At 43.8% G+C, this 144,179-nt stretch overlaps 1 pseudogene; it reads right to left on the reverse strand.

The window, feature by feature from the left end:
* Positions 1–22,195: 22,195 nt before the first annotated feature.
* On the reverse strand, positions 22,196–70,315 carry LOC144505374 (beta-1,3-galactosyl-O-glycosyl-glycoprotein beta-1,6-N-acetylglucosaminyltransferase 3-like; annotated as a pseudogene).
* Positions 70,316–144,179: the final 73,864 nt, after the last annotated feature.

Raw genomic sequence — 144,179 nt, forward strand, 5'->3', positions numbered from 1 at the left:
TTGTAAAACTTCAATAAGACTTCCCAAATTCTGTATTCAATGTTCTGACCAATGAAACTAGGCGTGCTGAATGCCTTTTTCACCACTCTCTCCATCTGTGACTCCACTTTCAAGGAGCTATGAACCTGTACCCCTGGATCTCTTTGCTCTGCAACTCCCCCCAACACGCTACCGTTAACTGAGTAAGACCTGCAATGGTTCAATCTACCAAAATGCATCACCTCGCATTTATCTAAATTAAACTCCATCTGCCATTCGTCAGCCCACTGGCCCAATTGATCAAGATCCTGTTGCAATCCGAGATAATTTTCTTCATTGTCCAATTCACTTTGAATACAGTTAGCAATCATGTCTAGAATTGTTAAAAGATGTGTAGTCACTTCTAAAGCAGTCAGATAGGGATTCTGTGTTTCAGAATTGCATGCCTGCCATTGTCTTCCATGAAACACCAGCCAGAACTGATAAAATCTCTAAACTGAAACTAAACAAACATAAAATCCTTGTTACATTCCTAACTCCTCCAACTTCCACACCATCAGAAGACGCTGCATACATTTACGCACACTCCATTCATTTAATCAAAATCCCTGATAAAACCTTAATCTGCAAACAGAAATCCGTTAGCTATGTCCTCCGTTAAAACACTACATGGCTAAAATGAGTAATTGTCCTGCTCTCCCAGAATCTGAGTTGCATTCCACCAGACATACTGAAAGCGATTATTTTAGTTTTCTCTTAGTTTAGACAGAGTACAGACATTGAGAAAACTAAAAGTAGGTAGAAGAATGATGACTTACCGACATATTAATGCAGTATGACATTTAGAGCATGTAACTATGATTTTAAGACGTTTAAGCTGGCATTTCAAATGCATGTCAATTATTTTATTGTGACTGAACATTTTAAATCAATTCACGGTACCGAAAAACGTAATGGGAGAGTTGAAAAGTTTTTGAACCATTATGCTGGGAGCCAGAGCTCGGACAGCTGTATTTTGGAGATCACTTTAAGGGAGCATATTCAAATCGTTAATGAATAATTGGTTTGAAACCTAGACACAGATTAAGCATAACCTTGCACGAAAGGGCAGATGTCTGGTCAAACTTGTTGGTGAGCCAGTGAGAAACTTTCATGTCGGTCATTATAGTAATGACTGCCATATGCACGCAACGGGGAGGTAATGAAACTTGAGTGGGAGTAGCATCCGGTAACTAATGGACAAATAACAAACCATTATGCTAGAAACCACTAAGCAATTGGTTGAATTGTCGAACTGAGATTGATTTTGATGTATTGACATTAAGTGAAATTACTTTTTATCCCAATGTCAGGCGTAAAATTAGATTAAGAAAATGCATAACTGACTTGATTTTACTGATAACGTCAGGACTTATTCGAAGGGTACAGGTACTCTATCCGAGACCAGTGTTAATAACTTCTCCCATTGTACACTGGTTTTTAATAAAGTTTTAGCGTAATACTTTGTCATTGGTTTCCTGAGTATACTTGCAACCACATGGGAATACCCATCTCATATTTTTTTTTGGCGACAGAAGGATGGGATGAAGTAACCGGGACTAAAACCTCATGTGTCCCCTTGATCGGGTGAGTAGTGTTACATTGACCACCCACACATAGAAAGGAGTAATGCGTTTGTTTACCGGATACAAGCATTGACTGATCTGAACATCAAAGGGGTTGCAAAAACAGGGTCACAGTAGGAATGCTCCGTGGTTAATGCAGTGATGCGATGATTTAATTTTGAATTCCGGCTGTTGGATGAACCAGCTGTTTAGGTGTCTCGTGAATTCGTAGATAACATAAGATAAGAAATTAGGAGGTATTGGCTCGCTAATGCAGTAAAACAGGGAGGAATCTTGGGGTTGAATAATTCACCCGAGTGAATAGCAGCCGTTCGTCAAGGATATAAGAATTGGAAACCGGAGGGGTGGGAGTATTCCAATGTAGGCGTCCCTGGTAGAGTTTTAAGTCGTACTTTTTTAAAGAGACTGAAGCAGCATGTAGAAACATTAGTGAGGAAATTAATGGGTTAATCTTGTTAGTATTTCGTGGGCAGTTATTTTCAGCAGGGGCCGGGAATTTTGACTTAAGAAATTTTGGGGAAGAAACCTTAAAATCCGTTGGAATTGGGTTGATTGTCATAATTGGGTGGTACTTGGTTAAATTGGGACCAGGACATTCCATTGTAAAACAAGCAAGCAGGAAGGGGAGGCATGTAATAGTTACAGTCAGCTCATAGGAGGCACCCTTATCAGCGACTGAAAAACAAATATTATGAGATAAACTTGCCTCTGTTCATGGGAAAAGCTTAGATTGCAGAAAACATAGGATAAGTATTGTTTAGGATTAATTTGGATTAATTTCACTTTAATTTCGAAGATATGTATTTCCTGAAACAATTGGTGAAAAAAGATACACTGAGTTTGTAATTAGTTTCTGAGAAGTTAGTCAGTGCGAAGATATTTTGGAGAAGAGACGAAGACAGTAATGACGTCACGATGTCCATTTACTCTGACCCTTTTTTGATACCCATTCTGTCCCAGATAGGATGAATGCTTGTGTTTTAAGAAGTTGCAGTAGCTTTAAGCCAGTGTCGGAGAAATTAACTGAAACAAAATCGAGCAGAAGTGGGGAGAGAACGTATGCAAAATAGAATGCGTGTGGGCAGCAAGAAGTTTAAATTAATCCCTATTGGATAACTTGTCATCATAGCACCAGTTAACTTAGGGCTATTACATTTGAAAGCCCACAACCCTGTTTTCTGAATTTGTGATAAGTCCAATATAAGAAAATATGCTGCAAACAAGCTACCTTAACTAAATGATGCTACTTTAGAATTTTAAAAAACAAGCAATCAAAACAATTTACTGCCGAGAATCAAATTGGAAGGGTTAATTTTGGTTTCCAAGATGTCATTATGTGATCGATTTCAGTAACAACGAAATTCCCGCGGACAGGAAAAGCATTATGTACAGTGCCTTCTTATGTATTGAAGGATTTTTAATTGTTGCAGGAATTTTGTAGAGGATTATGCTGTTATTCTTAAACCATTATAAAATTTTACTAAGTTGGAAGAGCCAGTAGTGACAAAATAGAACGGGGAATCGAAGAAGAACAAACTTACTCTGATTTAAAAGAAGCCATGGTGAAGGACCCGGCATTGAAATGCGTCTACCCCTCAAGTAAATCGATCAATAATCCACATTTTCTGTCAACAAAATGATGGAATGCAAGCTGAAACAGTGACGAAATAGCATGGGGACATGTTAAGGTAAGTGGGATATTACTCAGCACAGTTAGACTCTGTAGCAAGGTTTATGCATCGATGTGTCAGAGCCTGACCATGTCCATCATGATGTGGAGATGCAGGCGTTGGACTGGGATCAACACAGTATGAAGCCTCACAACACCAGGTTTATTTGGTAGCAACAGCCACTAGCTTTTCATGGGCAGTAAATAGAACATAGAACATAGAACAGTACAGCACAGAACAGGCCCTTCGGCCCACGATGTTGTGCAGACCTTCATCTGAAACCAAGATCAAGGTATCCCACTCCTTACCATCCTGGTATGCTCCATGTGCCTATCCAATAACCGCTTAAATGTTCCTAAAGTGTCTGACTCCACTATCACTGCAGGCAGTCCATTCCACACCCCAACCACTCTCTGCGTGAAGAACCTACCTCTGATATCCTTCCTATATCTCCCACCATGAACCCTATAGTTATGCCCCCTCGTAATAGCTCCATCCACCCGAGGAAATAGTCTTTGAACGTTCACTCGATCTATCCCCTTCATCATTTTATAAACCTCTATTAAGTCTCCCCTCAATCTCCTCCGCTCCAGAGAGAACAGCCCCAGCTCCCTCAACCTTTCCTCATAAGACCGACACTCCAAACCAGGCAGCATCCTGGTAAATCTCCTCTGCACTCTTTCCAGCGCTTCCACATCCTTCTTATAGTGAGGTGACCAGAACTGCACGCAATATTCCAAATGCGGTCTCACCAAGGTCCTGTACAGTTGCAGCATAACCCCACGGCTCTGAAACTCCAACCCCCTGTTAATAAAAGCTAACACACTATATGCCTTCTTCACAGCTCTATCCACTTGAGTGGCAACCTTTAGAGATCTGTGGATATGGACCCCAAGATCTCTCTGTTCCTCCACAGTCTTCAGAACCCTACCTTTGACCCTGTAATCCACATTTAAATTAGTCCTACCAAAATGAATCACCTCACATTTATCAGGGTTAAACTCCATTTGCCATTTTTCAGCCCAGCTTTGCATCCTGTCTATGTCTCTTTGCAGCCTACAACACCCCTCCACCTCATCCACTACTCCACCGATCTTGGTGTCATCAGCAAATTTACTGATCCACCCTTCAGCCCCCTCCTCTAAGTCATTAATAAAAATCACAAAGAGCAGAGGACCAAGCACCGATCCCTGCGGCACTCCGCTAGCAACCTGCCTCCAGTCCGAAAATTTTCCATCCACCACCACCCTCTGTCTTCGATCAGACAGCCAGTTACCTATCCAATCGGCCAACTTTCCCTCTATCCCACACCTCCTTACTTTCATCATAAGCCGACCATGGGGGACCTTATCAAACGCCTTACTAAAATCCATGTATATGACATCAACCGCCCTACCTTCATCAACACACCTAGTTACCTCCTCAAAAAATTCTATCAAATTTGTGAGGCACGATTTGCCCTTCACAAATCCGTGCTGACTATCCCGGATTAATCCGCATCTTTCTAAATGGTCGTAAATCCCATCCCTAAGGACCTTTTCCATCAATTTACCAACCACCGAAGTCAGACTAACCGGTCTATAATTACCAGGGTCATTTCTATTCCCTTTCTTAAACAGAGGAACAACATTTGCCACTCTCCAGTCCTCTGGCACCATCCCCGTGGACAGCGAGGACCCAAAGATCAAAGCCAAAGGCTCTGCAATCTCATCCCTCGCCTCCCAAAGAATCCTAGGATACATTTCATCAGGCCCAGGGGACTTATCGACCTTCAGTTTATTCAAAACTGCCAATACATCCTCCCTCCGAACATCTATTTCCTCCAGCCTATTAGCCTGTAACACCTTCTCTTCCTGAAAAACATGGCCCCTCTCCTTGGTGAACACTGAAGAAAAGTATTCATTCATCACCTCGCCTATCTCTACTGATTCCATACACAAGTTCCCACCACTGTCCTTGACCGGCCCTAACCTCACCCTGGTCATTCTTTTATTCCTCACATAAGAGTAAAAAGCCTTGGGGTTTTCCTTGATCCGACCCGCCAAGGACTTCTCATGTCCCCTCCTAGCTCTCCTCAGCCCCTTTTTCAGCTCATTCCTTGCTAACTTGTAACCCTCAGTCGAGCCATCTGAACCTTGTTTCCTCATCCCTACATAAGCTTCCCTCTTCCTTTTCACAAGACATTCCACCTCTTTTGTGAACCACGGTTCCCTCACTCGGCCATTTCCTCCCTGCCTGACAGGGACATACCTATCAAGGACACCCAGTATTTGTTCCTTGAAAAAGTTCCACTTTTCATCAGTGCCTTTCCCTGACAGTTTCTGTTCCCATCTTATGCCCCCTAATTCTTGCCTAATCGCATCTTAATTACCTCTCCCCCAATTGTAAGCCTTGCCCTGCCGTCCGGCCCTATCCCTCTCCATTGCAATAACAAAAGACACCGAATTGTGGTCACTATCTCCAAAGTTCTCTCCCACAACCAAATCTAACACTTGGCCTGGTTCATTTCCCAGTACCAAATCCAATGTGGCCTCACCCCTTGTCGGCCTATCCACATATTGTGTCAGGAAACCCTCCTGCACACACTGCACAAAAAGTGCCCCATCCAAACTATTTGACCTACAAAGGTTCCAATCAATATTTGGAATGTTAAAGTCCCCCATGACAACTACCCTGTGACCCCCACACGTATCCATAATCTGCTTAGCAATTTCTTCCTCCACATCTCTATTACTATTTGGGGGCCTATAGTAAATTCCTAGCAACGTGACCGCTCCTTTCCTGTTTCTAACTGCAGCCCATATTACCTCAGTGTGCATATCCCCCTCAAAGTGCTTTTCCGCAGCCGTTAAACTAGCCTTGATTAACAATGCTACTCCTCCACCTCTTTTACCAGCTTCCCGACACTTAGTGAAACATCTATACCCCGGAACGTCCAACAACCATTCCTGTCCTTGTTCTACCCACGTCTCCGTAATGGCCACAACATCGTAGTCCCAAGTAGCAATCCACGCCCCAAGTTCATCCACCTTGTTCCGGATGCTCCTTGCATTGAAGTAGACACACTTCAACCCATCTTCCTGTCTACCGGTACCCACCCTTGACCTTGATACCTTCCCCAATACCTCACCACCCTCAACACTGACTTCTGGACTACAACTCCTTTTCCCACTCCCCTGACAAATTAGTTTAAATCCGTAGCAAATTTCCCTCCCAGGATATTGGTGCCCCTCTGGTTCAGGTGCACCCCGTCCTGTTTGTAGAGGTCCCACCTTCCCCAGAACGTGTTCCAATTATCCACGTATCTGAAACCCTCCCTCCTGCACCATCCCTGCAACCACATGTTTAAGTGCACTCTCTCCCTGTTCCTCAACTCGCTATCACGTGGCACCGGTAGCGTACCAGAGATGACCACATGTTTTGTCTTTGCTCTCAGCTTCCAGCCGAGCTCCCGAAATTCCTGTTTTAAATCCCCGTCCCTTCTCTTACCTATGTCGTTGGTACCAATGTGTACCACGACTTGTGACTGTTTCCCCTCCCCCTTAAGAATCCGGAAAACACGGTCCGAGACGTCACGGACCCTGGCATCCGGTAGGCAACAAACCATCCTCGAGTCTCTTTTGCTGCCACAGAACCTCCTATCTATCCCTCTAACTAACGAGTCCCCAATAACTATTGCCCTCCCGCTCTCCTCCTTACCCTCCTGAGCCACAGGGACGGACTCAGTGCCGGAGATCCTCTCACTGCGGCTCACCACTGGTATGTCGTCCCCCTCAACCGTATCCAAAGCGGAATACTTATTGCTAAGGGGAACGACCACAGGGGATCGCTGCACCGACTGCTTCTTCCCAGCCCCTCTCACCGTCACCCATCTATTTTCATTCCGCGGAGTAACTGTATCCCTGAAGCTTCTGTCTATGGCCATCTCTGCATCCCTAATGATCCTACGTTCCTCCAACTCCAGGTCCAGTTCCCTTGCACGGTTTTGGAGGAGCTGCAGATGGATGCACTTCTCACAGGTATAATCAGCAGGGACACTGACGTCGTCCCTCACCTCGAACATAGTGCAAGAGGAACATTGCACTGCCTTCACACCCATCCCCTCTAGATACCTTGCCAGTACCAGGTAGAAACAGCAAAAAATGAATTAACTCACCCCTGCTCGCCCAAGCCCTGTGAGCCAAAGCCCGACAGCTTTCACTCTGCCTCCTGCTCACTCAAGCCCTGTGAGCCAAAGCCCTACAGCTTTCACTCTGCCTCCTGCTCACTCAAGCCCTGTGAGCCAAAGCCCTACAGCTTTCACTCTGCCTCCTGCTCACTCAAGCCCTGTGAGCCAAAGCCTTACAGCTTTCACTCTGCCTCCTGCTCACTCAAGCCCTGTGAGCCAAAGCCCTACAGCTTTCACTCTGCCTCCTGCTCACTCTGCTGCCCGCTAACGATGCTGCCCGCTCAAAAGTGCGGCCTACTTTTAAACCCTCCAAAAACCTTCCCAGACTCCTGCTGGGCCCACTTCCTGTTTTAAAAAAAAAACTCCGATTTTTTACACAAATTTAACTTAAAATAAATAAATAAATGTATCAGAATCACTCACTCTGCTGGGAATGATAATTCTCCATGGCCCTCACACAAGGGGTCTCAGATGGTTGATGTTCAAAATGGGAGGCAAAACATTAGCCAGGAGATAAATGTGTAGAATCGAGCAGGACGTCTGAGAAATTCCAGCACGAGGATTTATAGCACATGGAACAGAATATGAATGTGTCGCAGAAAAGGCTGAGAAAGAAAATGAAGGCCTGGCAAAAGAACCACTCACATGAGAAGGAGTAATTCATCGGAATGTGAATGGGATAGAAAATACATCAATGGCGAACCCCGTACCGAATGGGCAGTGGTAAATAATGGATGAATAATGGTTGGAGGAAAACGAATCCCAGGAAGCAATTCAGCATGGGTAGCAGAGTCGTTAGCTTTGACCAATGCATTAGAATGGGGCAAGTGGAAATAGGTAAATGATTACACCAAAAACTGTTATGCCTTTGCACTGGTCCATGATTACATGAAAGCTTGGGACAGGCGTGGTGTTATCACCTCCAGTGGTGTCCATGCCCAACAAGAGAACTTAACCTGGGATCCAATCCAAGCAGCTCACAGTACCTTCAAAGTAGTTGTTTGAAAAGTACAGGCACTCAACAGGGTTAAGAATCGATCTCAAAATGGCAAAGCCCACGCTGACAGGCCAGCCAAAAAATTGTTAGGTTAAGAATTAGACACAACACAAATAGCAGAAGTAGCAGCATTACAGGCTAATGGGTTTACAGACGTTAATGTCAAGCAAGAACAAGAAGAAGCCTCAGCCAAGCAGACTTGGAGGAGGAAAGGCGGGCAAACAAGACAAGCTGAAGTTTAGAGAAGGAAATGTAAAATAATAGCTTCAGTGGCAGTGCAGCAGACCTTATAATAGGCATCTCATGAAGAAGCCCACACAGGAAGGATCATAATGCTCATCTCAATTGCGAATTGTTGGTGTTGGAAGGGAAAAGGGGAATGATACAGCTAAATTCTGTAATTGTTGCATTCTGTGCGCACAACTAGAACCAGGTCAACATTATAAGATCAAGATAGGAAGCAGTCAGAACCCAAGGGAATGCGGTAAAACGTACAAATGGAATTCACAGGATCATTACCTGGAGTAAAAGGGAACATTTACAGTTTAACGATTATTGATCGATTTACTTGATGGGTAGACGCATTTCAATGTCTGGATGCCACAACCAAAATTGTAGCTATGATATTGGTGAAAAAAAGCTAATACCAGGATGGGGAAATACCCGTTCAGTTAGACTCATGTCAGGGAAATTACTTCATAGCAAGTGTTTTGAAGGAAGCCAGTAGGATGCTAGGGCTAAGACAGGGGTTTCACGCACCATACGACAACCAGAGGCATGGTAGAACGGATAGCTAGAACACTGAAAAGCAGCGTAGTGAATGCCATTCTGGATGATGGAAGCAATTGGGTTTTGGCTTTGCCTGCCATAAAGCTACGGCAGAGAGCCGCACCTTGCAGGGGAACAGGGTTAACACCTTTTGAAATAAGGATTGGTCAGGCAATGTAACTTTCTGAAGATGTGATAACAGGAGGAGGAAAGTTAGTGGGAGACTGAGAATCAATGTTCAAGTGCATGAGGGACTTAGTGAGTCGCCCACATTCCCTCAAACAGCTAGTAACCAATCGACAGCAGTACAGAGATTGGATAAGATTGGCAGAGGAGAATCCTTCTAAGTTACCTGCACAAGGGGACAAGGTTATGGTAAATCTCATGACTGACAAGAAAGGGTTAGGAATTATTTGGGAAGACCCTGTTACCGCTCTAGTCATGATGTGGAGATGCCGGAGTTGGACTCGGGTGAACACAGTAAGAGTTTTAACAACACCAGGTTAAAGTCCAACAGGTTTATTTGGTAGCAAATACCATTAGCTTTCAGAGCGCTGCTCCTTCGTCAGATGGAGTGGAAATGTGCTCTCAAACAGGGCTCAGAGACACAAAATCAAGTTACAAAATACTGATTAGAATGTGAATCCCTACAACCAACCAGATCTTAAAGATACAGACAATGTGGGTGGAGGGAGCATTAAGCACAGGTTAAAGAGATGTGTATTGTCTCCAGACAGGACAGCCCACAAATCCAGGAGGCAAGCTTTTGGGGTTACCGATAATGTGACATAAATCCAACACCCCGGTTTAGTCCGTCCTCATGTGTGCAGAACTTCCGCACACATGAGGATGGCCTAAACCAGGATTTATCTCACATTATCAGTAACCCCCACAGCTTGCCTGCTGGACTTGGAGGAAAAGTGAATCGTGTGGAGGACGGAGAAGATCTGCAGAGAGATTTGGACAGGCTGAGTGAGTGGGCGAGGATATGGCAAATGGAGTATAACGTTGATAAATGCGAGGTTATACACTTTGGAGGAAATAATAACACATGGGATTACTATCTTAATGGAAACAAATTAAAACATGTTACCGTGCAAAGGGAACTGGGGGTCCTTGTGCATGAGACGCAAAAGTCCAGTCTGCAGATACAACAGGTGATCAAGAAGGCAAATGGGATGTTGGCCTATATCGCGAGGGGTATAGAATATAAAAGCAGGGATGTCTTGATGCACCTGTGCAGGGCATTGGTGAGGCCGCAGCTGGAATACTGTGTGCAGTATTGGTCCCCTTATATGAGGAAGGATATATTGGCATTGGAGGGAGTGCAGAGAAGGTTCACCAGGTTGATACCAGAGATGAGGGGTTTGGATTATGAGGAGAGGCTGAGGAGATTGGGTTTGTACTCGTTGGAGTTTAGAAGGATGAGGGGGGATCTTATGGAGACTTATAAGATAATGCGGGGGCTGAATAGGGTGGAGGCGGAAAGATTCTTTCCACTTAGTAAGGAAGTTAAAACTAGAGGACACAACCTCAAAATAAAGGGGGGTCGGTTTAAGACACAGTTGAGGAGGAACTTCTTCTCCCAGAGGGTGGTGAATCTCTGGAATTCTCTGCCCACGGAGGTGGTGGAGGCTACCTCGCTGAACATGTTTAAAGCGCGGATGGATGGATTCCTGATCGGTAAGGGAATTAAGGGTTATGGGGATCAGGCGGGTAAGTGGTACTGATCCACGTCAGATCAGCCATGATCTTATTGAATGGCGGGGCAGGCTCGAGGGGCTAGATGGCCTACTCCTGCTCCTATTTCTTATGTTCTTGTGTAATTCAGATTTGTAAAAAGATATCAGGTTAGATAAGATTATGTTATTGGAATTAATGGGAAAGAAATGTAAATGTAAATGTAATTTACTGTGTTGATTTTATAAGATACTACCCTTGAGGCCGAAAGACACCCTGTACTTGCTCACAGATTATCACTCTCGAAGAATAGAAGCTCCTGATCGGGTGGAGGCAGAAAGACAACCTACAATCAAATCCCAAAACCAGATTGTCAACCCTCAAGGCTTCAGATCAAGAATTGGTGTGAAAATTCTGCATGATGTCTTACCCATTTGATATTGACCAGAGAGAGATGATACAATAGGAGATATATAAATTATTAATGAAGGAAACTCAAAATGTGTGGAAATTATTCAGCCCTTTTGTGGTTGAGTTCACTATGTTTAACACAAACAGTGCATCGGGAACTGCGGACAAGTACTTATCTGTATGTGGCGCACACTTATACTAAAGCTGCTGATTTACCTAAACGTTGGGTATGTTCACACATTCCTATACATGCTGAGGGAAGAAATAGCTTTATCTCCAATAATTTTAGGGTGGACAGTTTTGATTATATGGGATCAGCATACTCAGCCTTGTAGCGATCTTCGTGGAAGAACAACTGGGTTTCACAGGGAGTGCAATAGAGCAGACTTTTATAGAAATTGAACTGGTATAGTTGGGCCAGCTTGCATGAATAGATGCACACCCATCTTTAAAACATCCAGTTCGGCACCCAATCTTATTCTGCATGAAGTGGAGTTGGTGCCACAAGGATGACTGTGTGTCGAGAATCAAGGGACCCTGGAGAGAATTTGGGTGCAATATGTGTCAACACACAGTACATGTAACCAGCAAGATTTATCTGAATCCACCCAGTAATGCTCGATCATGCAACACTCCATCTTGCATTAGGAGGATACACACTTACTTGTTGGATTTGTTGGAACACGACACACGAATGGTTGCCTACAGGATGGAAAGGGTCACTTTGGACACGTAGTTCCTTATATTTACCACATATTTATCATAACAACCAGCTTCCAAGGGAGAGTGTTACGACGACAAGAAAGCGTTGTGTCATTGGACAACTAGCTCTGTATAATGATGCCTCTATCTTCCTATATATCTGTCAATCGAGATTGAAGCCTTGACCTCGATTTCAGAACTAGTTGTTAATGATGCTGCTGCAACCCTTACAGAGATCAACGACGAGATGGTAGCAATGGAAACTGTTGTATTACAGAATCGGATGGATTTAGACTTCACCTTGGCAGCTAAAGGTGGAACATGTGCTTTCATTGAATCAAAGTGCTGCACAAACACACCAGACACTTCAGAAAACACAACTAATTCGGTAACACACATTCGGAAGGACGTTGAGAGGATGAAACAACCAAAGTATTTTTCAGTATGGGGTTGGATGACTCGACGGATGTGTTCACTGGGGAAGAATATATTACAAGGGATAGCGATTTTTGTGTTAGTCAATTTGAGTCTCTTTTTGATTGTGCAGACAATCAAGTGTTCCTTAGCAACCAAATCCATGGGAGATGTGGCAGCAGTTGCATCACTTCAAGGAGGAGAGGCGTTAGCAACAATCTCCAGTGCCCCTCGAGCATATGAAATTTTGCATTGGCAATCATCAATTTAAGAAACAGCACAGGATGATATTAGATTTCCCCAATTATTTTGTTTTAGGTTAGAAGGGATTCTTGATTCTACGCAGTTGTGTGCAATCAGTCAAGTACATAACTAATACACGATTGCAAGTGACAATCACAGTGGGGTTAAATCAGCTACAAAGTTAAGAAAAGTCCTTTATGTGCATTTATAGCTGGCCTTGTATTTGTCCAGCAAATTCGACCAGAAGGGTGCATATCTGAACATGATTATTTTAGATTTCTCTTAGTTGAGACAGAATACAGACACCGACAAAGCTCAAGTTGGTAGAGGAATGATGGCTTACCCACATAGTAATGAAGTAAGAGATCTAAAGCAAGTAGTCATCATTTTAAGAAACATAATTTGGTATTTTAAATGCATTTCAAGCATTTTACTGTGAGTGAACATGATCAGTCAATGCAAGGTACCGAAAAATGTAATGGAAGCATTGAAAAGTGTCAGAACCTTTATCCTGGGAACCTTAGCTAGTATAGCTATATCTGGGAAATCATTGTAAGGGAGCACATTTTGACTCTTTAACGAATAGTTAGTCCGCAGCCAAGACACAAGTGAGGCATAATGTTAGACGTGGGGACAGATCTATAGTCAATCTCGGAAATGAGGCAGTGAGAAACCTCCAAGTTGGCCATTGCACTAATGGCTGCATTTTCCAGGCAAGCTGGAAATAATTAAACTGGAGGGGGAATAACATCCAATTAGTAACGGGAAAAAATGAAACTATTGTTCTGGAAAGTACTAAGAAATTGGTTGAATTGTCTGACTGAGATTAATACTAATGTATTGACATGAAATGAAATTAATATTGTACGAATGTAAGGCAGGAAATTAGATTAAGAAAATGTATAACTATCTTGATTTTTACTAAAAGTATCACAACTTATTCGAGGGGTCCGGGTACTCTGGATCTTAGACCATGGCTAAGAATTTCTTCCTTTGATCACTGGCATTTAATAAAGATTTACCTTTATACAGTGACATTAGATCCTGCGTATACTTGCCACCTGATCGGAAAAGCTGTAAATACATACCAACTGTCTGTAGAAAAATAAAGTTGAATTTTAAAGGATTCCCCTCAGACATAAAATATATCAATGGCATACATTAAAAAGTAATGTGCAGTGAAATGCAAACAGAAAAAAAAATCTGAAAATGCATCTCGAGAGGGAGAAATAGTTAACCTTTCGAGACCGAGTGAATATGTTTCATGGTTTTATCTGCAGATACCTATCTTCTGCAGAGGAAACATTAGGACTGGCAAATCTGCCTTCAATTTTGTGTTTTCCTGAATGAAAAGCGATTTTTTTTCTCATCGGGGAATGGGACCACCAACAATCTGAGGCGGGAATTCAGATACTGTTAGTTGACTTGAAGGAAACTATGCTCTCATCCTTCGAGTCTCACTCCGAGATAACGGGAGCAATTGTCCGCAGGCCCTTAAGTCCCAAGGGGAGCGGTTCATTCCAGAAATGTTTAGGTTATCCCCTTTGTCTGATACCGTTAATTTTGAAGTAAACCGTGGAGTTCTCGAATCTTCCCACCTATTGTGTCATTCCTCGATCGTGTACAAGTTCATGTCCTCACCTTGACCCCAAGGGAATTGAATTTTTATTGAGTAGAAATGCATCACAAAAAATGTCGTTGGTATTTTAAATTATTTGAAGTGTGGGGGAGATTAAATGCAGATAAAGATTGTTTACAGTGGCAGACCGATTCACTAACAAGAGATTTCACTCGGAGATACCGGGATATGGGAGTCCGTTATCGGAATGACCTTTCACCCTTTCAACCAGACGACTTCTCAGTGTGTGTTTGAACACTGAAATGAGCTCTTTCACTTAAACTGGACTGAATGGAATATCTTCAAAATCGATACCTCGAACCCAAGACAGTTTGATGAAAGAAGATACTTCCGAATCGAGGGGAATCGCCTATAATCAATTAGGAATTAAAAACATGCCTAATGGTTCATAAGGACTCAGAATGTGACTCCCTGTCCAGAGATTTTGCCAGACCTGCTGACTTTTTCTCAACATTTCCTGTTTTATTTGAAACTTCCCTGCTGCAATCAAGTGTTTTTTTTTATTCAGTGAATAGGGAATTCAACATTCTTATTCGCTTACCTTTGTGTAAAAGCTGGACCGTTGGAACACTCAGATATACAAATCAGCTCTTCAGGTTACGAGAGATCTGTAAACATTTGGTCTTCCCCAGAGCTGTCTAACTGTTGCCAACATCATGAAGCTGTTCAGCAAAAGCTAAACTCTCTTTCAAATGAAAGTTTGCTGCTCTCAAGATTATGCATCCACTGATGATGTGCATAATGATGTTTAGTTGGTTATAGCGCCGGCCTCGTAAACAGGAGATCCTGAGTTCAAAGCTCACTTGTGCCTCGGTCCGTTTGGTCAAAGCAGCGGCTTAAAGCACTTGCACATCAGAATAGCGTTTGGAAGATTTTAGTTTTAGGTTGAAATGCCCATCTTTGGAGCTTTATGACAAATCGGCATTTTTTGATAATTGCCCTCAATTACGTCGAGCAAAAATTAACTGTTTTCTGTTACTATTTTTTTGGAAGACATAATTGATGGGGGCAATAAGGAATTTTTCCATGAAAATGGACCCACAAAATTTGTGATTGGAAAATTACGAAGTTGGTCTAATGTCAGACACTCAAGCTCTGCCTCAAGAAACGCCGTTAGCAATTGTTGAGCCACTCGTTAAATCTATCTCTCTGTCTTTGTTGCTTCCCATTCCAATTTATTGTCTTCGCGTCATAGAGCTTTACAGCATGGAAACAGCCCTTCGACCCAACATGTCCATGCCGCTCTACTTATTACAATTAATCTGATCGCAAATGCCTGCATTTGGCCCACATCCCTCTCTACAAATCTTATGAATGTAACTGTCGAAATGTTTTTCAAAAGACACAATTGTACCCGCCTCTACTACTACCTCTGGCAGCTCGTTCCAGACACTGACCACCCTCTGAATGAAACAAAATGCCCCTCTGGACCATTTTGTATCTTTCCATTCACACCTTAAATCCATGCCCTCTAGTTTTGGACTTCCCGAACTTTGGGAAAAGACGTTGACTATTTACATTAGAAATGCCCCTCATTATTTTATAGACTCAACAATATCACCCCTAAACCTCCTGACTTCGAGGGAATAATGCCCCAGTCTCTCCAGCCGCTCTTGCGAACTCAAGCCATCAAGTCCCAGTCGCATCCTAGTCACTCATTTCTATACTCTCTAGTTTAATTATATCCTTTCTATGATATGGTGACCAGTCCTGTAGACAGTTTTCCAAGTGTGGCGTTACAAATGTCTTGTAAAATTTCAACAGGACATCCCTGTATTCAATATTGTACCAAATGAAACCAAGCATATCGAATGCCCTCCTCATCATACTGTCGGCCTGAAGCTACGCTTTCAAGTAGCTATGAACCTGTACCCCGAGATCGCATTGTTCTATAACTCTCCCCTAATCCGCTACCCTTAACTGAGTAAGGTCTTCCCTGGTTTGATCAACCAAAACGCATCATCTCGCACTTATCTCAATTCAACTCCGTCATCCATTCATCAGCCAAGTGGCCCAATTGATGATGAACCTACTGTAATTTTAGATAACTGTCTTCAATGTCCACTATGCCACCAGTTTTTTATGCCATCTGCAGACTTACTAACCATGCTTTACCAGCAGAGGACCAAATCCCCGTGGCACACTGCTGGTCACAGTCTTCCAGATTGAAAAAAAAAAAACAACCCTCTACTACCACCCACTGTCTTCTGTCATCAAGCCAATATTGCATCCAATTAGTTACCTCACCCTGGATCCGTGAGATTTACCATAAGGGAAGATGCTACGATGCAGTACCCTGTCAAACGCCGCGCTACGTTCATGTACACAACGTCGACTTCAGCTCTCACCTACCTTCTTGGTTATCCCTTCAAAATATTCACTCAAATTCGGGAGACATGATTTTCAGAAAGTCTTGATGACTGTCCCACTCAATCCTTGCCTTTGTAAATGCCTGCAAATTATGTCTCTCAGAATGCCTTCCAACAGTCAACCACTACAGACGTTAGCCTCACCAGTCTGTAGTTTCTAGGTTTTTCCCTGCAGCCTTCTCAAACAAAGGCACAACATTTGCCACCCTCCAGTTTTCAGGCACCTCACCTGTGGCTGTCGCTGATGGAAATATTTCTTGGAGCAGAGCCTCCCATAACGTCCTGGGATGCATTTCCTCAGGTCCCGGGATTTATCTACCTTGATGCACTTTAAGAATTCCATTTACTCTTTCTCGCAAGATATACACTCCTTAAGATATCGCTATTTACTTCCCCAAGTTCTCTAACATTCATGCCTTTTGCAACAGTACATACTGATGATAAATATTAATTTAGAATCGCACCCACCTCTTGTGTCCCCGCACAGCGATGGCCTTGATGATCCTTATGAGGCCTGATTTTCTGCCTGGTTACTCTTTTGCTCTTTATGTATATGCAGAAACTCTTTGGATTCTCCTTTGTCTTATCTGCCAAAGCAAACTCGTGTCCCACTTTTTCCTCCCGTTTTCTCTCTTACCTTTACTCCGACACCCTCTGTACTCTTCAAGACATCCAATTGATGCCAGCTGCCTATGAATGTCATATGCCTCCTTCCCCTTCTTGGCCAGGGCTTCAATATTGCGAGTTGTCCTGCGGTCCCTATTTCTACTAGCCTTGCCCTTCATCTAAAAGTAAAGTGCTTACCTTGAGCCCTAATTAGCACACTTTTGAAAGCCTCCCATTTAGCAGCCACTCTTTCGCCTGCCAACAAACTCCCCAGATCAACTCTCGAAAGTTCCAGTCTAATCCAATCAAAATTGACATTGCCCCAATGTAGTAAATCTAACTTTTTGGCCTGACCTATCATTCTTCATTGCTGTCTTAAAACTGATGGAATTATGGTCACTGCTCCCAAAGTGAGCCCTCACTTCACATCTGACACCGGCCCTTCCTTATTTCCCAAGAGCAGGTCAAATTCTGTTTTCTCTCTCGACGGGCCATCCACATACTGAATGTAGAATTCCTGAATGAGAAATTTCTTCAACTTAATATCAAGATATCCATCAAATAAGTGCACATTTCAAAGCTTTGAAGGTCTGGTGCAGATACCTGGATGACAGCCGTTGTCACATCACACCCCACTGGTAAGGAGTCAGTATTTGGTTCAAATTAGAAGGCTTGTGAAATGAAATCAAGGGCCGGGAAGGGCGGGGAGGGGGCGGGGGGGAGGTGGGTGTGTGTGTGTGGGGGGGGGGGGGGGAGGGGGCGGAGGGGGGTAGCTGCTCTCTGTGTGAGGGAAATGCACTGCAGAAGGTGAATTACCAAAGGAGGGACCAGCCTTTCATCAGACAGCAAAGGCAGCCACGAGAAAGCTTTTCGCCCGGGCCTTGGCAGGAGAACATAATATTTTTAAAGCTGCGGGGTCAAGGATTGAAATCCCTGTCTGAGCGTTGCTGTTGTTTGGAGGTGTTCAAGCGACAAGGAAAACGGATAACGAATACTACAGAAAAAATGAGAATCGTAACAATGGGACGATTCTCGCAAAAGTGCTGAATTGACGGGAAAACTGTTCTAAATCCCGACTGCTTTTTCAGTTCAACTTCTCACCCGAATCTTCGCACACTGTGTACTGCAGAAGTCCCAGTCCTGAATTTCCTTAAACGCGAGGGGCGTGGGCGCCCATTCGCGCCAATGAGCCTGAAATCGGCGGGAGGAGTGGGAACCGGCGCATGCGCATATCGCTGGGAGATCACTGAGAAGAGCTCCCACGGTCCAGGTGACTGTCCTCAAATCCCCACGCATATCTCTGGTCTCAGCACTGGTCTCCACAACCCGCACCACCCCCCCTCCCCCTGCCCCAAACACACACACACACACACACATCGTTGGCCTCAGCACTGGCCCCACAACCACAGCGCCCCCTCTCCCCACAGAGACATCGATGGCCTCATTGCTGGCCCCCACGAACACCACACAGCGACATTGCTGGCTTCATTGCTGGCCTCACAACTCCCCCCCCCCGCCCCCGCCCCCGCCGCCACACACACACACAGCGCTGGCTTCATCTCTGGCCACCACACACATCAATGGCCCATTGCTGCCCCCGAACCCCGCAGAGAGACACCGTTGGCCTCATTGCTGCCCTCCCCCCGCCCCGATTCCCCCAGACACAGACATGGCTGACCTCTCACCTCATGCCCCCATGGATCCGCATCATTCGGGTACACAATCACTCCATCCCTGAAACATACAGTGCTCACTGCTGCCGTGCAGAGAACTGGAATTGTGCTGACATGCAAAACCCCAGCTTGTGATCATTCCCTCTCTTGAATGGGAGCCTGGAGTATTGCACTGCCCTGGACACAGCAGCTGATCGATTAGGAGCCCTGAGTATTGCACCCCCCACCCACACCCACCCCCTCCTGGACACAGCAGCCTATTGAATGGCAGCCAATCAGCATCCCGAGGGATGAATGACACTCAACTGAATGCAGTCTTCAAAATCTCTCATAAGTATTTGTTACAAACGGGCCCTTGACTGGCCACACTCACTGCATTGCACTCCCTTAATAAGCCAGAGCTGTATATACGCTGCAGGAATGGACACACAGCGAGTCACGCCGCACAAATGACTGCATGGAAACTGGTCCCCAGATTTTCAGAGACTGACCAGGAGCACCTGCGAGATGCCGTGGAGGAGAGGCATGATCTTTTCCCTGGCCAAGGCACGAACCAAGGGGTGCATCAGCAATGGCATTGTGGGAGGTGGTGGCAGAAATGGTGAATTCCAGGAGCCTGACACCGTCCTCTGGCAGGCAGTGTCACAAAATAAAGTACGTACGTCTGTGAGCAGCAAGCGTGAGTGAGCATCCCACTTGGAACCCCGCACCTGCTTTGCATGGATGTCCAAACCAGCTGAGACACCAGAAGGGCATGCAGCAAGTGACCATTCCCCCAGGAACAGGATCTAACCCCTTTCCTGACACCTCAACGTGGACCCTTCAGTGGTGACTAATTTCCACAACCTGTTCGCACAACGCCCGAGACACAGGCATGCATTGCTCAGCATGCAATGCAACATGTTAATGCCTGCGATCTACATTATGTTCCCACAGGAAACGAAAATCCACAACAAACGGGAGTTGACATAGACTGGTGGTGGTGTGCGTGACCTGCAGCAGCTAAGTAGCATGGAGGAGCGTGTCATGGAGCTGGCAGGGGTTAATGGGCCATACCAAAAGGTCACCGTCAGCCAGGTCAGCATACAGCATGCAAGTGAGCAGAAGCACATCCTCAACCTGAGTCCTCCTCTAAATAATTGCGATGCTGCATGGAATGTTTTGCCCCCTCTCCCTAATGTGTGTTCTTTTTTCCAGCTCTGGACCCAGGGGAGCCCGACCCTTTGGGTTTTGCAGCCGGCCCGCTGCTCTGGAGCAAACTGCCCTCGCCTCCCTGGATGACACCTTGGAGGAAGGCAGCGTCTGAGTGCAGCACCACTGAAGGGTCACCAGCATGTACTACACAACCAACCAACACAGACACGATCACCACGGTAGGTACCTTTAGAGTTGAGGCTTCTGGGTCAAGACCTGGTGAGCACGTCACAGCTGCTGATGCACATTGGATGGAAGCAGGCACACCCGAGGTCTCGGGTACATGGAGTTCTGCTGGAAGTCAGGATTCCATTGTCCTCACGCCAGCTGCTGGGCCTCTGGGTTTGTTCCTCCCAAGGTTGTTGGACATGCATCAGGAAAGCCGGGGAGTTGTGGAAGTGCTGTCAGCAAACATGCTGCGACTGCAAGGCTGTTTAAGAGAATCAAACAGACTGCTTTTGCAGTTGGTGGTGCCGACACAGTGTTAGACACAGGCCAGACTGCAAGGGTCGCAACCGCAGTGGAAAGTCTGGCTCAAGGGACTGTCCTCATGGGTGACAGGGTCCAGGCCATCCGGGAGACACTACAGGCATCCTGGAGGCACAACATTTGATGGCCATGAGTGTCGGGGGCATGTTGGAGACAGGGCTGGACATGGCAGGGGCACTCGCGGTCATTCTGAAGACACAGCAGGCCGTGTTTATGAGCCTTGACAACTTAACCCAGGCACAGAGGGCTACTACTGAGGGGCTCCAGAACCTGGTCTGAGTACAGAATTCTGCAGCAGAGGGGCTCCAGAGCTCGGCCAAATCTGAGAGGGCCAGGGCTGATGGAACATACATCATGGAGCAGACGGATCTCGGGTTCCAGCACTGGCGAGCCATGTGACGCCGGAGCTTCTGGAGCTCCCAACCACCTTGGTATCTCATGCAGTGCCCCCGTGAACTCTGGGCACACCAAGGGAGGGGGAAGGGCTTGAACCCATGCCGGGGTCTTCCACCGAGGAGCTCCAGGATGTCTGGACACATTCCGATTCCCCCCTCCCTCACACCAGGTCATCTGAGGGCCAGCCAGATGAACAGGGTGGCACTGAAGCAGTGCCATCCACAAGTCAGCTGGGGCCCTCCAGGTCCCGGCCACCCAGGGGACGTCCGCCAGGGGCATCACAGGCAACAGGGCGTGCATTGGAGCTGGCCACCTCCACCTCCGATGTGCATTCTGGCGTCGGACCGAGAAGAGGGAACAGACAGCACATGGTTAGAAAGTTTTAGTTCACTCGAGGGCACCGGTGAAGGTTAGCATTAGTTCGGGTTTGGTAATCATTTATGTTAAGAGCACAATAAACAGTTAATTTCCCATCACGCTGTGACTAATTTGTCTCTGATTCTGCCCTCGCCCCCCTCCCGCCCCCGTCCCCCTCCCCCCGCCAACCCACAGCTCAGTGTTCCCCACTCCCAAACATAGAGGTGCTGTCTATTGAGCTTTGCAGACTCAGCCACATGTTTCAGAGTGATTAATCGGGTTGGATGTTTCTGGGGAAAAGGGTGGTGGGATGGCAGGAGCAGAGGAACTGTGATATGGTGGTTTGAAGGCCCTGGTCAGTTTGGAGGGGGAATAGCGGCTGCACGTGGCTGATGTGTATTGGTTGCACCCCCCTCACCGCACAGCACGAGCTCGGTGAAGCGGGCTGCAATCAAGGCGTTCCTCGCTCCCCTTTCTTACCGGACACCTGCCATTGCTGCCCACCATCTTTCCACATCTCATCAAATTGTGGGACGCCCACCTTGCCCCTCGATGCTCCTCCTCCACCTCCTCTTCCTCCTGTTGCTCCAGCTGGCCTCCCCGCTGTTGGCGATGTTGTGAAGAGTGCAGCATGAAGCATGCGCAGGGTCATAGTGAACCCCCCCCCCCCGCCCGCCACAGCGGTCCAAGCAGCGGAAGCGCATCTTCAGCAGGCGATGCACCACTCAGCAACAGACTGGTGGCTACATGGACCTCGTTGTAGTGGGTCTCCACCTCCGTCTGGAGCCTCCACACAGGCCGCATGAGCCATGACGTTAGCAGGTTAACCTTGTCCCCAGTAGCCATTCAGGGAGCCTGGGCTGGTCTTCAAAGAGCTCATGGATGTTCGACTGCTGGATCCCAAAGCTGTCCTGAACACTCCCTTGGTGACGTGCATCAACCAGCATGATCTTATGCTGACGGTCGCAGCCAATTTGGACCTTCATTGAGTGGAACTCTTTCCGGTTCAAAAATTGCTGCGTCCCTGCATCGGAGGCTCTCAATGCGATGTGCATGCCATCCACTGCACCCTGCACGTTCTGAATCCCAGCGATGGATGTGAAGCCAAGAACCTGTGACTCGTGCTGTGCACAGCCCACATCAAAATTACTGAACTGCCCTACCCGGGCATGCAGGGTATCTGTGACCTGCTGCACACATCTGTGCACCATGCCCTGCGAGATCACACTTTGGTCACCATAGAGAGCGTAGAATAACCTGAAGGCAAAGAAACTGAGGGCTGCCGTCACCTTCACGTCCACAGGGAGCGGGTGGCCGCCCCTCACCTTAGGTCCAGATATGAGAGCACCGCACTAATGTGTCGCACCATGGTCTTGGACGGCTGCAGCCGGCAATGGCATATCTTCTATTAAAGGGCTTCAAAGGAATTCTGGGATTTGTACCTCCTTGCCCTCGGCACCCTCCACCTTCTGTGCACCCACTCGGGAGGCTACCCACCCACCTGCTGGACCTCAGCGGCAGCCCACTACCCTCATTCCTGAAGGTTTGTTGGTGGCTGCTCTGGCAGTGGTCTCTCCATGCCCACCATCACCTGAGATGCCTCCGCCCCCACTGCCACCAACATGGCCTGCTCCAGATCAAGCAAACCGAGATCCATCTGCACTGTGGGGTTTGGAAAGGGCATAGAATGATGGATTATTATCATTGGCTGCATAGAACCAGCACCAAACCAACCCCTTACTTGGGCCAGAATCCCCACTTGTGGGAGCTGGCAACCCCACATAATCCATGGGGCAATGCATGGCCCGAATAGGGTCATGTGAGATTCCCATCATGATAAATGCTGGCACAAATTATGTTAGCCAGTGTGCAGTCATGGGCAATGTGCATCCTTGAGCTACTGCTATGTGTGTAACTGCAGCATCCATTCCAGGCATGTGTTGCTGGTCTATATCACAGGGCAGGGAAACACTGCAAATCAGCACCAGGTGTGTGCCCAGTGACAGTAGTTTCCATGCTGACCATGTCTTCATCTCTGCACTCGGGCTTCGAGAAGCAGCTGTTTCATCTCATTCGGCCTCAATCAGCATATGGTACATTCCTCCCTCACCCCGGAGCACCAGCACTTACTAAAGTCCCTGACCACATCCTGCAGCATGTCAATGCCGCTGCAAAGTTCGATGGAGGGGAAGGATGAGTGGGAGCCCTCGAGGCTGCTTCCCACAATACGCTACAGCGCTGCCCAGGAAGGGGGGTCAGGAGGAAGGGGGGAAGCAGGAGGCCGCCGGACGGCTTCCCGCAGTGGCTTCAGTGTTGCCCAGGAGGCGAGGGGGAGCGGGAGTCCTCGTGGCTGCTTCCCATAGTGCGCAATAGTAACTCCCAGGATGGGGTTGGAAGGGAGCGCTTGATGAACCTCACTCAGAAAGCTCTGAGGAAATAGAGGCACCGCCCCCCCCCCCCCCCCCCCGCACCACACACGACTGCCCCCCACCCCTCCCCCGAACTCCCCTCCAGAGATATCACTGATCCTTAGGTCAACACCTGAGCAAGAGTAAGGCCCCCAGGCACCTCCAGGACCTGCCTGCAAAATCCCCCGCACTCCGTTGGCAACACGTACCTCCTCATGCCAGTTCCAGTCTGCCACGCCAGGTTGCGACTTTTAAATACCTAGTCTGATTCGCGCCAAAGAGACATCAAGCCAAAGGGATGGGAAACGCAGACGTGAGTGGATATTGCCGTGTGGATTTCGATAATGGCATGTAATAGGTATGTAAACTTATGCTAATCAGCGGCCGCCGATTTTCAGCACCGTCATTTTTCTCCGTCGAGGTGATACGCAACGGTCGTAAAAACTGGCTGAGAACTCGCGAAATGGCCGACACGCGTATCTCCCGGCCGAACCGGCCCAAACGCCAGAAAAGTTGTGGGCCGCGATGGGAGAATCGGGGCCAACGTTTCTGCTACATTTGACCAGAATTTTCAAGAATCGATTTGAAATTACTGTGGAACATTTTTCCTGATTTTAGCCTGGAATCTCTGCCTGTGGATCAGCGGCAAAATAATTTCAAGATTGAACCATATTCTTAACATTTTCTCAGTTTTTAGCCATATAATTATTTTTAACAAGATAGAAACCTGGGAAAGGTCCCGCTTCATTATTTTAGGCTGAATTGAAAAAGGGAGAATCATTGTTAAAAAAGAACGGGGACCAGGGAGACGGCGAGGCATTGCCACTGGGTAAATTTCTCGAGAGAGCTACCACAGAGAAGACGGACCGAATGTCTTCCTTTAGTGCCGCAGCCATTCTATGATTATACAATTCTCGGATTGTGGAACTTAAGATATGAAAGTAACCAAAAATGATCTCCAGACTCACACTGATGAAACTCTGCAAGCTCAATATAATCCTGGTCTGCACTCTGAGTAACGTCTGTAAGATCATGAGAAATTGGAGCAGGTGGATCATGGATTTCGCGACTCCTCAAACATCCAAGAATTTGCTGGCTGACCTTCCACCTTCATTGAACCTTACAGATAATTGTCAATTCTCAATGTCACACAGCCCATAACAGATGAAGAATTCCGAAGGATATTTTAGAAATATAATGGGATACAATTCAAAATGATGCACCACAATGTGCGCTGCTTATTTGACGCCGTGTGTGAGCGGGTGAAAGTGTCAGTCTAATAAATAGGTGATCCAGGCTGGAAGCTAAGCAGTACCTTGGCCTGTTACTTCATGACAAGGTGCCAAATTATGTTCCTATTCTATGTTGATATGTTCTGTTCATCAGCTCAAAACTTGATTCAAATGAATATTTCAATCAGAAGGAAGGACTTATTTAAATAATGTAAATGAAGGAGCAGAGCTTTGCATTAATGTATGGAATTGAGGAACTTTGGAGGGAGTTGAAGAGATAAAACGACTTGCAAAGGGGAGAAACTGAAATATTGACAATCGAAGTAATTTACCCCATTGATCACGAGTGTTTAAGAAATATTTTCCTTTATACTGTGACTTTGGATTCCTGAAAATGATTGTCACGTAGTCAGAAAGCCCCGCTAACAAGATAATGCAAAAAGTAAAGAAACAAACAATGTCTTCAGTAGAAGTGTGAATGCCAGAATCCTGAAAAGCTGTCATCAAAAATCTAACCGAGAGATGAATAGGAAAATGAAACCGAAACTAAAAAGTAATCCAAATAGACCAGTAGATCCGACTGATCTGATATCAGAATGATCAATGTGGAGACTTAGAAGGTGTAGCGTGGTTCGTCAAACGCAATGGTGTTCGTCCCCAGGGTGAAGAAAGTTCAATTTTTCAGGAAACACTATTTGAGAACGAGGACAGCGATATGATTGTCAAAACATGGTGGATCATTACAAGATTAGGAAATCGCGTCATACTTGCGGATTGAATGGAGGTGTTCTGCAAAATTTCAATCTAATCTGTGGTTACTGATCCCTGTGAGCTCACGAGAACAGCAGCGAATGCAATATCGTGAATTGCAAGAAGTACAAGTAAATCGCGCTTTAACCCGGATTGAATGTTTAGTATCTTGCAGAGTAGCAAGTAAAGAAAAAGGAAGGCAGGTTTGACAATATCTGCGCTTGCATGGAACGGGCTGGCGGGAAGGGAACCTGGTGTTGTGTGGGACTGAAGTGTGAGCAATAGCTTTCAGATGCAGCAGTCCCTTCGAAGCGCCAATAGGGAAAGGACAAATGGTGGATCTGATTGTGGTCTTCGACTAATAACCCTCGTAGTTCAAAGTCTGTCTAATTCATTTGTTCAATTTTTCAATGTTCAACATTTACTGCTCACGGCCGAAATCCATCTCTCAGCATTTATTTTGCTAAATCCTCTCAAAATCAGAATCTTACAAGTTTCCATTATGCACCTCTCAATATCCCAGACACCAAACTGCCTTGGCACAATTTGTTCAACGTTTCCTCAGAAAACAACACATTCATCCCCTGGATCTAACGAGCAATCCTTGTTTGAACTGCTTCCATTGCAACTAAATCGTTTCCACAGCAACCAGAACAGAACTGAACACATTCTGGTTGTGCCCACCAATTTGTTTCTCGAATTGCCACAGGACGCCGTTATGTTTTTGCTCCAAAACGCTTTCTATAGATGCAAATACATGATGGCATTTTATTATTCATGTCTGACGATCTCATATGCACTGCAGCATTCTTCAGTCTCTCTGGTTGAAGTACTATTTTGTTTCTCCATTCTCCCTATCCAGGTGCAGACTTTCGCATTTTCCGACGTTATTCTCCATCTGTCAACTCCACCTCCCCCCTCCCACGACCCTCATTCCGCCACACAGCTCTCAGTCAATTAACTGCTAATGCCAAACATAGCCTTAAATTGGCTGCACAAGGAATTGCAAGTCCGGTACCAACTGTTGTTTCAGGAATGAACGGTCATCTTTTTACTGGTATTTGTACACAGTCACGGTCATCTTACTTCCATGGATAGTAAGAGTTTGGTGTTTTCTGATTGTTCTTCATAATTTATGGAAGGAAAACTAACAACGTATTTACTTTGAACAGTTTTTGCAAATAGAACATTAAGATTTTATTTTTTTCCTGGTTTGGATCGGCACTCTCGATTTGTTTGAAGAATGAGATTGGAGGTTTACATCTAAACAATTTTTTGAGGACATTGCTCTTCCGGTTCGTTGGCGCGAACATATCTGACAATAATCACAGAACAGCATGCATCGCAGGAGACCAATCTACTCCTTGGCACTTTACATAACTATGCCCGCCCATACCTCACAGATGATACTTCCGCAGCGATCATTTGCCTGCGTTTCCCTTTACAGAAAACCTCGAGTCTGGTCTCTCGTCTTGAATTCTGATTGCAGCTCCTCCTTCAGTTCCTCTCGCTTTTAATTCCTGAAGTGGGCGGTGAACTCTCTTCTGACATCCTGAGCTGCTCAATAGCTTTAGTAAATGTTTACCTTCGTTTTGCACTGCATCATTCACTTTGCAAAACTGTTGAACTGTTCAGCTTTTTAGCTCAATGTGGAACGGTGTTCACACTGTTTGGGGTGGAGAAGACCAATGGATATTGAATTGAAAATCAAGAGCTGTGGAGCCACGCACAATATTACGTGGGCGTAGCGTGGTGTCGTTAAGCGGAAACTATTAGTTGGTGTGCAGAGGGCCTGAGTATGCTTGCATGTGGACCACCAATGAGGATGGATGTTTGTGAGCAGTGAGAAGATGAGTCGTGGTCGAGAAGTAGTCGGGTTATTTATTGGGCTGGGAAGGACCTGAGTCTATAATGTGAGATGTGGCGGAGCTAAGGATGTGAAGCAAAAGGAAGATAACTATCAATTAACGGTGGGCACTGAAGTACTGGCGATGCTTCCGGAGTTGGGGCGCCCTGCGGGTGGTGCTAAGATGTTTAGGGGCTTAGATCATTTTGTAGATGCAGAGCAGCTGCAGATATTTCGTTTTGGGAAAGATTATATAGTCTTCCAGTTCATGATGACGACACACTTGTGGCAAGAGAGGTGGAGGTCACCTCTCTTTTTGGGATCGGGAAAATCTGAAGATATGGGGTCAGGTGAGGAGGAGAGGGCAGGGAGGAGGGAAGGACATCAGATGAGTGTGCAGGCGCTAAAAATATTATATGGGGATGTACGGAAGGCCAGTCAATTCTCTGTGCTTGTGCAATGAGCGTGAAATTTAAGAGGGGTGGGCACAAACTGAAGATATAATGTCCGGCTGTTGAGGAGCTGAGCCACATGTAGTTAAGATGTTCCGCTTTACATTTCAAAAAGCTGGATTAAGCTCTGCTGCAGTCATGAACATGCATTTTGACCTATACTGTGTAATGTTAAAATAATGGATAACAATCAGAGAATAATAGATATGAACGCCACAACAATGCATTAGCATCCGTGAAGAATGGATTAGAATGTCACGACAAAAGTTTATCTCTCCACAATATGGTCGGCGATAATTAGAATGTTGATTCTGCGATGCACTTCAGGTTATTCTAAAATTTGCATATCCGTTCTCGCTATTATTATTGACTCTGGCAAATATTGCTATCCGGCCATCAAATATAAAAACGTTGTTCATTTAAATTCTGGGGAAACTAAGGTCATTGTCTTCAGATATAATTATGAACTCGTTTTCTCGTGCACTGATCACCTTTGTCTCTAATCTCTATCCGAAGTTATCAAGTCTCATGCGATCTCTGTGATCCCGTTGCTCCTGTTTTGCTGTCCAAACCCAAACCCTCTCCATGAACAATCGTGTGTATTGCCATCTCCATAAAATCGAGTTTTCACATTTGAGTCTGCCCATGAATTCCATAAACACTCATCTATGCCCTGAAAAGTGATATTCAAATTCTACCTTCCAACAAACTGTTAGCCATCTTCTCACTGTCCGACGTTGATTCTGATTCTGGCAGCCTCCCTTTTCAAAATTCGAATTAGTGACGTTGAACACTTCTGCGGACTCGCCCCTTCAATTTATAGTATTTGTTTGTTAACCTTCCTTATTTCCTGAAATGCTTGCCATTGAAGCTGTTACCCTCAGTGTCCTTTGTTTAGGGAATTTGTTTCCCTCTCTCCCTCTTTCTTTCTCTCTCTCCCTGACTGTGATTTCGACTCCACTGCACTGTCGTTATGGAAGCCTGGATCTATAGAATGACGATAGGCCACAAGAGCTCCAATTCCTATCTTAGCTGAGGCAGCAGAAGAAGCAGAATGAGATGTTCTCTGATTTTCTGTCGGTAACCGTTTTCCCAATTGTATAAGTGGCTCTGCGCGGCCTCCAATCAGGGGAGATGTAGGAACTAAAACGTCTGTCATAACATTTATGTGCAGCTGGTGTGTGACAATGGGCAGCGGGTTGATTTGCGAAATAACCACTATCCAAGTTCACCCTTCCCTGTATATCATATAATCTGCATTCTCTCCAGCCTCATTCGCCATAGAAAAAAAAAATCACAAATGTAAGGAGAGAAATGTGGCCACCGTGAACACCATGTGGCGGAGAATTGGCGAAAGGAATGCATGGGCCTAGTGTAAGTACGCCTCCTGAACGTACTGGTCCGCGTGCTTAAGTTCGTGTTGTCTTGCTCCACCCTGCATATCACTGCCAGCGGGCATCTGGAGAGTACATCAGGCTGCTGGAGAGTGTTTGCTAAAACTTCGGTTACATCAGGAAAACTTCCGTTTCGCACCATGGATTCACGATCTTCTACAATTACTCCCATTTGAGACACAAATCAGAGTTTCCCCTTGGCCTCCACCATGTAATAAAACCACCAACAACACAATTTTTATTTACGGTTTTACATAACGGAATCAATGATACAAACTAGACGAAAGTAAGTCATTAGTTCATGTATTATGAATTCCCTAATGTTAAGACCCAAGCCAAAAACTCCAAAGTGAAGTTAGCCTGGACCCTAAGTTTTACAGTTGATTTTGGCATTGGTGAGCAAAAGGTGTTTCATTCCATGTATGATTCAAATGACCCACGAGGAAGCTTTTATCAAGCAAAACGTATTTAAGAACAAAGTTAGAATATAACAGAAACATATATTTACAAATTACAAAACGTAAAGCAATAGCCCACCGACATACATCGTTATTCAGCACAGTTAGCTCGAAACAAGTATGCTCATGTGATGACGGTTTTCCAGACTTTGAAGCGAAACCGACCGACAATTGCAGAGAGAATATAACCTCCAAACAGCAAAACCTCAAAGAAGTGAACACAGTCTCTAGCAGCTTCCAAAAACAGCAACCCAGACCACAGGACCTCCAACTTCAAATAGGTAGACAACACTACTGTCTGTTTCATCTTCAAACAGTTTAACTAAAACGAAACCAAAACTGGAATGCTCTGTGAAAAGTAGCTGCTCCCAGCTATATCACCTGACTTGTCAATTATCCCAAATCAAGCTCTACTCTGCCATCCCAGGGGAACACTGAAATAACAGAACACTGCAAGTATACTGCTTCAGTGACAATAAAGTCGACCAGCAACAGAGAACACAATTCTAAAGATGTCCCAGGAACTGCGAACACATCTTCCTGAGAAACGTGATTAAAATACATTTCTTAAAGTTACACAATCATCACAATCTATTTATCCTGTTCTCCTTTGCAGTCTCCCAAATCGCTGGAAATCACTGAATCTTCGATTAAGCGTAACGTGCACGTGCTCAACAAGGACTGGCTCAGGAATGTTAAGAAGTGTGATTCAGCAGAATCTAGGCAGCATTACCGCTAAGAAGTTCTGACAATCAGCAATGTGGCAATAATCCAATGTTTTTTCAGATGTCCATTGAGGGATCATTTTGAGCTGGACAACGCGATACTACTATTTGATCGTCTTCAAAATAGTACATTGGAACATCTAACTCCACCTGTGATGGGGAACAGGACGTCGTTCACCTTTTGTGGAACAAAACATCAACATTCCCGAGACCATGGCTCTCCACTGAACCGTCACATTTTTTTTTCTTTTGATGAACATGCCAAGTGGGACTTCAACTTAAAATCTTCTGATTAATGAAATACAGGCCTTACGAAGTGAGGCATGTCAAACACTGATTCCTAAACCCACGCCTTTCGGTATTATATCTGCTCTGTTGAACATTTGATGATGCTTGTCAACAGAGGCGAAAATTGGGCGCGTGAAGACAAGAAAATCAAAAAAATCACATGAAAACACAGCTCTCGAGCGATTCATTTTGTCTAATTAGACTTTGCAGCCTGTCTCACAGAGGAATCCAGCCATCCGACATTTGGCACTTCGACCATTTCATTCCACTTCCTCTCCTTCAAATATTTATCCAATTTCCTTGTGAATTTGAATATAGATTAAAGTAATCAAACTATCAGACAGTAGATTTCAAAACGGAATCATTCACTGCATATTAAATATATATTTCCTCATGCCGCTGACAGTTTGTAAAAATCACCGAAAGGTGTGACTTTTTCTTCTGTAACCCTCAGCCATTAGAAGCATGCTTCTCTTTATATATTTGATCTAATCCTTCATCTTTTTGGACACCCAGATCAAATATCCCCTTGTTCCTCTGTGCTCGAAAGCGATCAACCCCAGTTTCTGCACTCGAGACATATAACTTCTGCATCAGAGGAAAATGTAACAGTGGTACATTAAATAATTTGGCCCAGTAGTTTATATTGATATTAACAAGTCAATGTTAAAACAAACACGTCTCGTTCCCTCCTCATTTGGTTATCGATCGTGCTGCCCCAATCCACCGAGCTCTCGCAATCCCATCAGAGCTGACTCTTCTCCGAAATGCTTGCTCAGTGACACACATTTTAGTGAGCAGTCCAGGCCTGAGGAAACGAATGTCTCGCAGCAGGGGCTGCGCTCCCGTGCCCAGTGGTGGAGAGTAGAATAAAGTCCAGCATTTTATTATGTTTTTTTTAAAAATCTCGATATTCAGAAAATCTGGTCTGAAGAAGATACCTGACATTTAATCATTGAATGAACGCAGTCGCGATTTGGAGACCAATAAAGCACTGGGAGGTCGACTGAAAGAAGTGACGGTTATGATTGAAGGGAGATTTTTAAAAAAATGATTGTGATCAGATTCATGCAATCGAGTTTAGTCACAATTACAGTTTGATGTTAATTATATTCCATAACTTATTGTTCATTAAGAAAAATGTTGCAATCTCAAATCCCAATAGAAATCCTACAGCATATAAAATAAACACACTGGGAATGCTTTGATTCAGAGTTTAGCAGAGAAACTGTCTTCAGCACGAAGGGACAGATCACTTCAGACACAAAATGCATTATCCGATTGATAATGTTATGAAAATATATTACAATATACTTGCTGTGATTGGTGTTCCTGGTAAGTGGAGAAAAACATTGAGGAAGTTAAATCTGTATGTGTGCTCGTATGTTTTTTTTTCCCTCACGGAATTGCAGGCTGATCTTGTGCTTTCCATTGTACAGCGAGCCAAACAGTTGTCTCGCTGAAGCAAATTTGCTTGATGTCATACATTCATGGTATTTCGCTTACGCTGATTGGGTCAGCATTCATTGTTGATCCTCAATTGCCATTTAAAGGTTGTGGTGAATTGTCCACTTGGAACATTGGTGTCTATCTGTGTAAGTAACCGAGAGTGTTGTTATGGAGGGTGCCAGGATTGTAATCTAGTGACAGTGAAGGCAAGGCAATATATTTGCAAGTAAGGATGCCGAGTGGCTTTTAGGAAATCTTCGGGATGGTGGTTTCCTATGTGTTTGCTGCCATTGCTTTTCTAGATTGTAGTGACCATGGGTTTGGAAGATGCTGCAGAAGGAATGTCTGTGAGTTCCTGCAGTGCATCTTGGAGACGGTAGAAACTGTTGTTACTGTGCATCAATCGGAAAGGGAGTGAATGTGGACGAGATGTAACTACAGCGGGTTGTTTTGTCACGCATTATGTTGAAAACCTTGAGTCTTACAGGAGATGCACTTCGGCAATTGAGTGGAGAGTATTCCTGCCAAACAAATGATTGTAACTTGTAGATTATGTAAAGGACTTTAGCGGTGAGGATGTCAGCTGCTCGCCACTCCATTCCGAACCTCCTACTTGCTCTTGTAAACTCTATTATTCTATAGCTATTCGAATTGAGTTTCTTATCAATTGTATTCTCCAGGTTGTTGATAATGGAGGATTCGGTGATTGAAATTCCATTACTTTTCAATGGACGGCATATAGATTTTCTTCTTGTTGATGATGTTCATTGCTTAGTACTTGTGTGGCACAAATGTTGCTTTGCACTCGTGACCCCAAACCTGGGTATTGCCCAAATTGTTTTTTTGCATTTGGGAATGAACTACTTCAGGGTTTGAGGATTCACGAATTCTCCTGGAATTTAACTGGAGATTTATTCTAGTGCAAGAACTGACAACAAACACCTCTGTTTTACATTTTCAAGCTCTTGCCTACACTGCAACATTTTGCACTGTTGAATCAGAAATCAGTGCAGCCACCTCTTCCGTGGAAGGTATAAGTTCCAGAATCTGTCGGTGTAGATTTATATTGAACGTTGATTAATAATTGTATTGGAATACGTTATCTCTGTGGTAAATATGTCTTGGAGTATCATTACCTTCAGAAGTGTACTGAATTTGAATTGCTATCATGAATAGTAGACATAACTCAGTATGCTTACATTTTTGGAAGCTGCTATCACTGCAGAATTTCGTTGAATGCCGTATATGGAATGTAAAGAAGAAGTTTATAATATTTTGAAAATGTTTAGGTGACTTCATTCCCTGGATATCCTTACACTTTTATAACCATTGTCCATTTCAAAGGGGACCGACAATTCTAACATAATTTTATAATTGGATTGAGCAATGCTCGATTTCATTTGAATTCAGCAGTCAAGAACGTTGTTAACTACTTATAGACAGCGAAACACCAGGAGAGTTTCTTTACTGCGCTCAAGTCACCTGTATACCAGTAACTCCAAGCACTCATGCTGAATTGATTATAGTGCTGATTAGTAGCGTGAACAAACAGATTCTGGCGTACCTATGGTTGAAATGTCATCTTTCATCATATTTTTGCGACACAGGATTAATATAGGACTTTAGTTACTTATGGTTGCATCTCGTTCAGTTTTTATCCACTCATGTATTGCGCCCATTGCTCAATGAGTCCATTCCTTGTTTTCAATCCTCAATTTTCATTGAAAACTGGGTGATGAGTTGCAGCCTTAAATATCTGCAATATACGAGCTGTCGGCACACGTTCACTAACATGGGAAACTGTGTTCCAGTACATTGGCCCAGGCATAGTGAAGAAATGGTTGTTTAGTCCGAGTCAGGACTACATCGTACTTGGAGGAAATAATTCAGGTGATGGAATTCTTTTTAATCTGTTGCATTTTCTCTTCTTCGTTGTATATAACGCTGTTTACAAGGTGTTGTCAAAGAGATCTTATTACATAAGCTGCTGAAGTGCAATCACCACGTTGTGCACAATGCTGTCATTTCTTGCAGGTTGAGGAAGGAGTAAATGCTGAATCAGATTTTATAGAATGAAATACTCACTCATTATCAAAGAGATGTCCAACCGCAATTCAAACTTTCCTTTGCCAAAGTACAGTTGGGAGGTTGGTCTGTCTGCCCCCCGCCCAGATTCTGTTAGGCACAGGCATGGGTGGGCAGGAGATGAATTGGAGTTGCGATTATGATCGTGAAATTGAGTCCCTCTGAGCCTGACACATGTTCTTTGATGCTAATGTTCGGTCCATTCTGTCAGAGTGAATGTTGAAGCTGTAATTACTTTTCAATATTTTTCTCCCTCACAGTTAATTTAGTGGCGATTGTGATCCTTTCAAAGGGAAACTGTGATCTCTCCATATGCACCACTCGTTACCTCGTGGCGATGGCAACGGCAGATCTGCTGTTCATTATCGCTGAGGTCATACTGTGGCGGATCATTTATTACTACTTCCCTGGATCTTTCTTTCTCATCACACCTGTATGCAGTGTTGTCAATGTCTTGCGCCGTGCAACAACGGAGTGTTCTGTCTGGTTCACGGTTACTTTCACAGTTGATAGATTTGTGGCCATTTGTTGTCAAAGGCTAAAAGCAAAATATTGCACTGGGAAAACTGCAGCAGTCATTCTCACAACAACCTGTGCACTTCTCTGTGTAAAGGACATCCCCTATTACTTTGCACAGGAACCTGGAGAGATAATCAACAAAGTACCATGGTACTGTTATATAACGCCAAGCTACTATACTGAGCAAATATGGATCATATATGATTGGTTTGATAATGTTTTAACCCCACTTCTCCCATTCACATTTATTCTGTTGCTTAACACTCTGACAGTAAGACACATCTTAGTGAGTAGTAGAGTCCGTCAGGTATTGAAGGGTCTGAGTAGGGGACAGAATCATAGTGACCCAGAGATGGAAAGCAGAAGGAGGTCAGTAATTTTGCTCTTCACCATATCTGGCACATTCATAGTTCTGTGGTTGGTGCACGTTATAGATTTCTTATATTACAACATCAGAGGAGCTAATACCAGGGATTACACCAACACTGAATTCATCTTTCAAAGAGCTGGGTTTATGCTACGCAATTTAAGTTGCTGCACAAACACATTTATTTATATGGCAACTCAATCCAAGTTCAGAGAGCAACTCAAGAGGGTGTTGAAATATCCAGTTACAGTTATTATTCAATTAATTCATAAGCAAAGTAACTCAGTGCAGTAATAAAGTTGGCCCCAGTGTAACCAGATATTAAATGTGAAACATATCTAAACTCCCATTGGAAACATGGCAACGAGCAGCACAAATCTATGAATAGGTAATCGCTGGACACATTGATGCAAAGGGCGCATGAGGAGAGTCATGCTCACTGCAGAAGTAAAGAAAGGGAAAGCACATTCACCATTTCTCCATCACACCATCCGTTCAATTCCCTGTGCTGCAGATCTGCATGGAAAGAAATAAACTGTTCCTTGTAACAAAAAAACAACATATTCGTGGTCTTCTCGCATTCCCTTGTCCATTGATTATTATTTAATACATTCTTGGCAACGCATTTTTCAGTCATTCTCCTTAACATTCCCACTCGCCGATCATGACTGTGTTTCTCTGAAGGTTAGCTTATGGAAATAGTTGTTCAGCTACACATCTGGGGAAGCATAGCCAAAGGAATCAGGCAGGAATCGGGACCCAGGCGAGGGGTGCGGTAAGTCTCGGCAAAAAATCTCACTGCTCAGTGTCTCATGGCTCTGTCATGTCTCTATTCAGATCAAGGTGACCAAATTTCTTGCTTGCTCATACGTGAGTTGATATTGTTAATTATGTCCACTCCTCAAATTTAGTCTTTCTCTCTGTCTCTCCCTTTAAATCTAACTTCATCATTCTGATCTTCAGAAAATCAACGTTGACACTTGCCGCCCTCCCCTCTTGCTCATGCAAAATTATTCTCCATCTCTGAACTCCGATTCCAGGCCAACAACTTGACATTATGATTGCCTTTCAATTCTGTTCCCACATTTCCTCGAACTCAAATTAAAATAAATTAATCCTACTGTTGTCATTGTAGTAGAACGCACAGTATGAAACTCACAAGGAGCATACTATTATTGCCCACGAAGTTTGGTCAACTGAAACCAGCAGAAAGACACTCAAACTATTGTATCATTGTACATCAAATGTCATTTATTTTAAATGATCAAGTTACCAAAATATTACACGAGGCATCAAACTTCATGATACAAATAACATTTACCTCATGTATTTCCTTTATTGCACGCAAATTAACTTACTTCTGAACTGATTCGTACTTTGCAAAGCATTCAAAAGTATCAGATTTTCTAAAAAAAACAAATTCACGACTTGGTCTGGGAGATACTACCTATGGTGAGACAAACTGATCAGATTCCCACCTGATGGACTTGTTCCGGTGTCTTCAAGACTCAGGTTCGGGGTCTTGCTGCTTCTTCTACAGTAACGACTGCCAGATTCGAGGTACCAATGTCTCTATGTCCCTTCTAGTTATACAAACCCTGCTGGCAAATGATGATGACTACTGCCACGTACTAACTGGACAGAAATTAGTTAATTATTGTCTATTTATTCAAGAATAGTAGAGTCTTGCTAATGTCAGAAGTGCAAATTCTCTCAGGATCACCACACCAGTTGATCTGTGTTCAATCACTGTCTGTTCAAAGCATGCCAACAATGACGATTCAATCAATTCCCGTGATTTAGCCATAGCTGCAAAACCACACACAGTGCTTAGTCTGAAGCAGAGTATGCCCTTTTAAGCATTGGTTTCTGTTGCTGTCTTCACTTTCCTGTTTTCTTATCAATGCCATCTGCTTATGTGGTTATGTGTGATCGTTTGAAGTGTCGTGAGATATATTGTAGTGAACACATGAAATAAATGTCATTTTCTTCTGTTGTCCCTCACTGAGAATTCGTTTCCCGATCCTGAGCCGAAACTGTGAAATCTGATTCAGGAACTGGATTTTAACATAATCCAAATTCGAATGGCCACAATTATCCCAAAAGCACTGAATTAACGGGAAAACGATTATACATTTGGACTGTTTTCTCAGTTCAGCTACTCAAATGAACCAACTCTGTGCACTACAGAGGTCACAATCGTGAATATCATTAAAAACCCGGGGGCGAGGCAGATTCGCGCCAAAGAGCCTGACATCGGGAGGTTGAGCGGGAATCTGCGCATGCGCACATCGCTGGGCTAGCGCTGAAATGACCTCCCAGCATCCAAAGCACTGCCATCCAACCCCTACAGACACAGCTGGCCTCCTCGCTGGCCCACACAACCCACCCCCTCCCCCACAGACATCACTGGCCTCATTGCTGGCCCGCACAAACACGACAGACATTGCTGGCCTCATCGCTGGCGCGCATAACCCCCAACAGACATTGCTAGCCTCATCGCTGGCCCGCACAACCACCCCACACGGATGACTGGCCTCATCGCAGGCCCGCACAACCAATGCACAGACATCGCTGCCGTCATTGCTGGCCCGCACAACATCCTCCGCCACGCCGCCCTCCCAACGACACAGGTCACTGGCGTCATCGCTGACCCACACAACCCCCCAAAACAGACATCGCAAGCCTCATTGCTGCCACACCCCACCGCCCCCCCCCCCCACCACACACACACACACACACATGGCTGCCCCCTCACCCCATCTCCCCATGGATCCAGATAATGCAGATCGCCAATCCCTCCATCCGTTGAACATAATGTCCTCACTCCTGCCCTGCAGAGAACTAGCCTTGTGCTAACATGCACATTGCCAGCTTGTGATCATTCCCTCCCTTCAATGGGAGCCATGAGTATTGCACGTCCCTTGGACACAGCAGCGAATCGATTCGGAGCCCTAAGAATTGCACCCACACTGGACAGTGCAACCTACTGAACGGCAGCCTTCAGCACCCCGGTGGATGCATGACACTCAACTGAATGCAGCCTTCAAAATCTCTCAGAAGCATTTGTTGCCAACTGGCCACACTCACTGCACCTGCACTCCCCATATGATTCAGGGCTGTATATAAGCTGCAGGAATGGACGCTCAGTCAGTCACACCACCACGATGGCTGCGCAGAAAACTGCTCCCAGATTTTCAGACGCCATCCAGGAACACCTGCTCGACGCCATGGAGGAGAGGTGTGGTTGTCTGTTCCCAATCAGGGCCCTAACCAAACAGGTGCATCTGCCACAGCATTGTCAGAGGAGGTGCCAGAAGCGGTGAATGCCAGGAACCAGACACCACACTCTGGCAGGCATTGTTGCAAAAACATGGACGGTCTTCTGCGAGCAGCAATGATGAGCGAGCATCCCACTTGGAACCCTGCACATGCTTGGTGCCGATCTCCAACTCTGCTTACACTCCTGAAGGGCATGCAACAAGTGGCCATTCCCCCAGGAACAGAAACTAACCCCTTCCCCTCACCCCACAACGGGCACCATTCAGTGGTGACCGCTTTCCAGTAAACTAATAACCCAACGCCCGAGACATCGGCACGCGTTGCACGCCATGCACTGCAATATGTTAATGCTTCCTATCGGCCTTATGTCCCACAGGAAAAGAACATCCACAACGACACACTGGTGGTGGTGTGCCTGACCTGCGGCAGCTGACTTGCATGGAGGAGAGTGCCCTGGAAATGACAGCGGGTGATGGGCCATCCAGAATGGTCACCAACAACCAGGTCGGCGTCCAAACTGCAAGTGAGCAGAAGCACATCCTCAACCTTGGTCTTCCTCCAAGTAACTGTGGTGCTGCGTGGAATGTTTCCCCTCCCTCCTCCGAATGACAGATATTTTTTACAGCTCTACACCCAGGGGAACGCTGACCTTCAGGTGTTGTCGCCACCCCACTTCTCTGGAGAAAACAGCCCACGACGCCCTGGATGAAACTTCGGTCGGAGGCACTGAGGAATCCTCCGAGGGCAGCAGCACTAAAGCGTCACTGGCATATACCACACAACACACCAACACAGAGACGGTCACCACGCTGGGGAGCTTTAATGCTGAGGCTTCTGGGTCACGATCTGGTGAGCACATCACAGCCGCTGATGCACATTGGGTGGAGGAGGGCACATCCGAGGGCTCGGGAAGACAGAGGTCTGCCGGAGGCCAGGACTGAGTTGTGCCAAAGCCAGCTGCTGGGCATCTGGGTTTGTTCCTCCCAGGGCATCAGGAATCCCGGGGAGTGTGGAAGGGTGTCAGCAACCATGCTGCGACTGGAAGGCTGTTTAGGGGAGTCAAGAGGCTGTTGCAGGAGGTGGTGCTGACACAGCGTGAGACCGCAGTGGGAAATCTGACTCAGGAGTCCGTCCTCAAGGGTGATAGGGTCCAGGCTATCCTGGAGACACTATGGGCGAGTGCGTTTCTAACATCCAGCAGGCACAGCATTCGATGGCCATGGGTGTCGTGGGCATGTGGGAGACAGCTCTGGCCATGACTGGGACTCTCACTGCCATTCTGGAGACACAGCATGTGAGGCTGTGAGCTTTGACAACTCGGCCCAGGCTCAGAAGGCTACTGCTGAGGGGCTCCAGAGCCTGGCTCGCTCACAGAATGATGGAGCAGAGGGGCTCCAGACCTTACCACTGTCTTCGAGGGTCAGGACTGAGGGATCACACATCATGGGGCAGACGCATCTAGGCCTCGATTACTGGCAGAGCCACGTGACTCCGGAGCTTCTGGCGCTCGGTCCAGCTACACTGGGAACCCATAGCGTGACCCCAGGGCCTCTGGGCACCCCAAGGGACGAGGAAGGGGTTGGGCCCATTCCGAAGTCTTCCAAACAGGAGATCCTGGACGTCCGGAGACTTTCTGATTCCCCCTTTCCTCACCTCGGGGCATCTCGGCGCCAGCAACATGAACAGGGTGGCACCAAAACAGTGCCATCCACAGGTCAGCCGAGGCCCTGAAGGTCCCGACCACCCGGGGGACGTCTGCCAAGTGCATCACAGACTTTCGCGCGTGCAACACAGCTGGACAGCTTCACCTCCGATGTGCATCCTTGGGTAGCAACGAGAAGAAGCAGTCGACAGCACAAAGTTAGAAAGTAGAATTTCACCAGAGGGTACGGCTGAGGTTCAGCATTTGTCAGGATTTGACAATCATTTATGTTAAGAGCACAAAAAACGTTCAATTGGTCATCACGCTGTGACTAATGTGTTTAAGAATCTCTTCGCCGCCGCCCCCCTCTCAACGCCGCCCCCCTCCCCCCAACCGCTCAGTGTTCCTGACTCCGAGACATAGATGTGCTGTCTGTTGAGCCTTGCAGACTCAGCCACATGTTTCAGAGTGCGTGCCCCACATGCGTGGGAGCATGCATTCGGAGTACAGGGAGGAGTCAGACTTGAGTTGCACCAGGGGAAGGATCCCAGTGTGCACAACAGCGAGCCCTCACCATCTTCCAGCCTTCAACCAAGACTCGCAACAATTTCAGGCCCAGGCACATTAATAGGGTTGGATGTTTTGGGGTAATATGTGATGGGATGGCAAAAGCCAGGATAGGTGATGTGGTGATTTGAGGGCGCAGGTTGGTTTGGAGGGGGAATAGCGGCTGCACTCGCTCCTGGACTGTGGTGGATGTGTTTTGGTTGAACCTCCCTTACTGCACAGCACCAGCTGGAAGATACAAGCAGCAATCCAGGTGTTCCTCGCTGCCCTTCCCTGCCGGACACCTGTCATTGCCGTGCAGCCTCTTTCCTCCAGCTCTTCATCTGGCGGGACGTCCAACTCGCCCCCTCGCCACTCCTCCTCCTCCTCATCCCCCTCATCCTCATGCACCAGCTAGTCTCCCCAATGCTGCGTGATGTTGAGAAGAGCGCAGCAAACGATAAGAATGCGTGAAGTATGCAAAAGTTCATCATGAAGGACCCCCCCCCCCCCCTCCAGATCGGTCAAAGCAGTGGAACTGCATCATCAGCAGGCCAATGCCCGCTCAATGACGGTGATGCATGGGCTTCGCTACAGCGGGTCTCCCCCTCAGTTCGGGCCTCCAGACAGGCGTCATCAGCCATGACCTTAGTGGGTAATCCTTGTCAGCCCTTTAGCTCTCCCGGGAGCCTGGGCTAGTTTTCAAAGGGCCCAGGGACATCTGACTATCATAAAGCTGTCATGGGCATTCATGGGTGGCGTGCAAAGACCTGCATCATCTTAAGATAATGGTTACAGACAATTTGCACATCCAGGGAGTGGAACCCTTTCCTGTTCAAAAATTGCTGTGGCCCTTCATGAGGTTCAGGCAAGGCGATGTGTGTGCCATCCACTGCACCCTGCACATTCGGATTCCTGGCGATGGATGTGAAGCTGAGAGTCCAGTCCTCCTGCTGTATACGGGCCACATCGAAATTGATGAACTGCCCTGCCCGGACATACATAGCACCTGTGACCTGTCGCACACATCTGTGCCAGGAGTCCTGGGAGATCCCAACTCGGTCACCACTGGATGCCTTGAATGATACGGAGGTATAGAAATTGAGGTCAGCCATCACCTTCACGTCCACAGGGAGCTGGTGACCGCCCATCCTCTCAGGTGCCAGGTGTGAGAGCACCTCACAAATGTGCCACACCATGCTCTTGGACAAGCGCAGCCAGCGATCTTGCATTTCCTCTGAGAGGGCCTCGATGGAATGGCGGGGCCTGTACCTCCTTGCCCTCGGCACTCTCCACCTTCTGTGCACCCTTTCAGGAGGCTGCCCACCCATCTCCTGGCGCCCAGCGTTAGCTCCTTCCTATGGGTCTGGTGGTGGCTGATCCTGCGGTGGTCTCTCCATGCCCGCCAGCTCCTGAGCCGCCACCTCCTCCTCCTCCGCTGCCCCTGCTGCCACTAACATGGTAAGAAGTCTAACAACACCAGGTTAAAGTCCAACAGGTTTAACCTGATGTTGTGAGACTTCTTACTGTGTTTACCCCAGTCCAAGGCCGGCATCTCCACATCATGGTCATTAACATGGCCAGCTCCTGATCGAGCAAACATTGATCCATTTGCACAGTGGGTTTTGGAAAGAGCATATGACGATGTATTATTCTCATTGTTTGCATAGACGCAGCACCACCACAATTCGTCAGTTGGGAGCAGGCAACCCCACGCAATCCATGGTGCCATGCAGAGCCCAATGAGATTGTGTGAGATTTACATCATGACAAATGCTGCCACAGATTATGCAGGTCGGTGTGCAGTCGTGGGCAATGCGCACCCTTGAGCCATTGTTATGTCTTCAACTGCAGCATCCCTATCAGCCATGTGTTGCTAGTATGTGTCACAGGGCAGGGACAGACTGCAAAATAGCACCAGATGTGTGCCCAGTGACAGCAGATTCGATGCAGTCCATGTCTTAACCTCTGCATCCCTGCCTGCAGCAGCAGCTGCTTCATTTGTTTCGGCCTCAGTCAGCACATAGTACGCTCCTCCCCCACCCCGGAACACGAGCAGTCAGTCGAGTCCCCAACCACAACATGCGGCAAGCCAATGTCACTGCAAAGTGCCATGGAGGGGGACGGTGAACGGGAGCTCCCGAGGCTGCCTCCTATGCTGCGCGACAGCGCTGCCCAGTGCTGGGGGTGGGGGGGGGGGGTGGGGAGGCGGGGGTCGTGGGACGTGTGGGGAAGCGGGAGTTCTCAAGGCTGGCTGCCACACTGTGCAAAAGCACTGCCCGGGGGTCGGGGGGGGGGGGGGGGCTCCGGGGAGAGAATCATGAGCCCTTGAGGCTGCCTACCAATCTTTGCTGCAGCGCAGCCCATGAAGGGGGCGGGTGAAGTTGTCGCCCTTGAGGCTGCCTCCCATACTGCGGAACATCACTGCCCGCCGTGGGGGGGCGGGGTGGTGGGAGGAGTGGAAGCCCTCGAGGTTGCCTCCCACAGTACACAACAGTGCTGCCGGGGGAGTGGGGTCTCTGTGTGTGTGTGGGGGGAGGGGGGGTTGAGATTGAGTCCCTAACAGAACCTCACCCACAGAGCTGTGAGGAAATAGATGCCTCACCGATCCCCACCCCCACCCCAGATATCACTGTTCAATGGGCCAACACCAAGGCAGCAGAAGGCCACCAGTCATCTCCAGCGCGTGCTAGTAACATTCCCCGTGCTCCCTTGGCAGCACTTGCCTCCTCACGCCACTTCAAGACTGCCAAGCCAGGTTGAGACTTTTAAATACCTATTCTGATTCGCGCCAAAGTTACCTCACGCCAAAGAGGTGGGAGACGCAGACGTGGGTGGAGATTGCCGTGCGGATCTCAATAATGACATTAATGGCATGTAAACTCATGCTAATCAACGACCCGCCGGTCTTATGTGGGTTTCCGGCAGCGCCATTTTTCTCCAGCTGGGAGATACGCGCTGGTCCTAAAACGTGGCGGAGAACCCACGAAATAGCCGATACGCGCATATCCCGGCCCGACCGGCCAGGAACGTTGCGGTGTACCATGGGAGAATTCGGGCCAATATTCGAAAAGACGCACCGAATTCCAGATCAAAGCTATAACATGAAGATGAAATCCTAACTGAACTGCAAACATCACCCTAACGACATAGAATCCCGACAGTGCAGATGGAGACCATTTTATTTATCGAGTCTCCACAGATTCTCTGACAGTGCATCTTTTGCAGGCACACACGTCTGCCCAATCCACGTAACCCCACACATTTACCATTGCTAATCCATCTACACTACACATCTTGGGGCACCAAGGGGAAATTTACCATGACCTAATCAGCAGAATTTGTACTGTGGGAGCAAACTGGTGCACACGGAGAACGATTGTGCCACTGAAACGCCCAAAAATTACCACTAATCTTAACGCTAACCACGACACTAACCTTCAACGTAACATGAATTAAAATATTAAATCTAAAATGAACTCCAAATGTAACTCAAAATCTGACTCGAAATACGTTATAACTCCATCTGAAAATGTAATCCAAATCCTAATATATCTAAAACTAACCTTAAGACTGAACATTATCTTAATTGTAATCTTAACGCCAAGGTTCAACTTAGCCCCAAATTTAGTCAGGATCTAATTCTAACAGAAACGGAAGACCCAACTTCACGCTAACATTAACGCTAATGTAATTGAGTACTTAAGAATAACTAACTGTCACACTAAACCTAGCAGTACTGTCATGCTATCTGTTAACTTAACTAACAAAATATAGACCGATCTCCAACCCAATCCTCAAACAAACCTACTGCATGATCTCCATTATAACCTTACCGTTGTCCCTAACATATGTCATCTGCAATTGGATTCTCTCGCTACCTATCCCTAATGGTGCCAGTGTGAATTCCTACTGCAGCAATAAGCGATACTGGTCCACCAGATGCAACCTTAACTCTAACTCTAGTGTTGTGAAGTTGAGTTTGTGAACTGGAAATTTGATGTTGGCAAAAACATTTAAAAAATGTAAAATGCTGGAAGAAAGAAATAATATCTTGTGTGTCCCTTTAATAGCTGGCATTCTGTTTCAGTGGTTGGGGGTTCAAGATGCAAAGTACATTCAAAGTCAGTGCTGAAACATTTGTATCAACAAATCAAGCAGTAGTTTTGACAAGGCAATCTGTTTTTTTCTTAATTTTGCCCAATCAATTTAAAGGAGAAACTTGGCGACCAAGAACCTATAAAATCTGAATTTACAATGTTGACAACAGCAGACCAATCCCATTGCAGAAAGATTCATAACTCATCACAGGTAAAAAAAGTGAGTGCATGATGATGAAAAAAAAACAGATAGTAAGCAACTGCCATCTTTCAAGTCTTCAGAGAAAATGTCAGTTGCTGAGGGCTCAGGGTTCTCAGCTCTGAACCCTACCATCTTTATATATGTCTTAAGAGAATGCACCACCCAGCCAAGGAAAGGTACTAAATCAAACAAAAAAATAAGTTACAGAAAGAGAACCCAACAGAGGAGCTCCAGAAGGTTCCAAAAGAGAAACAATCAGGTTGTATATCTTTTTGAGCGCGAGTTAATAATATGTATGTTTTTGTTGATGAATGGATATTGTTATTATTTGAACAGCATTCCAGTAGGAACTAAATTTGTTCAGTATGTTACTTATTTATTTAACGTTCCCTGTTAGTTCATTAAGCAAATTGTTAAGTGTTAATCTTAAAATGAATGTCAGAATGTGTGTTAACTACTAAACGTTACTGAAGGACAGTTCACCTTTCCACACACTTCTTAGAGATTACAAGTCGAGGTATTCCTCTTTGGGGGATTCGGCGTCACGATTCGAAAATGGGACAACCTGTGCGCCCTAAAAGATTGGAGGCTGCGGTCCAGGATCTGAACAGTCCTAAATCATTAAATAAAGCTCAGTGAGGAAATAGCTCTTAACATTATTAAAGAGGCTCTGAGGGTCGAAGATGCTTCCCAGATTACTCAAGAAACTTGAGAGAGGCAGAAAAAGATGACACTTGCAGAATTAACAAACAGGCTAAAATTTGGTTGAACAAGGCATACTAAGTAAGCTGAGATTGGAACGGAGTTAGCCAACTATTTACATTTTTCAGAGAAACAGCCAAGTGCAATGGAGATTTTAAAAAAATGTGAATTAGCAGTTGGAGTTTGAAAGCGAACTTAAAAGGCTGAAGTTAGAAAGATGAGAAAGAGAAAGGGAAAGGAAAAGAGAGAAAGAAGAAAGAGAAAAGGGGAAAAAAGAGGAAGGCCAGAGCAGATGAAAGGGGAAAAGAAAGGTTGTTTGAGTTGGAAAAGATAAACATGGAATCTGAAGCAAGAATACTTCAAATGACAGAAGGAAGTATGGTAGTACTGACAATTAGTATGTCATCATAATCCGAATCGACTCCTTCATGTGTTTGTTTGAAGAGGAAAAGCAACTGGGTAAACGCCTTTCTCCGTAAACTGGTCGAAAAGTCTGATTTCCAGACAACAACTGCTTGCTCATTTAAAACATAGAGGGTTATTTATTTTCTCTCTCTCTCTGAAAGTGGTGAGTCTCTGGCGTCCTCCTCAGAAAAAAAAACATAGCCTGTTAAAATTTTGAAGGAAAGCTGGCGAGCTGCTTGATTTAAAAGGCAATGAAAGGTTATTGGGGTTAGTTAGGAGTATCAGGTGCAGCTAACAATCCGATCTGCCAAAATTTTACGAATTAGCGGAGTATGGGAGACGGGCCGAATGGCAGAGGCGGACTTATCGCGAAACCCTCCGTGCCTAGGCACAAAGGCAAGATCAATTTGGTGAAGGAGTGGGGAGGGAGTGGGGGATCCAGGGATGCGTGGTTGGGCGGCCTTGAAGGGAGACGGTGTGGCACGGTGTGCCAGCACCATATCTCTTTCACAAAGCCATGCTGATCCATCTTGATTAAATTACCTTTGTTATACATGCTCCGATTACTTCCTTACTAATTAATTCCAACATATTCCCAACAATAGATTTTACGCTGATTGGCCTATAATTACCCGAGTTTTGCCTCTTTCCCGGTTTTTGAATAGGAGTGTCATATTGGTAGTTTTCCAATCGTCCAGTATTTCTTCAGAATCCAAGAATTTTTGGGAAATCACAATTAATTCATCCAATATCTCTGTAGCAACTTATGTAATGATGATATGTTGCAAGCCATCAGGGACAGTGTATTTGCTCCATTTGTCCACAGCTGTTTGACTAATACTACTTATCCTGTGATGGTGCTGGTACTTAATTCCTTCGTTTTTGTTTAACATTCATGGGATGTTCACAATATCTTCCAAAATAAAGACTGGTGCAAAATGTCTGTTTCCCTCGTTTTCTTTTCTTTTATCCTCCATAACTATCTCACCAGCCTCATTTCCGAAGTCGCCTCTGTTGAATTTGACCTGTCTCTTTTTTTAGTATGTAAAAGAGCTCTGATGATCAATGTTTCAATCGCTTGCTAGTTTGCCTCGTAATATTTTTATTATTATATTCTTAGTCCTCATTTGCTGGATTCTGAGCGTGTCACAATCTATTGCCTCCTCTAATGTGTATTCGTAAAAATTATTCTTCTCCGTAACTTTTTCTGAATAGCCATGGTTGGTTCATCCTTCCCTGAGGAGCATTCATCCATAAAGAGAAAAAAAAACAAAGAAAATTACAGCACAGAAACAGGCCATGCAGCCCTCCAAACCTGCACCGACCAAGCTGCCCGACTGAACTAAAAACCCCGACGCTTCCGGGGAACATGTCCCTCTAATCCCATTCCACTCTTGTATTTGTCAAGACGCCCCTGAAAAGTTACTATCGTATCTGCTTCCGCTATCTCCCCTGGCAGCGTGTTCCAAGCACCCACCACCCTCTGTGTAAAAAAAAACTTGCTTTGTCCATCTCCTTTAAACGTTGCCCCTCGCACATTAAACTTCTGCCCCATAGTAATTGATTCTTTCACTCTGGGAAAATGCTTCTGACTGCCCAATCTGCCCTTGCCCCTCATTGTTGACTTCTATCAGGTCGTCCCTCAGCCTCCGTTGATCGAGTGAAAACAAACCAAGTTTCGCCAACCTCCCCTCATAGCTAATGCCCTCCATAGTAGGCAACATCCTGCTAAAGTTTTTTTTCTGCCCCTCTGAAAGCCGCCATATCCTTATGGTCGAGTGGCGACGACAATTGAACACTGTACTCCAAATTCGGCGAAATTAATGTCTATAAAGCTGCAACATGACCTGACATTTTTTTAAACTCAATGCCTCGCTCCATGATGGCAAGCATGCCGGTATGCCTTCTTTAGTACCTTCTCCACCTGCGTTGCCACTTTCAGTGACCTGTGTACCTGTACACCTAGATCCCTCTGCCTATCAATATTCTGAAGTGTTCTGACATTTGCTGTATATTTCCTACATTTCCTATTTTTATTGGACCTTCCAAAATGCATTGCCTCACAGTTGTCCGGATTAGTCTCCATCTGCCGTCTCTCCATCCAAATTTCCAACCGATCTTTAACCTGCTGTATCCTCTGATGGTCCTCATCACTCTCCGCAAATCCACCAAACTTTCTGTCATCCGAAAATGTACTCTGCAAATCAGTTACATTTTCCACTAAATCATTTTTATATGTTACAAACAGCAATGATCCCTGCACTGATCCCTGAGAAATGCCACTTTTCACAGCCCTCCATTTAGAACGCACCCTTCCACTGCGAACGTCTGTTTTACATGACGGAGCCAGTTCTGTATCTCTCTTGCCAGCTCACCTCTGGTCCCGTGCGATGACAGCTTATGTACCAGTCTGCCATGAGGGACCTTGCCAAATACCTTACTGAAGTTCATGTAGACAACATCTACTGCCCTACCCTCATCAACCATCTTCGCCACTTCCTCGAAAAACTCGATCAAGTTAGTAAGGCACGACCTCCCCTTCACAAAATCATGTTGCCTCTCGCTCGTACGTCCACTTATTTCCAACTGGAATAAATACTGTCTCGAAGAATGCTCTCCAATAATTTCCCTACCACTGACGTAAAGCTCACTGGCCGGTAATTAGATGAATTATCCTTGCTACCATTCTTCAGCAAAGGCACAACACTGGCTCTTCATCAATCCTCTGTGACCTTCCCTGTAGCTACTGAGGATACAAAGATTTCTCTCAATGCCCTCGTAATTTCCTCTCTTGCCTCTCTCAGTATTCTAGGGTATTTCCCATCGGGCCCTGGCGACTTGTTGACCTTAATGTTTCTCAAGACCACCCAATACCTCGTCCTTTTTGATCTCAACATGACTAAAACTACTTCCACACCCTCCCCAACTCATCACCCACCAATCCCTTCTATTTGATGAACTCTGACACAAAGTACTCATTTAATATATTGCCCATTTCCTCTGGCTCCACGCATAGATTCCATACCTTGCCCTTGAGTGGGACAACCCACTCCCTGACTACCCGCTTCCTCTTTATATAAGTATAAAAAGCCTTGTGATTTTTCTTAATCCTTCAGCCAATGGCTTTTTGTGACACCTTTAACCCTCCTTCCTCCTTGCTCTAGTTTCTTTCTACTTTCTTTGTGTTCTCAGCCTCTCAGCCTTGATAAATGTTTCCTATTTCTCTTTGACTCGGATCACAATATCTCTCGTTATCCAACGTACCGGAAACTTGCCATACTTATCCTTTATCCTTACATGAATCTGCCTGTCCTGAATTCCTATCATCTTATACTTGAAAGCTTTGCACATGTTACATGTTGATTTGCCTTCAAACATCTTGCTGGAATATATTTTGCTGAGAGCCATGAATTACTGCTTTAAATGCCATTTCATTCTTGCAATCGACCTGCTAATCTATCTGCTCAGTCCACGTTAACTAGCTCTATCATCATCACTTTATTAAATGTAAGAATATTTGTTTCCGACGCAAGGTTCCCACTCTCAAATTGAATATTAAATTATGCATGTAATGATCACGACTTCCCCAGGAATCTCTTAGCCTGAGGTCATTTATTAAAGCTCCCTCATTACCCATTGCCAAGTCGGTGATACTCTGTTCCGTGAATGGGTCCATGGCATTTTATTCTCGGAAACGAGCTCTGAAATACTCTATGCAGTTCTTATCGTTGCTATCCTTTCCAACAGGATTATCCCTCTCAACAGGAAGATTAAATTCAACAGTAATTATTTTTTTTAGAATTATCTAATTACAGTGCAAAATATGCCATTCGGCCCATCGAGTCTGCACCAACCACAGTCCCAACCAGACCCTATCCACATATCCCTACATATTTACCCACTAACCGCTCTAACTTATGCATCCGGGACACTAAGAGGCAATTTAGAATGGCCAATCCACCGAGCCTGCACATCTTTGGACTATGGGTGCAAACCGGAGCACCCGGAGGAAACACACGCAGACACAGGGAGAATGTGCAAACACCACACAGACAGCAACCTGAGCTGGGATTCAAACCCAGGTCCCTGGAGCTGTGAAGCAGCAGTGCGAACCACTGTGCTACCGTGCCGCCCAAATACTGTTCTATTATTTTTACGTGCTGATATTATGTGTTGTGCTGTATCCTTTTTTTACAGTGGCTCTTGTTCCGAGTCTATACATTACTTCTACCAATGAGTAATTTCCCTCGGTGTATTTTTGCCTCCTCCCAAATAGACACTACATCGTTCAGAGCCTGGATGACCTATCACAGCTGATCTCATTTAATCATTTTTTGACAGTGCAACCTCAAAAACGTTTCCTTCATTCCTGTACTTCGCAAAGGTGAGTATTGCTAGATATTTAATTTCCTTTTCTGATCCTCTTTAAACCAACTCCCCGTAATGGCCAGGATATTATATGCATTCACCAGAATTCACACGAATGGTTTGTTTACCTTATTTCTACAACTTTGTGCATTAAGGTACAAAAATACGTCAGCCTATTGCAACTTTGATTATCCTAACATTCGTTTTACTGCAGTCCTATTTGTCTTTCGCCCCTCATTTCCCTGCCTACCTTTTCTGTATTGTCCTGTTCTTTCTTTTAAGGTCGTCGTACTTCTTTGCCTTGTCGGTCAGCTCAAGTTTCTTCCCCCCTAAAATTCTAGTTTGAACACTCCCGAACCTCGAGCTAATACTCACCCTAAGACATCAGTCCCTGCTTTGCCCAGTTGCCATGCGTACGGTTTGTACTGGTCCCAACTCCCCAAGAGCTGCTTCCAGTGTCACAGGAATCTGAAACCCTCCCGCTTGAATAGTCTTGGCAATCACATATTCAGCAAATATATCCTAATATTAATACTCTTACTAGCACGTTACACTGGTGTTCATCCTGAGTTCATTAACTTTGAGATTAGCTTTCGATAAGACCATAAGACCATATCACAAAAGAGCAGAGTTCGGCCAATCGGCCCATCGAGTCTGTTATGCAATTTAATCATGCCTCATATGATTATCATCCCAATTCTTCTGCATTCTCCCCATAAACCTTGACCCCCCTTATTGGTCAAGGACTTATCCAGCTCTGTCTCATGGACACTCAATTATCTGGCCTCCAAGACCTTTGCAGCATTGAGCTCCACAGGTTCGCCACACTCTGAAGGAAGAAATTCCTCCTCATCTCAGTTATAAAGGAGCGTCTCTTCAGTCTGGGTTTGTGACCACATGTTCTCGTCTCTCCCTCCAGTGGAAATATTCTCTACACGTCCACTTTGTCTACGTCGTTCAGTATTTGGAAGGCTCAATTAGATCTCCCCCCCCCCCCACCACCACCACCCTATCCTTAAAATCCCAATCCAGTACAGACAGACTCTTCAACAGTTCCAACCTGCTCCTTCACTTCCAATATTGCACTTTTCGGATATTGTCACTTTTTAACCTATATCAAAGTTATCGTTGAGTCCCAAGATAAATAATTGTTCTTGCTTCCCTTCCTGAATGTGCCTGTGAGACATCGTTGACCCGAGCATCAGGGAAGCAACATGCCATCCTGGAGTCTCGTTTGCAACCACAGCAACGCTTAACTATTCCCCTGACAACTGAATGCCCTATCGCCATTGCATTTACACACTTTCTCCTCCACTTAAATGAGGCAGGGTTAACCGTGATTTCTCAAGTTTATTTGCCACTACATGCTCTTGAGGACATTTTCCCAACAATATTGAAAATGCCGTTTCTGTTCTGTCAGGAAATGACCACAGACGGTTTATGAGCTGCCTGCCTATTCCTCTTTCTCTGACTTCTGATCACGCATTTTCTTTCTGCCGAAGGATACGTGGCCTGCGATGTGACCAACTCTCTGTACGTGCTTTCGTCCACTCTATCAGATTCACTGATTCCATGCAGTGTTCTCAGCCGCCAGTCCAGCTCTGCCCAGCGGGATTCTCGGAGCTGCAGCTGGAGAGAATTCTTGCACACATGCTGGCCCTGCTCGATGATTGGCATTCATTCCGGACTCAACACTTCAGGAAAGATGACAATATGCTGGAGATAGTGCAGAGGAGATATACCGGAATAGTACCAGAGAGGCGGCACGACAGTTACGTGAAAAGAGTGTGAAGCTGGCGTGTTCTCCTTCCAACAGAGGAAGTTAAGAGGAGGTTTGCTGGATCTGTTCAAAACGCTGAAAACATGTTGCAGGAACTGAGGAAATTCTGTTTCCACTGGAAGACGTGGAGAGAACCAGAGGATAGGCACTTGAAAAAAATAGCGGGGGCGGGTGGTGGGTGGGAGGCGTTGTAAGGGAGGGGGCGGTTGATGGTAGTGTGGGAATTGTAAGTGTTTCTTTGACGCAGTGTACTCTTTTGATCTACAATTCATTGCCTGAATGGGTGGAGAAAACAAAGCTTCAACAATTGTATTCACAATCGATTTCGATAAATGTGTGACATCGGGAGCTGCAAGTTTTTGTGGAACGGAGAATGGCTTCACTGCATAATTCTTTGAACGAGGATCAAAGGCAACATGGGCCTAATGACGTCTTGAATTGATCTAAGTTCAATACTTAATCATTGTTGAATTTTTCACACGCGAGACCACCAACCTGTGAAATCACCAGGAACCCATAATCGGAGGTGGGATCATCAGCTCCCAGTTCAGTCATGTTAAAACCCAGGAATTATGTGGAAATGGGGACAACACATATCCTCTGTGATGGAATCCTCACCGAAAGAATTGGAGCAGGAAATTCAGGAACAGAACACTTGTGACACTCTGCTTTGTTCTCTGACCTTTCATTCATCTTGGAGAAAGGATTGCCGTGAATAATTGATATCATTGTGTACAGCAGCAGCCCATATCCATCTGGGAATGATCCCAGCTGGGTCTTAGTCCTTTGGCCCAGACTGGGACATTTTGTTCACCTTTTGATCACAGTGAAATGTGACAAGTCGCAAGCCGACAACATGTTCCAAAGACACAGTTAAAGTAACAAGCTTAATATTAAAGAATTATGATGGACATGGTATCCACTTCACTCCCTGCAAATCTCGCCAACTGTATGATATTAAACAAGTTGAAAGACTGTTATCAGATGAATACATTGTACTTCCATGTTCTAAATATTGTCTAACTCCGACCATGCCACAGCTCACCTGGGGCTGAAACCTTCATCCATGTCCGTGTTCATTCGAGATATTGCGATGCCAGTGTTCCCCTGAATGGCTTCCCATCTTCCACCTTATATATACCTCTGCTCACCCCAAAGTTCTGCTGCCTGCAACTTCACCTGAAAGAAGTCCAGGTCACTAATCAGCCCTCTGTAGGTTGAGTTACATTTTCTCCTCATCCGTTAATGCCTCATTTTGAAAATCCTCATCCTGACTTTCAAATCCCTCACTGAATTCCCCCCAATTATTCTCTGCACCCTCCAGCCCAACGAAACTTCCGGATCGATACATTTATTTATTAGTTATAAATTTTACCACCTCCACCTCCAGTGTTAATTTCGCAAAACACGCAGATTGGAGAAGAACACATCAGCTCCAGCGGAAGTGCAACAGCAATATCACTACTAAGGAGACAACGTCATCTCTCGTAAAAGTCGTACAGGGAAATTACTACTGAAGACACATTGTCACTCTTGGTGTCAGTGAGAATCAATTAATGTCGGGTAAAATGGGAAAATAAAGTGTTTGTGCGATTCCCACTGTATCCAGAGAAATAGGATCAGCACCAAAGCACCAGCGCCCTCTTGAGGGTAAGTATCACGCTTGCTGGTATTGCCGGGGCACAGTCACCAGCAGTGTAAGCACAGGGGTATTAGAAATCATGGCTGATCATTTTTGCAACCGAGTTCTAGTTCTATCTTGTGTGAGCACCATTGGATGGTCGACATCCCGATTATCACAGATGAGGTTGTAGTCGAAAAATGGGGTATTTCCGGCAATCAGAGTGATTTATATGCCAGAGAAGATCGTTTCGCTTCAACCACTCTGGCAGAATACGGGGAGATGTCGAATTGTAACCATTCTTTTGCGGGAACTCTCCATGTGACGGTAAGGTGAATTCTATTGTACGTTTTGAGTTATTTTTTCATTATGATAAAACTTGCCCGACTTGGAACTTATATTGTAATTCTGAAAAAAAATAGAATTGTGCTGCAACTATACAAAACACTCATTACACTCCACATGTCATAGTGTGAGGAGATTTGGGCACCACACATTCGGAAGGATATATTGACTTTGGAGGGAGTGCAGCGGACGTTCAGAAGAATGATCCAGAGAATTCAGGGACTCAATTATGACGAGAGACTGTGCAAATGAGATCTGTTTGCTCTATAATTTAGAAAGTTAAGTGATGAAATGATCGAAGTAAGCTAAGATACGAACAGAAAACGACGTATTCTTTCCGCGTGTTGTAGATTTCGAACTTGGGGCCAAAGACCGTTCAGACTGTTCAGGTGAGATTCTCAGAGTTAGGAAGCAGGTCAACGTACAACGGGTGGTCGAGGCTTGGCACTTTCATCCAGAAATGGCAGCTGAGACAAATTTGGTTGCTATAATTAAATCTGTGATTATTTTCTTTGTTAAGCAGAGGTAGTAAAGGTCAAAGTTTGGAATTATGGCGTTCGGACTCATATCTGCTATGACCTCATTAAATAGCAGGAAAAGTTGATGGGCTGAGTGGCAACCTCCTTTTGCTATTTTCCAATGTTCCTATTATTGACACACGCAAGAATAGACCACACTGTATGGAAAAATTCGAATATTATAGCGTCATCTTACTTTCTGTGTTGCATTGTTTCATAAAGTACTTCTCCAAATAGTATGAATAAAGTATATCTATCCAAAAAAAAACAAATGTGCAAAGTTTAACTTCCTCTCTGAATCTAACAGGACAGCATAAAATCAACTTTTTGTTGCCATTGTTATTTAAAATTTGCAACAAAATTGTTAACTTGTTCTCTTCATCAATCACAACAAGCTAAGCAGGAAGCAAATTGCCTATATCTATTTGTTAAATGATTGTAAGTAATTATAATTATGAATTCACGCTATTGACAGCCTTGGGGTTTGATATGCATATAAATACGGTATGCCAGACAGAACTTTCAACATCTTTTTGACTCATCCATTCTCAGTGGATGGGAAAACCTATTATTCTGTCGATTAAAACGATTTACTACCCAATTATTGCAGCTATTGGTGTCCCTGGTGAGCCATTGTAAATTGTTTGTTTTGAGTAAGTTTTAGCGCTCTCAATTTTCTCGTTACCTTTTGGATGAATTAAGTCTACACATCTGTTAATCAGGTGCTTGAGCACTTTCTAATTTTCTTTCCTTCCTTCAGGGAACTTGTTGACCATTGTGATTCATTGCCAAGGAAAATGTGGTCTTTCCAATCGTATCTCTTTAATCATGTTAACCATGGCGACAGCAGATCTATCAGTTAGGATTATCAATGCAGTGATGTCCCATATATTCAGTTATAGGTTTACCTTTTCAATTTGCACTTCAACCCCGTGTGTAAGTCCGTTCTATACATGCCTGGTGCTGTTTTCGACCTGTCTGAACGAAGAACAGTACAGCACAGGAAAAAGGCCCTTTGGCCCTCCAGTTTGGTTCACTGTCTTCAGATCTGACCGATTTGCAGTTATCTGCTGCCAGGAGTCCAAAGCAAAACATTGCATCGTGAGAACCGTCGTTGTGGTTATAACATTTTTTTCTGTTTTGATCTTTGTAAAGGAAATCCCATTTTTCCTTGCGTTTGATCATCAGCAAATATTTGACAATGTTTGATTTGCGAGCCAAGGGTTACTTTTTGATGACCACCTTTCTGGATAGCATTCTTCTGGTTTCACATATCCTCGCTTGTTTGGCTTCATTTTACTTTTATTGTATTGTTTAATTATTTGATGACCAGGCGTACCATAGGTGCAAGCAGAGTCCGAAGGAAACTTGGGTCTTACACAACTGAGAAAAAGTCTGATCTGGAAATAGAGAACTGGAGGAAATCCATCAGCTTCCTCATCGCTCTGTCAGGCAGATTTTTATTGTTGTGGTTGCTGTCTGTCATTGTGTTATAATTTCTGGGCGGTAAGCATCAATTCTTACCAGGGTCACCGGACACGCAATAAATATATCACCATGGAAATTGGAACAATGTTGAAGTTTCTGAGTTCCTGTCAAAATGTGTGCATTTATGCAATGACACAGAGGAAATTCCGAGGGGAGCAGAAGGAGGTGCTGAAATCTCCCTGCGTCTTGATTCTGAGGTTTGCTAATAATGAAGCAGATACAATTCCCAGCTCCTTGTGAAATTTTAGAATATATTTTAACAAATTTTCCATCTTAGATTGAAATTATCTTTTATTATAACCACACGAAAGTGTTCACGTAAAGAATTATGCATCCATGTTCAAACTCGTTGTGATACACAACGTTGTTATCGAATACCATTTCCGGCAGTTCATTGGCTAAAGCAGCAGACAAATAAAGACAATTCCGCATTACTAGTTAAACGTGCCAAAGATGAAGTAATAACAGAATGGAACATTTGACCACAACTGCTTGGTACGACAACGAATGAACTGCCATTTCATTCGACAATGAAATTGGTCGGACGACATTCATCATACAAACTGATAGAAGTAAAGTTCGAAATTTTATGGCATTTTGGTCACGATTTTCATCTCCACTTTAGGATCACGGGTGGTGACATTTGGCGGAGGAATCACAATTGTCATCTTCTTGTTGAGAGATGGGTGTAAAGATGACATAAGTAGCTATGGACACAGCAGGAAAAGCACGGTTTCCAGACACTTTTCGAAACAACCGCTTTGGACAAAATTGTGAGTTAGCTTTGGAACATAGATTTGTTCAATCTCAATCAGGTTAATTCTACTGCTTGAGAATATATTAAATTAAGTAACGGAGCGATATTTCGAATGAGCTGTGCATGAAATTCCAAAAGGCACTGAGCACGATTCCTCACAACAACTTGTGAGTAAGAAATGAGCTTGTGGGAAAAATTGCCGGTCGCGGTATGGATACCAAATTGGCTTTAGTATCAGGTTACAGAATTCCACAGAATCATAGCATCCCTACTATGATTCGACAATCCAGAAGGATGTCATTCGGCCCACCGTGTCTGCAACAACAACAACCTCGACTCTCGCAATTCCATACATTCACCCTGCTAAGCCCCCGGAAATTAGGGTTAATTTAACATGGCCAATCAACCTGACCCGCACATATTTGGACTGTGGAAGGAAACAGGACCACGTGGAGGAAACGAGCACAGATACGAGGAGAAAATGCAAACTTAGCACAGACCTGAGGCCGGAATTGAAACTGAAACAATGGCACTGTGCAGCAGAAGTGCCCACCACTGTGCCACCAAGCCACCCGGTGGGTTAAAGTGATTTTCAGACTGAACGGAGTTTTATTCTGCGGGTCCACGGGGATAGCATACTACCATACGTGCTACCATACTCTTCCCGATATATATTAACTTCCTAAATCTTGGTGTGTAGGATACATTCCTAATCAGTTATTACCAATTTAAGCAGGTATCCACTGTGCATAACTCTGCAAGTGAACAACGGGACATATAATTTAATTGGGAAAATGAGGAGGTACTTTTGGGATAGTGAACAGCAAAAGGGAATACACAAAGAATGGTGAGAATCTATAACCAGAGGGCCTTTGGGGTGCATCTCCAAAGGCTCCTGAAGGCAGTAGGATAGGCAGCTAATATGGTTAAGAAGACATATGGGATGCTTTCCTTTGTTCGCTTCGGCATAGATTATGTGAGTGGAGAAGTTAGGATGCAGTTCAAGATTATTTTTTGAACGGCTAATGATTAAGAGAGGGGAATGAGCCACGAGCCATTTGTGTGCTCGTAAATCAGTAGCTAAAAGTAAGCATGCATGTGCAACACGCAGTAAGGAAGGCAAATGACATGTTGCACTTCATAGCGAGAGGATTCGAGTACAGTATGTGGGATGCCTTGCTGCAACTGCTCAATCCCTTGTTGAGGTCACACATCAAGTATTGTGCGCAGTTTTGAACTGCTTAATAGAGGAAGGATGTTAATTCTATGGAAGAACGCAGAGAACGTTTACCACACTGTTTCCTGTGATGGAGGAGGATAAATTGAGACGGTTACGATTATATTTGAACGTGTTTAGAAGAATGGGGAGTAATCTGATGGAGATCTATACAATTCTAACACGACTAGAGAGGGTAGGTGCAGGAAGGATGCTCCCGATGTTGGGGACGCTCTCAATCAATGTTCATGGTCTAAGGATACGGAGAAAACATTTAAAGACTGAGGTGACAACAAATTCCTTGACCCAGGAAGTGGTAAGTCTGTGGTTTTCGCTACCACTGTAAGCACTTGAGGCCCAAACATTGCATGTATACAAGAAGCAGTTAGATCTAGTCTTAGGGTGAAGGAGATCATAGGATGTGGGGTGCAAGCAGAATCAGGCGATTGTGTTCGATGATCAGACATGATCAGAACGATTGGTGGAACAGAATGGAAGGGACGAGTGACCAGCTCCTGCTTTCTATGTTTCTATTCATAAAATCCTCATTAGGCCAGAGCTGGTGAAGTGTGTGCCGCTTTTGTCGCCAAAAGGTTACAGGGGAGATTCTCCAGGATGCTGTCTGGACTCCAACATTGCAGCAATGCAGAGAGGCTGGTTGGGTCGGAGTTGTTCATCATAGAGCAGCGAATGCTGAGCGGGAGGGGACGGGACGTGGGGATCCGATTGAGGTGGACATAATTATAGGGGACATAAATTCGGTAGTTGGGTAGAAACGTTTTCCCTTAGTAGAGGTGTCAATACGAAGTGCGACATTAGATTAAGGCAGCGCAGGAGATTTGGAAGGGATTTTAGAAAATACCATTTTACACAGACTGTGGTGGGAATATGGAACTCACTGCCTGAAAGGATCGTAGAGACGGGAACCCACACAACATTTAAGCAGAATTTAGATGAGCAGGCTAAGGATCGCGTGCTGGAAAATTCAATTAGAATAGATAAACGTAGGATTTACAGTTCAGATGCGATGGGCCAAACGACCTCTTTCTGTACTTTAATAGCTCTATAACTAATCGGGTGCCAACTGGTGCAGTCAGACGATGCATGTGCTTGCTGGTCTTCCGTTATAATAGCAACTTCTCACTTTTTAATCACAGCTTTAAGGGGGGAATCCCACCACGTCCCTTCAATCAGCCTTTCTTTTAAGTATCCTCCAGTTTTGACGAGCCTTCGAGGTGCATGCAATCTTCCAACCGTGCCCTCTTTAGTGCCTCTGATTATAAGAACGCCTGATGTGGAGATGCCGGCGTTGGACTGGGCTAACCACAGTAAGAGGTTTAACAACACCAGGTTAAAGTCCAACAGGTTTATTTGGTAGCAAAAGCCACACAAGCTTTCGGAGCTCCAAGCCCCTTCTTCTGGTGAGACTCAACTGAAGAAGGGGCTTGGGGCTCCGAAAGCTTGTGTGGCTTTTGCTACCAAATAAACCTGTTGGACTTTAACCTGGTGTTGTTAAACTTCTTACTGGGTAATAACTCCGCCAGCAGTGGTCCTGCTTTCAGCTGCTTTGACCTTGACCTTTGTAATGTCTTTCTGGAGACTCCAGCGATTTGCTGCCACCTTCAGACTGAAGTGGAGAATGGTGAAATCCATGCCTTCGGGATCTCGGGATTCATGTCAGAAGTTCCTTCGACGTGAGCGTGAAGTGCAGACGTTGTTTCCGCTGACCATGAAATCTGCCACAACATTGAAATATAATCCATGAACGCTTATTAGTCAATCAGCAAGAAACAGATTCACGTTCAACACTATTTAAGCAGGTATAATTTGTTTATGTAGAATTCGGAAATAAATAGAATACTCATATAGACTCGGAACTTTAATTCCGTTTCTCTCAACGGACATGCTGCCAGATCTGCCGAGTTTCTTCCAGCAGTTTTTGTTTTTAATTCAGACTTACAACATCCGCTGTGTTTTGCTTTAAACAGCATTTTCGAAGTATCTTTGGCAGAGAGGAGAGATGAGAAATGATTTAGTCATTTCTCCTCTCTTCTATCATTTTCAATAGGTCTTATTATGTTTCCTGGTACAACTGCATTTGTGATTTCTGATTACCAGAGGATCATACCAACGGAACTTATTTATAATGAAAGGAAATAATTCAAAATCAACGACCGGCCTCTGATGTACAATGCTGTAAACTCCGCACATTATTCTATGCACTGGAAGAAGTCAGCATGTAAAACAGAAAATCACTCCACATTTTAACTATTAAATATTGAGAGAACATATTAGAATATAATAACAGCTGGAGAAATCTGAGTTCATAGATAAGAATCCTGCATCCAGAAATTGGATCTCTGTTTTAGAAATCTCAAATTTTTTGCATAATGGTCAGGCTCCTCAGCATACATCGGTAAGGTGCAATCCGGCTACATTTGTAAAACAATCAGATTTCACAAAATGCCAACAATTCTGCGAGAACAAAAATGGCAGTTTATGAAATTCTATGGCTGCATGGTTCAAAGCCCCACATTTTCCGGATCAATTTATTTATACACATTCAGTCCATTCTGGTCACATACTTCTATTGATGCATATTGCTGTTTTTATAAGAACTGAGATTTCAGGTGACAAGAGCAAGACATTTCAGTATAGGTGTTCACAGAAGCTAGGAAAATACCTGAATCGCACCACATTACTGTTGAATGGTGTTCACAGACGCTAAGAACCACCACTTAATGTCCCTGATCCAGGAAAGCTAGGAGTTTTAATAATCAGCACAAAAATAATTGCAGCCCTGATGTGTGATTGTTCGAATGATGGGCAAAGTCATTGTTTCTAATTCAATAAATTCTCCAATTTGCGGATAAATAACCATCAATAAAATCCGAGTGGAGATGAAACACAGCCGGTTTCTTTAGAAATTGTATTCTCTCATCTTCCTTGTTTGCAAAAAAAGTGAAGGCATTCCGAAGCCACTCCACTCCAACCATTCGTTGTTAATTCTGGAAAGGAATTGGGCCACCTTCTTCAATAAATGTGAAAGTTCTCAAAGGTGTGCTTTCTGTCTGATTCATATGTATTATAGAATTCATCCGACTCTACTGGGTTAGTTTCTGGTTTTATGTGAGAGTGTATATCGTTTTGAATAGGGTTGAATTTAGAAGACAAACCGTTGGTGTGAGAAAGCTTGTAATGTGTGCTTATCAGTGAAAATTCTCGTGGAAATTCTCGGTGTCGAACATTGCTGTAGGATGGGACTTTGTTCAAAGTAAAGGAACTAGAAATCTAACTGAATTGTGAAAGAAAATATGAACGAAATATATACTGTATTTATTGAATGTCCTACCCGGGAAATCTGTGCGAACCATCTTTGTTATTACGACTTTACACACAGTAATTGATAGTTTTATTGACCACGAATAGCCCAGTCCATCATGAAAACCAGCTTCCCATCGAATGACTCAATCTACACATTTCACTGCCTCGGAAAAGCAGCCAGAATTTTAAAAAAAGTATCTACGCAACACGGACACGTTCTCTTTCACCCTCTTCCATCGGGGAATATATATATATATATATATATATAGAGCAATCCGAGATCATGTGGTCAACGACTCAAGAATGCTAAACAACTCAAGAACAAATTTTCCCAACTGCTATGAGACATCTCAATGTCCCTACTTGATATTAAGCTAATACTTTTGTGCACCCTAACTGTGCCAGGAATATTATATTGTGCACTCTCACCTTTACTTCTCCCCGATGTAATCTACGAACTGTATGTTTTGTCTGCATAGCGAAATAAACAATGCGTTTCAGTGCATCCGAACATATGTAACAAAAATAAATTAAATCAAATCAAAGCAATTTAACTGTTAACGTATGTTGAATTTATGTTGATTGTGGTAGGGTTACCAACGTGAAATAAGTGACAGGAAATGTGGCCGAAATGTTATTCTCCCCCCCCCTCTCCCCTCCGCCCCCCCCCCCCCCGCCCCACACACACACACACGCACAAGTATCCCAGACCCGAACTTTGCGCCCAGTGAAGTCACTCATTTGGTAAGTGCATTGTTTACTTTGTGGGAATTCATGGAGATTATAATATATGAAAAAAGGAACAGAGCGTTATATACTCAGGATTGGAGATTACACGAAGTTGCCAGGTGAAATATGTTTTGTAAATGAGAGGAAATTAAAGGCAACATCAACAACGTGGATTCGAGAAATAAATGCAAATAAAGTTGAATGTGGGAAATTGTAATTGTATTCACCTTGGATTGGAGAACAACGAATTGATTATCTTCTTCCTGGTGACTGCTCCGATGCAGAGTCTTTCTCCTTCAAGACGTAAGACTGAATCCCCCAAAGAGGAATACCTTGCAATCTGTTAAATATGTGTGGGAAGGTGCACTGTCCTTCAATAACGATTACCGGGTAACGAACAGAAATACCTCATACTCACTTTTAAATGAACATTTACAATTTAGTTATTGAAATAACAGGGAGCTTTAACTCAACAAGTAATATGCTGTATGAAATAAGATTCTTTTGGAATGCTGCTCAAATAAATACAGGTCTCATTTATTAATCAACAATATAAGAATAGAATTCCGTCACTCTCAAAAAATACAAACACATTCTGGCTTTCCGTATCTTTTGGAGTTCTGCTGCGGATTTCCTTTGTCTGTGACTTCTTTTTGTGTTTGTACCTTTTGCTGGTTAGATGGTGTGTTCTCTTCGGAGATATATACAGCTGGCAAGGTGAATAGCTGCCCTCTCCCTCTGGACTTGAGAGATTGCAACTGCTAACACATGCTTTCCCTCTTTTCATTCTCTTTAACACCTGTGATGACCTGTGATTTTCCTACAACAGGATTGGTCTGATGTCGTTCAAATCACATTCAGATCTTATAAGCTCTTGGTAGCTGATGCCTGCTTTAAATTTTATTGGGCAAAATTCAAATATTCAAATGCCTGAAGCCTGTTACCAAGCCAAACCCACTGCCTTGCTTTTGATACAAATGATTCAGTCTGGTTCTTCGGATGTACTTTGCATTTTATACCTCTAAATACTGAAATAAAACCAGTTTTTATTGGGACCATGCATTTTTTTGCCATTCTAGCAATTTATTTACATTCTCTATGTCTTGATATATTCAACTTCGCAAAAGTGACAGACTAGGAGACTTGGAGCAGTAAGGAAGTGTGTGTCCCATTGACAGAAATCGCGAAAAATAAGACTATTATAAGATTCATGTTATCTTTAACTTGAATTATTTTAGCCACCTCAAATTGTTTATTAAATTCACTTTATTTCAGAGAAGATGTTGACCAATTAAGACAAAGGGATAGCTCTCTGGATAGTCAATTTATAAAGAAGTAAATTGAAATAAAATATATACCTCACAGTTTCAAGAAAGCAACCTTGAGCAACTTCATGTCGACGATCACTCCATAGAAACATAACACGCAGAAACCTACTTGTTAGTAGCTGTCTAGGAATTCTATCTCGGGTGATATTTAGTATGTCGCTCTCAAGGAAGACTTTAGGAGCGTTTATTTATTTTTTTCTCCAAATGTCCACGGCATGCCGTCACAGGTAGGCCAGTTGGAACTTGAGAATTGATCAATTATATTACTAGATTGATTTAATTGAACCGCAGCCAACGACACAATCTGCATTTATTATCTTCAGCACGAATGCAACATAGCTGCGCACTATTATCTCAGTATCTGGATGTATACAATCAAGTATTCACCGTTTCAAACTTCGAGATTCATCAAAGACTGAAGATCTCCACTGCAAATAAATTGATCTCGTTGTTCGTTCTTTGCACACACAGCAAGTAACGGTCCACAGTCATACAGCAAACAACGGGCTTTCTAACATAACTCGGGGTTAATTATTGATCCAGTAATATTGTAACTCAATAAAGCTCACTAATTATTTTAATGGTCTGTTGCTGACTGGGGCCAACTTAACGCATCAATCGTAACTAAATCATGTGGTTAACGCAAAATGGATTCGTTCAGAAGTATGGTTTGTGGAACAAAGTCATCTCCTTACTAATCCTGATCGGATCGAACAATGCAATTTGCCCTTGAGGTAGTTTTTCACAGAGTATGATGGCCTGGAGCTTATCAAAATTCGGAAAATATATGTGTTTGAGGAATCACTGACAATTCTACAGTTTCTTTGAAATTTTAAGTTTGAAATGACATTTTTAAAAATATAGATCCAGTTTTTTTTTTCAATACCATTTTGTACTCCAGTGAATCACGGGATCATAATGTAACAAAATTTCATTACTTAATAATCATCTGCTTCATTTTTGGTGTTTATCAGGAAATCAATAACTAGTTAATTAAAAACGAATATCGTAAGATTGTGTTAGAGGAACCCACGTGTCACAAGTTGAAATAGTCTTCTTTTCCGTATTACTTATAACACTAAATATGGTATGAACCTGATTGAATTTTAAAACTGAAATGGACTTTCCCGACCAACTACATGCATCTACTTCGAATTGGAGAGTAGCAACTGGATTATGTTGTCAACAGCGACAAAATAAGCGATGTCACGGAGAAAGGGAGTTTGAGTTCTGAATAAAAAGATCACTAAAATTTAGTGTTCAAGTACAAAAAGTAACACCTTGAACCCAAACGGCTGAATGTTGATGCGATCAAAATTATGAAGCCCAGAAAAGGAACTGAAAAGGAGGACACAGGAAATAATTGTTTCTCCTCATGGAGGACGATAGAACAATCTAATCTTTGAATTGAAGGTAGACGAATTAAGAATACGAGAAGGAAGATTTTTTTCCGCAAAATATGCATTGCCAAATTAATGGACAATAATATACAACTTCCTCCTCACACACCTTCGTATGCTGGTCAATGCACGGTCGATGGTGAAGACTTAAATTTTCTTTTGTTTCAGTGCATTTTGTGATCCAGAACAAAGACGAAGGGACGGATTTAAGATGCGGGTAAGGCAAGTAAGGATTTAACTCTGGAGCAGGATTGACGTGCTGAATTCTTAGTATAATCGCCCTATTTGTGTGCAAACTAAGTCGACCAGAATCAAATTAGCAGATTGGTTAACGATGCTTTTTGAAGTTTAAAGAGCAATATGTTGCCTCTGAACTCAGGGTGTAGGTCAACAGCACACAACCACAAAATATCGGCTGTTCTGCTTAATTTAGTGGAGCAGCCAACATTAGGGAGGATGTGAAAACTATGGAGACGGAAGACCTCAGGAATGAAAGAAATAAAGGAAAATGAACTTAAAAACTGACGTAAAATTGGGAAAAAAATATCAAAAATGGACGAATATCATTTTGGATTTAAATGTACATGTTTCAATTATATCTGTTCCAGAAGCATTGACTTTTAACATCGCTGATGAAGAAAACATTTCATTCGAAATTAGAACAGGATTATTTTATGTTGGGGTTCGTGAGAAGATGGAATTACTGTCAGGAAACAATGATTCAAACAAAAGTCATTTTAGCATTGAAAAATGTAGTGAAGAAATAAATGAAATTAAAAGGGATCATGATGAGACGTGGAGGTTACAAAACTAAATGTAAAATTCTTTCTGAGATCAGTCGAAGTATGGGAGCTGGTGTGTGTTTGTGTGTGTGTGTGTGTGTGTGTGTGTGTGTGTGTGTGTGTGGGTGGTGGGGGGAGGGGCAGTGGGGCGGGGGGGGGGGGGGGGTGTTGGTGAGGAGGGGGGCGCAATAATTTTCCTTCTGGGCTGTATCAGTTCTTGAATTTTCGATTCAATTCCAAATTTCTGGTAACTTTCTTCACTCACTTTCCCTGCAATTCAACATGGAAATCTCCCGTGCTGTTACGTACATTCTGATCTCCATTCTCACACTGGAAATGCTATATTGATACAATCCACATTACCCTCCTCGTCATTTGAATTCGCCAATTTGAACAAATATTACAACCCAGGTCATTTTTCTTTTCATGTGTGGCATATTCCTCTATTTTTATGCAGCACTTTGATTCAATTAGCAATCTTGGCATAGTCGCTCTTCCAGTCTCCCTGTATCTCGCTGATTGGGTTACGTTAACGCTCACCAGGCTCTTCTGCGAATCCCTTTGTATGGGATGAATTCCTCCATACATTGCATGGCTGTGTTGTCCTCTTGTGAGTCAAACTTGTTGTGAAAAACAGATTCCTGTTGGATGATCCAGGATAAATCACTAGACTCATAAACGCAGGAGTAGTTCCCGTGCGTCCCTGTGCAAGACGCGTGTGGAGAACCTTTAGCGCCATCGCCAGCCTGAACAGACCACTTCATTATTTGAAGAACACTCTGCTGTCCTGGACTGCAGAGAATGGACCTCGGTATCTGAGCCATTCGTTGCAGCATTGCGCAGATCTCTTCATCAGGGTTGTCTTTGTCCTCGGACCAGCTGAAAAACACGAGGCTTTTCAGCTTCATTAAGAGGGTGCTGACAAATTATCTAGTAACAAGAATTGATGTACACTCTGCAAAAACGAGGCTGCGTCTGCACGAAGGACTCGTCTTGCGCTTTATGTCTTGATGATATCATCATGAAATCCCAACGTTTCTCAAAGTCAACACAAAGAGCAAACGTTTCTCATTTTTCACATTAATTCACGTTCTCCTACCACATCAGAACTCGAACACACTGATGAAACTTCATTACTTTAAATGTCCTTTCATGCTTTTATTTTGCACAGCCTAATGGCTGAAGCTAAACATAACTGTGATGACAGGACACTGCTGATTTCAATGGCCTATGCAAGGACAATGGTGCTGGTCACATAAGTGCATTACCTAATTGTTCTTTCGAACTGATCCCGTCACCCACCAGCATGGCAGTTCAACACGTGGCTTGCAATAAACCGAGTAACAAAGACAATTGAAACGAATGTACGACGGGACTTTAACCAACAATGTAATATGAATTAAATGTTCAAAATCATAAAGATGTGGATCTTGGGATTCTTAAGTAAAAACAAAAAAACAAACGCTGGGAATTAGTTTGCGCTTCGTTTTGAGGCCACATTTAGATAACATCTCAGGTCGAGATGAAGGTAAATGTTTACTTGGCAGATCTTCGGCTGCCTGGAAAGAAAGCCCAGTGCAATACATTTGAAATTTATGTTCTTTTTGGCCACAAGAAACGATTCAAAACACGCATCTGTTGGGCCAGAGTTGGCCTAGCTGGATACTCAGATCAATTATTCATTCACAGATATAGATTCTTTAATGTGCTTCAATCTGAGGACGAGAATATTTGAATCATCCGATTAATCAAATATCTATTCAATATCATTCCAGGACATTGGACAATATTAATGCAGTTAAACAATTTGGAAATAAAACTGGATGGAATGAGCGGATGAATAAGTGAGTGAGAGAGAGAGAGAGAGGAAGGTGAAAGGGAGAGTGAGAGTTGAATGAATGGATGGAAAGCCTGGTGAAGGGTGTATACATCAATAACACTGAGCTACTTATCCTCTTCTGTCTCGATGAAGGGTATGATTCGACGACATTTGAGCTGTTCTTGACCAGGAGACGGTTGACAATTTCGCGGTTGGTTTTGGTTGCGAAGTCTCGTCCACAAGCAACGATGAGATATCTCCAGGGGACAGGGATCTGCAACCGCTCTTCAATATAGTTTAGATCAGCCTGAACTTCGGACCATAAGGAATATGTCATCGACTCTGATTTTCCTGCAATGTAGACATGAGAGAAACAGGAAGAGTTGGTCGGTGCAGCAGAGCGAAATGGCTTTGGATACTTCCTGCCCACGTGGACACAGTGCACACTCTCTGTAGCATAAATGCTTCTTAAGAGCCTTTCAAACATCTCAAAGTCGATATGAATCACCATTGATCAGACCAGAGGGAAATCTCGTTCCTCAGTACTTAAGGGGAAAGTGATGTACTTGCGGGTTTTACTGAAATGGTCGCAGTCTGTGGTCATTATCCAATAATCGTTTTCAGTGAAGGTTTTGTATTTGTTTGCGATCGTCATCGACTTTAAACATTTCCTTTCAATGGCGCCCGGGTCTTCATTCTTTATCTTCCAAAACGTCTGCCACGTCTAATGATTCAGATCGGACATCATAAACTGATTCAATTGAGCGCGTTTCAAATAGCTTACAGATGAATTTGCTTTCGGACAAAAATATCTAAAGAAAAATATCGCCGAGAGTCCGCTCAATATTAACTGTGGTTTCAACTTCACACCAGCACACCGGAACTTCGTTTCTCTTTGGTTCATGTTTCAAAAATACTTTGGTAATCCGTTCTTCAGATATAATTAGTGTTCAGATATACGAACAGATTAACTTGTCTTGAAAAGCAGACCGTTGACTGTGAGTCAGTGACTTGATTGAACCGTATCCGTCATTTGCAGGCTCTTCGAAAAGCCCCAGTTCTTCCAGTTTGTCTTCCGTTCTACTGAGCTTTGAACCCAATCGGACGCCACATCTTCCTGACACGTTCTGCTGTTCGATCTTCGGTCGAGTTCAGCATCTGAATGTATTTACACAGAGTTATACATATTGTTTTACAAAGGTGCTGGTAATACTTTTCTCCATCATGTAACTGTTACCATTCGGCGGACGATTTCGACAGTGTCTATTTCTCCTCTGGTAATTTCGTCAAATGGAAGGAAGTTTCCGACACCTGCACGAGAGAAGAGAATGTTGCCATTATAGGAGGAACAAATGACGATGCTGGGCATAGTAAACAAAAGGTGCTCGGGATGATAAACATATTGAAAGGAGAAAAGTCACCGTATCCAAGTGGGATGCAGGGAAGGTTCAAAATGCACTGGCAAACATTTTTCAGCACATTGGATATGGCCCAGCCTCAAACTCACACACACTGACCAAGCTCGTCAACTCACTGACCCAACCTCATGCCCAATGACCCAGCTCCACACCCATTGGCTCAGCGCTAACCTGCACTGACCTAGACCCACGCCTATACCCCACTGACCCAGCTTAATACCCAATTGACACTGCCCCACATCCACAACGACTTACGTAGCCCCACACTAACACCCCCTGACGCAGCCCCACCCATCACGCCACTGAAACAGCCCCAAACCCACACACACTGCCCCAGCCCCAAACCAAAACATCCTTGACCCACCCCAACACACATAGTTGCTTACCCTGCTCCACAGCCACTGCCCCAGCCCTACACTCCACTGACCCAGCATAATGCCATATGGACAGAGCGCCACACCAACAGCCACTGGTCTAGCACCACACTAACACACCACTGCCCCACGAAACACAATTTAATATATTTGAATTTCCATGCCGACAGTTGGATAACAGCAGTTGTCAAATCATACGCCACTTGCGGGGAGCGAGTGATTGATGCAAGTTAGAAGGTTTGTAAAATGAAGCCAAAAGTAGGCTGCCAGTCTGTTTGGGAGGGAAATGCGCTGGAGCGGATGAAATACTACATAAGGAAATTCGACATGCTCATTTTCAAACAGTAATTATAGCTATGATATAAGAACAACTCGGAACCCTGGTAGCTCAATTGGAAAATTGAAAGACATTTGATTTAAGCGTTCACCTCTTTTTGTCCCCCTTTCTGTGTTAAGTCTGAAGGAATTTAATTCCTAAGAATGCACAAAAAGGGACTAATTTGTGCGGAATTGCTTGTTCCATCAATTTACTTGAAGAAGTTGCAGCTTAAGTTTGTAAAGAAAAATCCAAGTTACCCGGACTTTTCTGTTTGTTGTGAATTGCGCTGCTGATCAATGTCTAAAACATATTACAACTCAAAACCTTTCTTGCTGATTGGCAAGCGGTTTATCTCCGTTTTACCTAACAATGAATTTTAAGAGGATAGAAACCGAGATCACATCACGTTTCATTCTGGTATACTCAATGTGTGGAGTGTGAATTGAGGATTTTGTGAATACAATACTTTTAACGTGGATGATGGTCTCCGGAACCATGTTAGAAACGGGTTCTGGCACCAAGAAAGACAATCTGCTCTGTGCATTTGCCAAGCAGTGTGCAGAATTTGATGGTAAAGAGCCAGAGGAATCCATAGGATCAGGCGGCCTGACAGAGCAGGAGATCAGGCCAATGAACAAGAAAGGAATTAGAGATCAAGTTACATTTCTGAACGGCACTGACTACACACCTGAAAAGTTTTATCCTTCTGATCCTACCTACTTCTCTGAGGATATTGTCAGAGCTCATCTGTCATCGGAAAGACAAAATTGAGCTCGGATTTTGAATCAAGGCAGGATTATGGACTGAATAGAATTTGAGAGAGGAACGAGGAAACAGCTGAACATTAGCGTGTCGAGAAAAGGAAGAATAAAAAAAAGGTTGTATATTGGAGGACCAAGACTGAAATGGACGATAACGCTGTTATTTTCGCATGTTTTTATTTAATCACATTTATATGCGTACCTTAGTGTGACACTGGAAGGATATCAAAGTGAACCACCTTTGTATGCAAAGATGTGCGGGTGACATTGATGGGCCATGCAACATTAATGCTAGTGTTGGGGTGATTAGCGGGGCAAATATGAGGGGTTACGGGCTTCGGGCTTGGGTGGGATTGTGATCAGTGCAGACTTGATGGGCAAAACGGCTTCAAACTGCACTGTAGGGATTCTATGATTCATGATATTGATGGCTCTTTTCATTCCTAAGGGGTATACTGTGCCGTTAAGACTTGTATTTCAACCATGCTTCTCTTCAGGATTTGTCGAGCAGTGCATTGAATTTTGCCGATGCCGTTTTATCCACAAACAGTATGCTCTATTGTTATTGAAGTAGTATAATTGACACCATGTTCCTTTTAATCTGAAGTAATGCAGTGGTTTGTTGTTTCAGTGTTCCCTTGGGATTGCAGAAAAGAGCTTGATTAGGATGACTGACAGTTCTGCTTACATGTCTGGAGACAGCTAGGCTTTCACAGAGTAATCAAGCTTACTTTTTTTCAGATGCTGTTTGGAGTTGAGAGGGAGAAAGAGAACAGTGATGTCTTGTTTGCCCTCTCTGGAGTTGAAGATTCTGCTATCCGTTTGTTGCTGTTTTGGAAGCTGCAAAGAGAGGTACCCTTTCGGGTCTCTGAATTCTGATGACAGGAAGCTGCTCGAGTGTAGGCTAACTTCACAAAGCACGTTGGAGTTTCCGGCCTGAGCCCTAACACTGGCTTATTCAGTGTTCTCTCCAATACAAACCGCCAGATAACTCATTTCCCACCATCAATCCGTGAGAAACTGGTTCATAGTATTTGCACCGTTCCGTCATGTATATTCACAGTAAAAAAATCCATCTGCTTGTCTAACAGTGTCGTAAACACACAAGGCACATGGCATGACAACCTTCAAGTATAATCATCTTCTTCTGTTCAGCATTCCGTTTCAGCAATATTGCAAACACTTCCACATGGTTCCATAAATATTCTCCCAATATAGACATACACTACTTTACTTTAAAAGCCTCCATCTGCTGGATACTAAATGCATCACAAGCAACCCCATATACATCCGCCTCAACTTCAGCTATCTTCCTCGGCAGCATGCAGTTGTAATTATACTGCACACAACCCCATGTGCTGTGGATTTTCAGTATGTTTTGTTGCAAGAGTTGTGGACGTCGCTGGTCAAAAGCAGTTGTTCCCTGCACTAATTGACTTTGAACTGATCGACTGGCTAAACTATTTTCAAGCGTTGTTACAAGTCAACCACAGTGCCGTGAATCTGAAGTCACACATGCATGAGAAAAAGTAAGGATGACAGATTTCCATCCGTAAAAAGACATTTCTGAAGCATTTTTGTTAAATGTCAAAGACCAACATTTAGATGGTCATGTATTCTCATACTTATTGCAACACAAGATTCATCAATTGAAATCAAATTCCGTCATCACTCGGAGGACATTTGAAAGAATGAACCAAAGCATGGTCCTGGGCTTCACAGATAAGAGACCATCATATCTATTGCCACTGCATTATTATTTCCCAGCGCGTCATTCCACGCCACAGCCCAACAGAAACAGAATAGTACAAGAAAAATGATGTCGCAAACTATAGATTGACATTTAGCTGCTAAATATTCAATGCAGAGGAATACATTTTAGTTTTTTTGTTGGATTGATAATGTGGTCTAAAATTAGAGCTTGCTTTAGACAGAGGACTTGATCACAAAAACATAGTGATTTTATGATCGTGATTAATACATTTCATATGGGCGGCACGGTAGCACACTGGTTAGCACTGCTGCTTCACAGCTCCAGGGACCTGGGTTCGATTCCCGGCTTTGGTCACTGTCTGTGTGGAGATTGCACATTCTCCTCGTGTCTGCGTGGGTTTCCTCCGGGTGCTCCGGTTTCCTCCCACAGTCCAAAGATGTGCGGGTTAGGTTGATTGGCCAAGCTAAAAAAAAATTGCCCTTAGTGTCCTGGGATGCGTAGGTTAGAGGGATTTGTGGGTAAATATGTAGGGATATGCAGGTAGGGCCTGGGTGGGATTGTGGTCGGTGCAGACTCTGGTAACTTGGCCTCTTTCTATGCTGTAGGGATTCAAAGATATGATGTCATATCGATATGTTAAATTATGTTCGAGAGCATGCCATGGAGAATGATAATGCTGGTTATGGTGAGTCGTGACTGATAAACCTGTAACACTTGGAAGCGTTATGAAAAATAAAGAGAACAATTCAGAACTTCAAAAAAGGCCTGGACAATTCTCTGAAATGGTCGGACAAGTACGAGATAAGTGCTACCACTGAGAAACATGAAATTAATAATTTGGGTTGGAAGACCATGGAGAGGCATCATATAATGAAGAAGTGTAAAGCACTGAAGGTGTTGCAGTTGCAGAGAGACCTGGTTGTATATTTGCATACGTCATTGAAGGTGACAGGACAGGTTGAGAGTGCGGTAATTAAGATTACCATATCCTGGACTTTATTAATAGCTGCGTGAATTGCAAGAGCATTGATATAATGCCGACACTGGGAAGCTGAAACTGGGAACGGTGGATATTACTTGCACCTTTCATTGGTTCAATAACATCCACGTCACGGCACAGCCACTTTGATTGACGGTGGGGATTAAATTGGTGGTGCTGATTGCTTGAGGCCAATATCAGTCAACGGTAGGAGTTCGCGGATTGGATAAGACAACATGGCGTCACGGAAGGTGATCAATTTCTACCGCAAATTTACGAAGCGACGGTGTTTCTACTGCCCTCTGTGGCAGAGAATTGGAAGATTCAATATCCTTCGCGTGAAGAAATTCGCGTCCTTTATGTCCCAACTGGCATTCGCCATATTTTTAAATTGTGCCCCGTGGTTCGAAGGGAAATAACTTACTGGCAACGACCCTGTACTTTACATTTAATGTCTCAATGAGGTCACCTCTCATTCTTCGACACTCAAGTAAATATAGCCCCAGTTTGTCCAATCTCTCTTCGTAAGAATTCCTCGTCATTCCAGGGACAGGTCTGGTGCACATTCGTTGTATTGCTTGTATTGCAATCAAATCTTTTCTGATGTAAGTGGAGCAAAACCATGCACAATTCTCCAGTTGCTATCGAACCATACGTCTGCACAATTGAAACATAGCCTCACTCCCCCTTTACTCATTTAAATACAACTTCCAGATATTGCTAATCTGTTCGAAACTGGACGCAAGGTCTCAATGCTGCAAACGCAGAAAACAGCTTGGGAGCTAATTTTAATGAAGAACCGGAAACCTTGGAGAGCACTTAGAATAAATGGCATTTGGATTAATTCAGTTGCAACTGATTGATTTGAAAAACGATCGCAAATGAACACGAATCTGCAATTTCTGATCACTTCATAACCGAAACCAAAACCAAACGATTTATTTGGTCATGCGATCAGCTCGAGCTCAAAGTAAGTATCAACAGATAAGTGAAGAGCTTGATTGTCTCTAAATTGACTTGCTCTTCGCTACTCTTACCAGCAGTTCCTTGGTGGAAAGGACACTTAACCCGATCCAAATTTATCGTTCTTTCCAGTGACCAATATTTCTGTTTCCCCTGAAACTCGATTTCCCTCCTCAATTGCAGACATTCCGCCAAATCACATTCCCCACATTCAAGTCGCTGACAGTTCATTCTTCGCTGTCCTTTTGCATGCCTGAAGGAGACGCCCTGTTTTGAGTTGCTATGGACAACACAGGAACATAACGGTGCATGCCGCTTCAGCCCTTTTAGTCTTTGTCATCTTCCATGCTTCTCAGCTGGTTAGCTCCGAGGTTCGTGAATTTAATCCCCAGACTGTTCAATAAGATGTGTGCATTTGATGCAAGTCTGTTATGTCCGGTCACTATTTGTGAATGTCTCACTGCCAGAGTCTTTCTGCTGGGGAATAATTCTCTACTTGCAGTTTATTTCATCAAAAGATTATGATAGAGCTGATAAAATGCTTGTTAGCCCAAATCCTGGAATCAAATTATTCAGTCGTTCTGTTCGCCATTATTTCAAAGAAACAAAGACAAAAAAAGTACAGCACAAGAACAGAGGCCTAGGACTTCCACGCCCGTGCTGATAAGGATGGAGTGACTAAACTTTTTAAAAATCCTTCTGTCCTTACTCGGTCTGTATCCCTCTGTTCCCTCTTTATACATTTACCATGATGTTGTCTGTCAAGTCTTGCTAATGTGCCGACTTCCACCACCTCCTCTAGCAGCGCGTTCCAGACACCCACCACTATCTGCGTGAAAACAAAATCCCCAGAACAGCTCACTTAAACATCCCCACTGTCAACGTGAAGCTATGCCACTTTGTAATTGACATTTCTACCCTGGGAAAAAGCCTCTGACTAACCGCATTGTCTACGCCTCTCATAATTTTATAGACCTCAATCAGGCCTCAACTCAGCCTCCGTCTTTCCAGTCAAAACAATCGCAGGCTATTCAAGCTCTGATCATATCCTCCGCTCTGGAGACCAGGCGACACCCTCGTGAAACTTATTGTACTCTCTACAAAGCTTCCACGGCATTCTGGTAGTGTGGCGACCAAAACAGTAGCAATACTCCAAATGCGGCCTGATCAAGGTTTTTATATAACTGCATGATTTGCCACGTCTAGTAAGCAATGCCCCGGCCGATGAAGGCAGGAAGGACATATATCTTCTGAATCACCCTGGCCGCGTGCGTTGCCACTTTTAGGGAACTGTGAAACTGCACGCTCATGTGCTTCTGTATGCAAATGCTCCTAAGGAATCTGTCATTTATGGTTCAATTGGTCCTCGAAAATGCATCACCTCGCATTTGTCCGGATTAAATTCATTCTGCCATTTCTCTGCCCATGTCTCGAAAACATCTATATCCTGTTGCATCCTCTGACAATCTTTGCCACTTTCAGAAATTCCACCAATCTTTTTGCCATCTGCAATCTTACTAATCAGTCCGCCCACATTATGTTCGAGATCATTTATATATACCACAAACAATGGACGTCCCAGTACTGATCCCTGAGGAATTCGACGAGCAGTAGAACTCCGTTCTGAAAAACACTCTTCCACCGCTACTCTCTGTCTTGCATGACCAAGCTGGTTCTGTATTCATCTGGCTCGGTCATCCCGAATTGAATGGATTCAGTTTTATGTGGTCTGCAACTTGTTTTGTCTTTTTTCCTCTCGCCAAGTTCTCCGTAATTCCACACATTAAACCAAAGATTTGTTCTGCAATTAATTCCTCATGATTGACAGATTCGTTTGAATCAGGAATCGAGTTGATAATAAGAACACATGAACGCACACTAACATAGGATAAGAGCGGGAATTTGAATCTGGCCGTGATTCTGTTCAGATTCTAACTCAGGGTTTCTTAGTGTTTAGAAAGAACCTTTCCCCCATTCCCTCACAAATAACTTGCGAACATTGCACTGTAAGATTTGGAATTGTATGCCACAATTTTCATCGAATCCTACAGTGCAGAAGGAAACCTTTTGGCCCATCGAGTCTGCACGGACCACAATTCCACCCAGGCCCTATCCCAAAGCCCCATGCATTTACTCTAGTTTGTCCCCGTTACACGATACGGCAATTTAGTATGGACCATCTACCGAGCACCGCATATCTTTGGACGGTGGGAGGAAACTTAAGCACCCAGAAGAAACCCATCCAGACACCGGAGAAAGTGCAAGCTCCACACAGACAGTGACCCAAGACCGGAATCGAACCCGGGTCCCCAGTGTTATGAAGCAGCAGAGCTAACAAATTGTCCATCGTGCAGCCCTAAATTCCTCATCTGTTGTGGGCTGTGTAACGATGAGATTTGGCAATTATCCGGAAGATGCAACTCTGACCGACGATCAGGCGGGAAGTTCGTTAATATTTGAGAATCCATTAAATGGATGATCCACTGGTTCCTATTGCTCATTATCTTGCAGACACTACTCACAGGAAACATCAGAGTTATATTGGCCATCGAGTGTTTCACCAATGGACCTCTCGAGATATTTAAGTTGCTTTTGGATCCGCAGTTCCAAATCCTAGAACTGTATATTCATTAATTGGGTGCAGCACAGAAGGAGGACACTTGATCTGTCCTCTCTGTAGTGGCTATCTGAAGGGCATATTTTCCCAGCGCCATTCACTCGCCTTCTCACTTCTTGTAGCAGAATTTTCCTATTTGGCGATTCTCCTTTTCTTTCTATTTTATACAGTGTATAATAATGATGAATGATACGAACGAGGCTGTTTACCTTGTTGAAATCAGTTGTTCGGGTAGGAACTGCGAAACGGTTCAGGTGTTGAATCTGAACATGATTTTGTGGCCGGTCCTTTGCTGAAATTCTAGGAACAATTCTTGAAATTACGTGAGGCTGCCAAATTTTAGAGAAGATGATGGTATTGTGTTTCTTCCATTCTCAGTGCTTGAATTTGGAATTAGTATACACAAGATCTTGAGAGCCGATTTGGACACAATGGGATGAAGGTCTTCGTTCCATGCTGTAAAATTCAGAGTATGACTTTCTTTGTAGCATCGTAGATTAATTGCTCGTTTTCCCTGCTGTCCTCTGGGGAGCAAAAAACATCAACAAAAAGTAGCAGCCAGACAGAGACGTGAAGCCTGGATTCTCACGTTGAAATTCAGATGCGCAACTGGCAAAGCTAACCAGGACATTGCGCGATTTTGTCTCACAGCTGCCTTTACTTTCTGATTGGAGGCCTCAGGGCTTTGTACATTTCTGTCTCTGCGAATTCTCCGGCGCATTTCCTTCACAGACAGACCGGCAGCGTCCCTTTGGCTTAATTTCACAAAACTTCTATTTGCACCAACTATTCGCTGCTTAACAGTGAAGTGTGACTGACAACTGTCATTAACGAGGGATCAAACATGGGCGTCACAGTTTTGAAGGTTCCATTATTTTCAAGGAGATGATGAGTTGCAGAATTTGGAGTGGGAAGTTACAAAGGCATAAAGATGGATTTCACGAGTGGGTAAACAATTTCAAATTGTGTTTGTTGATTCAGGGTGTTAACGGCAGACAGTCTAAATTTTGCCAATTACATATTGTGGGAATTCAACTTCATGGAAAAGTTGCAACTTTCTCACCTCCCAACTCTGTTCTGAAAAAAGCAGCCAGTAACCTAAACAAGTTAATTCGTGCTTTCATTAATCGGGCGGGGGGGGGGGGGGGGGTGCAATGGTTTAAAATTTCCGGTTCAGTATTATGATCCAAAGCTGGATCGCTTCGATATGTAATCACATTCTTTCCAATGCTATTCCCAGTCGGTTGTGTTTTAAGTTCCTGCATTGACAAACCGCACCGAGGCAGAGGTGAATTTTGAACTTAGGATCTCAAATTTATGAGACAGGTGTTATAAACAACTAAACATCATTATTCCCATCTTTAGTCGTTGGATGATGAAGAGGACTGAAAACATTCATTGCAACGAAAGTGTAGCTGTTGCTGAGCAGCTTTGCGAAGATGGGAGCATTCACTGAGATTTGGAGCATTAATAAACAGATCCTTACAATTCACTGGAAACATGAAGCTATGAAGAGTCGAATACGGGAACTATAATGGTGCAGTTTGTGCGTGATCATTCATGGACCCCAACAGTGCATAAAAGGCCATTGGGCCCATGGAGTTTGCACCACCTCTCTGACAGAGAATCTTAGGCAGACCATCTCCCACCCAATTCATGTAACTCAATCTTTCAAGAATGTTGCTCAGTTCTCCATTCGACGACTTTTTTAGATCTTAGCCATAATATGGAAATGCCACATGAAACAGAAAATGTGGAAGTAAACAGATCAGATTGTCTGGCAGTATCTCTGGGGAGAGAAAAATAACAGGGTATTTTGGAATCCTTATGGAGCTTATTCAGAGAAACTGTAAGACCCGCTGACTATTTCCCGCATTTTCGGTTTTATTTCAGATTTCCAGGATCCACAGTATTTTGCTTTTCCATTATTAAACTATATAACTGTGAACATGATTGCGAATATCATGCACACTTTTAGTCAGATATTGTGAATTGATTTGGATCAACCATGGATATTTCAATCTGCTGTTCAACTCTTTGCTGTGAGGTAACTATTGACATATTGATATAGTCTCTTTCAACCTGATATCAGATGTGATTTTGGGGGCTGGCATTTCCGTGGAAATCTGCCAGCGGGAATGAGCTGGAGTGAAACGGAAATCATGTTTTTCTCTTCGCAGTATTTTGCTTTTACCTCATTGTTTTACTCACTGCCACTTCTCTTCAAGAAATGACTATACTGAAGAAGTACTGCCCTTCTTTCCGACCAGCTCTGACGAAGGGTCAACCAGATTCGAAACGTTAGCTCTATTCTCTCTTCCGAGATGCTGTCAGACCGACAGAGATTTTCCAGTCCTTTCTGTTTTTCTTTCCCTCCTGCTCTGTTGGATTGCTAGATTTTTTAAAAAAATATACCTGAAACATGGGACTATCGTGCAACAGAATAATTCTGCACTCTGAACCTGTGGAACTGATGACTTTATGAATGATATTGTACTATTGCGCGTGGGAAGGAGCCTCCCTTTGTCTCACGTGGAGGATGGAAAGAAAAACAAAGGGAACGTCTCTGATAGGTTGGGGAACATGAGGATTCAATAATGAAGATGACAGGAATTGATTGAAGCCAGAGGGAGAGTTAATGAGAGCAGGAAATAAACAAAAGTTAGGGGGATGAAAGGAAAGATGGTAAATAGTATCCACTCAGAAAATAAATTGAAATACGAGCAATAGAGAGAAATTGCGACTGTTCAAATATAAAATCCGGCTTGTTTATCATTACTAACAGATGACAGCCGATGCCTCTCCGTTTGAAAACATCTACTTTCAATAAACTGTCCCGGCTTCGAGCTACCGATTTGCTGATTCTGCAGATATTTCCATGCAGCCTGTATCAGGTGAAAGATTCAATTTCTGTGTTATGAGACACGGAAATGTCACCTTGTTTTTTGATGTGAAGGGATTTTCCTCCTAGTTACTCTCAGATTCCGAGATCTCTGAATTAAAACCGTTGTTCCTGATTCTGCCATTCGCTGATAGCAATACATCTACTGTCTCCCATAATTTAACCCTTTGCAAATGTCAAAGACAAATTTATGCGGTGCATTTCAATGAACTAAAAAAGGAGTCTCCAAATTTGGAAGGGAAACCCAGTTTCCCACCGACCTGACAGAGACATTGACTTCTGCATGAACGAGGAATGCCATAATGTTTAAGAAGGTTGAATTACTCGGGGCCTGTTTCAGACGTTAACATTTTTTTATCAGACTGAGGAATAATCCAGTCTTTTCAGGCCACCTTCATTAGCCACTACCTGTTGAATTGAGTAGCGGCAGACTTCAATTCGCTTCCTCGGAGCGAGACTGGAAAGATAACAGGATAACTTACTTCAAATTCAAATTCAAATCTTGGCTTTTTGATAATCGTTTGCCCAAAGGCCGACTGAATTGTAGAATTTCAGGAATTGAATTATCCCATCATCAGAATAGATACATATATCGATGTCATTAGCAACGTGATTACTATCCCTGTCTATCACGCCGGGAAAGGGATTACAATTCCGTGACGGGTAGAGACTTTCGTTTAATACAGGATAACACAGCAGTGGGGGCAGATTTGCGAGTGCTAATGCTGGAACATTAGAAGATACAGAGTGCCGATAAAGGGCTGAAGAAGATTCAAACGGACACGAACTATTAACTCCATTTGTCCCTCCACAGATGTCGCCAAACACGCTGAGTTTTCCGCGCATATTTCAGTTTGTATTGTAATGCAAGTAACGTTTGTGTATTGGTCACAGATTCATGGAATGTTCCTTGGACAGCAGCGTTCAATCCGTTGGCTTCAAAGCTCTGAGCCCCCACTATGTTTGAAGGCAAGAACGGAACTGCGATCTGAAAGCAGGAAAGGCATGCTGAGCCTTTCTGAATGACTGAATCAGAGCCCAGCTGGAGGCTTATCGCCTATTCCACGCACCGCACTTCAGCAAATTTGAGATGGTGCCAGAGATAGTCCACAGCTGATTTAGCAGAATAAAACCAGAGTTGCGGGACTACAGTTATATGGAAAGAGTAGGAAGCTGGAGCGTTCTCCTTGCAGCAGAGGACGTTCAGGAAAGGTTTAATGGAGATTTAAAATGCTGAAATGAATGAGAAGAACCTTTTTTTTCCGAGAGAAGAGGCAAGTTGATAGAAAATTGGCAAACAAATCCGAAGGGAAATCAGAAAGATTTTCTGGTTCAGTGGATTGCTTTGATCTGGAATTCACTGTCTGAAAGGGTGATGGAAGCAGATTGAATGATAACTTTCAGAATGCTTTCAATAAATCAGAGATGCTGTGACGACACAGGGTTATGGGTAAAGGAAATAAGAGTGGTACTCATTGGAAAATTCTACCAGAGAGACAGGAGAGGAAGAATGGGCCGAATGACCTCTTACTGTGCTGCAATATTATGTGATTCAATAATTATTCCGATAATCGACGTCATCCTGTGTTTGCTGAAGTATACTGGATACAGCCCCCGCAGTACTTTGGATATTTCCGATCTTAATCTCTACAGCGGTGACAGCTCTGCTTTCAGCTGAACTGGTCGAAACATATGGACTTCCTCCCTAAACGTGTCCTCTCCTCCTTAAAATGCTTCTTGAATTCCAGCTCTTTGACCAAACGTTTCTGACCAGGTCCAATATCTCCTTCAGCACCAATGTTATTTAATTTTACTCCGACCTTGTTATTTTCCTGTGGACGTTTTTGCGAACCGATTTCTGCTCTGTGTTGATGGTATAGTGGACAACATAGTTGTCTTACAAGCACATGGCCCACATTCAATAACCGAACAGTGCACTGTGTTGCCTATCGAACTTCTCAAATATGCAACTTGGAGCTACATTTAATTCGTTTTGGTGAAATTTTGATCTGATAATACTGGCAGGTATAATTCAAATAGATGATTTCCACCCTCCACTTGTCTTCAATTTAAAATGCTTTGTTCCTCATTGCTGATAATGATGTTTTTCTCTGAAATGATCTTTAGAAACGCGATGGAATTACTCGGACTCAGTGAGGCTCTCTGAATCATTTCCCTCAGCTCTTCGCATTTCTTTTTTCAATACAGATTTTCTCACCGGGATTGTTTCATTGTTCAAAAAGTGAGATAATGCTCCTGCTGAAATCTGAAATAATAACAAAATGTGCTGGAAACAATGAGGAGACCCAGAAACATCTGTGGAGCGTGTCGGGGCAGGGGGATAACTTTTCAACTCTATTCTTCAAAAGGTCTGAGGAACTTTTACACGATGTGGAGATGCCGGCGCTGGACTGGGGTGAACACAGTAAGAGTTTTAACAACACCAGGTTAAAGTCCAACAGGTTTATTTGTGAGCAAATACCACTAGCTTTTGGAGCGCTGCTCCTTCGTCAGATGGAGTGGAAATGTGCTCTCAAACAGTGCACAGAGACAGAAAATTAAGTTACAGAATTCTGTTTCGGTATCTTGTCTGCTTTCTTGCATGTTTGTAGAAACTTGATGTCTGTGTCGATATGCACGAACTTCTTGGAGATCCTCTCCACTTGGAGCCGGCAGTTTTGCGGTGTCGATGGTAGTCATGATGTGGAGATGTCGGCGTTGGAATGGGGTGAACACAGTAAGAGCTTTAACAGCACCAGGTTAAAGTCCAACATCTGACGAAGGAGCAGCGCTCCGAAAGCTGATGGTATTTGTTACTAAATAAACCTGTTGGACTTTAACCTGGAGTTGTTAAAAGTCTTACTGTGTTCACCGCAAGCCAACGCCGGCATCTCCACACCATGACTACCATCGGCACCGCAAACTGCCGGCTCCAAGTGGAGAGGATCTCCAAGAAGATTGCGCATTTTGACACAGACGTCAAGTTTCTACAAACATTCAAGAATGCAGACAAAATACCGAAACAGTATTCTGTAACTTCAATTTGTGTCTCTGTGCCCTGTTTGAGAGCCCATTTCCACTCCATCTGGCGAAGGAGCAGCGCTCCGAAAGCTAATGGTATTTGCTACCAAATAAACCTGTTGGACTTTAACCTGGTCTTGTAAAAACTCCAACTTTTACACAACAGATCCGCTATTGGAAAAGTCGAAACTGCGAAAGTTACTAAGCTTCTCCCTCATTTGTCTTTTTATGAGAGATTAATTTTCGACGTACATAACCCTTTTCCCAAATCAACCTCTTCTCTGAAATTCTCAAAATTGTTCTCAGTCTTTCGAATATTTACGTTTTATTTTAGATGATGTAATCTGAGCGAAACCCTGCTGTGTCTGGAGTAAATAGTAAGTGGGCAAAAGCATAACTATTTAAAAAGATTTGTCTTTATTAATATGAATGATGTTTTGTTTTATTTTTTTAATTCTTTAAAGGTCAAACAATGAGTAGAATTGATAGAAATGAACTACATCCACACATTTCCTGATTCTTTAACCCTGACGGTGGATTAATTTTAGCAGAGATAAAAAAAATCCTCTGTAATCAATATAGTAGAAGCAAGGAGAGCCCTGAACAGGAGCAATGCGAAAGCGGGGAGAAGGGTGGGGAGTGACACTGGGTGAATTGCTGATTCAGGGAGCCAATTCTTTTTTTCTGTTTTAATAAACTGTTTTGATTTTTTTTTCTGTTTTAATAAACAGTTATTCTTGAATTCCAATCTAAGTTGTGTCCCTATTTGCTTACAAGCTTCGTGCTGAATTAATCAAGAAATAACTTACCGTTCAAATTCAGCTGAACCATTTAGGATTAGGCAGTTACAGATAAAAATACAATAAAATCGGAATGATCTTCGTCATTAATGTGCAAACATTATATTTTATAATGTGCCTGAACAAAATGCAGAATGAGACACATCGAATTATTGCTGATGATAACTGAGAACTGAGAAAATAGAAATATATATCTCGATGTATTATTATATAATTCAATATTTTCTCTTTGCATATATTTTCAATTTTAATTGGGAAACTGATTGAAAGTGAAGTTCAATCAGATTTGAATTGGGGGATTTCTATTAGGCTTTTCCAGAACCATTAAGCATCAAGACACTGACAGTAATCAACACTAAATTAAATGAAATTAAAACAGACTCATTCGCCAATACGAAGGGGGTTTACATCTTTATGAAGATCAGTAAGAGATTTGAACAAGTAATTATGATTAAAATCATACGATGCCCATATTTTGACTGTATTAATGTATTTTGTGAATCATTATTCACTCTGGCCAAGTGCGGATTCCTGCAACGCATTATGGTAAAAGCCTTTGGGTCAAAACCATGTTCCGAGAGCTTTCCGCAGTCTTGACAGAATGCAATTATTATCTGCGATAAGGGACAGTTGGAACACCGAATGCAATTAATGAATAGAAATTATTCGGTGTTTAGGCGAGATGGAAGCATGCCCAGACGTGGAGTCATGTGTTCATCTGATTTGACAGTAAACTATGCACAGTAAAATAAGCAACATCATGGACAACAGAAAGAAGAAACCATGACTACAGCAAATTTAGCTCAAAGAATGAGACTCGTCATGAAAACTAAAGGTATGAAGTAACTGATGATGACCTTTATTTTTCACCGGCAATTTTAACCAATCTCTGAATTAGTCCCCATGGTGATTTCAGCACCTTCCTCAGCTCATCTCTCATTCTTCCCTGGGTCGCTGCATAAATATGTGTTTCGATAGCAGCTCAAGTACATAGAACACAGAACATTACAGCGCAGTACAGGCCCTTCGGCCCTCGATGTTGCGCCGACCAGTGGTACCAATCTAAAGCCCCTCGAATCGACAATATTCCAATATCATCCATATGTTTATCAAATAACCATTTGAATGCTCTTAATGTTGACGAGTCCACTACTGCTGCAGGCAGGGCATTCCACGCCCTTACTACTCTCTGAGTAAAGAACCTAACTCTAACATCTGTCCTATATCTCTCACCGCTCAATTTAAAGCTATGTCCCCTCGTGGTAGACAACACCATCCGAGGAAAAAGGCTCTCACTATCCACCCTGTCTTATTCTCTGATCATCTTGTATGCCTCTATTAAGTCGCCTCTTAACCTTGTTCTCTCTAACGAAAACAACCTCAAGCCCCTCAGCCTTTCCTCATACGATTTTCCCACCATACCAGGCAACATCCTGGTTAATCTCTTCTGCACCCTTTCCAACACTTCCACATCTTTCCTATAATATGGCGACCAGAACTGTACGCAATAAGCTAAATGCGGCCGCACCAGAGTTTTTACAGTTGCAGCATGACCTCCTGGCTCCGAAACTGAATCCCTCTACCAATAAAAGCTAACACACCGTACGCCTTCTTAACAACCCTATCAACCTGGTTGCCAACTTTCAGGGATCTATGCACATGGACACCCAGATCCCTCTGTTCATCCACACTACCAAGTATCTTACCATTAGCCCAGTACTCTGTATTCCTGTTACTCCTTCCAAAGTGAATCACCTCACACTTTTCCGCATTAAACTCCATTTGCCACCTCTCAGTCCAGCTCTGCAGCTTATCTATGTCCCTCTGTAACCTGCCACTTCCCTCCACACTGTCTACAACTCTACCGACTTTAATGTCATCCGCAAATTTACTAATCCATCCTTCCACGCCCTCATCCACGTCATTAATAAAAATGACAAACAGTAGTGGCCCCAAAACAGATCCTTGCGGTACACCACTAGTAACTGAACTCCAGGATGAATATTTCACATCAACCACCACCCTTTGTTTTCTTGCAGCTAGCCAATTCCTGATCCAAACCACTAAATCACCCTCAATCCCATGTGACCGTATTTTCTGCAAAAGCTTACCATGGGGAATCTTATCAAACGCTTTGCTGAAATCCATATACACCACGTCAACCGCTTTACCCTCATCCACCTCTTTGGTCACCTTCTCAAAGAACTCAATAAGGTTTGTGAGGCACGACCTACCCTTCACAAAACCGTGCTGACTATCCCTAATCAAATTATTCCTTTCTGGGTCATTATAAATCCTATCTCTTATAATCCTTTCCAATACTTTGCCCAGAACAGAAGTAAGGCTCACCGGTCTATAATTACCAGGGTTGTCCCTACTCCCTTCTTGAACAAGGGGACAACATTTGCTATCCTCGAGTCTTCTGGCACTGTTCCTGAAGACAATGACGACACAAAGATCAAAACCAAAGGCTCTGCAATCTCCTGTCTAGACTCCCAGAGCATCCTAGGATAAATCCCATTCGGCCCAGGGGACCTATCTATTTTTAGCCTTTCCAGAATTGCTAACACCTCCTCCTTATGGACATCAATCCCATCCAGTCCAACAGCCTGCATCTCAGTACTCCCCTCAACAACACTGTCCCTCTCCAGTGTGAATACCGACGGGAAATATTCATTTAGTGCCTCTCCTATCTCTTCAGACTCCACGCACAACTTCCCACTCCTGTCCTTGACTGGCCCTAATCTTACCCTAGTCATTCTTTTACTCCTGACATACCTATAGAAAGCTTTAGGGTTTTCCTTTATCCTACCTGCCAAAGACTTATCATGTCCCCTCCTGGCTCTTCTTAACTCTTTCTTCGGGTCCTTCCTGGCTAACTTGTAACTCTCAAGCGCCCTAACTGAGCCTTCACGTCTCGTCTTAAAATAAGTCTCCTTCTTCCTCTTCACAAGAGATTCAACCTCCTTAGTAAACCACGGTTCCCTCACACGTCTGCTTTGTGTGACTTCTTAAAGTGTTCATCCCAGTCCAACGCCGGCATCTCCACATCAGTCCTCCCTGCCTGACAGGTACACATTTATCAAGGACGCGTAGTAGCTGTTCCCTGAACAAGTTCCACATTACAATTGTCACCATTCCCTGCAGTTTCCTTCCCCAAGCTATGCCAGCTAAATCTCGCCTAATAGCATCATAATTTCCTTTCCCCCCCAGCGATAACTCTTGCCCTTTGGTATATACCTTTCCTTTTCCATTGCTAAAGTAAACGTAATCGAATTGTGGTCACTGTCACCAAAGTGCTCACCGACCTCCAAATCTAATACCTGGCCTGGTTCATTACCCAGTACCAAATCCAATGTGGCCTCGCCTCTTGTTGGTCTATCTGCGTCAGGAAGCCTTCCTGCACACATTGGACAAAAACCGACCCCTCTAAAGTACTCGAACTATAGCATTTCCAGTCAATATTTGTAAAGTTAAATTCCCCCAGTACAACTACCCTGTTACTTTCGCTCCTATCCAGAATCATCTTTGCAATCTTTTCCTCTACATCTCTGGAACTTTTCGGAAGTATATAAAAAACTCTCAACAATGTGACCTCTCCTTTCCTGTTTCTAACCTCAGCCCAAACTACCTCAGTCGACGAGTCCTCATCAAATGTCCTTTCTGCTACCGTAATACTGTCCTTGACTAACAATGCCACACCTCCCCCTCTTTTACCTCCTTCCCTGCACTTACTGAAACATCTAAACCCCGGAACCTGCAACAACCATTCCTGTTCCTGCTCTATCCATGTCTCCGAGATGGCCACAACATCGAAATCCCAGGTACCAACCCATGCTGCAAGCTCACCCACCTTATTCCGTATGCTCCTGGCATTGACGTATACACACTTCAAACCGCCTTCCTGCCTGCCAGTACACTCCTGCGACTCTGAAACCTCATCCATGACCTGACTACTCTCAACCTCCTGGACACCGGAGCTACAATTCAGGTACCCACCCCTCTGCTGAATTAGTTAAACCCTCCCGAAGAGCATTTGCAAATTTCCCCCTCAAGATATTGGTACCCCTCTGGTTCAATTGCAGACCATCCTGTTTGTAGAGGTCCCAAATACCCCAGAAAGAGCTCCAATTGTCCAGGCATCTGAATCTCTCCCTCCTGCACCATCCCTGTAACCACGTGTTCAAATGCTCTCTCTCCCTATTCCTCTCCTCACTATCACGTGGCACGGGTAACAAACCAGAGATAACAACGTTGTTTGTTCTCGCCCTAAGCTTCCACCCTAACTCCCTGAATTGCTGCCTTACATCCCCACCCCTTTTCCTACCTATGTCTTGAGTGCTTATGTGAACCACAACTTGGGGCTGGTCCCCCTCCCCCTTAAGGATATCGAAATCACGATCCGAGACATCGCGGGCTCTGGCTCCTGGGAGGCAACACAGGAGTCTCTCTCGTTCCCGCAGAATCTCCTATCCTTTTAACTATGGAGTCCTAAATGACTAATCCTCGACTCTTCTCCCCCCTTCCCTTCTGAGCCACAAGGATCGGCACTGAGCCAGTGACCTGTACACCATGGCTTACCCCTGCTAAGTCGTCCCCCCCAACAGCATCCAAAAGTGTACTATCCCCAATTTCTACGCACTTTTTTGTTTTTCCCCCCACTTGGATGGCTCCCTGTACCTTGGTGCTGTGGTCAGTTTGCTCATCTTGCTTTTCCCTCCCCTTCTGAGCTGCCGGGCCAGACTCTGCGCCAGAGGCACGGCCACTGTTGCTTCCCCCAGGTAGGCTGCTTCCCCCAACAGTACTTAAACAGGAGTACTTATTTTTAAGGTGCACAGCCACTGGGGTACTCTCTAGTACCTGACCTTTCCCCTCCCCCTTCCTAACCGTGACCCACGTGTCTGTCTCTCGTGGCCCAGGTGTGACCACCTGCCTGTAACTCCTATCTGTCACCTCCTCATTCTCCCTAACCAGACGAATGTCATTGAGTTCCAGTTCCAGTTCCCCAACGCGGTCCCTTAAGAGCTGCAGCTCGACGCACCTGGCGCAGATATGGACGACTGGGAGGCTAACTGACTCCAGGACCTCCCACATCAGACACTGAGAACAACAAACTGGCCTCACAATCATAATTCCCCCTTTCTTCCACTGGCACAGGAAAAGCTGGCTCAACCTACCCCACCTCTGCCTGTTTACGCCGAAGCCCGATTAGCCAAAGCCTGTCAGCTCTCACTCTTCTTCCCACTCACTCCACTGCCCGCTCCCGGCGCTGCCCGCTCAAAAGTGCGGCCTGCTTTTGAACCCTCCAAAAACATTCCCAGGCTTCTCCTGGGCCTACTTCCTGTTTTGGAAAAAAAACCCTCCGATTTTTCACACAAATTTAACTGAAAAATAAATAAATAAATCACATGCAGGAACACACTCCCTTACTCTCAGCCTGCTCCTGTGGAACAATGAGGCTGAAACCTCCAAGCTAAGCCCTTTTTAAACCTTCCCAGGCTACTCCTGGGCCAACTTCCTGTTTTGGAAAAAAAACCTCAAGTTTTAAAAAGGGCTGAGCTTGGAGGTTTCAGCCTCATTGTTCCACAGGAGCAGGCTGAGAGTACTTCAACATGGCTCCTGTTTCTCCAGCAATATATCCTGCATTTGCGGTATCACCTGAGTAATAAGTTGCATTTCCCAGTCTGGTCGTATGAGAGCTTACGGCAGTTGTCAACCACAAAAGTATAAAACTCGTTGATCGAGTGAACAATAACATAATGGACTTACTCCTGTTCTCCACCTCCATGTATATCTGAACATCACTCCCCTGTCCCTTGGATGCCTTCTGCGCTCTGCTAGCCACTAAAATGCGGCGCACAGTGAAATAATTGAGCAAGATAATTAAGGTGAAGGGGAGCCGAACAAGCCATGTGCTATGAAACCAGGCGTACGTTGACCTCGAGTGGAGGAAAAAGAGACTGGAGTTAACTGACAACCCCAGTGCATTTTATTAATTATTTCCTGAGTTTCAAGTAGAAACAAAAGAAGGATGTTCGTTGCAAAGACCAGCCCAGATGTTATTGCTGCAACGATTGCCACAGTGTGCTTTTGTACAATACTTTGTTTTAAACTTGTGACATCAAATAGCTACAAATCGATCGAATGCAAAGCAGACTGTATATCAGACAGAGAGGTCCTGAGTGACAGTATCCATGTATAGAATAATCTTGCACATGGCAGTTTGGGATAGGGATGAAAGTGGAAATTGGTAAGTGAATATATAATGCAGCAATACATTGTTGAACATGACCAATAGATCAGCTTTAGGCATGGCCACCATGTTGACAGTAATGGATTTCGAAAGTCCGCTGTTTCCTCAGGAGAGGATCACAATTGTCAGAAAGTTCGCTGTGAGAAAGATGCAATATAATTTTCCAGTTACATATTACATTATAAATTATATTATATACATGGGAAAAGAGAGCGAGGGAAATGTTATGGTACTTAACCTATTCAATGCCATCAGCGAAACGGAGCATTATTGAGAACAGGTTCAGCATTGGAAACATTCCTTCGGACATCTGATCGCAACTTAGTAAATTGCTGCAACTCTCACTCAACTGGGGTAACAAGACATCCCCAAAATCGGTTAAAATAATTGTTTTGTAGATTCAAAGAACGGTCTAATGTGAGCAAACTGGCCAAATTAAGAGGGATATGGAAGAAATTGCAAAAGCTGGCTCACATGTCTTTGCAGAAAGCGACCCATTCTCAGCTTAGGCAAATGTATTTCCTTATCAAATTTGCACAAGAAACAGAGAGAAACTTCGTGCTAATTGACGACATAAAGATAAGAGTCTCACCAGGGATACCGGTGGCAGCGATAATCTATTTTATCAACAAAATAGCTGGATCCCCCATTTTCGTAGAGAATCGATGAATTTTGAAAACCCCTGAGTGGTTTACAGTTGAACTGCGGTAAAGGATGGGAACGTCTATTTATTCGGATATCAATCCTCCAGTGATTCAGACAAGTTATGTCACAATTAGCATTCGTCAAAGCCACTTAGCAGATAGACTTAGCTCAGCATCTGATGGTCAGGGAATTGTTAAAGTAGTATTTGGAGAATTTAGAAACAAACATTTAGAATAATTTTTACAACTGAAAAGTGGTACCCGCCAGTACAGGTTCTGACGCCATCATACATGAGTGTTGAAGGTAGTTTGCCTTTCCAGAAATGGCCCTGGCCTGGCCCCGCCACACTCCTGTACCTTACCACTTGATTGAGCTAATGCTGACAGCAATCATATTATGTATGGACAACACGCATGACTCTTATTTTCCCCATTCAGATAAAGACCATGTCTGGTGGCATTGCGAATACATTACAGTTTTATTCGTGCTGTGAAGGTCTATTTTAGCTTAAGGAACTATTTCCCTGAAGGCTTCTGGTCCTCGACCAGTGTGTAACCTGTTTCAAAATCACTGAAATTATTTGAAAGATGGGATTTGACCCATTCATTGTGCGGGACGTCGAAGCTTGTGATTTCCAACATGGGACCATCTCAGAGGTGCTGATTCCGTGCTGTGTTTTGGTGTAGAACCATAGGTCTTTCCAGGGCTGCTCAGTAGTGCGACCTGGTTCGGGCAGGTACATGCACCAGGCCGTTACTGAGAGGTTTATCGTCAGTTTATCAGTGCGTTACTCACCTGATAGGACCAATTATTTAAAACATTCCGACTGGAGCCGGTGTGCTGATAGAGATAGACACATGTTGATGTGATCTCCTGAAGCAAGCCAAGCAAGATCTCCCCCCAAGCGACATGGTCCTGCCAATTCCACAAGCGATTTGATGGGTTCACAACATGGGCCTATACCAGCATGAATTTATTGCTTATCCAGTACAAAATGATTCAGGAGATATGAGCATCCGTTCGTGAGTACAACTACTACCATTGTATGCAGTGATGAACAGCTAGGTGGACAATTTGAAATTGTTTATCTGACTGGTGGCGTCCAAATTAGCCTGGTATCCTGCAGTGAGACCACCACGGAAGCACAAGTCAGGACACTTGTTGATTATGCACCAAAGTCTGCATTTCGCCACAGTTGCACAGGAGTGAGCCACTACTTTCCCGTTGGAATTGCTTCTTCCTACAGTGTCGAACTCCAAAATGAAATATGTTCAGTTTGACCCATTCGTTGTACGGGATGTCGAAGCTTGTGATCTCCAACATAGGGTCATCTAAGAGGTGCTGATTCCGCGCTGTGTTTTGGTGTCGAACCATAGTTGCTCAGTAGTGCTACCTGGTTCGGGCAGGTAAATGCACCAGGCCGTTAAGAAGAAAAATGACATGTTGTCCTTCATATGGAAAGCATTCGAGATTTCTCCAGTTAGATTTGTCGATGCATGTTTGTTTCTTTTTACCATGGTTAGGAAGTAATTTCGAAACATGCCGTACATTGCCTAAGAGAACTGTGAACGAAATCAACCAGTTTCTCCTTTCTGTGATCCTATTTCACTTCACCCTCAGAAACTGGGAGTCATGAAGACATCTGAACTGCTTTCGGCCTCCCACATCGAACTCTTTAACACCGTTTTTATAGCTTCCATTGTCATGGGTCTATTCATTGTGAAATTATCAAACAAGGAAATATTTTTCCCATGAGGCGATATCTGCAGGGTGCGTTTCTTGCCTCACTGCTTCTGCAGAAGAATAAACTTGAGCAACATCTTGTAATTCCATTCCCATTCCAAACTCCACTTCTTGTTCTGAACATTGTGTTCAAAATTTTCATGCCATTTGTTATCTACGGCAAATAGACGCCATCAGATAATTCATCCACACTTCTGGTGGATGCGGGTGAATGTGCAGTCATTGCACTGTTTAGCAATTTAAAATGTTCAAGCAAAGTGACAACATTTCTTAATCTGAGTTTTGTCCTCTTATCTTACTTTCAATTTTCTGTATTGTTGACTGCAAGGTTGGTCGTGCCTCTTCATTCTGATTAAATTAAATAAACTGTTTTTCTAAAAGAGCAGGTTCTTTTGCCATCAACCGCACTGGCTGCGGTTCAACTTTCCCCCTCCTAATGTGACGACCTCACTGCTCTGCTGGCTCACTGGCAAGCTCTCTGGCGGTCTTGCCTTCTCAGTTCCGGTTAAGAATCCTGTGCTACTGATCGGTATTGCTGCCTGTTCTTTCCTCCAAGTTCCCCAAACGAGCTTGCAGTTTTCCGGTTCTAAGGTCTCCATCAATCAGAACCCGATGATTTTTTCTGCACTGGTTGCCGATAGACGCATTTATATTTCTTGAGGTCTTCAGCAAATTCGTAGCACTCATGTTCTGAGTTGTGCCGCAACGTTTATGCAGTTATTACAAATGACAAGGGCAGATGCAATCTGTAACCAGCAGTGAGTGTACCTTCGCGCTGCAACGCAGAAGCTTGGAATCTGATGATCAGACTCAGGTGAAGTGTCCGTCGCCAGTGCAAACATCCGTTCAAAAAGGAGAAATCTTAAAACTAGATTCCAGGATTGAATGAAAGATTTTCCCCAAACGCTGCCAGGGTCTTTTTTTCGAGCCTGGGGTGGGGGAGGGAGGTGTGTGTGCGGCGGGGGGTGGGGGCGGTGGGGAGGGGGGGGGGAGGGGGGAGGAGGGGAGGGCGAATGGGGGGGGGGTGCCTCAAAGAAGTGTTTCATGAAATGAACAGCCTTCACACGCCGAAGCGGAGGACAGATTCCGACTTCTAAGATGGCAAGGAGTGGAGGGAGCATCGTTTCACTAAGGTGAAGACACGTCACACGCCCTTCCTACTGCTCGCTGAAAGCTGTAACAGGGAGAGTGTGGAAACCATTAATACAAGCTCGTGAGACTTAATTAGACGTGGCACATTCGGATCATTGGAGATGACAATAATTTTTAAGTTTCCTCTTCCGAAGTTGCAATTGCAAACAAAAATCAGGACACTGATCGATGGGCAGGCTTATTGTTTAAGCAGCCTGCCCGTTCGCTTTCGGCACAGTGACAGTTCGATACCTGATGAAGTTGAATTTCCAGCAGGGACTTTGCTCCCCAGCGTCTCATTTCAAACTGTTTCTCTGGGTGTCCTTGCAGTTCTCTCGGTTGTGGAGGACGGGGCGCTCTCACAACTCCAGCCTTCGGCCAGGTAGCTGCAGGAGGTTCCAAAGATGTTTGTTCTCAGAATAGCATAACATATTCCGCCACTTGTTGTTGTCGTGCCACTTGTTGTTCTCCGCGGTCTTTGTGTTCAGGAAACTGCGTTTGTCACCAACGAACGTGCGATCAGACTTAAGTACAGAGCTCGGCGTAACTTCCGGCCCGAATGCAGGGTTAAGTCGATTGTGCCCCGGAAGTGCACTCGGGACATCAGGGAAGCCCGGCGCATGCGTATTTGAGCGGAGAGCGCACTTTAATGAAACCTCCGAAGCGGGCACTGATGGGTGAGCAGTGCTGTGCCGAAGCAGCTCAATATACTTTACCAAGAGGTTGTGAACTTCGACTGCTTTACCACATGCTCCGTGATTTTAAAAATGTTGCACTTTTTTTCTGATCTGGAATCTGCGAGCAGAGAAGCAGGAGACCAATCTCAGTGTAGTTCTGAGGTTGGTAAGTGCAACATTGTTTTAATTTCATTTTATGTTGATCCTTACAAGCATCCTACTGAATTAAGAAAAGTAGCTTAATGTATTTTAAGTAATGTTGTGTGACCTTACAAGCCTCAGTAACGAAACAATTAATTTAATGGTATAGTTTGTGTTAAATCTTCCCAACTTGACTAATTACTTTCCAAGGAATGTTTAATGCCTTAGTTGATGTATGCAAGCCTCCTGTAAGATGTTGTGAACTCACTCAGTATTTAGAAACTGCGTAGATTGTAAATCTGGAGTCGTATCCACAAGGATTCGGCCCTCACACTATCTGCATTGTTTATCAAAATCACGGGTGTACATTTGCGACTTTGGCACAGGCGCAGACATCATGAACAAGGAATCGTCGCTCGACGTGGAGGCAAATCAATTATCCATCTGTGAGAGTGTACAGGCAAACAATATCATATAAAATGATGTCAGAGGAGATGTGTGCCAGGTGAATACGCTTCAGCAAGGAATGCTTTGTGAAATGTTGACAGAAGACCTGAAATCCAACTTCAACTACAAAACTGCCTTAACGGTGGAAGATACAAAAGCGTTGAGCATTTCTGCATCAGGGTCCTTTCAGCACAGCACCAGTGACATTTGTATCATTTCACAAAATGCTGCGATAACCTCCTTTCATCTGTTAATTTCTGTGATTTATCGTATGTCTTCTGAGTTTATTATTTTTGACACTTCTCTTCCGAAGATGGAGAAGAATTGCAACCCATGCCATAGAATTGCTCCTTTTCCAATGGTAGTTGGAACTGTTAGTTGAATACATATTGCATTGAAGGCACGAAAGGATGACACTGCTTCGTTTGTCAAGGGGAATGGATTCAATTCTTTAAATGTTATGATAGTGTTTGATGCACACATGAGGATACCTATTGTAAAGGCAAACTACGGGGGACAAGAATATGACTCATTCCTTCCTGAGAATGCAATGAGATATCGGACCATGACAACATTACCTGGAATTACAGGATGCTTAGTGAGTGATAAGGGATGCAAATGGGTACATTGCTCATGACAGCATTCCGCAAGGCCAACAATAAATCACGGGAACAGTACAACCTTGTTCATATAACAGCACATCAGGTTTTGGAGAGGGCAATTGGTATATTAAAATCACGCTTTCGATGTTTGGACGGGTCAGAGTGCATGATGCAGTATTCACCTCAGATAGTCAAAAAGGTTGTTGTAGTGTGATGTGCATTGCACAACTTTGCCCTCCAGCACTATGTATTCACCTGCAAGTTGACTTGCCAGCAAAAATGGAGGAGCTGGACGGAAGCAGTATGCAGCCTGATGGAGACGCCTGCGCACCCAGTGATGCCAGGGAGATCCCTGACCACTGCTGTTTTTGGACATGAGATTTCAAAATGTATAATTGATATTTCCAGATGCTCCCTTCCACTCCCTTCTCTCCCTTGCAACCATTCCGCTCTTCGAAGCCACAAAATATTTGCCCCTTTGTTTACAAAAATACAGGAAGTTTCGTTTAATATTTTGTGGTGTCAATGTTATCAAATATATTGTACTACAAAAATGAAATGTTCAGTTCGTTACATTAAGCTAATAGTGAAAATGGTTAAAGTTGTCGAATTATAAAGTTATTCTTGTTTTTTTTCCATTTAAGTTAAAATTGTGCAAAATATTTAGCAAAACATCAAAGATCCAAACGCAACAGTGAAAGCTGGCAACCATAGTTGAATAATTTATAGTAACAGTAACAATACCGACATATTAACTACAAACGATTCAGAATAAACAATTAAAATAGAACATGCATAGGAGGAGCGTATGTTTAAGGTGAAGGGGACAATGCTCGGGAGAGATGAGAGAGACTCCATATGCACATGCATCGCCCTTGGGCCCTTCAACGTCCACGCGTCACATTTTCTTGCATCCCTGATGGCGCTGCATCTTGCACAGCAGCAATTGCCTCTGAACGTGGTGGCTCCTGGTCAGTGGGTGAAGCATTCGTTATGATCACTTTATTTATTATCTGTTGCAGGAATTTATCTTGCTGTTTCTGCAGCTCATTTCACTGCACTGGACTCTCAGGATCCTGTCTCAGCCGCTCATTTGCTGTTTTTGTTTTGGGTGGGGGAGGAGGGGGATTAAACTGTTTAGATAGTTTAAGGAGTAAGCTGAAGGCAGTTACGGGAAAGTCGATCACATTTGAAGAGGAACTGTATCGGCTGACGTTATTTTCGTTCGAGCAGAAAAGTTTGAATACGAGGGGGAATCTCATCGGGATGTACACTCCTATATGGGTCATAGGTATGGTACCTAGGAAGTTAGGTGTCCCCTTCCTTCATGGTCTTTAACTATTGCATAGATTTAAGGAAAGGAACAAGAGATTTCGAGGGGATTTGAGGCGTCTTCTCCAACCGGAGGGTGGTAGGAATCTGGAGCTCATTGTCTGAAAGAGTGGTAGAGGCGGGAACCCTCACCACCTTTAAGAAGAATTGAGATGAGCACTTGAAACACCATCGCATTCACGGCAATGGACAAAGTCCTGGAAAATAGAGTGAGAACAGGCAATTGTTTTATAGACTTCACAGATGTGTGAGACCGAATGGTCTCTTTCTTTGCTGCAAAACTTCATGAATCTGTCTGTGACTGTAAGACGAGGCGTTGTTTTTGGCTCAAGTAGCTCAATTCTTTGAAACAACAAAAAAGCAAGCAAATCTTTGAACTGAAACTGAAACGGATTTTTTCTCTTCCCTTCAGTGTAGTAAAGGAATTGTTTCTTCAGTTTATCAAAACTTCAACCTTATTCTAACTAAACCAGAGAATGCACAGTCATTTAAAGAATGTTTTATTTTAAATCCAACTATTCCTTTCGTGGAAAGCATTTCCGGACTTTTCTCTTGTTTGGCATTTTTACTGTGGATCAGTGGCAAGATCACTTTAAAATTCAAACCCATTCCATTCTCCCCACGGCGAGGGCATTTTTTCTCCGTTTAACCGAACAGTTGTCATGTATCTCAAACATTCTTCAATGCACTTCCCTGACTAGAAATCGAACCTGCGCCGCAATGGGGAAAGTGCTGTCTCCAAACCACGAGACTGTCAACTATGTAAAAGCAAGCCACCAGGCCGACATCCGATATCTAACAGAATTGGGAAGAAGTAATTTGGATATGCTTCTGACTTTGTGTGATGGATGCAACTTAATTTAATGTCTCTTGCTCAGATTGATTTGAAACCATCTCTATTCCTCGTTCATTGATTCAGCTGGATCAGATTTCATCCGATAAGTTTTAATTTTTGCCAAGGTAATTCTATATCATATTTTAATATTCTTAAAACATAAATAACTCAGGCAACTTGGAAATAGCAAACAAGTACACACCTCTCTACAGAATAACACCCTGTTCCATCCGCAAGCTGTTGAAAACATCACAATAATTTTCATAAAGTTTTCAGCAATTTTATGAGAGATAAATGCAAAATAATGGGGATCCCAGAATCTGAAACGCTTTAATGCGCTAAGCCACGGTGCCAAGTTAAGAAGCAAGCTTGTAAAGCAAAGGTTTCAACTGTTCCCATTTTATTGCAACAATATTTATTTTGTTCATTTGTCTTGTGGTCTATGATGCGGATTAAGAACATTCAACAGCACTGGGTTTCGAAACGTTTTTTTTTAAGGAAGCTATCATGCTATAGGAATTCCACTGACGAGTTGGGAATTGAATGAAAATTGTGTTTGTTCTGGGAAAGCGCGATGCCATCTCCTTGAAATCATGAAAACCCACTGGAGTAACCTTTGAACTTGGTGAATCACAAAGTGTAAACAGATTTGGCATCGCTAACAACTTTCATCAGTTACTCCTCTCCCCTCTTTCTTGGATAATATCCAATGTCACAAAAGCAGCTATTCCCTTCGCTTGCTCGAGCCTGTGCCGGCAATATTTCAAAGGACTTTCATATGTATTCACTTTGGAAGTTAAAATTGATCCAATATGTGTTCTTTATATTGGCACGACAATACGGATACTTTATTCAGATTTGTTAGGTTGATTTACACTTCATAACATCGGTCACCATGCTATTTCTTGTTGGTTTTCTCTGTATTGTTATTTGTGACGTTCCTTTCTTTATGCATTCATGTTCCGTCGGGGTAGTTGCTATGCAGCCACTCAGAACCTCATCTGGTCGCATCTTTGTTTCTTTACTATGAACATTCATTTCGTTTTTGTACTTCCTGTTTCCTCTCACAATCGATTGGTTTAAAACCTGTTCTATGTATTTCCAATATGAACTTTAAGAGAATTAATGTGTGTTAAAAAAAAAGAGCTGGATTGTGGACCAGGTCTTTTCCTGAGCCAAAATAGATTACATGATCTGACATGATTGGCCGTCGTCATGGCTGCGAAGGTTGTCTTCCACCATCAGCTCTGGGACTTGGAAATGCAATAAATTTAATTCATTGGCGCAAAGCTTGGAAAGGTAAACAATTGCTCGAAACATAGGAAGAGAAGTAGGCCATTCAGCTCATCTCGCCTCTTTCGCCATTCAATACCATCATGGCTGACAAGGCACTCAATATCTGATATAAACAATATCGCCAACATAGTTTACATTATTGTTGTTCAGAAATCTGTCGAGCTCTCCTTTAAAAATACTCAATGACTAAGTTTCTACATGCCTCTTGGGTAGAAAATTTCAAAGATTCACAATCCTCCCGACAAATGAATTTCCAATCATCTCGGTCTGACCCAGAATCCCAGAATCTCCCGATTATGGAGCAGCAACTCGAACTCAATTCAGGCAAATAACTGGCATCTCTCCTTAATTTGTACCCCCAGTTCAAGATTCACCAAACAAGTGATACATCTTACCTATATTCACTCTGTCTATGGATGTATGTCTTTTGAAGGTTTCAATGAAATGACCTCTCATTCATTGACAGTCAAAGGTATATTGGCCCGGGTTTCCCAATTCCCCTTTATAAGACATTCCCGCCATTGCAAACAAGTCTGGTGATGTGTCATTGTACTCCCTCCAGGCTACAATATATTTTCCGAGGGAACAGGACCAGCACTGCAGACAGTATTCCAAGTTCTATCTAACCAAGCTTTTATGCAATTGAAGCAAGAACTCACTATTCGTTTACTCAAATGTTTTAATTTACTGAGATCAATGAGTTAATGTTGATTTGTTAGGAACGGAACAAAACGTTAAAATGCAACAAATGCGGAAAGCAGGTATGAAATGAGTTTTAATTAAAACCGGGAAACATTTGGAAAGACTGGGAATAAATGGCATTTGGTTTCATTCAGTTGAACCTGATTTGTCTCGAAACTGACAAGACTCAACCCAAAATCTCCCGATTATGGAGCAGCAACTCGAACTCAATTCAGGCAAATTACTCGTTCGGCAATTCGAACAACATAGGTTAAAAATTATGGCGCCTACTTGTAAGAAAGCAGCATGATTTATCTGTAATACGATCGCAATCGGACTAAAATCAGGAATCTTCGATTCCATCACAATTGAGAACGAATAGGCGCCTTATCCATTGGGGCACGGGAACTCACAGGCCAACGGCAAACATGTCAATGGCGAAGTAAACTGCATGATTTCATTTTATTTCTATTTTCTTGTCACTGCTCTAACGAACTAGTCAGAAAGTGAAGTCAACTCAATCGCAGTTCCTCGCTCTTTCTCCTCGCTGACATTTCAGTTTTCTGTCCCCTGCATCTTTTTGCCTCTTTAGCTCCATCCAAGATCGCCTTGATTCCAAATATTAAACAAAAGCTCAGTCCCCACAATGACGTCATTTCATGAGGTCATTCCTTTTGAATGGAGAATTAATTTGATTCAAGTTTCAACATGATAAAGAGAACAGATGAATGCACAGACACATTGAACATGAGGAAGAATTTGAAACCATGCCGTGGTGAAACAGGCTGATATTCTAACTTAGGATTTCTTATTATTGGGCAGGCACTTTCACCCACGAACACACTGCCCAACAAACGAGCACCGTGGTGCTCTGTTTATAGTTGCATTGCACTATTTAGCGGCAATGTTATTGGGAATTCTAAATCTGTTATGGCCTGCAGGGACATTGAGAATTGCCAATTATCTGGAAGTTACAATTGAGGAGAAGGATCAGCCAGGAAGTTAATGAATGCTTGTGAGGCCCCGAAATCCATGATCCACTTGCTCCTATTTCTCATGTTCTTACAAACATTACTGAGGGGAATCTCCAGGATTACATTGACTTTGGAGTGTTTCACAGGTGGGGCTTCGATTTTTTTTAAATCACCTTCCAGAATCTTAAATCCGTATAATCATAGAAATGCAGTTCAGAAGGAGGATATTAGGTCCGCCCACTTTTCAATGGCTCTCTCCAAGAGAAATGTACTTCGTGGCAATCCCTTGCCTTCGACTGATCCGTGCACATTTATCCTGTTTTCCCTATTTTGTAGTTTCTTCAGTGTAGAAGAATGAATAGTCATCTGATTCTAGTTTCTATAAAGTTATAATCAATTTTTCGGTCAAAAACTGAGAAAGTTTTAAGAATGGGTTTGCATTTTAACATGATTTTGTTGCTGACCCACAGGGATAGAATCCAAGACAAAGCCAGGAAACAGCTTTGATATTAGTGTCAACTCTCGAAATACATTTGAAACTGCTCGAACGTACGACAATTTAGAGCAGTTGATGCTTTCACGTCACTTTCACTTTATTTGATGCTTAAGGATGCATAAGGATGTGGGTAAACCGTTTTGGACACAATTGAGGATAAATATATTCATTCAGACAACGATGAGTCTGTAGAATTTGCAGTTGACGAAAAAACATTGCATAGTTTCAAGAAGGAGTTGCATAGGTACCTTGGGAGCCAGAGTTCAACGGTTATGGTGGGAAAGTGGGAAAGTGGGTAGCATGTTACTGAGTTGGATGATCAACCATGATAATTATAAATGGTGGGGCTGGCCGGAGGGCATGGATGGCCTACTCCTGCTCCAATTTACTACATTTATAATTCAGTTACCCTGTCGTTCCCTTTGTCGGGACACTTTCAGCCAAGAACAAACATAGAATGCGGGATGATGGAGTGGCTGGACCCTTCTGCTGTCTGAGTCCATTGAACGGATGAGCTGTCTGTGTCTCTGAGTGCTAATGTATCTACTGGGGGAGAGAAAGAGCTCCTTGCTTTACTCCTTGTATCTCATGTGGAGGGTGGAAGGAAGAACAAAAGGGAAAGTCTGTGATGGGGCGGAGGACTGGAGGGAATCAATGATAACGTTGGCAAAGATGTGGCGGTGAGAATGCTGAATCTTGATCACGAGACCAACACTGAATGGTATTGGATCATTAGCAAATATTTTACCTGTGACCTCAGAAATGAGTTAAGGAACATAGACACATATAATAATAACCCCTTAAAATGGACAAAGTTCCAGAAAGTAAGAAGTCAAATTATGAAATTTGGGAGGATCATATGGAAAGTCAGTACATTGTAAATGTGAGATTTCTTAAAGTGTAGATCGGCAGAGATATAGTGATCCACATATTCACAAAGTTCATAAAACAGTTTGAAAATTACATTATTGATTTGAGCTCGTAAAGTGAGAAACTCGTTTATAAAATCACCGGGTTCTGCAAGGACTTCAACATCTGCAGTTTGGCCTTTGTAAGGAGCCATACGGTTAATGCTGGACACCAGTCTTCAGCAAATACAATCGACAGGGAGCAGCCGACGCTTGCCGGAGCACTTTCAAAAGTGAAAAACTTCAGTTATGAAGAGCTGTTGGAGAATTTTGGGTTGCTTTGCTTCGAACACAGATTGGATGATGACGTAACAGTGCTTCACCAGAGCATATGACATTTGGTGGGAAAGCAGTGAAAAAGGTTCCTTCTGTTTGTAGCTCAATAACTAGGGGTCATGGATTATAAAACGTCAGAAAAAATATTGAGAGAACGGGAGCAGCGACATTGTTTTCACTCAGGGTTGACCGATCTGGAACACTCCAGCTGAATAAGAAGTATTCCATAATTTCATGAATAACTTCAAAACAGAAGTGTGCTGGTAGTTGAAGTTGAGCATCTTTCATGCACACACTATTTAAAAAGAAATGATCGATAAACAAAAAAAAACATGCAGCTTAAAACTCGCATGCAAACGCGTATGTGCACCCACATACAGGTAGACAAATAGACAATTGGACATGGTTCGGTTTGGAGAGAAGGAGACTGGGTCAGAAAGAAGATCATCACCATTTATTTATTATAATCATAATCGAAAGTCAAGAAATGAGAAAACCAATTATTGTTATTGAAAGGTCTGGGATACCATTCCGCCGCGGACATGGTTCATCCAAAAGGACGGTGGTGAAATTCATAACTGAACGAGAAACAGGCAAAACGTCGTCGGCAGTCAATTTTCAGTACAGAGTGTTAACAGAACACGGGAAACAGCACTGAATCGTGACGAGACCAATTTGATTGTCATTGGGAACAACTACAACGGTCAATCGTCAGCAGTGGATGGACCATCCTGTCTCCCTTGTCGGTCACCGGCATTACAGTGGGTTGTACATGACTACTAAGATGTCTCACCCGCCATTGTCCACCTGCTTTAATGTGTTCGTGAAGAATAGATTTTCTCGTTCACGAGTTGGCAGAATCCACTGCACCATGGAAAAACAAAACTAAACTAATGTATAGGTGACCTGGACACTTTGTATTGAGAAGCTGCAATATCCTGGCTCTCTGCAGGGACAGACAACTTGGACTTTTTCGATGACAACAAGATAAAACCGCCTTCTCCTTGATTGCACATTTATTTTCCTTGTATAGGGATTCATCTGTTGCCTCTCCTCTTGAGTGTAGAATAATGAATGGTGACCTGATCGAGGTTTCTATCCTGTTACAATGAATTATTACGGTAAAAACTGTGAAACACCATACTTTTCCCAGTGATAAGAATGCGATCGAATCTTAAAGTGTTTAAGCATCATTCACCTTGGCAGTTGTTGTGTCAAAATCGTGCAATTCCTTTCCTAACGACATTGAGGGCCGACCTGCAGCACTTGGAATATAATGTTCCGAGAAAGAAGCTCACAAGCACCTTCTCAACGACACCGAAGGATGGGCAAAAAATCCTGGCCATCCTGCGACGCCCACGTCTCACGATTGAACAGTAAATAATACTCTTTCCGCTGTGTAGCATAAATTATCTTTTACAGATATATTTCTTATTAATCAAGCTGGGAGGTTTCCTCCATTAAGTGGATATAAAAATGCAAGTTTTTAGAAAGACAGAGTGGTTGCAACACTGGAGCCTCTTACATGTGCTCCACCACTCTATCAGAACACTTCACCATTTACGTTCCCTTACATGTCCCTTTGTTGTGCAGTTTTTTCCCCTGCAGGTAAGGATCCAATTCCTATTGAAAAGCCATGATTGTTGCTGTCTCCACATTCGCAGACAGTACGTTCCAGATTCTCATCTGCTGAGGAAAGTTTTTTGTCATGGGCCTTTGCTTTTTTTTCACTAATCCCCTTAAATCTGTGACCGTCTGTTGTCAATGCTTCCAGAAGTTACCCCCAATGGACATTTTGCAGAGCAGTTTTAATTCTGAAAAACGCAATCAAATCTCCTCTTTATCTTCTCTTCTCCAAACTGAAGAGCCCCAGTCTCTCCCATCTATGTTGATCTAAGGAGCTCCACGTCCTGCGAAACTTTCAGCTCAAAATTTTGTAAACACTTTCTTATACTTTCAAACCCCTCCTAAAGCGTGGCATTCAGAAGTGGGATGAATATTGCAGCTGCAGCCAGAACTGTGTTAACATAATTTCCGCACTTGTGTACTCTGTTCCGAGAGTGCATTCTATTTGCACAGGCAAACACGATGGAAAATGTATTATTATCCAAGGATTGGAGAGGCATAGATTTCTTTCTGAATAAGAGTTATACAATGGGATATTGTTATTTTCAAGGTAAAGACCTCGGCCTCAATCTTGCTGAGACAGTGCCAATTTTGACCTAGACCTAATAGCTAATGTGACTTTCAAGAACGCCAATCTAAACCTCATCAGCAATTGCGGACATTAAACTATCTCTTCTTTCCAACACACGATGTTTCATTATTCGTTTCGATCTTCCAGAAATATTTTGTCGGTGGTATCAAAAGAATAGGAACCAAAATGGAATTGTGCAATGCCACAATGTAGATAAATGGTCCACACCAGCTGTTAAATCGCAGTGGTGGTGTATCTGTTTCCCAAGCAGCGGAACTGCGTTCCAATTCCGTCCATCACAAATTTAGTTTCTGAAACGGGTCAACCGGAAGCTGTCAACTGAAACAGTTCGTCGACATTATGCTCCAAAATGCAAGTTGGTGAAACTGATATGTAGATACGTATCAGTTCCATTTATCTCCCCATTTAACATGCAATTAAGGGGTTGCTGCCCATGGTTGATAACGAGGATTCTACATGAAATTGTGTTGAATTGGAATGGTATTCGTGAGATAGTTACAGAAAGTTCTGGAGAACTCACAACAGGATCAGACAGCAACTGTGGCGAGAGAAATAGAGTGATGGATTTCAGTCCAATATGACTCATCTACAAAGTTAAAGAGAGATAGAAGTATGGATTTCAACCTTTTAAATTAACGGGAGCGGGGAGGGGCGAGGTAGACCAGAATTGAACTGGTATTTGACTGCCGTATGGAATTTCTGAAGGAAAACAGAAATTACATCTTACTGAACATTTCTCGTAATGGGCATATGCTGTACATAATCAAAACAAACTTTCTTTTTCTGAAACGGTTGTTTTCTGCAGTGAAATGTGCGGCGATACTTGATGTACAAAGAAAAATGAGGGAATCGCAGCCAGCAGCTTTCTGACATAATGACAAGAGTTTGGTTTAAACCTTCTTGCTCCCAGTTACTTCGTGCTCAGGGTGATCCTTGTGGAGTTTCAGAATGCGAACGAGCAGCAGATTGGGTGTCAATAGTTCCTTTGTTACACATCGTGCTGACAGTTCTGCAGCAAGTAGCCAAGAACAAACAGAATAACTGCAAGGAATTATTGCAGACACTGGCTAACGAAGCGAATGTTACTTGCCACTTGTTAACCCAAGGCTGGACACTGTCCACACCTTGCTGATTTTTTACATAGACTGGGTTAATGTCTGAGGAGTTGCGAAATGCGCTGTACATTGTGCAATCGTCAGCGAACACCCTAGTTCTGAAACGATAATGGAAATAACGTCATCAATCAAGCTGTTAAATATGGTTCAGGGACTGGGACATTACCCTGAGGATCTCTTGGAGTGATATCCAGGAGTTGAGATGTTTAATCTCCAACAACTACCACCATCTAACTCTGCGCCAGGTATGACTCCAACCAATGAGGTTTTTATTTCCGCAGATTTCCATGGACTCCATCTTTACTAGTTCCCTTTCATGTCATATTCGGTCAAATGCAGTCTTGATATAAAGGATAATTATTCTTACCTTATCTTGTATTCACCACTTTTGCCCATCTTTGAACTCAGGAAGTCAGGAGCTTTGAGGCCCGAGCAGCACCGATACTGAGAGTGAGTGTGCAAGTTCCAGCAAAACATGTGCCGCTTAATAGCACTGCGGATTAACATTTTCATCTCTTTACTGATGTTCGAGAGTGCACCAATGGCGTGGTTTTAATTGCTCCTTTTTTGTGTGTGCACCGGACGTACTTGGACGCTTTTGAACAGTGTTGCTTAGAAGCCAGTGTACCATTTCTAATTGAACAACTTGCTCGGGACATGGCCACCGTTGACGTACAAGTCTTTACTACTACTGGGGGAGTATTGACAGCATCCACAGTATTTACAGTATCAAATGGCTTCAGACATTTTTTGTTATGTCACATGGAATGGATCAAAGATTCTCATCTCTGACACAGGGAACTTCTGGTGAGGCAGAGATGAATTATATACCCGGAATGTACGGCCGAAGATTGGTAGAGTCATACAGGAACACCGTTTTAAACAGCGCAGCTACGGACCCTTCGACCCACAGTGTCTCTGACAGGTATCAATCACCTCCCTATATTCTAAAGATATTTCTATCTCATGTTCCATCGCCTTATGCTATGGCTTTTCATTTCTTAGCTTTACAATTCTTAAATACTGTGAGTGTTCTTGCTGCTACCATCCTTTCAGTCAGTGAATGCCAGATTGCCACAACCGTCTGGAGAAAAAGTTTATTTTTTTCCCAAACTCTATATTGCCTTCCTTTAGTTCTATCTATGCAGTGGTTATTGACTCCTAACTAAATTGAAAGCTTTGTTCCAATGTACCCTATGCATGTCACTCATAATATTCTACACATCAATCAGCACATATACCCCTACCCACCCATCCATGCATTCTTTGCTCTGCGAAAACAAAACAGCCCATCCTTTTCAGCCTATCGTCTTTATTGAAATGCTCCAAGTCAGGCAAAAACCTGCTTAATTTCCTTTGCACTAGTTGCGGTGTAATCACATCGTTCCTATAGTGTGGAGAACTAAGCTGCACACAATAACCAAGCTGTGGCCTAATGAGTGTTTTCTACTGTTCCGTCAAAAGGTCCCTGCTCTTGTATCGCATGCATTGGCAGTTGAAACCAATATCTCATTTGCTTTCTTGGCAACCTCGTCTAACTTTCCTGCTGTCTTCGGGAATATTTGGACTGACACGCCAAAGTCCCTGTTGTCGTGGAAACTTGCTAGTGTCCTGTGTTCATCGTGTATTCCCTTGCCTTGCTAATCCTCACACTTTTCAATGTTAAGTTCAATTTGTCAAAATTCTGCCCATTTGACCAGTCTGTCAATAACATCCCGTAATCGTTGTGTAAATAGCGAGAAGGCTTTCCACCTCGTCATTTATGTACCACCAATTTTTGTGTCATCTGTGAACCTACTTACCATAGCCATCACATTCACATCTCGATTACTAATGCAACCTATGGACACCAGGGGACCCAGCAGCAATGCATAACGCCCACAACTTGTACACAGGCTTGGAGTAAAAGGAGCTTTGACCATCACGTTTAACCTCCTGTCGCTAAGTTAATTCTGGATGCAATTTGCCAGTCTGAACCGGATCCCATGGGCTCTTAACTTATTGCGAGATCTTGACAAAGGCCTTCGCGAAAGCCATGTGCACGATGTGAGGATGTCTGCCCTCGTCGACAAACCTGGTCACTACCTCAAATAATTCAATCAAATATCATAGACATGGTCTTCCCTGGGTGGCACTGTGGCACCGTGGTTATCACTGCTGCATCATAGCGCCGGGGATCCGGGTTCAATTCCAGTCTCGGTGACTCTGTAAGGAGTGTTCACATTCTCCCGTTGTCTGCGTGCGTTTCCGAATGGTGCTCTGGTTTCATCGCACATGCCAAAGATATGGAGGTTAGCTCAATTTGCTGCGTTAAATTGCTTCTTAGTGTCCAGGAGGTTAGTGGGTTAAGCACATGAGGTAATGGGGGTAGTCCCTGGGTAGCACTATTTTCGCTGCAGACTCGATGTTTCAAATGGTTACTTTCTGCGCTGTATGGATCCGCGGATTCGATGTCAAAGCATTGCTTGATACCTGTGATTACTACTCGCCGCTCCAAAGTGAACACATATTCACAATACTCATTTAATTCATCATTAAAGTTTTTTGGCTTCTCACGTAGGATACCACGTTTGTCTCTAATGGGCCTTATTCTCTCTCTGGTTACTCTATTGCCAGTAATTTACTTATGAAACACCCTGGAAGCAGTTCAAACATCTTTTTCTTTAATTGCCTCTTTGCACTTGTTATATTAATCTATGATGTCCATTGTTCTGTGCACACAGAGCCTGCAACACCCTTCACTCTTTTCCTTTGCCAATCCTGTATAATTCTTGGTTTCCAGATTTGTTTCACTTTGATATTAACCTTTCCTTTCACGGGAATATTTTGGCATTGTGCTCTCTCTATTTGTTTTTGAATATCCCCCACTGATCCACTGTGGATCTTCCTAAGTAGATGTTTCCTGTCCTCATTGACCTGAAGCTGCCCTAAGCTAACGAAATTGGCTTTCCCCCAATCCCGAACCGTTACTCTGGCCCATTTCTGTCCTTTCCACAACGACCTGAATTGTTACCGAGTTATCGTCGCTATCACTAAAATGCTTCACCATTGACTCTTGTACCTCCTGCCCGGAATCATTCCCAAAAATGTAAAACTTCCTGCATGCTGGCTCAAGAATCTCTCCCAGATATACTTCAAGAGTTATGCTCTCTCTAAGCCTTTCAGATTTATCTCTGTCAATTTGTATTGTGGAAGTTGAAATACTCTGTTATTACCCAATTGTTTCAAAACTTCTCTGAGATTTGCTACATATCTGCACTTCTATCTCTCCGTGGCCCTTCGAGGACCGATTGTGCCCTCGCACCATTGTGATTACCCGTTTTCTGTTCTAAGTTCTGCCCATGATGCCTTAATTGATTGCTTGCTAAAATATCATCCCTCCACAAAACCGAAATTGACTCTTGATCAATATTGCGACAACACGGTGTAAAGATCCGTTGCACTGTTGCCTCTGTCTTACGGCGAAAATGGTCCAAATCTACACTGAATTCTTACCACCCACATGTGGTCACGCCACAATGTGATTGATCCTTCTACCCTGATCACTATTATTTACGCTGCACGATGCATTTCATGTCGAATACCCATATTAGAACGAAGATTCGATATGAAGCAATGCATCTCAATTTAGATGCCTGATGAAAGAGCAGGTAACTCATTCCGGCAGTTTTTTAAAATTGTACCCTCGCCGATCTGATTGAGAAACGATTGAGTTACAGCTGGGAGAGTGTGAGTTTTTGGGCGTAGGGACATGTGGGATGTGGACTTTGAGGTTTAGCACAGAAAGGGTAGGAAAGAGTGAGAGTGACAGACAGAACACAGAGAGCAGTTTCCGACCTTCCAGCTCTCCATCCCAACTGATTCCAGCCAACAATTTATTTTAAAGCGTTAATGGACAATGAAACCCAAACACATCCCTCAGCAGAATCCCTTACTTAACCGGGCATCGTCAAGGACTAACAAGAACCCAAATCTTTCAAATAAATTCCCATTGCAATTAGCAATCAGCAGTAATCCCGCATAAATAAAGTCCCATCTGCAACAAGTACGCTCTTCCTTTTGTGAACGGAGAAAGAACAGCTACAACAATCATTTGACAATAATAATGGCAATAGCCGCTCTCAAATTGCTATTCTTACTGTGAGTGAAGCATTCTGGAATGTTTGGTCAAATTAGAGGTTAAAACAGGATGCATGTCGTAAAGTGGCTCCGGTCTGAGAGCTGTGATCTGCAGCTTCTCTTGGTGGCCAGATAAAGAGAGTTGTTTAACACTGACTCAGACATTGCGTCTCCATTTTATGGCTGCCATATAGGGAGTTTGCAGCTTGAACTAAGCGTAATGGTTTCGTTCAAATGTAATTTTATTGGAAGTTCAAACCAAGTGATCGATTTGTTGTGACACAAATTTGTGGATGACAGAGACTCTTCCAGAAGCAAGTGGAGAATTGTGGATAAAAATATATGTGATCTTTGTTTGGCAGAGATAACGTGAACCATCCCAATCAGACTTTGTACCCTGAAGGATGCTTCAGAGAGAACAAGAAGATCGATTTTATATCGAGGATATTTCTTGGCCAAGATTTTCTTAAACTCGATAGTACCTATTTTCAGTGAAAAAGTTAAAGTTGATGTTCACTTAAAGTTAAAATGCAGTTAACGGTTTGAAATTCAGAAAAGAACGAATTAGTTGCAACTGTTTATGTTGGAGTTGTTACTAGAAATGTTAAATAAATGAATGATTGAATTGGTGCCCTTATTTGTCTCATTAAACTGGAATGCTTGGAAGGTGTTTAAGTTAAATCTTTATAGAAATTCCGATTTCGCTGACAACCCTTATTGCAGCTCCCCATTCCTTCACAGTTCTGCAAGTTACAAACACCATAGCCAGTTCATTTTGGAGAATCTCATGCGTTGAGCTTCAAGTATTTCTTCGCTGGATTTCTCCACCAGTTTTATCATTTCGCGGAGACCTTCACTCTTAATCTGGCACCGGGAAAGTGTTCTCTTTATTCTGAGGTCAGCTTTTTTTTCTGAGTGTGCTTGGTGGCTCTGAGAATTCCCTCTGGTTTCACGTGTCTACAAGTTGTTCTTGATGTTTGACTTATTCCTGGCCGCAGTTTTCTTCAGCTTTGGTGATTTGCCTTTGGTTTGTGCCTTCGACTTTCCCATTTTCCTATTAAGCTTCATTTTCTCGGTCTGGGGTCATCGTGGATATTCTAAGTTTGTTCGCCCGACGCTTGTTCTGAAGCGTTGAAAATTACACCGTCACTTTCCGCGTTGGTGTGGGCCTTTTGATTGATGTCTTGCCTGTTGGATTCGTTACTCAGAGTTTCTTGTTTGTCAATTTTCTGACTGCGAGATTCTTGGCTGATTGACCAATTTTCGCTGTAGTTTCTTCTTAGGGATTTGGAAGGATCCGGGAGCATCTTGCCTCCTTTTGTGCACCGAGAGAGAACCTTTCTTCACGTTCGTCTTGATAGTTAACTTCATCTGGGAATGGAGCATCTCCAGATTGAGCCCCCGTCACCTAAAACTTGCTTCTGTCGGCCAGTGTTATTTCCTTGCCATCACTGCACTATCGGCAGTATCTTCAGGAGCACTCTCGCAACTTGTGATGTAGTATTAAAATAAGAATCTGGAAGCAGCAGAGGGAAAAGATGCAGATAATTTGAGTTAAATCCCATAAATTACATCGGGTTCCATACTGCAGTTCAGGGAAAGCCATCATCATCAGAGTCAGAAGCAAACTGCGATAATTGCAATGGAACCCAGGACAATTGTTTGAATGGCAGCTATGCTCACCATTATATCATCACTCAGCACAAGAACAATCGGCAAAAAAGCCTGCCAATACATTTGCCAACGAGTTGAGCTCACAAGTATAATGAAGTTCATGCTGAGTCGCAGAACGAGATATTAGGTCAGGTGACAAAAGCTTGGTAAAGAGTGAGATTTTAAGGGCCATCCTTAGAATGAATGGGACCTGGAGAAGGACAGAGTTTTAGTGAGGCAGTCCAGAATTTTCAACCAGGTCAGTTCAAATCACGGCTGTCAATGCTGTAGAGATTAAATTCGGGAATGTGCAACATGGCAGCAAGAACAGAAATCTGTTGAGGTGGAGAAAATAAGCGAGAAAGTGACGGGCGAACTAATGGAAAGACGTGTAATTCAGGATGAGAATTATAGAGTTGCGGCATTGCCGGGCCTGGAGCCGAAGTAGGTTATCATCAGGAGGCTGATTGGTGAATTGGAATTGGTTCAGGTGAAGTTGCAGGCAGCAGAATTTTGGATGAACACAATTATATGTCGTGTGCAAGATAGGATGCCGGCCACGGGGACACCGGAAACGTCAATTTGGAGTGAACGAAGGCATGGATGACGGTTTGAGCAGCAGATGAGCTGAGACAAGGTCAGAGTCCGACAATGCTTTGGTGTCGAAGTACAGAGTATTCATCAGTTTAGTCAGTATTACTGGGGACAAAACTGATACAGTGGGAGTCATTATTGTTTAATATTAGGATTGCGACTGCATCTGTATCTCTGCAGTAGCATATAAGTGTCAATTTTTCATATTTCCCTTTAATCATAACCTGAGATGGGGCAAAACAAAACCTGAGACAGTTAAAGCTGAGGGATCCTCTATAAATAAAATGGGATTAATCCTTGCAAGATCATGGCTGCTCTTGAACTCATTCGAATGAATCATTACTGGCACTGGTTTCACGGAGAGGGAAGAAGAGGTAGTGAATAATGTGGGGTGTTACATTTATTGTCTTCCTGACTCTGCAACTCCCGATATATTAGTGAGGACGCGGTCTGCTGATAATTACAAACGAATCCATTTAAAAGTATTTTCTTACTCATGAAATCCATTTGAAATTATTCACTCAAATCATGAAATCCATCTGTTTCTTTGTTTCTTCCCACTCAAATTTCAGCGACGTATATCGCCCCGAAATCAATGCAATCTTAAAAGCTCTGAAAATCCAAAGCAAAAACCGAGTCTTTTCACATCAAATGCCACTGGTAAGAAGCGAGTAAGAACTTTGTGAAATGAATCCAAAGGGAGGCTGCCGGTCTGACTGTGAGGGAAATGCGCTGGACAGGGTGAATTGCCAAAGAAGGAAATGCAATCGGCTCTGACAACAGTGAAGAAAGCTCTGGAAAATCGCTCTAATTGCACCTGAGTTGCTCATTCGCTTAGGTGGCAAGCTTTTAAATTGAGGATGCAGGATTCAAGACCCTCCCCAGGCACACTTTCGGAAAGCCAACACCGATATGACTGGCCGACTGGCCTCCTTGCTTGCTGCGCCCATTCTGTGACGAGGAAAGCACCTTAAATGCTGCCGTTTATTGAGGGGGAATGGCTCATGTAACTTTTACTGCAGCTGCCCAGGGCCTTAGTGAGGCCACCTCTGGATATCAGTGTGCACCTTTGCTCTGTGTTTGGAAAACCAGATAAAACACAATTAGGTCTGGTGGAGTTTCATTCAAATGAACCCTCTGATGGGAATCTTATTTTATGACCAAAAAATCGACAATTTGAGCCTGTATATGTTGACGTTTAGAATAATGCATGGTGATGTTATAGAAACATAACAAAATCTTGGATTGGATTTGAAAGTGCCGTTTCTGGACGAATGTTTTCCCTTCGAGGGGCGCTGAGTACCAGAGGACACGATTTCAAAACAATTGTGCTGGTTAAAAGGTGAAGGACTTGGTTTTTTGCTTTCTTACAGGATCGTTATTTTGCGAAATCCGACTGTCCCCAATCCCACACCCATCTCACTGTACAAACGCATTTGCGATTGGGTCATTTTATTGACTCCATAAATGTTTCAATAGATTTTGAATAGACACGGGAGTTAACAGTTCTGGAAGGCCGGCCAGAGAGAGAGAGTTTGAGACCACAATCTAATCAGACATGAACTTCTTGAATGGCTTAGCAGACCCTGAGGGCTGAAACACCGATTCAACACCTGGATTGCTGTGTGTGTTTTGTGCTCCCTTTTACGACTATAACCCTAGATCAAATCAGTCGATGAACCGTGTTGAAGGCCTTCATGAATAGGCATTCAGCATCTTAAATATTGGAACTGAGCTTTTGTTTGATGTCCAGTAAGAAGGAAACTTTGGAGATAGTTCAGGAGGCAAAGCGAGCTCCACAGGGCAGTAAGCTGAAATATTGGTGAGGAGAAATTAGCCCAGTAAACGAACAGCCTGACTTCAGAATGCATTGCGAAGCTCTCAGAAAATTCCTGGTTCGAGTCCTGCTCATGCAATTTTGTAAATAAATCGATAAAATTGAGCGAAACGGGGTGCATGAATGCGCATTCGTGTAAGGTCCATCTGGTCACGGTATTTGTCGGTATTTTATCAAATATATTTCAAAGTGTATTTCACTGCGAGCAGTGCTTCAAGGTTCATTCTGAACCCCGTGTAATATATTAATGTAAACACTTTAACCCCTCGCTCACCACAGCTGGATGAACGCAGCCTTGTAACATGGATTATGTGCTCGTTACAAATCATCGGACAATTGTCGGGACTCATTCATCCATCAGTGACATTTCTGAAACCATTTGGTAATTCCCCAGTCCATGTGGAAATAAGCTCTTGGAATGAAAGAATCACCCATTGTAGATATTTCCTTCCTGAAATATGGAAACCGAGACCGTAATCAGTATTCCAGATAGGTTGCAGAATGTGCAACTATGGAGGGAACAGTGCATCCTTTTGCATGAATCAAAAATAGTTAGCATGCAGGCAGAGGAAATAATTCGTACGGCAAAGCTGTTAGCCTTATTGCAAGAGGGTGGTGCACACAAGTACCGAATTCTTGCCACGGGTGGGCAGTGCATTGGTACACTGCCAGTAATGTACATGGTTTTGATCTCCTTGCATGCACTTGGGATATAAGGAATGTATTTTGTTGGGCAGCAATTCAAAGCAGGTTCACTAGGCTGACTTCTGCATGATATCATTGATTTATGAGACAAGGTACAAAATATAATACTTTTGATTAGATGCCGAGAAGATGTTTTCTCTCGTGGAGGATTCCACAATTGTGGGCAACGTTAAAAAATAAACGCTGCCTCATTTAAGATGAAGATGAAGTAAGTGGGATGGTGGATTTATGCTCCTAAAGTTTCATGAGAGTCTGTGATTTTCTCCCAGAGAAGAGAGGCGGTTGGAGCATTGCATTCATTTAAGGCTGAATGTCACAGAGTATTTTTTGTCCAAAAGACAATCATGGGTTTTGGGTAGAAGGCACAAAAATTGAGGTTTGGCTTTAGTCAGATCGGGCATAAAATTATTACATCATAGATCATGTGCAATTGCCCAAATATGCTATTGTTGCTAATATTCCTCATGATCTTATGCGCTCAGTTAGAATTTCATCGTGCCATAACTATACCAGTGATAACAGTGTGTACCTTCTTTCAACGTGATGATGCTTTTGGGGTTATTGAATCGTTTGAGTGGACATAAGTGGAACTTATGGGAATATCTGGGTAAGGTGTGACATCACATATTTGAATAAAGACAAACCTTCATGGGCTACGACTGTAGAAAGCAGGTCGTGAATTAAATAATGTGTCAATGCAGATTTAATAAGATCAGTTAGATTCGTGAATGGATAACAAAAGAGAAATGATGTTAAACTCCATACATGAAAGTGAAAGTCGCTGGAAATGCTTCTGCTTCTGCTTTGTGCTCAATTGCTTTTATAATTAATTATTCGACTAATTGATACAGAAGGATAATTCACCATTTTCTTGATCTGCTCTCTGAACATGGAATGACTCACCACATAAATCAATGTGCTTGTGCAGCTCCTCAAACTCTGCAACATAAATCCGAATTGTCGACGAATATATTCGGCTTGATCTATTCCGGTAATGATATAGTAGAAGAATTCTACAACATGCGTCATCCAAAGAATTCAAAACTACGAGTATGCTAAGAGTAAAATTATAGACTTCCTTACGCTTTCCATCTCTGGGTCACTGCGATTTTCCGCCTCTTTCTGACACCTCAGCCCCTTACAAACCTTACTCGTTACTAAAATGTGTCTACTTGTTAGAGCGTTGGGCATGAACATTAAATTGAATGGAACGCATGTTGTTAAAATCGTATCAAACCAATCATATCAGACCCATCCAGGATCAGTATAATATTGTCTCTTCTTATCGCAAAACCAACGACCATTGTCAATAGAGGTTCAATTGCAATGAAGGGTGGAACATTTTTAAAACACAACAACATCCCGGTTGTTGAAAGCACCACAGCTGAAGTTTTCCTGCTGCAATACTTTGTTTTCAGTTTCTGGCAACAAATGGCCACAAATCGATCAAAGGAGAAAGCGGCAGTTAACCAGACACAGCAAACTGTGGCAGTCCCAATCAGGTCAGCTACACACATCGCTGATATCCAGGAAAAATAACGGGAACTAAAAATATACTCATGCCACAATATTACCTCAAATAAAATGACCAGGAGACCCGCCACTGCCATGGCTACCAAGTAGCTGTTGGTACAGGAGGAGAGACCACATTTTTTCTAGGGATATAATTCCAATCGCCATCAAATGAACTGTGACAAAAAGGAAGGAAAATGAGACACGACCGGCTGTGTCTGCATTTTGTTCCCTTAAGGAGGTACAATGTAGGAGGTGGAATATAGAGCAACCAGATTAAGACTTGTCAAGTGACCAGCGTTGAGAGCTACGTTTTCCTGAAGCCGAACTATCAACCTGCATTTAGCGGTTGTCACAGGAAACTTGGTTTGCATTCTTCTCAACCATCACTCTCCACCATTCCTTTCATATTCAGCTTTTACAACGTTACAGATATCGAATTGTTCATACACTGGAGCAGTGCAAATTGATTTCCATGATTAATAGCTCACTCATATATTTTGCTGCCCTCAGACTTGCCCCTGATCATAGAATAGTCGTTCTTCGACTCGTCTTGACTCTCACAAGAGCATATAAAATAGGAGCAAGTGTTGATCATTCGGCTCATCGAGCCTGCTCAGACATTGAACGCAATGATTGCTTATCTCCAGTTCGCATTTTTCAATGAGATCATCTCTCATTCATCATATGTAATAAAATATACGCACATTTTACTCAGCCTGACATCATCGGACAGCCCTTCGTAATCCGGGGCCCAACGTGCTGAACCTTTACTGCACTTCCTCCAGTAAAAGTATAAATTTATTGTAGGACGGAGACCGAACCTACCCAAATATTTCATGTTTGATCTCACAAAAAGCCAGTACGACAATACGAAGACTTCTGTATCGATGCACGTTGGTGACCTTTCAATAGAGACCAACATGAAAGTATATGCATAATTGCTGCTGCTTGATCATGCGAGCGTCGTCTTGTCTCTGTTTTCCTATTTGCAAGTCAATCTGAGCATTAACATTTACAATTTTCACGCATTTGAAAAACCAATGTAGTAACCTCACACCTCAATACATATTACTCCAATTTGTTTCCATTGATTTTACTTCGCTCTCTCTTTCCTTCTCTCTCAGCAGCCTTTACATTATTCTCTTGCACTGTGAACAAGGTTTGAATCTTCAACAAGCTCTCTATCCATGAATATAAATCACTAATGTCGATTGCAAATATTTCAGACCACAGTCCTGATCCTTGCGGCATTCCAATTTTCAGAGCCTACCAAATTCATAGCTTCCAGCTTATATCTGAATGCTAGTCAATCATATATCCGCGCTAATAGCTTTACTGCCCCCCTCCGCCCCCACCTCACAATTGCGTGAATTAATATTTGCCATTGTATCATTTTGTACGCTTTTGTATCAAATAGATTTTCGGACGGATGAAGTGGCATTTAGCACATTGAGACGTTATCATATTGAAAACTTTACAATCCTGAGCGGGTTTGGCAGTGTGGATTCTGAGAGCACGGGGACACATTTAAAAACTAGAGGCCACCCACTTCAAACCCGGATGGGCGATTTTTGTTTCTTTTTTGGAGGGTAATTAAATTGTGGGCCCTTCGTCTGCAGGGAGCAGTGGAGGCAACGTCACTATCTTTTAACTCTGCATGAGGCAATTTAGGAACTTAAAATGAAGTCAAAGACCCGCTCTTATAGCCACAGTAGTTATATTGATAGTCAAAGTTAATTTCTTGGCAATGACAACCGCCAGAAGGTGGCTCTGCTACCAGTCTATATATAAGTTCGTATGTGAGCATATCTGTTCTGTACCTTGTTGCCTAAATCCCCCAAACGATTGTCATTAATTTGTGAAACGTTGTTTCCCATCCCTGTTCCTTTCCATGTTGATTTTGTCTGGTCAAAATATGATTTTACTCCGTGAGTTTCAATATTACGGTAACTATATTTTCCGGGACATTTCGGGTGCCCGATGTCAGGCCAGCTGGCCTGCAGTTCCCGTTTTTGCCCAATCCCTTCGTTTTGGTATTGATACAATGATTAACTTCCAATTTGTCAGGGTGTGCCAAAATCTATGGAAATTTTGAAAATTATGCATATCATAGCTAATATTTATGCAACTACTTATTTTACAACCCTAGGACAAGGGCCGCCACTTCCTCCTCCTTCTTCCAGGATTTCATTTCGTTTAATTTATGCAGGATATTTGCCCTTCTCAGGTGATATAAATCACAGTATTTCCCTTTCTTTTCTTAGCACCGACGTGAACTGGTGCAGTGGCAATAATCTCTCACTCAATGTAAACAAAACGAAGGAGACCAAACGCAGGAGATTGTCATCGACTTCAGGAAGCGCAGGGCAGAACATGTCCCTGTCTTCATCAAGTGGAAGAAGTAGAAAGGGTCGAAAGCTTCAGCTTTTTATGTGTCCAGATCACCAACAAACTGTCCTGGTCCTCCCATGCCGACACTATAGTTAAGAAAGCCCAGAAACACCTCTACATTCTCAGAAGACGAAGGAAATTTAACGTGTCAGCTACGACTCTCACCATCTTTTACAGACGTACCATAGAAAACATTCTTTCTGGTGGTATCACAGCTTGGTATGACTCCTGCTCTGCCCAAGCCCGCAATAAACGACAAACGATCGTGAATGCCGCCTAATGCAACGCAAACCAAACTCCCAATCAATGAATTTGCCTCCACATTCCGTTGCCTCGACAAAATAGGCAGCATAACTAAGGACCCCACACAGCCGAGACATTATCTCTTCCGCATTCTTCTGTCGGGAAAAAAATACAACAATCTGAGGTCACTTACCAAACGACTCAAGAACAACTTTTTCCTTGCTGCCGTCAGACATTCGAATGGACCTACCTTGCATTAAATTGATCTTTCTCTACATCTTAGCTATGACTGTAACATTACATACTGAACTCTCTCGTTTCGTTCTCTATGGATGGTATGCTCTGTCTGTGTAACGTGCAAGAAACAAAACGTTTCACTGTATGCTAGCACATGTGACAATAACAAATCAAATCAAAATCTCCAATTTAGTGCAGAACCCGTCAATTGCAATGCTCGGCAATTGTACGTTTGTAGGAAATGCAACTTGGAATAGTTGCTGCTTGGAAGTGCGGCACGCTATACAGTTTTGTATCCTTGGCTGGATTACATTCATGTTTTCCCTCAATCTTTTACAAGAATCATCATAGTTCTTTGCCAATTTCCGAATCATTCTACATTCTAAGAATTGCTGCTATTTTGATAAATTATCAAGCATACTCTTTCATTTCAAGACTATCCGAGTAATCTGGATTTTTGATTAATTTTGATTTGTTTCTTTGTTTCGGGGCGGCACGGTAGCACAGTGGTTAGCACTGCTGCTTCACAGTTCCAGGGACCTGGGTTCGAATCCCGGCTCGGGCCACTGTCTGTGTGGAGTTTGCACATTCTCCCTGTGTCTGCGTGGGTTTCCTCCGGGTGCTCCGGTTTCCTCCCACAGCCCAAAGATGTGCGGGCTCGGTTGATTGGCCATTCTAAATTGTCCCTTAGTGTCCCGGGGTGCATAGGTTAGAGGGATTAGTGGGTAAATATATGGGGATAGGGTCTGCGTGGGATTGTGGTTGGTACAGACTCGATGGGCCCAGTGGCCTCTTTCTGTACTGAAGGATTCTATGATTCTAAATGTTTTCACTGTTTATTCACCACAAAAAACTCTTCCGTATATTTACCACAGCTAACCTCGCCACCTCCTCCATCATCCCTATATTCTATAGGATTATAGAATATAATTACTGTCAAAGAAGGCTATTCAGCCCATCGAGTCTGCACGAACTCTCTGTAAAGTCATCTTCTGTACATCCACTCTAACATTTCCCTAAACATGTGCATTTACCATTGGCTAATCCAACTAACCTTAATATTTTTGGACACTGAGGATCAATTTACCCTGTCCAATCCTGGACTTTAGGAGGAACCCAGAGCAGCCGTAGGAAACCCACGCAGACACGGGAAGAACGTGCAAACGCCACATAGACAGGCACTCAAAGCCGGAATCAACCTCCAGTCACTGTACGAACCACCGTGCCATTTTTGGGCTTTGGATAAACGCATGATTATTATGATTCGATTGGATTATTTTACGTTTGTAATTAGTATATATATTGTGTCAGGAGTAAACATCTTTAAGATAAGAACAGAGAGCATTGCGCTATAATTTCGGAAAAGCTTTTGAAACGGATTCGACAAACCATCCAGAAGTGGATGCCTAAAAAAATCAAGGCCAACTTCTATCCTGTGTAATAGCAAAATATTAAAATTGCACAAGCGTGGCTCAGATTCTAAGACCGCGGTGAGGGAGCAGCTTAATCAGAAAGTAAATGTTTATAGTTATATGCATTTAAACCACTCAAATATTTACTTTTGCAATCGATTACAATCGTTACATTTGAAAGCGTGAAGTTTCCAGGTTAGGGAGTTCCACACGCAGTGCAGTTTCTCACTGACCGAAATTCGGATTGATACTTGACCACTGAGTCAGGTGGTCCTCGCCAGCAATCGATTCACCCATAGTGAACGCATTTCTGCACTGCCTATTGTCTCCATGAGCACTTCGATACAGAAAGTTGGCTGTGATAGGATCAGATTCAAGAATACTCGATTTTTTAAATAAGCACAAGAATATTATCATTCGTTGCACCTCTTAATAATAAACAAATCGTATTTTTCAGCCTAGGCAATGCAATGAAAGTGCAGAGTGCTCACTCAGGACATTTGACTGAACAAATGGCGAACACTGATTGCCGACCTATCTGACAGTATTCAACACAGCAGCAAGAACATTCTCATTCACGTAACAAGCCCATCTCACAAAAAAATAAGGATTTATTTTTTCGTTATTGTCACTTACCAGGAACACCCATGAAATCGATTATTGGGTAATTTATTTCCCCAATAGCTTCAAACTGTTCAAACATCTCTGCCTGAAGGTCTTTCGTGCTGCAAGCGACCTTTCTGAAATAAACTCTGAGGCGCTACACTGGAAGAGCCTTTAATTTCTACCCTGTGGGATCGCCACGGCAAACATAAATGTTGCAACATTTCTGAAATGAGTTTTTTTAAAATTGGCAAACCGGCTATCACGACTCAGAAATCCTAACCAAATAACATATTAATATCGTGGAGATTGGATTGCACAACCAAAAGCAATATACAATTCCGCTGACAGTAATGAATAATGGAAGCTGTATTCTCTCCGCTGCAGTGTTGCAGTCACACATGCCAACACGTTGTTGTTTAATGTACTAATGTCTCACTGCCTTCCTTCACTCTGCTGTTTTTATTCAGTCATTGAATTCTAGGTGGGGGGGGGGGTGGTTATTAGAGTTGCTGTCCCATACTCTGCCTTATAACTGCCCAGTTAAACTGCGGTCAGTAATGTCAAACAGTGCGAAATTTGTTTCAATATGTAAAACACCTCAATCGACTGCACAATTGCAAATTATTGCTGTTAGCACAGTACATATAATTTCAATAGTCGTTCAGTATCCCAGCCTATTTGAGTCGTTAAATCTAGATATTTCCTCCAACTAATGCAACACATGAAAATACAGCAGCTCAAACTAACGTAAATACTGAAACTAATGCAGCAACTCAACGAATACAGGTGCTCAATCTAATGCAAAAACTCAAGCTAATACATGATCTCAAACTAATACAGTGGCGCAAACTTATGTAGAAACAAAATAATAGAGCAACTCAGACTGATGGAACAACTCAAACTAATGCCCCAGCCAAACTGTTGCCGCAACACAAACAGGTGGAGCAACTCACATTCAGTTGAACTCACCTAGTAGAGCGACTCAAGCTCATCGATCAAATCAAAATAATTTAAGCAACTTGAACTAATACAACTCAAAATAATAAAGCAATCCAACTAATAGAGTTCAATGAGGAGTGCATGAGTGCATAGCGAGACCAACACAAGGCACCACAAAAATGAGGATGGAAACCTGGTGAAGCAACAACAGAGGATTACTTCCGTTCCAAACAGCATTAGTAGCAAGTAATGGACAGAATTAAGCACTTCCATAAGAGAGCGATCAGATATAAGCAAGCACTGTAGATCTGTCATATCCAGCCTGGAATGCTGTTAGATTTGGACAACTCCCTTGTGGAGGAACCCCCATAAATATCCCTATCCTCAATGAAAGATGGACGCAGCACGTCAATGCAAATGATAAGATTGAAAAATGCTCAAAAATCATCAGACTGAAGTGCAGAGTGTTTCCCCCATCTCCGCCTCCTCCAGAGGTCTCCAGCATCACAGAGGTCAGTCTTCAGCCATTCACTACACGTGATAAGAGGAAACAGCTGAAAAAACGGCATGCTGAAAAGTTATGGTCCTTGACAATGTTCCGGTAATAATATTGAAAACGTGTGCTCCAGAACTTGTCGCGTCCCTCGCCCAGCTGTTTCAGTACAACTGCAACACTGACATTTAGTTGGCAATGTGGAACATTGCACAGGGATATCTTGTACACAAGGAACACAACAAATCAAATCCGGCCAATTCCCTCCCATTCAGTCGACTCTCCATCATTATTAAAGTGATGGAAGCGAAGTGCAGCGCATTCAAGCATTTTCCCAATGTCTACCTGTCAAATCCCGAAAATGGTATTTACGTCAACCTGACCAACGTGATTATTAGAAACGCGAAAATACCCAGGCTTAAAAAAAACCAGAAGATTCGGACAATACTGGCATTTCTGTCATTTGGAGAGTGACGATTCGATTTCAATTGCGAGCACGGCAGCCCTTCCTTCAGATGCGTTCCATGCGCTAAATGGGGAAAGGCGGGCGTGAAGTGGGGTAGGGGGGATAAATGAATGAAACCAGAATCCAAAAGAGGAAGACAGAGGAAGAACAGTTATCCGTTCCAAAGCTATCAATGTAGATCTGTGACAAAGGAACGGAAATCAAAACTAAATGTCTTCCGGCAATACGGAGCTAAAAAAAAAACTGAAAGAAAAAAATACTCAAGATCCATCACTGAGAAAAAGACAAATAAGTGGACCAATTGGAAATACTGGCAGTAAAATTGACCTTGTCCAGTCATTCTTACTGAGCGATGGAAACCCATTCTCTATTCCTCGGAACATTTACCTCCAATTATTTTCAAAAAAGAATCATGACTGAAAAGTGCAGTTACTGTTCACTCTAATTGTATGAGTAACAGGTTAGAAGTGCCAGGGAGTGGAGCATAATTCCACAGATGAAATGATGCACCTGTAAGTGAATTGGGAGAAAGTTTATGGAATATCCTTCCATACATTCAACACAGAAGAAGATCATTGGGACCATCATGCATGTCGCAAGGCTGAGCAGACAGAACCGATTGGTATCAATTCATCTGCCCAATTCCATTCACGCTGTTTATTTAAGGATATATAAAGGTGCGATGAAGCTCTTTCAATAAATGTTCTTAATTCGCAGTCCCCTTCAGTCCCAGACAAGCTGAATAATTCTAAATTATGCTTGCAATTAAAGAGCGGAATGTTTACAGTTCGGCACGAGCACGCTCCCTTTCAGAAAATGTTCCAGTGTGCAGAGCTAGAAATATTTGATGTTATGCTGCCTACTTATTTCTGAAAACATAAAGCCGAATAATGGTTGGTGAGAACATTTTAAAATCGGAGTCAAGATGAAGAATTTCGGAACTTCAGTAGGAAGCTGTTGTCAGTTGCTTGCAAAAACATGTTCCTTTTTGTGTGGTGCAGTGAATCCTCGCTGCACATGGTGGAGTTTTGACACCGGAAGTGCTCGCGAGCCGGTCCAGATCTCGATGGCCGACATTGACGTCAATAGCACTATACTTCAGTCAACGAAGCCGGCTTGACGTTGCAGCCTCACACCCACCTCGAGAAAGTGAGTTTCAAAATGGGTATCAAGAAGAGCGGTGGAAGATACCTCCTTCCCTTTCCTAGATAAGGAAGGAATTATCCAAACATTACTTTGTAATTGAGTCTGTGTCTATATATGCCCTGTTGTGAACCCAACTCTCCACTCAACTGACGAAGGGGCAGCGCTTTGAAAGCTCGTGCTACCAAATTAACCTGTTGGACTTTAAACTGCTGTTATGAGATGTCTTACTCTCCCTTATCCTACTTCAAGCCCAAGCTGGAACATTTACCTTTAGAATTTCGAAAGCTCAGGACACCACCGAGTTGGAATGAGATTATATTGACCACGGCAGTGTGAGTTTTACAAAGTTCCGACATTCACAACGCCGCTCAATAACAGCTCCACGCTGCTGCTTGTTAAAAAGATCCTGTCCAATACCAACCAACAGCTGCATCATCCAACTATCAATGCGGGCGGCACGGTAGCACCATGGGTCTCAGGCCTCACAATGCCAGGGACATAGGTTCAATTTCGGACTCGGATCGCGACCTGTGTGGAGTTTGCAGATTTTTCCTCGTGTCTGCGTGGGTTTCCTCCTGGTGCTCCTATTTTCTCTCATACCCCGAATATGTACGGTATAGGTTGATTGTCCATGCTAAATTGTTCCTTTGTTTGAAGACAACTAGCAGGGCAAATGCATGTGGTAACGGGGTAGGGTTTGGATGGGATTAATGTCGCTAATGTTGGAACAGGTTCAATGGGCCAAACGGCCGATTCCTGTACTGTAGGGATTCTATGATTATGCAGCAAACCTGCAAAAAATCAGTGTGTATTGCTCACTCGGAATTCTTTTTTCTGGAAGCTTTTCAATTTCTAGAAACAATAACTTGGAACTATTACTCCAAATATTGGAATCCAATGACGGTCCATTGAATCTGACGTTTGCTTGAAGAATTCGGAGGAGTTTCAAGGCAGTGGACTGAAAGTCTTTCTTCCTGGATTTCAGTAAATGTTTCATTATGCTTATAGCAAATATCGGAACACATATTTGTTGTTGATTCATTTGTCTATGTGAATGCCTGCTTTGCTGCTGTGTTGCAAGCGAACCATGTCGACCAAAAATAAAATAAAAAGGGTAAGTTGCTCACTATCCCTTATCAGGCCTCTTATCTTTAACAATCACAGTCCTTTGATATGCTCCCACATACCCAGGGACTTCCGAATTGTCACAATTGTGACGGGATGAGGAAACTGAAACATTTTCCGCCCTGGTGACATCGGTTGGTTAATGTCAGGAGTAAGGCTTGGACAGTTCTCTGTTGGAGAAATCTGCCCCATCCATACCGTGAATAATATTGCTGCAGATCTTCCAGCGCTCACAATAGTATAGCTCAATTCCTGGGATATTGCGCCAACACTATGAAATGACGAGATGTTCAGTGCCACACAAGTTGGAAGTGGGCGGAATAACATGAGGTGCAGTCAACAAAATTCATTTTAAATTAGAAACACTATTGTGGTGACAGTAATGTCAGATACAGTCAACACAATAAAAGTAAATTTCAGACCTTATTGTTTGAGACAGGAATAGCGGATACAGTCAACAAAATTCAAATTAAGTTAGAGACACTTTTCTGAAGACAGTAATATCAGATGCAGTCGATTCAATTAAAGTTAAATTAGAGGCACTGTTCATTGAAATCATAGAAACACTACAGTACAGAAAGAGGCCATTCGGCCCATCGAGTCTGCACCGACCCCAATCCCACCCAGACCCTACTCCCATATCCCTACATATTTTACCCACTAATCCCTCTAACCTACGAATCTCAGGATACTAAGGGGCAATTTTAAAATGGCCAATCAACCTAACCCGCACATCTTTGGACATCTTTGTGAAGAAAGTTATATCATATAGAAAACACAAGTCCACATATATTATAGACACGACTGTTTATGACAGAGTTACAAAGTTGGTGTTTGTAAAGTTGCCTGTTAAAAGGTGGTGTTTTTTCTGTGCTTGGACAGACAAATAATGCAAATACATATAGTGCCCAAAATGAAACATTTGTATCGGAAGGCCAAGCAGCAGTGTGGCCAGACTTCTGATTTTTTTGCGAATTCAGCCAGTTAATTTAAATCTGACAGTTGAATTCCAGCAACATATTGGATTTAAATTGGATGGTTTTGGCAGCGGGTGACCAATCATATTGTGGGGTTATTGATATGGGATCATAGGTATAAAGGAAGGAGGCAGTGGGATAATAAGCAGATAAAGCAGTTGCCATTTGCCAGAGTAACTGCCTCATTCATGTCTTAAGTCAATAACTTATCTCTAAAGCGAAATTATCAAAGAAGAAGTAAGTTCCAAACCGACGAATCAACAGAGAAAACCCAGAATATGCCGGAAGGTGCCAAACCTAGTTATAATGTAGAATGACTAAATTTCATTTTTTTTGTTAATAAGTGGGCATTAGATTTATCTAACCAACATTTCATTATAATCGTGTATTATTCGGTTTGTTAATAGTTTAGTTAACTTTTTCACTGTTAAATAAATTATTACTGATTGACATCAGAGTCAGAGTTTTAACAACACCAGGTTAAAGTCCAACAGGTTTATTTGGTAGCAAATGTCATTAGCTTTCGGACCGATGCTCCTTCGTCGGAGGGAATGGATATCTGCTCTCAAACAGGGCATATAGAAATACAAAATCAAGTTACAGAATACTGATTGGAATGCATTTCACTACAGCCAACCAGGTCTTAAAGATAAAGACAATGTGAGTGGAGCGAACATTAAGCACAGGGTAAAGAGATGTGTATTGTCTCCAGATAGGGCAGCCAGTGAGATTCTGCATGTCCAGGAGGCAAGCTGTTGTGGTTACTGATAGTGTGACATAAACCCAAGATCCCGGTTTAGGCCGTCTTCATGTTTGCGGAACTTGGCTATCAGTTTCTGCTCAGCGACTCTGCGCAGTCGTGTGTCGTGAAGGCCGCCTTGGTGAACGCTTACCCGAAGATCAGAGGCTGAATGACCGTGACCGCTGAAGTGCCCCACTAAGGAAGAGAATTGTCTTACCTGGTGATTATCGAGCGGTGTTCATTCATCCGTTGTCCTAGCGTCTGCATGGTTTCCCCAATGTACCATGCCTCGTGACATCCTTTCCTGCAGCGTATCAGGTAGACAACGTTGGCTGAGTTGCAATGGTAGGTGCGGTGTACCTGGCAGATGGTGTTCTTCCATGAGATGATGGCATCCGTGTTGATGATCCGGCACGTCTTGCAGAGGTGTGTCATCACCAAACACCCGTGACACAGCAACCTCTGCAACACGTGCCGGATCATCGGCATCCCAGCGTACTAAAAGAGATGGCGGGAGAAAGAGCAAACGCACTAGTGATAATTTTCCAAAATGTGCTGGACTCTGGAGTGGTTCCCGCAAATTGGAAAACAGCAAATGTGACGCCACTGTTTAAAAAAGGAGGTAGGCAAAATGCAGGTAACTATAGGCCGGTTAGCTTAACTTCTCTGGTCGGGAAAATGCTTGAATCTATCATCAAGGAAGAAATAGCATCTGGATATAAATTGCCTCATTGGTAAGACGCAGCATGGCTTTATCAAGGGAAGGACATGTTTGACTAATGTGGTGGAATTCTTTGAGAACATTAAATGTGCAGTGGACACTGGGGAACCTGCGGATGTGGTGTATATGGATTTCCAGAAGGCATTTGACAAGGTGCCACACCAAAGACTGCTACATAAGATAAAGGTGCACAGTGTTACGGGTACTGTATTGGATTGGTTAACTAACCGAAAGCAAAGAGTGAAGGTAAATGGGTATTTTTCTGATTGGCGACCAGCGACTAGTGGTGTGCCTCCGGGTAAAGTGTTGGGACCGTAATTGTTTAGGAATTACATTCATGAATTGGAGTTTGGGGACCAAGTGTCGTGTGTCAAAATTCGCAGATGACACTGAGATGTGTGGCAGAGCAAAATGTGCAGAGGACCCTGAAAGTCTGCAAAGGGATATAGATAGTCTAAGTGAGTGGGCGAGGGTCTGGCAATTGGCGGACAATGTTGGTAAATGTGAGGTCATCCATTTTGGGTGGAATAACAGCAAAATGAACTATTATGTAAATGGTAATATTCCTATATCCCTTGCTATATCATTGGCGAATTGTTCCCAATTGGAGCATCGAACTAGAATTTCACGCATCGCTTCAGCTACTCCGTATGGGGATACAATATGCCAAAGGACCGTTCTGTTTCTGCAATAGCTTAGCGATGTCTTGGCAAGGGAAGGAACTTAGGAGTGTGATATATGTATGGGATTACAAGCACGACCACTTCCATTCCGACAGGGAGACAAGGATATGCCCTATACCCACAAATCTAGTATGTTCCATTGAGAGTTAAATAAGCGTTGCCTCCTCTAAAGCAACAAGAACTATTGCAAGATTGGTTATTACTGGGTGGACTCTGGCATAGCCAGGTGGTTCGATCTGCCATGTGTTCGCATTCACTCATGCCTAAGTTTTCCCCTTTGGCCTTCCATTTTTCGAGAAAAATATATCCCTTTTGATTTTGGCATTGTCTGTATTAAAACTAAACTAGAAACTGGTTTCCCCAGTTTATAGATAGATTGAATATGTTTATATGATCTAACCTCCCTGCACAAGACTCAATTTAATGAAATTATTTCCTTACCTGTATACTGATGAATCCTGGTATCGGGTGTGCAGGATACGTGGAACTCTGGGCTGTTTGATCCACCATTACCAGCTCTGAACATGTTAAGGACATTGGCTATAATGGTATTTCCCCTCCTGCATGTATGGGCATGTATGGGCATGTGTGAACATACCGAACACTTCACCTGACTGCTGTGCAGAGGGACATGGATGTCCTTGTAATGGAATCTCAAGGAGTTAGTTTGTATGTGCAGCAGATAATTAAGAAGGCAAATGGAATTTTGTCCTTCATTGCTCGAGGGATGTGTTTAAAAACAGCGAGGTTCTGTTGCAGCTATATAAGGTTCTGGGGAGGCCACACCTGGAGTACTGTGTATAGTTTTGGTCTCCTTACATGAGAAAGGATATACCGGCAGAGGAGGGCGTGCAGAGGAGATTCACAAGGTTGATTCCAGAGTTGAGAGGTTTGGCTTATGAGGAGAGACTGAGTAGATTGGGGCTATACTCATTGGAATTCAGAAGAATGAGAGGAGATCTTATAGAAACATAGAAGATTATGAAGGGAATAGATAAGATAGAAGCAGGGAACTTGTATCCATTGGCGGGTGAAACTTGAACTAGGGGCACAGCCTCAAAATAAGAGGAAGCAGATTTAGGACTGAGTTTAGGAGGATCTTCATCAGACAAAGGGTTGTGAATCTATGAAATTCCCTGTCCAGAGAAGCAATTCAGGCTACCTCATTGAATATTTTTAAGGCAAGGATAGATACATTTTTGAACAGTAAAGGAATTAATGGTTATGGTGAGCGGGAGGGTAAGTGGAGCTGAGTCCACAAAAAGATGAGCCATGATCTTATTGAGTCACCGAGTAGGCTCGAGGGGCCAGATGGCCTACTCCTGCTCCGAGTACTTATGTTCTTATGTTCTTAAACGTTGCACAATCAGCGCGCCACACTTTGCACACAACTTGACTTGCTTCTGCGTTGGGAGATGTCCTGTTGATCTTGATTGGAGCTGTGCCTTGATTGAGGCTCTGGCACGTCAGAGTTCGTCTGTGCACATGTTCTGTAATAGAATCTAGATAGCCTTGTGACCTTAAGTTTAGCATTCGGAACAAAGTCGACCTAATCAGATTCTCTCCGCTCCTGCTATTATAATAAATATTCATTCGCTGGGTTAGGTTTGCTATCTTGGGGCTTACCATTAGGATACGGCTTTAACAGAGTCAACTGTATCTCCAGCGTGGGCCACACTGCTCATCAATTAGGGCACGTCTGCTCTGCAACCGCAACATCAAGAGGCCCTTCCAAGCCAGATCCAAGCCCCTTTTTGTCTGTCATGAGTTTCACCATTGGCTTATCTCTCAGTGAAGGGAGCTTAGGAGTACTCTCGCCAATTCAGTCCAATCTCGGTACTGCTGTTGCGTGATCAACTTCTTCTTGAGAAAATGCAGATGGCCTATTAGTTTCCTCCAGATTCAATTCATGCTCTCCACCATCCCCCAAATCTGAGATTGATATGGTATGTGAAACCTCTGCTTTATAGAAATCATAGAAACCCTCCAGTGCAGAAGGAGGCCATTCGGCCCATCGAGTCTGCACCGACCACAATCCCACCCAGGCCCTACTCCCACATATTTACCCGCTAATCCCTCTAACCTACGCATCTCAGGGGCAATTTTAACCTGGCCAATCAACCTAACCCGCACATCTTTGGACTGTGGGAGGAAACCGGAGCACCCGGAGGAAACCCACGCAAACACGAGGAGAATGTGCAAACTCCACACAGACAGTGACCCGAGCCGGGAATCGAACCCGGGACCCTGGAGCTGTGAAGCAGCAGTGCTAACCACTGTGCTACCGTGCCGCCCTCAACATCCTCAACATACGACAGACCTCTCTCAAAACTTCCGTTGAGAAATGAGTTCCTTGATCAGAATCCAGCTGAAGAGACATTCCCCACCTGGGAATTATTTCATTTGCTGATATCGCAGCTGCTGTTGTAGCTGTGGCATCTTTACAAGGGAATGCTTCAATCCAAACAGTAAACTGGTCTAGAATTGCTAAACAGTACCTTCCCCGTTAGCCGTGGTAATGGCCCTGCAATATCCATTTGTTCATTCTCCCAGCGTCCATTGGATCTGGGTTGAATTCCCATTGTAATCTTGCAAGGACATCCTGGTGACACTTGGGTGCACTGAACGCAACTCCGGTAATATTGACATTTCTTCAATAAACCTACATTCTGTCCCTGCTCTTGTGTTATATTCCGTGATAAATCTTCAGCAGCGAATGCTGTATTACTTTAGGAACTATTATTTCCCCTTCTCTGCTCCATATTCCATCATGACCTTTCCGCCCTCCATCTTTTTTTCATTGCTCCTTTTCCTAATCATCTGCTTATTCCTGCATTTGTTTTACATCAATATCTGGACTGGCTGCAACTGCTACAGGTGGCAATCCTACTGGCTGTGTCCATTCCCAATTCTGTTCTACTAAGGCCTTTGCTGCCTGGTCTGCAAAATTATTTTCTTGCACCTTGTCTTCAATTTTCCTGTGAGCTTCACCTTTTATTACTGCTGCTTCTCAAGGAAGACTGGCTGCCAGGAGTCAATTCCTGAATATGCGGCGATGGAAGATTATTTTTCCCATCAAGGTGAGGGGCTCCAAAACACTGACCACTAACGAGGCTCAAGCTAGTACCCTCACACAGGGATACATCTCCCTGGCAACCGAATCTAACTGCCAGGTAAACACCCTGTCAGTCTCAGTCTGTCCCAATGCTGCTGAGCAAGTACAGCTGTCTGTGTTCTATCATTTTCCTCACAGAAAATGTGTAATGGTTTGGTGACTAAAGCTGGGGCTGTCACCGAAGTCTGCTTCAAATCTGTAAATACTTGTACTTCTGCATCTCCTCAGTCTATATTTTCCTAATTCGCCCTTCCACACTTTATCAAGTCATGTAAGCCTCATCACTTGGGCATAATCTTCCACAAATCTTCTTCAACAATTAAAAACTTTTCCGGTGAAAAACCGTTGTACACAACTAATCTTCTCCCAGTTCTCTGCCAACAATTTATTTTCCCGAATACTATAACCTCGTAACATATTTAAAACAGAAATCAAACTTTTCAGTTTGATCCCAGGCACATTGTGAATTCTCACTCTAAATATCAGGGACTTTTCAATTACATTAACCCAGTCTATTAATTATAGTAAAACGAAAGTGAAGGGCCTCGTACCAAGAATTCTTTACTACCCACCATCAGAATGGAATAGAGTAGTCAAATTCAGGGCGGACTCTGTCGAGTCTAAAAAAAAAGCAAACATTTCCGGCTACTTTCATTTTCAATTGAGTCAGCACTGCAGTCATTCAAACAATGGGGAAAATCCACAGTCGCTATCGAACGAGATTGCCTCAATATTAGAGACAAGCAACAACACTAAAACGGAGTTGCCGATGGTTAGTCGCAAGTTTGGACAATTTTACAACTCTGGCCAAAAACTGACCATGACTGCAAATGTCTGTGCTTGCACTCTTGAAATCAATGAGGAATAATTCACAGTTGTTTGGTGTTGCTCCAGATAACAGTATGCAAAAACAAAAACTAATGGTGCAAAAATTGGGTCATGCTGGTGACGTGCGAAATGGATAATTCGAAAGATGACAAGATTAATTACTGGCCTAAAATATATGTATTGAATAATGGAAGCAGTAATACATTTGCTTTCAAAGATTCATTTAACTTTGCGGTGCGGCAGTGATGGCAAATTGCGTGTCACATACTCATATATTTTGATAGGCAGAGACAGAATTGCAGAATGACAGAATCACAGATTTGGAACTGTGCAGGAAAAGGTCATAAGGCCCATCGTGTCTTGTTGACGGAAGATTTAAAGAATACGTCCAGAGGGAGTACTATCATTGGTCTAGGTACCTGTATAACAATTAACATTCTTAAGTGCATTTGTAACAATCTATATTTGTAGGAATAAATATTATATAATGTATGTGTATGTCATGTATTTCTATACGATACAGAGGGCATACATATCAGCTCCACCATATTGACAGAAGTACAGATTATTAAAACGACACTAAATGGATAGTAGCTGGGATGGCCACATTGTGAACTCAATCAGCTGGCATGATCACAAGCTTGTGTACAAGAGCAGAGACAGTTATCACAGATACGAACGACTGATACCAGCCAATGATGCAAGGTTTCGGATGGAAGCCATACACATAGGATTAGGGAGGGGATTCGTGGAAAATTTTAAGGAGGCCCACCGGACCAGGTGTATTGTAAACTCAACGACTCTAAATGGGGAAAAGGTAATATCATTGTTCCACTGGAGAAAGCTGAGAGGGAGTGATTGGAGGCAGCAGTGCTGGCGAGAGATTAATTGAATTGTTCATTTATTTAATGGTTCAGCTAAGTGTGTGTGTTTTTTTTTGGCCTTTACTTTTGCAGCAGAATTTTAAGTTCAAAGGGAAAACTGGAAGTGGGCTGCTAAGGAGTCTGGGAAGCGTTTTTATTTTAACTTTAAAAGTCAGTTACCTGGGAGGTTCCCCCTCATTGTTTCACTGGAGCAAGCTGAGAGGGCGTGATTGGAGGCAGCAGTGCTGGTGAGAGATTAATTGAATTGTTTATTTATTTAATTAGTCAGCTAAGTGTGTGATTTATTTTGGCCTTTACTTTTGCAGTAGATTTTTGAGTTTAAAGTGAAAACTGGAAATGGGCTGCTCAGGAGTTTGGGAAGGGTTTTTTAAGCGCGTGAAGTATAAAAGGTAGGCTTCAGTATACAGCGGGCAGCGTCGGGAGCGGGCAGTGGAGTGTTTGGGAAGCAGAGTGTGAGATTTAAGGGCTTTGGCTCACAGGGCTTCGGCGAAGCCGAGGAAGGTTGTTTGTTTTTCTTCTGTTACACCCCCTTTTTTGTTTTATCTCCCAAAAACTAAAAAGGACACGGCTGGTATGAGTGGGAGGCCAGTATACTGCATACGGTGTGGGATGTGGGAGTTCCTGGAGACAACTTGCCTCCCGGAAGTCCATATCTGTGCCAGATGTGTGGAACTGCAACTCCTGAAGGATCGTGTAAGGGAGCTGGAGCTGAGGCTCGATGAACTCAGTTTAGTTCGGGAAAATGAGAGATTAATTGATAAAAGTTATAGTCAGGTAGTGACACCAGGGTCTCGGAAGGAAGACACTTGGGTCACAGTTAGGCGGGGTAATAATCAGAAGGGTGATGTGCCAGAAAGTACCCCAGTGCCAGTCTCCCATAAAAAGAAAGGGATGGGCAACAGATGGAAGAAGGGAAGGGAGTGAGCAGTCTGTGGAGGGACCCCCTGTGGTTGTCTCCCTCCAAAATAGGTATATTGTTTTGGATTCTGTGGAGGGGGATGACCCTCCAGGGCTAAGCCACGAGGACCAGATCACCTCCACGGTGACAGGCTCAGGGGTCCGGAAGGGAAAGACGGGGTTTAGGAGAGCGATAGTTGTGGGGGACGCAATGGTTAGAGGCACGGACAGGCGGTTCTGTGGGAGTGAGCGAGAATCCAGGATGGTAGTCTGCCTCCCTGGTGGCGGGGTACTGGATGTCTCCAAGAAGGTAGGAAGCAGATTTAAAAAGGAAGGTAGTCAAACGGATGTGATTGTACACATTGGTGAAAATGATGTCGGTAGGAAGAGCAGGGGAGTCATACGAGAGAAATTCAGGGAGTTGGATGCGAGGCTAAAAAGTAAGGCCTCCAGGGTAGCAATCTCTGGACTGCTCCCGGTGTCTAGTGCAAGTGAGGCTCGGAAGAGGGAGATTCTACAGTTGAACGCGTGGCTAAAGGACTGATGCAAGAGGGAGGGATTTAAATTCATAGATAACTGGGAAATCTTCAAGTCAGGATGGCAACTGTACAGAAAGGATGGGTTACACATCAACTGGAAGGGAGCAAATATCCTGGCTGGGAGTTTCGCTAGAGTGTTTCGGCAGGATTTAAACTAGTGTGGCAGGGGGGTGGGGAACAAAACAGTAGGTCAGTAAATACTGAGGCTGGGGTTGAGCTGAGGGCCAGGGCAAGGCTAGCTAAGAAGAGGAGAACTCTGGAGGAGGATGACCTGAGTGGGCCTGGACGTCTGGAGTGCACCTGCTTCAATGGTAGGAACGGAACGGGTAAAACAGACGAACTTAGGGCATTAATGCTTATGCGGAATTTGGATGTGGTTGCGGTGACGGAAACTTGCTTTAAAGAAGGACAGGACTGGCAGCTGAATATTCCGGGGTATAAGTGTTTTAGGCGAGACAGAGGAGGGGCTAAAAAAGATGGGGGAGTAGTGATATTAGTTAAGGAGCATATTACCGCGGTGCAGAGGTATACAACTTAGAGGGGTCATGAACTGAGCCGCTGTGGGTGGAACTCAGAAACAGGAAGGATGCAGTCACTATGCTGGGGGTGTACTACAGACCACCCAACAGCCCACGGGAAGTGGAGGAAAGGATATGTCAGGAGATTCTGGACAGGTGCAGAAAAAATAGGGTTGTTGTAGTGGGGGACTTTAATTTCCCTGGCACAGACTGGAAAGTGCTTAGAGCTGGGGGTCCGAACGGGGAGGAATTTGTAAAATGCGGACTGGTAGGTTCTTTGGAACAGTATGTAGATAGCTCGACGAGAGAGGGGGCTATACTGGACCTAGTTCTGGGAAATGAGCCCGGTCAGTTCGTCAAAGTTTCGGTAGGGGAACATGTGGCAAATAGTAACCACAACTCTGTTAACTTTTGGATAATAATGTACAAGGATGAGTGCTGTCCTACGGGCAGGGTGCTAAATTGGGAGAAGGCTCACTATCGCCGGATTAGGCAGGAATTGGTGGATGTTGATTGGGAGAGGATGTTCGAGGGTAAGTCCGCGTCTGGCATGTGGGAGTCTTTTAAGGAACTATTGATAAGGCTGCAGGGTAGGCATGTGCCTGTAAAAAGGAAAGATAGGAAAGGAAGTATTCGAGAGCCGTGGATAACCAGGGAAATTGAGGATCTGATTAAAATGAAAAGGGAGGCGTACGTTAATTCCAGGCAACTGAAAACAGATGGAGCTCTGGAGGAATACAGAGAGAGTAGGAAATAACTCAAACGGTTAGCTAGAAGGGCAAAAAGAGGTCACTAAATGCTCTTGGGAGGCAGGATTAAGGAGAATCCTAAGGCATTCTATTCATACGTTAGGAACAAAAGAGTTGTCAGGGAGAAAATCGGACCTCTGAGGGACAAAGGAGGGGAATTATGCTTAGAACCCAAGGGAATAGGGGAGATCCTCAATGAATACATTGCATCGGTATTCACGAAGGAGAGGGGCGTGTTAACCGGGATTGTCTCGGAGGGAGGTGTTGACCCGTTAGAGAAAATCTCCATTACAAGAGAGGAAGTGTTAGGTTTTTTAGGGAACATTAAAACTGACAAAGCCCCAGGGCCTGATGGCATATATCCTCGACTGCTCAAGGAGACGAGAGATGAAATTGCTGGGCCTCTGACGGAAATCTTTGTCGCTTCTTTGGAAACGGGTGAGGTCCCTGAGTATTGGAGGATAGCGAATGTGGTCCCGTTGTTTAAGAAGGGTAGCAGGGATAACCCTGCAAATTATAGGCCGGTGAGCTTGACGTCCGTGGTAGGGAAGTGGTTGGAGAGGATTCTTAGAGACAGGATGTATGTGCATTTAGAACGGAACAATCTCATTAGTGACAGACAGGATGGTTTTGTAAGAGGGAGGTCGTGCCTTACAAATTTGGTTCAGTTTTTTGAGGAAGTGACAGAAACGGTTGATGAAGGAAGGACCGTGGATGTCGTCGATATGGATTTCAGTCAGGCATTTGACAAAGTCCCACATGGCAGGTTGGTTAAGAAGGTTAAGGCTCATGGGATACAAGGAGAAGTGGCTAGATGGGTGGAGAACTGGCTTGGCCATAGGAGACAGAGGGTAGAGGTCGAAGGGTCTTTTTCCGGCTGGAGGTCTGTAACCAGTGCTGTTCCGCAGGGCTCTGTACTGGGACCTCTGCTATTTGTGATATATATAAATGATTTGGAAGAAGGTGTAACTGGTGTAATCAGCAAGTTTGCGGATGACACGAAGATGGCTGGACTTGCGGATAGCGAAGAGCATTGTCGGGCAATACAGCAGGATATAGATAGGCTGGAAAATTGGGCGGAGAGGTGGCAGATGGAGTTTAATCCGGATGAATGCGAAGTGATGCATTTTGGTAGAAATAATGTCGGGAGGAGTTATACAATAAATGGCAGAGTCATCAGGAGTATAGAAACACAGAGGGACCTAGGTCTGCAAGTCCACAAATCCTTGAAGGTGGCAACGCAGGTGGAGAAGGTGGTGAAGAAGGCACATGGTATGCTTGCCTTTATAGGACGGGGGTAGATTATAAAAGCTGGAATCTGATAATGCCGCTGTATAGAACGCTGGTTAGGCCACATTTGTAGTACTGCGTCCAGTTCTGGTCGCCGCACTACCAGAAGGACGTGGAGGCATTGGAGAGAGTGCAGAGAAGGTTTACCAGGATGTTGCCTGGTAGGGAGGGTCTTAGCTATGAGGAGAGATTGGGTAGACTGGGGTTGTTCTCCTTGGAAAGACGGAGAATGAGGGGAGATCTAATAGAGGTGTACAAGATTATGAAGGGTATAGATAGGGTGAACAGTGGGAAGCTTTTTCCCAGGTCGGTGGTGACGATCACGAGGGGTCACGGGCTCAAGGTGAGAGGGACGAAGTATAACTCAGATATCAGAGGGACGTTTTTTACACAGAGGGTGGTGGGGGCCTGGAATGCGTTGCCAAGTAGGGTGGTGGAGGCAGGCTCGCTGACATCGTTTAAGACTTACGTGGATAGTCACATGAGCAGCCTGGGAATGGAGGGATACAAACGATTGGTCTAGTTGGACCAAGGAGCGGCACAGGCTTGGAGGGCCGAAGGGCCTGTTTCCTGTTCTGTACTATTCTTTGTTCTTTGTGCTTTATTAATGAGGTATCCTGAGTCGCATCCACAAGACCCTTAGTTGATCATGCACAAGCCCACCTTACACACTGTCTTTTTTTATTGTTTTTGCGACAGATATATATGTAATCTACAATCAATATTATTGTACAAGATTCAGCCGTGATGGGCTGAGTCGATGTAAATATATAAGAATTGGTGTTTTTCCTTTGGGTTTTACGAGACCCCACCTCCCCACCGGCAAAATAAACGCTTTGACGCAACGAGTGATTTATTTGAGACTCTCTCCCACGAACAGTTTCGTGCCATGAGTCGGATTCCTTAATCGGCCGATACCATCAGAGAGCCGGGTGAATATATTGACTTATTATACGTGTAGACTTATCCCGTGTTCGGCCGCTGATGAACTCCGAACCTGTGTACAGGGTGTGGTCAGCAGTCAAACGGAGGTAACTGGTTTGCTAAGAGGGTTGGCCGCTGTTGGGCATTGTTTGAAGGTGCCTAAGACTCTATTATAAGCTTATGAGAATACGGAATTGACTTGTGACCCGACAATCATCCAAAATATTGGATCCAAATATATACTACGTAGCGCTGACAAAAGAAGACCTCTGAGAGTAGATTTCTAAGGGCTCTCGCCTCGCCCAATTATGACAAGGAAAGAAAGAGAGCTCAAATGCGGACCAGAAGGTTCCTTGACCCGCCACCTAGCCGATGAAAATAAGAAAGATATTGATAAAATGATCAAAGAAGGATGGAAGCTCCATGACTCTGCAGAAAACCAATAGGAGTGGTGCAAGACAGAAAGGAAAGAAAAGGATGGGAAACCAATATTATTAATACTTCGTCCCCAGGAAGTTCTGTCAGAGAAAGTAAATGCATATGTTAACAGTGGGAAACAACAAGCTGTCAGTTATGACAGAACAGACGGTATTGCCGGCACTCGCAGAGCGAATCCCGAGCCTCCCAAATCTTCTGATCAGGTTGTAGGGTGGACAACCAAGTCGCTAGAAATGCTCAGCAAAGGTTTACGGAGGGAGGAGAACGCCCTGCCACCTTATGACCCACAGATTCCGATTCAAGTCGCTCCTCGGAAAATTGAATACATCCCTGCGATTTCAGATCAACCGGGAGTATAGAAATTTGTCACGGGGACATCCGAAGGACCACCTCAGTTGACGGTGACATGTGTCTCCCTGCCCCTGCAGAGACTATGGCATTGCTGGAAAAAAAATGCCCGTGTTCCAGCCCGCTGCAGTAACGCAGTTTTCTGGCAGAGACTGTTGCCGGGCTCGTTAAAACTAAAATGCATATGCCTGAAAACTACTGGGCGTGATTGCAGGCCCACAAGCATGGAACTTCGTGTGCGGAACTGGCTCCAAACACCCAACAACAGGCCCAGTATTTCGAGACTTTTAATGCCGACGTCACTGATACCCGTAAATACCCGGGTCAGATCCCCGTAAATTGGAAAGTAGGGGTCGCTCAAAGCAAAGGGGAAGGAGCACAAGAATATAGAAATAGGAATTTTGAAGAATTCCTCCCGCGAAGCGTTATGCCTGATGCCAATCAAGAGATTCTAGCCTTCCTGCAATTGTACCAAGATTGAATGAGCCCTGGGCACCAGGCGATACTAAAGACAGGACTTGTATCAATTAAAAAATAAGATTATTTCTGAGTTGGCCAACAGCTGCAGTTAACCACCAGATATCTAAGGTAGCCATCATCGCCTCGATTAACATGACCGATACCGGCGTTATTGCCGCTGCAAAGACAGAGGGGGCATATCATAACTGCCAAGACCCAGATTATCATCGCGTTGAATGCAAAGCCACGAAACTAGACAATAAGAACAAAATGCAATAAATTGTAACAATATGGGACTCGAAACGACTGAGTGTTGGGCAAGAGGAGGAGGACACAAAGGAAAGGGCGCCCAACAATCCCGGGGATGCGGCCGAGATTTCGTTAAAATCTCTCTGATGACAACATGATGACTCGTCAGCAGTTGCTTGATATCATCCAGCAGCTCGCCAGGGACAGATCACAATGAATACTGTCGGCCCCCGAAAAAGAACCGATTCCCGTACGTGGGATAATGCATCGTTAGGGGGGATGTGATACGTTAATAAATACAGAGGCTTCGGTGTCTTTGAATAATTTGAACATTCATTCTGCCCGAGACCACATCACGGTAATTCGAATTGGGGGAAAGAATATTTGCTGCATCTGAAAGTGAACCTATATTATTGGAACTGGATTCAATAATGATACCGGCTCAGTTCTGGGTATGCCCGAATATTGAGGGCTACATCCTGGGACTGAGCATCCTAAAGGAACGAGGGTGAATTGTATCTGCTCGAAATAGACTGCTGATCTCGACCCGCAAAAAGGGAAACAAAGACTAAATGTTCAGGACATGGGCTCCTGTGCGAAATATTGCCATGTTAGGAAGCACGAGCACGGACCCCGCCGGTCCGAAACTGGTCAAAGAATGGAGTATTTGGGAAGATATGCCAGGCCATTCCCGGGATGTGGGCGATTAGTCAACGGAATTGTTTTCTCATCAATACGGCCGCAGAAAAGATTGCAGGGCCAATGCACCTACCACACCGACAATATCCCATCAAGCCGGAGGCCCTGCAGCCCACCGAAGAGATATTGGAAGAATTGTGCTGGCAAGGCATCCTGCGACCAACGGTCCCAGTCACTAACTCGCCAATATGGCCTGTTCGGAAACCGCACGGGAGTTAGCTTTTAACTATAGATTCTGCCGCTCTAAATAAGGTGACCCCAAGGCAACACCCTATAGTGGCCAATCCAGCGACCATCTTCAATGAGCTTCACCCAGAGCACAGAATTTTCACGGTCCCAGATCTAGCAAACGGCTTCTGGGCCATCTCTTCAGACATGGAATCACAGGAGAAATTTGCTTTTACTTCAAAGGGAAAGCAATATGCATGGACCTGTTTACCGCAAGGGTTTCATGGCAGCCTAAACATCTTCCACTGAGTCATGAGTATGGCCTTTGAAAAATGCAGTCTCGCCGCGCGTAATTACACTATCTTGCAATACGTTGATGACCTCATGATAGCCTTAGAGACTGAGCAAGAACATTTGGCAGATTTGGCCACTGTATAACGTGCATTGGAGAGCGCCGGATTCAAGGTATACCCAAGAAAAGCTCAGATCTGGCAAACTACAGTACTATATCTACGTCAGGACATAAATCAGGGAAGCAAGACCGCCATTATGCCCCCACCCAAAACAGTACGAGGGATAGGATAGGTGATGGATTTGTTTGATCAGTGCAGGATGTTTATTCCCCAAGTCGCTACCCTGGCAGAACCAATCCAGTGCTTAGTAACGTGGGAAAACTGCGATCAGAAGCAATTGACTGGGCGCCTTTCGAACTGATGACAGGCAGGGCTATGAAACAACTGGAGAACATCATTGTGGGAGGGGAAGAAATGGGACCATTGACGGTTCAAATTAAACAATACCGACAGCTTCGAGAACAGGAAGTAAGGGATCAGCAAGAGTTACGAGATTGGAGACTCAGAATCAGGATAAAAATGACCCCTACCTCCCTCAAGTCGGGTACAGAGCATTAGTGAGCATAAGTGAGAGTGACTCACTAAGAGTGCACCCAAACGGACGGGATCCCACGATATCAATGTGACCAGTGACACTTGTGCTTGTATTGATATGAAAAGCAAGGGCCGCTGGAAACATTGGTCCCAACTGAAGAGTTAAAATCCAAAGGATAATGGTTGAGCCCACCATCGTCCCATATGGGAAACTGCTTGGTATCCTGAACGGTCCCAGGCGTGGACTAGCCCTCTGCAACACTTCACAATTGGGGCGTTCACGTTTATTTTTCTTTTATATGGGGTGTATGTTATTTCACAATGGGCAATATCATGGACTCCGCAAGGGCGCCACTTGACAGAGCCAACTGAATAGATAGAAATGTTAAGGCTTCCCCAACCACAGCCGCGGGAGAGGGGCAGACAGTCATGATGGACGACCCCGTCGATCGGCCGCTGCCTGGACCTATTGATAGCTCGCCTCGCCAGCCAAGGAGCAGGTTCACGAGGCGGACGTCCTCCCGACCCGCCCCTCTCCGGACCAGGTGCCCGTAGACCAGGAGCGTGGGACTGAAGTGCAAACAAAACAATAAAAGATTCTTAAGGAAACCGAAAAGGGTTTGCAACCTTAGGCACAAAACGTAGACATGGTCCACGGACTCCACAGGGCACTGAGGTGGGCTATGCCCCAGGTCAGCAGAGGAGGAGCAGGGGGGGGGGGGGGGAGGCGGTGCCGGTGTTGGGGGCAGCAGCAGTAGGTGGGGGGACTTTTCTTCCTCAGCCTTGTTGGGCCAGACATCCGAGGTGTCTTCACGCTCCTCCCTGTAGATGGAAAGAATCTTCTTATTTTCTTTCCCCCCCGCCTCCCCCCCCCCAACTCCTTTCCGGCACAGACCATTGATAATTAGGGGTAGCAGCCCAACGACTCAGTGCTTTGAAGTTATGTGATTTGGTGCAGTCCTCCCTCCTGCAGGTGGAAATCTCTGTGTCTCTCCCTCTCTCCCCTCAGGGAGAGAATACCTTCCAGTGGCTGGGCGGCAGGTGGGGCGATGGCTCTTCCTACTTCCGCCTTCCAAAGGCGAGATATCCTTCACCCAGCTTCTTCTTTCTTCTTCACTGCAGGAATAGCCAACTTCACTGTCTGCATCCAACAGCCAGCATTCTTGTTGCTCCCTGCTGAATGCAGGCTGGGAGTCTGACACACCTGCTTTAAATAGGGAGCATGCGGCATTCTGATTTAAACATCAATTGGGACGCAACAGGTGCTTCATATTCGAGCAAGCCAACCTCATTAGCCTGGTTGAATTCATCACACTCCTCCCCCCTGAGTTTGGTTCTCTCAGGGGTCTTTTCCTCTGCTTGAGTGCCGAGTCAGAATACTCCAACTCAGCCTCTGATGTCGGAAAATGTGTAACTGTTGGGCGCACGTCTCTTCCACCGCAAATGCTGGAGGTCTGGTCCTCGTCGACTTCAGGTGGAAGGGGAATCGCTGCAGCTTTGTCGCCTGTGTCCATTTCGGACCCTGAGGTACCCATCAAGGGTGCAGGGGTGGCAGTACTGGCTTGTCGAGGGAGTCTCTGCTCATCCTTAAGGCTGCAGGGTAGACTCGGCTCTGGAACGGGTGGATAGCTTGAGGCCCAGACCTCGTCCAGGTGTTTCCTTACCAGTGCCACGCTTACAAGTACTCGATGAGGTACGGGTCAGTACCTGTCTTGACTGTTCCGGTTACCCAGCCATTTGTATAATTTCTGAGCCAAAGTTTCTTCCCCGCTTCAAAGTGCCTTTCTCAGTGAGTGTTGTTATGGCTCCTGCATTGGGCTTCCTGGTGTCTTTCCACCTTTCCTCCCAGGGTTGGCAACAACAGACTCAATCTGGTGCGGAGCCGTCTGCCCATCAGTAACTGTGCTGGCGCAGTTCCCGTGGTGGCGTGTGGTTTTGTCCTCTCGTCAAATTACTACCTTGAGAGTTTCGCCTCTAATGAGGCCGCTGGCTGTTTTTTTTCAACCCGGCCCCGAACGCCTGGTCTGCTCTCTCCGCTAGCCCATTTGATTCCGGGTAATAGGGTGCCACCTTGATGTGCTGGATCCCATTTGATTTGACAAATTTTGTGAACTCTAGGCTGGTGAACACTGAACCACTATCGGAAACTAATACCACTGTGATCCCGCTGTGTTGCGAATGAGATGCGCAGTTTCGTAACAGTTGCCTCGTGTTTGAGTTCAGTTTATAGACGTCTAACCACTTGGATTGGACATCCATCATCACCAGAAATATGGACCCCATATACGGGCCTGCACAATCGATATGGAGTCGCGACAATTGCTTGCCTGGCCATTCCCACGGGTGCAGTGGGGTTGCCGCTGGAGCCTTATGTCACTATTGGCACTTCTGACACTGTGCTACTAGTTTCGCTATGTCTGCATCCAGGCCTGGCCAGCAGAAGTAACTCCTGCCAACAGATACATTTCTGATACTCCAGGGTGCCCATCGTGTCGTTCGGCCAGTATGTCCCGACGGCCCTTCCTTGGCACGAGGACGTGTGCTCCCCACATCAGCATCTCTTCTTCCACAGTGATCTGCTCCCTCCTGCTCCAGTATGGTTCGAACTGTGGATGGACCGTACTTTCCAGTGCCCTGTTAGCACAAGGTGCTTTGTCGTCAATACAGCGTATTTCTGTGTCCACTGGCGTTTATTCTGAGCATCCACCAAGAGGATATCCATAAAGTTTAACGTCTTCATGGTCTCCTCCATTCTGATTATCAGTGGTGGGGTGTCCAGTAATGGTATTCGGCTTAAGGCGTCGGCAGTTGCCACTCGAGTCCCTGGTTGGTGCTCCATTCGATTCTGATATGCCACCAGCAATAATGCCCAATGCTGAATCCGGGCTGACGCTATCAGTGACACTGCTTTGTCTTCCTTCAGTAGGTGCAGCAAAGGTTTATGATCCGTTACGATCGTAGATTTTCAGCCATACAAATACTGGTGAATTTCTTTGACTGCGAAGACTACCGCCAGTCCTTCCTTTTCAATCTGGGCATATCTTCGCTCTGCTATTGCCAGGGTCTTGGGAGGTGTACGCTATTGCCGCTCTTGTCCGTTCTGTCACCTGTATGCCAGAACTGTGCCCACTCCATATGGGGATGCATCACAGGTGAGCACCAATTACTTCTTGGGGTCAAAATGTACCAACTGTTTTTCGGATTACAGTTACTGTTTAATTTTTTTGAAGGCACTGTC

This window comes from Mustelus asterias, chromosome 16, assembly GCF_964213995.1.
Source record: "Mustelus asterias chromosome 16, sMusAst1.hap1.1, whole genome shotgun sequence".
Lineage (NCBI taxonomy): Eukaryota > Metazoa > Chordata > Chondrichthyes > Carcharhiniformes > Triakidae > Mustelus > Mustelus asterias.